We start from the raw sequence: 144,179 nt of genomic DNA, 5'->3' as shown, positions 1-144,179 counted from the left end.
ACTGAATGTTTATTTTTCTTGTACTTGGGAGAAAATACCCTAAATCCCACCTGAACCATGAATGTCCTCAGAGGTATGGAATAACAGATACAGATAAAACCCCGCAAAACTTTTACAATAGCAAACAATGATGAACTGCGATATTATCTCTAACATCAATATAAAACAGGTTTAATACTGCCCTATACTTTTGGTATTACAGTTTTCTATAGTGTATTCCTGGGTAAGGCATAAAGCAGAGCCAACATCTCTATTCCACTATTTGCAACACTGCAACTGTTATTCCATTGTGTAAACTACTTCAGTGACAAAGTGGTCATGCTGCAAAAATCTTATTCCCTTTTGGAATATCTGTTATTCATACTCAAGGGTTGAGTGCAGCCTCTTGTAAAACATGCTGGAACCTTGTCAGCATTTAAAACAACTCCAAGTTAAATAATGCCTGCAGACACAGGGTTTTAGATTAGATCTATTTGTAATCTTTAACAGTATGATAAAGCATATCAGACAAAAATGTTCAAGAACCTGAACGTTCAGGAGCCTTGGATACATTTTTACTTAACCATCAGCATCAAATCTCCAACATCTACATCATTGGAGCAAATGGTTTGCAGGCCCCTAATCTGCTGGAGTGTTCTTAAAAACTTTCTCTAGCCACACAGTAGCAGGCCTCAACAGGGCAAAATGATCATAGCAGTAAAGTTCATTTATGATTTGTCTTTTCCTTTTGTTTTGAATAAAATACTTAATACTAAAGACTGCAGTCCGTAAAACTGCAACCTGCTTGCAAAGCTCTTATTTCCATAAGCCTTTCCAGTGCATTTTAATGTGAAATACCATGTACTCTCTGCAAAAAAAAGAAAATCAATTTTGGAATAGAAAAAATATACCAATGTTCTGCTTGAGATGAAAAAAGAAAAGGATGAGGAGAGAATCAGCCCTATGAGTACTCTCATGGACTGGAAAGAAAATTTGGTGCCCAGAAAATTTCAGTTGCAACCCTCCTGCACACCCCCACATATATATGAACACCATTCCTTAGCCTTAATGAAAATTTCTGTTTGTCAGTATTCTAAATACAGGAGTTGTCCCTTAACAAAATCATGGTTAAATTGTAAATTATCACAGAATCACAGAATTTCTAGGTTGGAAGAGACCTCAAGATCATCGAGTCCAACCTCTGACCTAACGCTAGCAGTCCTCACTAAACCATATCCCTAAGCTCTACATCTAAACGTCTTTTGAAGACTTCCAGGGATGGTGACTCCACCACTTCCCTGGGCAGCCTGTTCCAATGCCTCACAACCCTTTCAGTGAAGAAGTTCTTCCTAACATCTAACCTAAAACTCCCCTGGCTCAACTTAAGCCCATTCCCCCTCGTCCTGTCACCAGGCACGTGGGAGAACAAACCAACCCCCACCTCTCTACAGCCTCCCTTGAGGTACCTATAGAGAGCGATAAGGTCGCCCCTGAGCCTCCTCTTCTCCAGGCTGAACAAGCCCAGCTCCCTCAGCTGCTCCTCATAGGACTTGTTCTCCAGGCCCCTCACCAGCTTCGTCGCCCTTCTCTGCACCCGCTCAAGCACCTCGATGTCCTTCGTGTAGCAAGGGGCCCAAAATTGAACACAGTACTCGAGGTGCGGACTCACCAGAGCTGAGTACAGGGGGACGATCACCTCCCTAGCCCTGCTGGTCACACTGTTCCTGATACAAGCCAGGATGCCGTTGGCCTTCTTGGCCACCTGAGCACACTGCTGGCTCATATTCAGCCGACTATCAACCATCACTCCCAGGTCCTTCTCTGCCTGGCAGCTCTCCAACCATTCCTCTCCCAGCCTATAGCTCTGCTTGGGGTTATTGCGCCCCAGGTGCAGGACCCGGCACTTGGCCTTGTTAAACTTCATGCAGTTGACCTCAGCCCATCGGTGCAGCCTATCCAGATCCTCCTGCAGAGCTTTCCTACCCTCAAGCAGATCGACACATGCGCATAGCTTGGTGTCATCCGCAAACTTACTGAGGGTGCACTCAATGCCCTCGTCCAGATCATCGATGAAGATATTAAAGAGGACCGGCCCTCTTATGTTAGAAATGTGAAAAGAAGCAAACATAAAATGATACATAGATGGCTACCCACACAAAAGTTTGGAAAGACTTTAAGACTGTGTCTGCTGCTATCCTGACAAGCCGGGTAGTACAGAAGGTATCAGACACACTGTTTAGTTATTAACTCCACTGAGGAGCATCACATGAACTGTTGCCCATCCCTCTGTCCTGTCTTGGTGGAAGGCTGATCCTTGCACCTCTAAAATCAGATAATTGCAATCTGCTTCTGTCTTCACATGCAAATCTTGGCTTTCTGCACTCAGGCACTGTTTCCATTATCAAAGTCACTCTTGGATACTACCCACTGGCATGTCATGTGTGCTTTGGCTAACTGTTACATCAGAGGGAATAAAAAAGCTCCCAAACTGCTTAAATGTGTGAATCTGACCAAACACACAAATGTCTGAAAACTGATTTAGTTCAGCCAAAAGTGAAGGTCTTTCAATTTAGGAATATTCATATTTAAATAGGAAATATAATGAACAAATAATAATTTCACTACATCTGTACTTCAGTTGTCTTATGCTTGCACATTCCATGTGATCTTCAGAGTCCTTACCCAGGACTAAACTCAGCTGGGATACACATGATGGACCACTTCTTCTCTTTATGGAGACAGGTGATCAAAGGGAGTACAAAAAGTGACATATTCCATGGAGAAATGTAGAAGTACAAAGAACTCAACTATAATTTTGCTGAAGTATTGTTACATGTTTGATTCATGGTTGGGAGGTTGGGCTTAAACTGTTCACTGTGGGTGAGCGTAAAAGAATCAGGACTATCGTAATGAAGGAAAGCAATAGAAAAAAAATAACAAATATCAAGGTAAAAAGTAATTAAGTTGTACAAAGAAACTTAATTTTGTATTTGTAGCAAGGTAACATGATTCTACTGAAACTTGGTCATTTGAATTCTGCTAGTCTTCTGAAGGATTCTGGGTTTTGTTTCAGTTGGTGCTGAAAATATAAAAAGGTGATTATTCACCAGATAAATGAATATGCAGGAGTTATTCTCTCTCAGAAATCCAAAACATAAATTGACAAAGATCTATGTTTCAATTAATTGTCCACTTAATAGTAATTAACTATTAGTTCAAAAAGAAAGGATTGGCGTTGAGTAATTTCAAGACAGTGATTTAAATTCATAAGAGGGAAGAGCTTTTAAGACAAAAACAACTAACTACCCCAAATTCATTACATTTAAATATGCTTGAAGTACTAGATTTTGATTAATGTGAAGTATGGACCCTAATTTCAGTAGTGTCCTAGGACTGGGTGGCCAATTCTTCTTAAAAATATTTTGATCAAACAGTGTATTGTCATATTATTTATGGTTAGAGACAATGGCATGTTTTGTGATACAGTAGTAACAAATTTGAAATCTTTGCCCTCCACCAAACCTAACGAGATTTAACACAATTTTACTGGACATACATAACAATTTGAGAATGTCTTGTTGAAGATCTCAACTTTTCTATTAGGAGAATATAACAGAATGCCAATCCATTTATTGCAATCAATGGTATGTTCAACAAGAGCATCATCAGATCCAGTACTAACTGGACACAGATGAATATTTCAGGTAAGGATTATTCTGATCAAGTAGCCAACAACTATTTAGCAAAGCCCATGCACATTCAAACAGTGGATGCACTATTATAGTGCCAGAACAAGGACAACGTGTACAGCTCATAAAGTTGACAGCAAAAATATATGCGTTTTGTTGTCCTCCCACCGCTCTTATTGCCTGAAGAACGTGCTTGTACAACAGTGTCCCCACAAAGGACAAATTGGGAACCCCAGCACCCTTGTGAATAGCAATACAAGGGGCACATCACTGAATCCCAAAAAACAACTGCTGAACATACATACATCACCATGCAGTCAGCCACCACCACTCTCATTCAGCTGGGGAAAGGGTGGAACACAGGTGGTGTGTACAGGCTACAGGACACTCAGTCTACTTCTTTGAAACAAATCAGCAGGTTATCTTGCTTATCTTGGTCCAAACCCAGCAGCCTGTTCCCCACAGAACTTCCCTTTTCCCTGGGGCTACCTCTCCAGTCTCATCACTCTTTCACCACCATGCTATGCTTAGGCTTTGAGCTGGAAGTTCCTACCCACGCTGGCCAGGCCACACCAGCCCACACTTACCTTGTCCTCATCCCTGAACTAGGTTATGCTAAAAGTATAAAATACTGGCTCAATGACAGAATGGCAGAGCTATTTTACTGACTGTATGCAGGTGGTAGATACCACCTTTCAGCTTGGATGGCTTATTTCAGACCCAGGTGAAGTAAACAGAGGAGGAAAATAATAGAAAGCAAAAAGAAACAGTGTACATTTCCATAATACTACTTTGAGATGAAATACATAGAGAAAAGAAAATGCAGTCACTGTAATCCCCTCCATTTTATATATGTACACACCTCACAGCACATTTTCACTATTGGTCCTCAGTAGACTAAAAAAACAAGCCCCATCAGTGAAGTCATCAGTAATCTTGCTCTTCCATTTCAAAAGGAAAATTTTGAGCCAGAGACCTCAGAGCCATCCCATTTGAACAGTTTTTATTCCTGTTCCCCCAAGTAAATGGTAATAGGTAAGTACAGTCAGGAACTTGGGTTAGCTCTTAGTCTTTTGATAGAGCTTACTTATTCACCCTAAGAACATGCTACATAAAATATAACATCAGTAAATAATTATATAGCACATAGCATGTACTATCAAACAGTGAGTCTAAGATATTGTTACCATACAGGACAATTACACTAATTAGTCTTGTTAATCTTAGGAAGTCAATCTGAAAACATACTTATTTAAATGTCTCATAAACCTGTCTTTCATGACACACAGCACCGTGCAGAACAGTGGATTTAAAGTAACTCCAGACTCTACTCTGAATACAATAAATATTTTTTTAATTTAGGAAATCCTAGTTTAGACAGACAGCTGTGTCTAAAAAAGTAAAGAAAGCAGCATATAGCAAGATTGTTTGCTTCCAGATAATTATTCCTCTTAGATTTAGCTATACTGTCTGGGTTATAATTTGTTTCTATTATGTGTGTTCTTAGTTCCCAGTGCTTTCAAAATGCATTTATACCTAACAATTCAGTAAACTCTCTTAATTTACAAACTCTTCTACACTTGTAAAGGAAATCTCACCCACTAAGGGGCGGCTGAGACACATTTAAAATAGAGTTTTCAGTTAACTATTTCTTTTTCCTCGGCTGTTTAACAAGCTGAGGAAGTTGAATTAATTTAACTTCCTGGAGTCTGTAATTCAGTTGCCATGGTCATAGCATAGTCATTGCTGACAATGGAAATATCAGGCCACAAGAAGTTAAATATTAGACTATGAATGCACCTGGGTAATATTTTTTCTGTCCTGATTTTTGCCATATGGAAGGTGACCCTCCTCTGGTACATATAGGAGAGCAATCAGTAAAGGAGAAGCCTTGTCAACAGCAGGGAGTTTTGACTCCATCCACTGAGCAATCCCTAGGACCACCAGGTACCTTCTTTATAACACTCTTAAAACAAGTTCCTTCAGTGGGCTCACTGTAATGCAGTCAGCGTTGTTGATTAAAGGCCATCGTTATTTTTGTCACTCTGCCTGAGCTACTGAAAACAGCTATGTAGCTTGTATGACTTCTGTGGACATTTCTGGTACTTCCATTCAAATGCAACTTGTCAGAACCACAATTCATATTTTGCACCCAGGTTAATTCAATTTCTTTCAATTTTACAAAACTATGATTTACAAAATTATAATTTTGTATAATTTCATGGCAAGACCAGTTGTTCTCTAGATACCCAGTATCCTGAGCTGCTGAAAGGGAATGGGGAGCAGAATGTGGCCCTCACAATCCTCGAGGAAATGGTTGGCAACCTGCTACAGCACTTAGATGTATGCAGGTCAATGGGGCTGGATGGGATCCACCCGAGGGTACTGAGAGAACTGGTGGAAGAACTGGCCAAGCCACTTTCCATCATTTATCAGCAGTCCTGGCTAGCAAGGGATGTCCCAGTCAGCTGGAGGATAGCAAATGTGATGCCATCTACAAGAAGGGATGGAAGGTAGATCTGGGAAACTCTAGGCCTGTTAGTTTGACCTCAGTGCCAGCGAAGCTCATGGAACAGATTATCTTGAGTGCCATCATGCAGCACTTGCAGGGCAACCAGGCGATCAGGCCCAGTCAGCATGGGTTTATGAAAGGCAGGTCCTGCTTGACGAACCTGATCTCGCTTAGTGGATGAGGGAAAGGCTGTGGATGTGGTCTACCTTGACTTCAGTAAGGCTTTTGATACCATTTCCCACAGCATTCTCCTCAAGAAACTGGCTCTCTTGGCTTGGACTGGCATACGCTTCGTTGGGTTAGAAACTGGCTGGGTAGCTGGGCCCAAAGAGTTGTGGTGAATGGAGTTAAATCCAGTTGGAGGCTGGTCACTAGTGGCGTCCCCCAGGGCTCAGTACTAGGGCCAGTTCTCTTTAATATCTTTATCGATGATCTGGATGAGGGGATCGAGTGCACCCTCAGTAAGTTTGCAGACAACACCAAGTTAGGTGTGTGTGTTGATCTGCTCGAGGGTAGGAAAGCTCTGCAGGAGGATCTGGATAGGCTGGACCAATGGGCTGAGGCCAACTGCATGAAGTTTAACAAGGCCAAGTGCTGGGTCCTGCACCTGGGGCGCAATAAACCCAAGCAGTGCTACAGGTTGGGAGATGAGTGGTTGGAAAGCTGCCTGGCAGAGAAGGACCTGGGAGTATTGGTTGATAGTCGGCTGAATATGAGCCAGCAGTGTGCTCAGGTGGCCAAGAAGGCCAACAGCATCCTGGCTTGTATAAGAAGCAGTGTGGCCAGCAGGGCTAGGGAAGTGATTGTCCCCCTGTACTCGGCTCTGGTGAGGCTGCACTTTGAGTACTGTGTTCAGTTTTGGGCCCCTTGCTGCAAGAAGGACATTGAGGTGCACGAGAGAGTCCAGAGAGGGGCGACAAAGCTGGTGAGGGGTCTGGAGGACAAGTCTTATGAGGAGCAGATGAGGGAAATGGGGTTGTTCAGCCTGGAGAAGACGAGGCTCAGGGGCGGCCTTATCACTCCTTATAAGTACAGTAAAGAAGGCTGTAGCAAGGTGGGGGTTGGTCTATTCTCCCACGTGCCTGGTGACAGGACGAGGGGGAATGGGCTAGAGTTGCACCAGGGGAGGTTTAGGTTGGATATTAGGAAGAACTTCTTTATCGAGAAGGTTGTTAGGCATTGAAATGGGCTGCCCAGGGAGGTGGTTGAGTCACCATCCCTGGAGGTCTTTAAAAGATGTTTAGATGTAGCACTTTGTGATATGGTTTAGTGGAGGACTTGATAGTGTTAGGTCAGCAGTTGGACTCGATGATCTTGGAGGTATCTTCCAACCTAGATGGTTCTGTGATTCTGTGAATTTAACAGTAGAAGTGAAATAACAAGACTCTAGCTGTCCTATGCACTTATGCCTCAAACAGATAGCCCCTATTTCTTCTGAAGGACAGTGAAAAATAAAACTATTGGCTGTTCAGTCTGTCTGGTGTCAAAATCAGTTTACTACTTCTAAATTCTGATGCTGGTTTTAGCAAAGATGAAAACATGCAGATATTTGGAAGACAAGAATCTAATACATCATACCTGTCATTTATAGAATTCTCTTCAAGGGGATTTAAATTGTTTCACAAATGTTGATTAGTCAGACATTCTCCTTTCACAGGAGAGGAAAACAGTATCTCCCACAGTCATTGTTATTATCACACAGAGAAAAAGATGTTTTCCTCTGGGTCCAGGTGGCAAGATGGAGAGCACATCCAAAAAATACAAAGTATTTTGAAAGGAACAGTTTATTTCTATTCTGTACTAGGCTACTCTTATAATATGTTAATTAACATAACCTTTGAAGTGTGTTTGACTAGTTTCTCCTGCATAAAAAGAAATATTTATTATGAAATAAAATACAATTATTTAAAATGATAAATGATCCCATCAACGTATAGCAGATTCCAATACTTGTGAATACATGTTCTAGTTTAATAGACAAGAGGGCTATCACAGCTGCTTTCTCAGAGTAAATTATAAAGCAGGTACTTCAAGTCTGAATGACAGACAACACAAGGTCTGTTCAAAACCTCTCCACTGAAGGGCAAGGATTCTCCTGAGGTGCATTATACGTATCTAAGGTAACAATAAGTGAAGGAAGCTAAATGAAATTTTGAAGTTTAGACATTAAAATGCAACAAAATCAGGGAGATCAGAGCCCTAAAATTTCAAAAGACCAAAAAAACAAGTTCAAAGAAGTTGAACTTTTAATGAATGTCACAGCAGAACATTTAGGACGGTATTTAAAGGTGTGTCATCCCTCTCTGACTAACAAACCACATTTGCATAATATAACCTCTGTCTTTTCAGGGACTTAAGCATATGCTTAAGTACTTCACAGGAGCAGGAATTAGAAACACACTGCTGTGAATAAATTCACATGCTTTAAGCACAGCTGGCACAGGTTATCACTTTCTTCCTTCTGTGATGATATGCAATGTATTATTTGTTATTTTTTTCACCATTTTTACCTGAATTGTACATGGCAAAATAACAAAGGTATATCTTAGATGATAAAGAAAAGGGAAGATGAGAACTAAACACCAAACTATTCCACAAGATAGGCATTGAACAGACTTCTTGTTCTTCATGAATGAGTCTAATTACTATATTTTCACTTTGTGCTTGTCAATGTTAGCCTTCAACTTCCTACCTTTCAAGCTCTACCATACCTCTCAAAGTATTGCTGCAATCAGAGAATTTGTTAGGAACAAACTCTTTACATATCTTTGTGTTTTTTTGTTTGTTTGTTTGTTTGTTTTTGTTTGTTTGTTTGTTTTTGAGTACTTTTATTTCCTTTTCTAGTCTTCTACTTGCACAAAAGCCTCCATCCTGTCATTGGATTTACAGTATATGGAGAACCAATTTCCACATAAGATCAATTTGATATTTCAGACAGAAAGAAAAAGAAAGAAGGAAAGAAGGAAAGAAGGAAAGAAGGAAAGAAGGAAAGAAAGAAGGAAAGAAAGAAGGAAAGAAAGAAGGAAAGAAGGAAAGAAGGAAAGAAGGAAAGAAGGAAAGAAGGAAAGAAAGAAGGAAAGAAGGAAAGAAGGAAAGAAGGAAAGAAGGAAAGAAGGAAAGAAAGAAAGAAGGAAAGAAAGAAGGAAGGAAGGAAGGAAGGAAGGAAGGAAGGAAGGAAGGAAGGAAGGAAGGAAGGAAGGAAGGAAGGAAGGAAGGAAGGAAGGAAAGAAAGAGAAAGAAAGAAAGAAAGAAAGAAAGAAAGAAAGAAAAAGAAAGAAAGAAAGAAAGAAAGAAAGAAAGAAAGAAAGAAAGAAAGAAAGAAAGAAAGAAAGAAAGAAAGAAAGAAAGAAAGAAAGAAGGAAGGAAGGAAGGAAGGAAGGAAAGAAGGAAGGAAGGAAGGAAGGAAGGAAGGAAGGAAGGAAGGAAGGAAGGAAGGAAGGAAGGAAGGAAAGAAAGAAAGAAGGAAGGAAGGAAGGAAGGAAGGAAGGAAGGAAGGAAGGAAGGAAGGAAGGAAGGAAGGAAGGAAGGAAGGAAGGAAGGAAGGAAAGAAAGAAAGAAAGAAAGAAAGAAAGAAAGAAAGAAAGAAAGAAAGAAAGAAAGAAAGAAGGAAGGAAGGAAAGAAAGAAGGAAAGAACGAACGATCTAGTGAACCACAGGGAAACCAAATTTGGAAATGACAAACAAACCTCTTTTCCAGTTGATGTATGGAAGCTGAGCTTCCATACAAGTGTCTGAATTTCATGGGATACAGGTTGAAATCTCACTTCCTAAACAATACAACTCTACTCCTGGAAATAGGATTTTCCTCTTATTTTCAACAAGTGAGTTAACGTTACTGCACTTAGTTCACGTCAGGAGCACACTTTTGAAAAAGACTCCCTGATCATTCCCACACATTGCTCTTTGGTTTCCATTGCACAGCAGACCGAGTGATTCCTTTCAGATGAAACCAAAGTGAAAGCTGCCACCCAGCAGCATACCTGGTGCATTTCAACTACTAATTAATTTTCAGTCCCTGGAACCTAAGTATGCTAGCCCTAAATAAAACACCTGAAACACGGTTAAGGTGTGTGTTTGGTCATCAGCCCCAGCTCTGCTAATCTGCTTCTACTGGACCCTTCTTAAGTTAGTCTGATATTAGTCTAATGTATTAGTCTGATACATTTCAGACTAATTTATTAATTTGAGGCATGGTTCTGTGAAAGGAAGTCAGCACTCTTCAGGCTGAGGTCCCAGGTTCCTTATAATTCAAGACAACGTTCCTGTTCACTTCGCCAAAACCAAAATTTCTCCCTCAGTTTCTGTGTTGACTCCAAGCAAAGTTTATCTTCTTATCAAGTGGGATGCAAATTCAGAGAAAAGAGAAAGCCTGAGGTCATTTGATAGAGATTAAAATTCAAAGACTAGAAAAAATGAAAGACCAAAAAGGTAATGGCTGAATCAACATATACAAAATAGTAGCAGAAAAACATACTATCTCAAACTATATTCAAGACTCTCTATACATCTACAAGGCATGCAATTGGTCAAAACATTATACTCACTAATTTGTCCATTAGTTCTGGAAAACTATATTGTTCTGTTCCCTGCTATCCTCTACCAATTCTTCCTACTTCTTAGGAATCCTTCAGACTGCCACTCCATTAGTTGCACATCAAAATGAAATGAATTTGCCTCAACATAGTAAAGATTGCCCTTGAGCATCAGGGTCCCAAGGAAAATAAATAATAAAAATAATAATTAAAAAAACACTGCATAGTGATAATCAGGAAAGGATATAATGCTTAGGAACAAAAGAATGTATTTCCTGTTGCCCTCCTGGACACGAGGCCCTCCAGCCCCAAAAGACAGCGACCTGCCTCTATCCTTCCAGGTCTAAATTCCCAATGTACTTATACTTGGCAGCATATACTGCTCCTCATTTAACAGGCAGCCTAAATGTGTTGGAATCCAAAGCCATGGAATGATGCAAAGTGAATAATAGCCACGTTTCATTTTAGGGTAAAAAGAAAAGGCATCAAACATAGGCATCCTAATTTGCTATGCTGTCCACATGACAACTGTGCTGTTGCAAACTACGTGTGATATTGTGAAGAAAAATATACATGTATATCATAGAGACATAAGTCACATGGACATTGACAGAAATGAAGTATTGCACAGCCCGTGCATGCTTACAGCTATAGGAAAGAGCAGAGCGTTTCCAAGCTTCTGCTCGCTCTGACACTCACAGACAAAATCTGCTCCATCTCACAGCAGAGAAAGATTGAGATGCCAGTGCTCACCGTGCCCTGCTGCACTCTACTAATGGCACTGGCCATTTCGGTTGCACAGCAGACATAAACAATGTGTGTATCCCTCCTGTCTCCATCCATCCATGCTGTCTTCTTGCTTCAAGCCCAACTCAGAGCTTTGTGCTGGACCAGAACAAAATATATGGTCAGCTGTATGATCCCTTTTGCCATCTCTGCTACACAGGAGAAAACATTTGGCAGAAAACTAGAGAAAACAGTTGAGGACAGAGATATCTTGATTGTGATGGGGAAAAAAAAAAAAAAGAGAGAAAAGAGAGAGAGAAAATCAAAACTTTTAGCAGATATTTGCCATTAAATAAATAAATAAAGAATAATAATAAATTTAAAAAGCTTATAGCCTTTAAACGGCATTATCCTCCAGCTGCTACCTCAGGGATGCATTTATATTAGCATTTACTGCATTGCAGGGTTCATTTTAGGTTTAAATTTATTTTGCATCCATACTTGGAGTCTTGCTGTATTACTCAAGGTCTGCTGCAGTTGAAGTATTTTCCTTCCTATTGGAACAAAGGTCGAACACAGGAAAAGGTTAGCATTTTTCTTACCCCACCTGTGGTGGTGGCACCAGGCCCTCCTGCAGTTAGCACTCTGCACATACAAGGTACAAGCCCGATAGTTACGTGAACACTTTGGTCCTGAAACCTAACAGGTCACGGTTAATCAAACCCCAATTCTTTCCTCTTTGTGTCACATCAGACTGTAATACACAGCCTAAGTTTCCACAGGAAACTTGCCTCAGAATCCTATCAAATTATTCAAGATGAACAGGCTTTCATTTCTCTTCTCTGCCCAAAACAATACTAAAATGCCAATAATTAACATATATTTACCAAGGACTGGAAGTTGAACACAACTTCAAACTTTCACCAAAGAAAATGCCAGTAAATCAGAAAGTGATCTCCAAGGATTATACATACTAGGAGTGAGGAATTCAGTGAGAAAAAATCAGTGTTCAAAAATCTGCAGCCACAGTTATAGACAGAGCAGTGCTGCTGACTTTAATAACTTGACATCATGCTGTAGCCTCACTTTTTTTTTTTAAATTCACTATGAGGTCTAACTAGGGAAAAGAAAGAGGCATTTGCAGTCAGTGTAATTGATCATGTGGGTAGAATAATGCAGAAAATTTTGTGTTGTGCTGACACTCTTGAGCTCCTGACCCTGTCACTGCAACCACAGTGATTTGACCACTTCAGAGCTACAGTGGAAAAGATAAGATATGGTCTTGTAAAGTATCAAAGATCACAGTGATATATGTACATAACTGTCCAGCAGACCTTTCTGCATTTTCTACTTGATTCTGTATGCGTTCCTCTTCTGTATACACATGGGAACAAATACAGTGAATTGGCTGCCATATGTGCATACATATGCACGCACATATAGACACATTAATTCCATTTGTGCAGTCCTGTAATTGAACTGATATTCAAAATCAGTTCAATGTAAATGAATTCCTATAGTGTGTATTTGTTCAATCAGACAAATATGTCAGCTTAAATGGCTGCTTTTATATTTATCCCTTTGTGCTATGAATTATGCATATGCACATATTAGTAAGCTCTCTGTCTTTCCCTTCTATTAAGCTCTGGACTGCCCCCTTGGGAACTCATTATCTAATGAGTTTCACAAGGGCTTGATGCGACTCTCCCAGAATTGTTATTACATTGTACCTTCCCAGAAAGATTGTGATACTTTTCCCAGGCACCTACAGTTCAATTCACTGATGACTCTTTCATTGTCTAACAGCAGCGAGCATCTTTTCCTCTAAGACAAAGTAGTGAAATTGAGTTATCAGAAACACTACTGTTTTGTGGTTGTTGTTGTTGTTTTTCCCCAGGGAGAGACAGAGACATTAAACTGGCACTCGGATGGGTATTGCTGGAACAGCTTCAGCATTGTTCTTTCCTCCAGCAACGTGCTTCCACTTACTTTCCTGTCCTCAAAGCACGTTGCGGGTTTGCTCTTTCGTAACCAGCTTGGGACAGCAACTTCACCCGGCATCGGTGCTCAGCTATGTGGGAGACGAAAAGCTGCCAGAACACCGTTCTGGGGACATGCGTCTTGCCGACAGGCTGGGGCATGGTGAGAGCGCTTCCACAATCCCAACCCCATCCTCACCACCTCCGACGCCAACGCCATCCACAGCACGCCACAGGAGACCCCCTTTCCAGACCGGTAATCCTGAGGGCTGTGCCACCTTCGTTCAATTTTTTATTATTACTTTTACTGTTATTATTTGTATTTTCTTGCTGCCGTCAAGTGACTAGGGGCCGGGCTGGGTGGCCCCAGGAGGGGCGCCCCTCGCGGGGCCCCGTCGCCCCCTGGCGGCCGCCGCGGGACGACCATCGGCAGCCCCCTCGGGGCCGGGGCAGTGGGGGACAAGGTGGGATTTGGGGAGGGAGAAGAGCTCCCTGCTCGGGGCGGCTGCTGCTTCAGAGGGTGGGGAAGCCCATTCTCGTGGTGTCTGGGCGGGGGGACAGCTCTCGGCGACTCAGTAGCCGGCGTGGGCTAGTAGTCCCGGGGGGGCGAGGGCGGCGGGCAGGGGGCGGGCAGGGAGCCCTGCGTCAGCGCTGTGCAAACACCACCGCCCCTATTTAAGGGGCCGCCGCCGAGTCGTCCTCCAACTACTTCTTGTCCCTGCCTGGGTGGGTACTCGGTGCTCTGCCTCGTTCCGTCCTCGGGACAGGTAAGGGGCGGCACGCACACACGCACGCACGGAAATGGGGGGACAGGGTGGAACATACGCGGGAGTCGGGGTAAAACGAGGTCCCCGCGGAAAAGGGTGCAGAGCAGCAGTGGTGCGTAAGTACCAAACCCTGCCTGCGTACAGGACCTGTAATTGCTGCTCGCTGGAGGGGTGCTTTTTGTTCAGTGCCTGGGGATGCTGATCAGGGGTAGCTCATGGGTTGTGATTGTTTTCATGCCGGTATGTGGTGGGCAATCAAACTTCGTTTTCCCCTCCACTAAAATGAGGAGTATACTCGATATGCTATTCAAAAATGTAAACTATCAAAAAACCCCATATAGATGTTTTCATGGATATTTATAAATAGAAATTACCCTCATAGTGTTAAGTACTAGGTACCTCGTTTCTCCTCTTAGCAGACTAACTTGGGTGTTTCAAAAATACAATTTCAGCTTGTGTGATCAAATGATCTGGTAAAATGGCAGTCTTTTTCTTTAAGGAAGCAACAAAATTGTCTTATACTTGAATTCTCTGTTTTATATGAAAAAATATGGTTATATTGCATGTTATTTCTTACACAGCTTTTCCTACCGCAGCTGTTAGATCAAATGATTGGGGTGGTGTTAGATTTGTGTTTTGTTTTTTTTTCTACTGTAACAAGGTTTTGTTTCTTCTTTCCTTGTACAACGAGACAAAACCTCTTGAACACTAAAGTTCAAACCAATTAAGGGTTAGAGAGTTTAGGCTCTTTGCAGAACTTGTCAAAATTAAGTATTTGTAATAGTGGATTTTAGTACAGTGGGAAAGTACAAGAATGTTTGAATCCTGAGACTTTTTTTTTTTAAAGCTAGGTATAGCTCCCTTGTGTTTTACCGAAATGCAGCTTTGAAAAAAGAAAAGCAAGTAATAACTGAGTGAGTCAGGGAGACAGAATACATACACTGGAAGGGATAAAACCAATTCACTGTGGTACCTTCCTCTTACCAATAGATATTTAACTACTCCTGTGCATTTTGTCCAACTTCAGACAGATCCCACAGTTACCTGCAATTAAAAAAAAGTTTTCTCGGAAACCAGCACCTCCAAAGAAATTTGGGGGTGAGGATAACACATGATGTAATAAGTCTGGTCATTCTAACAGCCTGTCATTCCTTTTTCCTCCAGCAATGTACAGTGGTATATGCATCTGTGTGTTCCTTGCTGTGCTCTCTGTGAGTTCTTTTGGACAGCAAACTGGGGGCTCACACAATGACAACCTTCTGGCTGCTGAGCTTGAGCAGAGCTTGACAGAACATCACCGACATACCCGCGCCCCTTTGTCTACTGGCCCCCTGAAATCTGCGCCACGGCTGGATGGAAGCCTTGACCAAAGGGCTAGCATTGGAGCTTTGTTGGCCAAGTACCTTCAGCAGGCCAGAAAAGGTACTGGTTATGTGCTACTTCTGTATCCGTGAAATTTCCTTCAAAGATACCTAGATGTTAACTCTGTCATCATCTAACATGAATTACTAAATTGCTATAGAAGATAGGAAGTAGATTTTGCCTGGTTATTCCAGAACTAGAGACCATTCTTTTTCTCACCTACTGTAAAATTCCTCAAAAGAAAAAAAAATATACACACACACATACAATGTGTGTATGTATGTATATACATATATAATTAGTACCATTTCCTATTAGATTTTCAGTCCCAGGTAGCCTTTGGACAGAATCTGGCAATTACTTAAAACCTCTATGGCGCTGATTCTGTAACAAGGACATGAGGTCCTTGTACAATGATACAGTATTGGAATTAAAGGATTTGAATTATTTTGAGATTCATTAGTCACTTGAGGAAACAATTGTATTACTAATGTGAGCTAACAAGAGCAGGTGAAGCAGTTTCTGACGTCTTACAGTGCATGTTTTACATAGGCAAAAACACATGCCATGTATATGTATACAGAACATGATAGATCAAAACCATTGCCCACTGGAACTCCTCACAAGAAAGAACTTTTGAACTCTCTCATCTCTGTACTGCTTTGTACCGGAATACAGTAGCACCATGGGCAACCTAACTGCTGTGTCCTCCAAGAATGACTACAAACCCCAGGAAAAGCCACTGTGCAACTTTAAGGGTTAAACATCTTGTTTACTTGCAATAGCTTCACTCCCATCTATCCCCTTGTACTGCAGGGAAGTAAGATACAGAAATAGAGCTTAAACTTGGGAAGCAGTAATTAGGATAACCTGTGCATATAGACACTGAGAATTTAACTCAGTTCCAGTCCCAGGCTGTGTTTAGGATGAAATTCACTTTATTTATACAAGCAACAGTTTTCTTTTCCCTTGTCTCTCTATACAACCCTATGTAGATAATTTAATCCTCTCTTCCTGATAGCCTCGCTGCTGACCTCTGTTATAGGCAGAATCCCATTCTTATTTTTGGTGGTGGTTTACAATTAAGAGATGTCACATGCATTTTATGCATTACATAGGCTGCCATATGCATTCATCCATGTACCTAAGAGGGCCAAATCAGAAACAACAGAAAAATAACCACTTCTAATATATTCTGAGAGACTTCATCTCATGTTACCAATTTTCACAATATCTATTAAAGAAATTAATTTTAGCATTTCACATGATCTAGTGGAAAGACAATTCAGATACAAAACTCTGTGCTACAGTTAAAGCTGTTACTGAATAAGAATCTTGCAGCAGGAGTCAGCACAGCAGAACCCTCCTTACATTTGTCCTGTATATTCCTTGGCACCTTCCTGCAAGGAAACTGAACTTCTCATTCTAGTTTATGTAGCCATTATATTCTCTTAAATATTTGGCTGACATTTCCAAATAGCTCAACCACATGAAGTGTATGGCAAGGGGTGGACGCCTTCCTAGTACAGAAGAGAGAAGATTCACAGGGACAAAGCAGAAGAAAAATACGAAAAAACTTATAACAATGCATACAGTTGCCAATCAACTGCTTTCCCGTCAACACATTATGTTATGTTCTCATTTAACATAAAGGTTCAGGGCAACACTTCAAAAATCTCTGAAGAACACTCGCAGCTCCTGCACTAGTCACTTTTAACCTGTACAAGCCATAACACTCACTAGAAAATTCCATCCTGGGGAAAAGGGAGTCTGCATTTTCTGGGGTTAGCTATTACCAGTGATAGCATCTGTCCTTGTGATTAATAGGCTAATTTGGGTCAATATTTCCAGTTAAAACAGGGAGAGTTAAATTCTCCCAAGAGGCTGCAGCTAGATGGCAGCCCTGTAGTCAAACTGCTACAATTTTGAAGCTGTTTGCTCTATGTTGATTCTACAGTATCCATGGGACATCTCTGGTGATTTAAGGAAAAGTAAGGTACTCTTAAGGAATTCATTTGACTGTTTATGACCCCTAGCTTTCAATTCACTTCATGTGCAGGCTTTCAGCATGAATCCAGCGCTGTGTAGCTGAGACAGGTGCATCGCTGATCTGTCCTCTGCAGAGCCCTTTTCAGGCCAGACCATAATGGCACCAGGGGAGTGCTTACAACCTGCAGGTCACTGCAGGCTCAGACATCTCTTTAATAGCAGTTTCTGAGTGATGGTCCTGCAGTATCCTAGCCCTGTCTGGTGCCAAGAAACCATTCTCATCAACTTTGTGTTCTGAATGATGCTTGTGAATATAATGGGTTTTGAGGCTTTAAGGGTAGACAAACATACTTTCATAGAATTGTTTTGTCATTTTGTTTTAGGTAAATGTCTTTAGCATGTTTGTTTTCTTTTTGTGGTCCATTTACCTCTCCTATCCCTCTACTACTAACAAAAACTTTGCATTTCTTTGATGCCCTGAACAAGGGTGATAGAAAGGCTATGGCAAGATCAAAGATCAGCATCCCACCCTGCTGTGAAAAGAGTTATGAAAACTTTATAAAGGCAGTGAAAATATCACTGAAATAGTAATAAGCCCTGTGTAATTTCAGCATTAAACACCTCTAGCTGTGAATTCCAGGCACAACGTTCTGAATTTCAGGACTATCCCCACTTCTTTATGAAACCTGGAATTCATAAATCTACAACTCTTGTTACTTAATTTGCACTATAGGAGCTCCTATACTTACATATATGGCTCTTCAAGTAGTACAGGACTATAGGGAGGTCCTGGACTTTCCTTCTCTAGTGAAATAGGAAATAAAATTTCCTATTCCTTTGCAGCAGCCAGGAGCAGAAAGAGATGAAAATAATCCGTTTTTTTTTTTTTTTTTTTTTTTTGGAAAAAAAAAGAATGTCAGAACATTACCCATAACATTCTGTGATATTTTCCCCAGTGATATAACAGCAGTGTTACGTGATCTGTATAAAGTCAAGCAGTTTCAGTTATTTCATGCAGACATCTGCTAACAAATACAAAACACTCAGAAATGGATGAAAGTATGTCTACTTACTCTCTCCACTCCCACACTTTTTCATTAGGTCCCACTGGAAGGCTCTCAGTTATGGGAAACAGGGTACAGAGTATCGATCCTACGCACAGGATAAATGACAGAGACTACATGGGCTGGATGGATTTTGGACGCCGCAGTGCTGAAGAATATGAGTACTCCTCCTAAAGAACAGCAGACTATAGCAACAGGAAAAAAAAATCACACTCCTATGTCTGTACAGAAAGAAAAAATAATTTGTTGTCCTCTTTAAATTAGTGTTTTAAATTATATCATGTATTTGTAAATTTGTCTGTAAGATTATACAATGCAATATATACATATGCAGAATTTTCCAGAAAATGTTTTCTTTCTTTTGTGGTTTCTCATACACCAATATTATATTAAAATGATTTCACTTATTCCGTCTTGTTCTGTCACCGCATGTTGCTGGGTGTCTTACTATAGAGGCAGGAAAATGCCTTCATTCATTCATTGTACATATTCCGTGTGTTAAGTAGTCAGACAAATGAACCACTTTATAGAAAAATCTTGTCACAGTAGTGGTGAGCTCTCTGAGGAGAACCTGTCCAAAACCAAACACAACAGCACAATGCTACCAGAAAAGGCCAGCTGTCTTCATGGTAACCCCATCTGTAAAGGACTGAGTTATATACCCAACCTATGTGTTTGTGGCAAACAGTCAACAGTGCTAAAAACTAGAAGAAAAAGAGGAATGACGCCAAAATGCTTCACCTTCTTGGCTTATTTATTTTATGTTGTGAACTAAATGTGAAAGTTCTGCTGATGGCTGCGAATCATGGAATAAACAGACCATTCCCTGCTGTGTGGTGAGCTAAGCCTTCATTTGGGGATGGCAAGGAGAGCTGTGCCAAGGGAGCAGAGGAGGCTTCTGAGGGAAGGGTGAGGTACTGGAGACAGCAAATCACCATGTTAAAGAGAAATGGGGTGATCCCAGTTACTGAACCCAGAGGCAGCCTGCAGGCTGCAAAAGGTGTTTCAGGTGTGTGCACCTCCACCCCAAGTAACACCTCCAGCAGCTACCGGCTCTGCTGCAGCAGCAGGTTCACACAGCCCAGGAATTCCCTTTGCTGCAAAAGGAGGGGGCTTTGAACGGCATAACGCAGAATTTCCACCAAGTGCATGCGTTAACTATAACATGAGTGCATGTTTTACATTTTGAACATCAGGTGTTTGCCAAAGGAAGAAGGCAGGAAAACACCTCAGTAGTGTGTTCTGTAGCAGATAATAGACACTACAGAAAACATTTATACTAAAATAAAACTCTACCAAAATAAAACTCTACAAAGGTTGGGGGAAACAAGCAGTTATGCCAACTACTGAACACAGCAAAAATAAAAACATTTTTGAGGAGCTGTTCCTAACAGAAGCCAAGAGACCAGACACTATTGTAGAAATGTGCAATGCAAAAGAGACTTCAACAAGTGGTAACAGAATTTTCTTTCTCAGTAACCCCAAATCTCCCATTCTGTGGATCTCAACTTGAGAAAATGAAAGTACTTTGCCATACAAACTTTTCTTCCTCTCAGGGCCCCTTTAGACAAACTCCTTCCAGTCTGCCTTTTCTCCTTACTTCCTTTCCAAACGTAATGAGTCTCTAAATACGTGAATTTTCTCCTCAGTGTTGATCATTGCCCATGGGAAAACTGTCCAAAGTACCATTTTTTTCTCAAAATTTTACAAGAGATTAAAAGCAGTTAATCGACTATTGCTTAAAATGAGGAAAATACAAATTAATCTAAAAATGAGTAGATTGAAGCATTTCCCACTGGAGTGCTGTTTCTTTACAAGTAGCATTTACTTTGCTCTCTCCTCTCATCTCCTCGACTCTCCTCGACTCTCCTCGACTCTCCTCGACTCTCAAGTCTACATGACTCTTGGGTGTAACTTCTTACAAATGATAAAAGATTCTCAAGAATGACAAAAAGATTCTCAAGATGAGAATCTTGATGCTGTACCAGTGCTGCTCAGCAGTAGACAAAGCATTGGTGTGATCTCAGTGCTATTCTAGCTACAAGCGCAGAGCACAGTACTCTATGGGCCACTGCAGGGAAAGTTAATTCCATCCCAGCCAGATCTAGTACACTTAACTATCATTGTTAACAGCTAAAATGTGTATATAAAGACAGTTACGGTGTTTGCACAAAGCTTATGAAATTACTACAATATTAAATGATAAAAGATGACAGTGCATCATATTACTCACATTGCTAAGTATATCAGAGCCAAGGAGAGAGATAAAGTCTAGCACGTTTCCTGGTACCATTTTCACCTGTACCAACCTGCACTCTCCTACATAATGCCAGAATACAGTTCAAGAGATAGCATGTACCAACAGCCACTCCAGATAAAATTCCGTTATGTCTGTTCCCCTTCTCCACTACATAGCCATCAACAGGCCTTCGTGACACCATACAGTCATAAAACACATACCTAATTTTTGTTCTAATTTCTGTTCTAATTTTTGTTCTATTTTATTAAATCCCCACTCTAATATAGTCTGAGAGATGTATTGCAGTTCAGTATAGATTTAGGAAAAAAAAAAAAAAAAGTCAAAGAAATTTGAAGTTTTGTCTCAGCTGCCAGGGCATCATATGGTTCCTGGATATGAACAGCTTGCCACTAGGAGCAGAAAGCAACCTCTGGCCCTAAATCATTTGGCAATACAAACACAACCAAAGAAAATTAGCACGTGTCCACAGTTATAAGCACCCATGAAAACAATGCCCTGTTCAGAAAAGTTCACAGAAAATCTACTCCATATACAACAAAACACAGAAAACTACCCAATACCTTATAACAAATGTAAGATAAATACAAAAATAAATTGTAATTGAATTCACAGATAAATATCAAAGTGAGAATTACAATATTCCACAGAACAGGGTTGGCAAGTTTGAGACAATGTACTTCCCCTTTACTTATGATTTATATTACATTACGGTCCTGGATAATCCTAGTACATTAGTACATTCCAAGCTACAGAAAAGCTAAAACGGCTGCTCATCTTGCCAGTATGCCCATTTTATTCATTAGAAGACAGATATACTTATTTTACAGGTAAAAAATGGACCAAGGAGAAATCTGTTTAGATGTTCCAGGCCTTTTTTATCCATTAATTCTGCTGTCTGGGGATTGTTATTGTCATCTTAGACTCTTCTTCATGCTGTTTAATTTCTTATGCATTGGATGCTAATGACTTCTTTGGACATTAGATTTTCTAAGGTATAAACATTACCATTACTGTAATAAGTTGAAATTTATTCTATGAGTCATCCTGCTGAAGTCATTTATTTCATAAGCAAAAAGAAGAAATCATTCTGGACCTACTAGTAAAAAGTGTTAGATTGGTAGATTTGTCAGATTGAAACTGAAAGCAACTGAAAGGCACCAGGGGTGATACACTCCAAATAGCAGTGGACCCTCTGCCCTGTCACTGTAAGGTGGAGCGGGAGGGGGAAGGGGTGGCTAAGAGATGGGGAGGAATGAAACAGGTCCCTGCTTAGCATTGCAGGCAAGCTCTCTCTCTCCCTACCTCGCCTTTGCAGGTGCCCTAAAACAATAGGTTTGCGATTCTGGAACTTGAGGGATGGGTAAATGAGGATGTGGTGGAAGGTCCACCCAGAAGGTTGTCTAGGTCAAAGCAATTGACTCCACGTATCAAGACTGCTTCCACTGTTATAAATGAAGTCTCAACTCAATCTGAATTTAGTAATATTTATAAAAGACAAGTAAACAGCGCTGGGAGCGTGGGGAGTCTATGCTCTACCAACACGCACACATGAACATCGAACCTTCTAAATATACAGTACATTGCTTTTACATACTAAACCCAAGTATGCCTATACATATATACAATCAGAAAAGGCAACAAACAATCCTTTAAGTCTATTACTATCAATGTCCATGACAATGTGTCGTGGTTTAATCCGGCCGGCAGCTAAACACCACGCAGCCGTTCGCTCACCCTCCCCACTCCCTCTCTGGGACGGGGGAGAGAAATGGAAAGTGAAGCCCGTGAGTTGAGATAAAGACAGTTTAATAAGACAGGAAAATAATAATAATAATAATAATAATAATAATAATAATAATAATAATAGTACTACTACTAATAATATGTACAAACAAGTGATGCACAATGCAATTGCTCACCACCCGCTGACCGATGCCCAGCCTAACCCCAAGCAGTCCAGCCCCCTCCCCCGGCTAGCCACCCCTATATATTGTTTAGCATGACGTCAGATGGTATGGAATACCCCTTTGGCTAGTTTGGGTCACCTGTCCTGGGTCTGTCCCCTCCCAGCTCTTACTGCACCCCCAGCCTGCCTGTTGGCAGGACAGAGCAAGAAGCTGAGATGTCCTTGGTTTAGTATAAGCACTGCTCTGCAACAATTAAAACATCGGGGTGTTATTAGCACTCTTCTCATCCTAAGCCAAAACACAGCATTCCACCAGCTACTAGGAAGAAAATTAACTCTGTTCTAACTGAAACCAGGACACCAGGGGAGCATAGTTGGCCTGGTTGGAATGCTCCCATATCTTCTATGACTTATAACAGTCTCCATTTTCCATTCCTTTTCTTGATTACAAACACCAGAGAATTCCAGGGCTAGTCGTGGGAACAATATGTCTTGCTTTAGGTTTTTAAGCAACTCAGTCTTCGGGCCTTATGTATCCTATTCTTCCCGGATCGAAGAAAAGCATACCCATCTCCTTTTCAAGGCCAATAGGACCTGGATCAAGAGGCACGTCCAGGTCAGCAGGGAGCAGAACAGCAAAAGCCTTCGATGGCTGTAGCAGCAAAAGAGCCAATGGTGTAGCAGTCGGATCAGTAAAGGAGCCCGAAGCTCCCTCACTATCTGGCAAACCACACGTTTCTGACTGTGGTCCCACATGGCTCTTTAAGGCCTCAGAGATTGCTCGCCAGGTGCCCAGCAATCCCACTGCAACCTTGTCATTTCTAGTTGCAGAGTCCCACACCTTGACCTCAGTTTGGTTCCATATTTCAGGAATAAGCTGTAAGGCTACCAGGACAGTCTTTGTTTCTAAGGACGTGATTCCTCATAATGCGCAGCTGCTTACCAGTGAGGGGCAGTTGTGTGCGCGGGTCCACTTCTCTCAGCTTGAGCTTCTTTCCTGCTCTGGTGTGCCTATTTCCAGTGACTTTCTGTATGAGCTTCTCTGAGCAGTTTGGTGAGTTTGGCCGAACCTATCTTCACGAGGCGATCAATGTGCCTGTTCCCATCCTGGTCCCTGTTCTGCTAGCCTGTCCCTATTCATTCCTTTTTCCTGCTTATTTATTGATGACATAACTTCATTACATTGCGTTGCCTTTTTTCATCTTGAGGGCAGGCTCCCCTCTTATACCCTTCTCCCCACAGCAGTCCTTTTCAAAAATAATTTCTCATTGTTCAAACGACTTCGCCCAGCAACAGCAAACACCCAGAAACTTCCATGCCTTAACGGCTGGAGAACAAGCAACCCTCCAACCCGAGACTGCATGGAGTCTCCTGAATCACCCTTCTTTGTTCCCTCTAAACATTTTTACATTCCTGATGGCCTCATCGTTATGAGTCTGATGTTTTCATCAACCATGGGGCTTGCCGATCCCCATGGCCACACTCCCACATCTCCCCCTTCTTTCTAATATCACCCATTTTCTCGACACGAATTATTATGCCATATATCACATTAAGGACATGGTTTAATACGTGACAGTGATGGGAGGGTGATGGTTGGACTAGGCAATCTTGGAGGTCTTTTGCAAGCTTTATGGTTCTGTGGGTCTGTGATTTAAAACTGATACCAAAACAGCAATTCCAGCCGCTACGGAGCTTATGGCACCCAACCCACAGGCGTGCTCCGCGCACCCTCCCTGAGGCCCCCGCCCCCCTTGCGGCCGCCAAACCCCCTCAGAGCCCCCGGCCCCTCCCCTCAGCGCCTCGGGGACAGCGGGGCGGGCGGGCTGCGCATGCGCCTCCTCCGGCGGGCCACAACCCACGTGGAGGCGGTGGGCGGGGCGGGAGAGGGCGGGCTCGCTGAGGGGGCGGGGCTATGAGGAGCCCCCGCCCCGTCAGTCCGGCGCCGGCCCGCGGCGGGGCCGCAAGTTGCCCGGGACGGCGGCGGCGGCGGCTCTGCGGGGCTCGGTTCGGCCCGGCCCAGCCCGGCCCGCGGGGAGGGGGGGACGGCCGTTGGCACGGAGCTCCCCCGCGGAGGGGACCGGGGGCTGCCGGGGTCCGAGGGGATGCGAGCTGCGGGCCGGCCCCGCCGCGGCGTGGCGCGGGGGAGGTCGGGCCGGGCCCTGCGGCGCTGAGGAGCTGGAGCCCCGTCCCGTCCCGTCCCGTCCCGTCCCGTCCCGCCCCGTCCCGTCCCGACCCGTCCCGCCGGCCCGGAGCCGCCCGGAATGGATCATTTCTGTCAGCAGGTGCAGCAGAAGGACGTGGGCCGCAGGCTGCAGGTCGGGCAGGAGCTGCTCGAGTACCTGCGCGACCCCGCGGCGTCCCCGGACGTGGAGCAGGACCCGCAGCGTCTCGACAAAGTGATCGACGAGCTGGCGGCGTGGGTCAACTCCAGCAACTTCAAGGTGCGGGGCGGGGAGGGGCCGGGGCGCTCCTTGGCCACACGGACAGGCCGGCGTCTGGCCCGGCCTCCAGCCCTTCCTCCCCCGGAGAGTCGGGAATCTGGCCTGGCTTTGACTAACACTTCTCGCTTTCTGTTCCTTTTATCGTTGCCTGAACATGGCAGCACATTCCCTCTTGGGGGACACCCCCCCAACTGTTCCCTTAGCCTGAAATAGCATAGCTATAACATAGCTAGTAATTCTTTTTTTGCTACCCCTCCCATTCCCTTCCCGTGCTGGGCTCTCTGCTTGGTGTAACGTTTCCTGGGATTCCCAGGATTTCCTGCAGGCCCTAAAGAGTGCTGTTTCACTGTGTTGGTATTTCTCTCTGCTTAATGACTGAATTGCTTCTTCGGGTTCCAGTTGTAAATTTAAAGTTTTTCTATCGCCTTTAGGTGACTTTGTCATAGACGAGAAGTTACACGGTATTTTTATAGCTACCCGATGATGACTCATGTTTGGCTTTTTTTCCTGGTGCGCTTTTGGCTGACATACAGGAAAACAGTATTTACGGTGGACACGTGGGAGAGTAATATTTGTCAATTTTTCTGCTGTTGGTCAGCCGATAACGATAGACAATGTAGCTTTATTACCAGGGACGATCGCATTCGTCTTAGTGCTTTTACTTTTTTTTTTTTAACATTTGCTGCTGTATGTAACTGTCGCTGGTCTGCACTCCCGTCATCTGGTGGCGGTGTTGATCTGTAGTGCCGAGCTCAGGTCTGGCAGCAGGGCAAGAGCCACCCTTCCTGCTGCGCAGAGTCCCAGAGTTGCTGTCTTGTCTCCTAAGACAGTTGTCCTTAAGACCTCTGGACTTAGTGCATGGCGTTTATGGTATTTTTTTTTTCCTATTTCTGTAATCTCTGGAGGAAAGCATAGGAACACCTTGCAAAGGCAGTGTGTTCGTGAAATATTTATTTTTACTCCTTAGATTTGACAATGCTGTGTACTTGGCAGTGTTTGCACATAGCACTTCTAAGTTTGAGGCCTGAAAATGATCAGGCTCAGCTGTATTTGCATGTATCTCACTTTTTTTTTTTTTTTGAGCAAATTTGTTCCTAAAGGTCAGGTTAGTTACAGTAGTTACAGGGAGTAATGTGGGTTGGATAAAGATGATTTACTTGCTTTTGAATTCTTAATCTGAGGATAGTTGTTGGCAGTTGATAAATGTCAAAGCTAGGCAAGTTATTTTAAAACATCCTTAGGTGTAAAGAGGAACTGTTTAGTCACTTTTCTCAGTAGGATAACATAAAAGTTGTTTCCTGCACTTTAAATTAATGAAATTGGGAATTGAAAAGGAAATGTCAAGATGTTGCGGTGGTCGTTTCTTTTTATCTTTGTAAAGCAAGTCATTCTGCTTGCTGTTGATGCAAGGTAATAGTGATGTTGGCTGTTAGGACTGCACAACAAAGAAGGAATGTACAGTAAGCCAGATAACCTCATATTTTGACTGAGGCTTGGGAAGGTTATTATAAAATCTTATAATTTATAATTGTAATTCTTATTATATAACAATTATAATTCTATAAGTAGATTTCTATAAATTATGATGATTATCATAATTCTTATTATATTCTTACAGTCTCCTTTTCTGTGTGTCACCTGTTGGTGGCTATTTATGCATACAAAACTGCATTTTAAAGCGTATTGTACATGCAGTATTAATGGCAACAGCACGAGGTGTTGGATGTTTTGTTTGCAATCAGTTCCAGTGTCCCTGTCTATGATGGTGTTGTTTGGCATCTGATGTTTCCAAATGAAAATAAGGAATATTCTGGGGAACATCTAAAATTCATATTTCATCTTAAACAAGCATGGATGTTGCATGCAGTGGGAGGACTTGATCTTCGTAGCTCCCTTCCAAGTGAAGTATCCTGTCCGATGTTTAACTGCTAGGTCTTAGTTTGTTGGTAAGCTCAGGGCCTGAATGATGACAGAAGATAATGAGTGTCACAGGCTTGTATGTATTCTCGAGACAAGTATTTCAGTAGACTTTGTTTTTAATTATGGTATTTCTGTTGATTTGTTGGATGCCTTTTTGTCTGCTGAGGAATAAGTATTCCTAGAAAATCCTACTTACCATCTTTCTTCCTATGTTGTCTTGGAGGTCTTCAAAGTCCTGAAGTAATTAATCCCTCCCAGTTTGCATGGCAGTTTAATTGGGTGATGGTTATGGCTGGCAATTCGCTTATTTGTCAGAACTGCTGAGCTAGATGAACCGGAGTTACAAGCAGGGGATATTTAGAGAAAGTTACAAGAAGGTGCATTATTTTCTTGGAGGTGACAGGTATGGATAATGAGGCAGTAACTAACATAACTTGCCCTGGACAGGCTATATTTTTTCCCACTCTACCGAGTGGGAAACTTCAATTCTTCTACATGAAGTGCTCCATCTGAACATCCTGAAAAAGAAGAGAGATCTGGCAGCTCTTGGTTCTTCTCTGTGCAATGTCTGAGAAGACACGACATCCTATGAGAGTTTCTGCCTCAAGTAACCACAAGGAGAGGAACAGGAGGAAATAGGAACAGAAGGGCTGATTTGGCAGACTTGGTAACGAATGAAAAGAGATGAGGGGTTCAGTAAGAAAGTGTGGACTTGTTATCAGCAGGGTTGAATTAAGAGGTTGAAATCTTTTTGCTACAAGTTTAATAGTGCTTTTGCTTTTTGGAAGTTTGCAGCTATTTATAGCAGTTTAGTAAGCAAAACTCAACCGGTAGTTCCAAACTATTAAAGCTGATCAGGAAAATGTCTGTGTTCATCTTTCTCATTGGAGAGGAGAGCAGTTACCAGTTGGAGCTGCTGACAAATCAGTAAGGTGGGATTAAGAACATGCATTGATTCAGCTATGAATGGCATGGAGTGAACGTTTGTTGCAGAACACTGCAAGCCTCCTAGAGAGGGAGATGAGCTGTCATCCCAGGCTGTCTGTAAGGGGTGTCCTGGGGACTTGAATTGGGGTGTCCACTGTGCAACCAGCGATGTAGCAGCTTCCAAAGATGCTCGGAAACTTGTCAACGCCAGGGAATACCCAGAAGAGGTGCACAATTAAAGCTTTTCATTTCGGACCTCATTACAATCACAGAGTTGCCCACTGAACTGGAAATCGTTTGCCTAGCATTCTGGTGCTATGATTTGTTTTAATATACAGTGGCTGTGACTTTGATTTGTTGCTGCAACCTAAAAGTTTTTCATGATTTTGTGTTTTTTAAATGGCCGTTTTCCCAACACTGCCAACAATAGTGGGGGAAAAATGAAGGGGAATGAATTAATGAATTCTGATTATTTTATTTTTTTAAAGAGGAGTTGGATGCAGAGTATTGAGAGTTGGCTTATGGCATTACTTCACTGGTATTCATTTTCCTCAGACTTAGAAATACCTGTCAGACTCAGAAAACCGGAGCAGTGATAATATTTGTGATAATACTTCTGGGTATCTTGAAGCAGTGAACTGATGACTTCTTGAGTGTCCCATCCTTTTATTACTGACATATATAATCACTGGCTTTATGGGACTAACCTGGATGTTCTTCTTGATGAATATATGAGAATAAAACATCACTGGTCTTGTGTCAGAGCAGTAGATTATTTTTTCCATGTGTTTTTTTGCAAAGCAGGTTTCAGTAATGAAGGAGAAATTGGAATGGCAATTAAGCAAAAAGGCTATGTAACAGCCAGAACCACCGGTGAGTGAGGTGGGAGCTGAAGTTGAAAGGCATTTGAACAAAAAGGAGTGAGCAGCAGTGATGCAGAGTGGAGACAGACAGAGGACCAGGTCAGAATATGAGAAAAAATGTCTCAGGGTACATAAATGAATGCCACACGGGAGTCGCTGCCATGTGCCTGAACCACACACATTTCAACCATACATGGAAAACGTCTCTTACCACCACATGTGTGGACAAGGCTATTGCTCCTGGATGCCTGAACGTGTTCAGGCCTCGTGCCTGAACACGTGTAGCCACCACACACTTGAACATGCATGTAGCTGCCACATGCCTGAACAGGCGTCAGCATGGGGGTAGCTGCCACACACATGAACATGGGTGTAGCCACCACATGTTTGAACACACGTTACTGCAACAGGCTTCCACAGACATGAATGCTTGTGTTACTGCCACAGGCAGAATCATGTGTTGCTGACGCATCCATGAACAGGCATGTGGCTGTCACACAGCAGAACACATGAGAACATGAGTGTTCCCAATACACAATTCAACACATGTAAACATGTCTTGCCACTGAATGGTTCCACATGTGTGAACACGTGTTGCCACCACATGCCTGGACATGCGTGAGCATGTGTTGCCACTTCAGAAGTGAACAGGCATGTTGCAGCCACACACCTCCATACGCGTGACCACGTGCTGCTTCCATAGGCTGAACGTGTGAACATGAGTGAGCATGTGTGTTGTTGCCAACCCCCTGAAAACATGAAATTGTGTATTGTCACAACACAGGTGTTCAGAGGTGTCCACGCCTGGCGCGTTTTCTCCAAACACCTGAAAACATGTGAAAATGCATCTTGTTGCAACACACGTGAACACGTGCGTTGTCATCAAAGCCCTGAAATCATAAACAGGTGTTGTAACCAAATGCCTGAAAACACGTCTATTCACGTTTTCTCACAACACGCCTGAAAACATGTTTTTTCACAACATGCCTGAACACACATGAACATGTGTTGTCACCATATGCCAGAAAATATGTGATAATGCATTTTGTCACAACACACATGAACATTTTCATGAAATAAATAATAATGAAAAAATATTTCTTTTATGTGTTAGCTTTATCTCCGCTCAGATTAACTTTATTGCTTTCCCAGCAGAAGCTGAAGTGCTGTTCCCACTGCTGCCCTTGTGTGTTGGAGGACAGATGCAACATATGAAATACGTCTGATAAACCTCGGAGAACTCATGAATGTGCATTTATGTTTTCATGCATGAAAGGAGTGCCCTCAAACTATAAAGTAATCTTGCTTTCAGCATTTCTCAGTCCTAGAGTCCTCAGCTTGGTAAACTAAATAATGTCCTGTTAGCATGGATTTGCATTTGAGCATGTAATGAAATGCCACCAAATGCTGATACCACTGGTTATTATATGTTGCTCAGATGAGATTTATCAATTAAACAGATACAGTTTTTCTTCTCCGCATGGAAAGAGACTTAAGATTCAGATGCATTTCATATACTGGAGTTATTAACCCCTTCTATACCTGCTGCATACTCTGCTGCCACTACTGCTCCTTTCCCTGGTAATGGCAGAGATCTCTGTAGACATAGTGTAAAGAGTGTGTAGAAATAATGAATTATAAGCTCATGAGTACTTGTTTCTGCTGTGCAGCTGAGACTGAAAAAAATAGAAGTTATTCATATAATTTCACGTGATTACTCAGGCCATTCAAACTTAACCAGTCTGGCTAGCATTTTGAATACAGACTATTCCTAGTAACATGGCTGCAAAGGATACACAGCTCAGGGATTCCTGTTATAAATTTTTTAGGGAAATCATTCTGAAAGAAGAACTTGCTTAAATAGATCATCTTTCAGCTGTTCACAGACAAAGCTACAAACAGTAGGAGAACATGCTTGTGGTGTGCAGTCCATGGAATTGTAGCAGTTATTAGGTCAAGTCTAAGCAAGTGCATGAGATTTTGATTTCCTCCTCCTGCTGTTGTCCCTTTTGAGTTACTTGCACAAAAGCACCAACCAAATCAGATTTCACACAAAGGGATTCTTATCAGCACCTTCCATGTTACACAGGCAGATGAAAGAGAAGATATTTCTGATAACATATAAAGTTATTCTATTTCTAGGTCGTTCAACAGATTCACCACCACACAGGGAAGGAAATCAGCTCTTTTGACTCTGCCCCTGAGACAAATCCCCAGGAGACGAATCATTCTCTTTGTTTACAGTGAGTCTTTGCTCTCTGCTTTTGACTTCATACACAACTTGACACAAGCTTGCCAGGCAAATGCTATTCTTTTTATCTTGCTTTAATGTGCTCAGGGATTTTTCTTTTTTTCTTTTCTTTTGTTAGCTGGCTTTGTTTTGGATTGGCATTTTGTGGACTCTCACAGTCAAGACCTCTGAGATAGTTCTATAGCCCAGCGTTACTTGCTGCTCTCCGGAGTTCAGTGATACAGGGGCAAATAGGAGTTTGGAGGAGGTGTGAGGCTCAGAAACAAAACAAAACAAACAAACAAAAACAATAACAATCCAATTTTCTTGTCAAAATGACAGAAATACACTAGGTTATGCTCCCAGGAATGTCCTTGGGTGATGCACTGAATGCTGGAATCCAGTGGTTTGCTCCCAGGTTTTTAAGGTGCTGGGAAGGGGGCCCTGGGAGCCCTATATCTTGCTGCCCATACCTCATGTGCTGTGCAGCCACCTCAGCTCTCCTGGGGTAGCCTTCAATGTGAGGCTACCTCATGAACACCTCAAAGCTCTGTCATGCTGCATCTGTGCTTTGTTTATGACAGCTCCCATCTTGCAGAGCAGCAGGAGGAGGCCTGTGAGGAACACATGCATCATTAGCCCCTCCAGCAAGTGCAAGATACTCAGTTTGCTTGGTGTTGAGTTGGGCTGAGCTGTACTTTGAAGCTCTCAAGGACTGGGAAATGCTGCTTCCTTACCTTGGGTTGTTGCAAAACAGCTTTTAATGGTTGACAGGTATTTTTGAGAAAGTAAATAAGGAACTCTGTGTTTTTTCAGGGGAATATGTAGCGTGCCTTTTTGAAACCACCAAGTAAAAATTATGCCTGTGGTTTTGCAAAGAAAACTCTCACTAAGCACTGAAGAGAGGGGCATGGTTTTGTGGGCCAGCAGTAGGGTACAACTTTACTTGCAGCAGCACAGGCAATGAAGCTGTGTTGCCTGTTACCCGCAGATGTCATGAATTGCATGGCCACAGGATGGCCTAAAGGAAAAACTTGTCCCAGTTGCAGCAGAAGTTTTGGAATTTAGTAGGAACCTTTAATAAGGTTCCTTGTTAATCCAGCAGCAAAATCATTTCCCTCGTGCGCTCTGTGACAAAGACAGAGAATAAATATTCTGGGCTGGAAGACCTACAAAAGGAGGCCTGGTTTTACAGGCCCTGGTTTCAGGCCCCTAGCAAGGGATTGCTTCAAGCTGTAAGAAGTCCAACCACTCCTTGTTTAACCTCTTCGTTCTGTCCAGAGCCTCCGGCTGCTGTGTTCATGCCCTTCCCCAGCCAAAATGGAGCCAGGTGGAGAGAAAGCGAGGCTGTAGACCAAGAGAACTCCCTCTTACAGGGCTTGGAGAGCAGAGAAAGTATCAGAGAAAAGCAGGAGTGTCTCTTCCTTGGGCTGTTTCGCACTCTTTTGGTATGTACTTACCCCAATGTTTGATGATTGTTAATGCAAGTGTTCCCATGCTGTGGATTTTACTTTCATAGTAGGAGGTTAAAGTTTCAGCTTCTGATGGATGTAGCTTTTTGTAACTATCAATAAAAGCAGTGGTTGAAGGTGAAGTCCTTGAACTCTAAATTGGCTAAGATCCAACTATTGAATCTGCTTGCATTGGTGTGCTACAGTTTATAATTAGTCTAATCTCTGATAGATTATAATTAATATCTGTAAGGACAGAAATTAGACAAGTGGTGCTGAGACTACTGAATCATGTGATAATGGTCATAGGGAAGAGTATCAGAATTTTGTTGCTAGGATAGCACCCCTCTTCTGGAGGAGGAAGTGTTGTCTCTTTCCTGATGCTAACAACTTTTCGTGGCAGGACAGCCAGTCTTCATCACTGGAGAAATGTGTCTGTCACTGTGTAAAACCAGTGTGTCTCCTACTTCGTGCAACAAACAGAATATAAAAGACCACTCATTTGGATGCCAAACAAACATACTAACCCCTTGCAGCTGGGTTGTGATGAGAAGGATTTTGCTTGTTATTTTTTCTGACAATGCTTAGGTAGTTCTGGGTACACAAAATTTATGGAGTCCATAAGACTTCTGCTCTCCTCCCTTGCTTGTGAGGAGCGTGGACTTTGTGTTGTGAAAGACAGGTTTTTACAATGTAAACTAGCTGTGATGCAGCTACATCACCAAGGCTTAGGAAAACAAGTTTATTTTGCTCCTTTTGATGGTGCTTAATTGAGAGGGGCTCATGGACCTTGTTTTTCATTCCAAGAAAAACTGTTTCTATTCTTATAGTGGAAGGAACTACATAATGTACCTAACGCTGAGCTAGCTGTTGTATTGCCTGATACTGCTTCTCAGGAAAGTCACATTAAAACCATTATAAGACTTGTGGCCAACCCAGGACTTCTGCTAGAGCAGGACAGTGGACCTCTTCCACTTGTATAACCAGTGCTTGACAGGCAACTTGTTTTCTGTGGCATGAGTCTGTGCTGGAACGGATGGAAACAGTAAACTAAAACAGATAACTCTTGGGATAATGTGGTGAAAATTACCTGAAGTAGCACCTGTTACAGTACCAAGTAAATTTGTGGGACCTTCACCTCTCTAGCATTTTGCCTGGTCACACTTTTATCCCTCTTCCTCAGTGACATGCATCTTAGAGGACACTGCCCCAGAGAAGCTGCTGACTGGTCATGATGCACCGCCTGGGATATTTTATTTTCTGCAGCTGAGGTTGTGGTAATTTGTCCTGTCCCTGCTCCTGCCTTCTTCCCCACAGCCCTGTTGCATGCTGTTGTACTCCCATCACCCTGTAAGCTCACAACAACGCCTTTTACTAGGGAATGAAGGGACTCTCCCAGTGTCTCCTCCTGTCTCCCTAAGGTCCTGTGCCAATTCTGTTATGGGGCTCAGCAGTATGACTGTGTAAACTTGCTTGTGGTTGAAATTATGTCCTCATAATCCCAATAACAGGGGTGGTGGGACCATTTAAACATTAACTGTTGTGTGATGGGCATAAGGGGTAATTATGGCAGGGTGTTTTTGTCTAAACAAACATTCTCTTATGAACTTACATAAGCATACTTGATAAGGGGGGAAAAAAATTAGATTTTAAAAGAAATAAATTCATAGCACAGATTTTAATTTGGAATGATGCCCTTCCCTGCCCCAACCAAACAGAGTATCTGCATACTTAAACTGGAAGGTGACTGTCTGGGGCTAATGAGGCCCTTGTTCTGCTCTTGGTTGTGCTTCTGGCTGGCAGGCTGAACTTCTTCAGGCAGCCTCCCTTTTCTCCACTTAAAAAGGGTATAAAATGATATTGACTCAATTGGCAAAGTGTGTTGAGGTGGCATCTCCGCTTCCCTGAGGGACTTGTGGCAGGTCAGAGGCTTGATAACAGCCAAGAACAAAGATGAGGTGTCATCTGGTGTGCATATGGAAGCGCTCCCACTACAGACACTATTTGACATACAAGACCTGAGCTAAGCACTTCACGTGAAAGGTAACTGCAATGGAAGCACACAGATCACTTCGTTCATGGTTACTTCCTTGATAAAACAACCTGTAAACTGTGAAAACTCTTTCCCTTAGCAACTTTTCTTTTCTCCAACAGCTCCTATTGTATGAATATTCTTATCCTATGTCCTGATAAAAATGTGTTATTTTGAAACCTTTTGCTGGTAACAGCAAAACCTTTTGCTGGAAACAAAACCAGTTATGTCCTGCTCATGCTTTCTAATGACATGGTTCGAAACCTTGTATGTGGACACACTCTGACCTTAACTGGTACTCAGACTGTAGTCTTCCATGAAAACACGTAGCTGTCACTTGGAGATTAGTGATTCAATAAGATGACTTCTTGTTGTTGTCACCTTACTAATGAAACAGATTTGCACTATATGCTATCAAAATTTCATTACAAACTATGCAATGTAATGACTAGGTTTTTTATTTATTTATTTATTTATTAAAATACAAATTAGAGCTACACCTCCTGCAATCTGGTTACTTTAAGACTTCAGAATTTTTTCTTGGTCCCCATTCCTAGTTACTGCAACTGTCGATAAAGAAGACAATCCAAATCTCTCAAAGCTCAGGAACATGGCAGAAAATAGTTTCCCAAAGGTCACAAGTCGTTCCTCTCTGTGAGAGAGGAGCAGAGGAAGAGATTAAAAGCTGACATGGGATGTTTGCAGCTAATGCTACTGTCGGTGTAGTGTTCGCAGCCTGTGGCTCTTGGGGTACTCTGGAAAGCTGTACCCTCTGTTTAGCCCCAGAGCATGGATTCCTTCATCCTTGTTTAGTCACTCCGGGCCCTCTTAAAGGTCAGCTGGGAGAAAACAGGAATTGTCTCCTCCAGAGGAAGGTGCAGTGTCTCTCTCCCCATTTGGCAATGCAGAAAAAGTCTAGATGGATGTGTATCAAGCACGGTGGTAGAGAGAAGCTGCATCTTCTTTCTTTTCTGCCTTCCCCTGCAGTAATTTTATTCCCCAGATGAATGAGTCAGGCTTAGTATCAGTTTTATTCCCAACAGTCCTTGATACTCAACTTAAACTCAAAACCAACGCATATCCCTCATAGCCCACAGCTTTTTCTGGAGCTGAGGAAAAACAGAACTGATGTCGTTGGCTATTGTTATACGGTGATGTCTAAAATAATCGATTTTTGTAGCAGTGAATTGATTGCACTACACTTGTAAGTACTTGGATTTTATTATTTCTATTTATATAAATTGAGAAATATGTTATATGAACTCAGATGGAGTGAGCCTTTTTCCCTTTTTCTTTTTTTGGTTATTTTCAAGTTCCTAAGCCTCACTGCCACCCATCACCTCTTCCCCCAAGTCCTCCAGCGGAAAACGCCAAGGCAGTGCCTGCCAGGAATGGACAGTGGCCAGTCTTGGAATAAAAGCCAGGTGAGTAAACACATGCAGACCCCCATGCTCGCCAAACAGCAAGGTCTGCAGTGAGGGTGGCACCTTTGTCCTCACTCCCTGCTCCTCCTGCCATGGTAAGCCACTGAAGCTTAGCATGAAGCAGCAATAACCTGGTGTATAGACAGCAAGAACCTAAATGCTTGGTTTCTGATGAAAGCTGAAATTAGCTATGCTGGAGGTAGGCTGGATGTTTTTCCCGTTTCTGGTTTTCTTCTTTGCTTCTGAAGTGCTTGGGCAGCCAGTCTGTTCTCTGTCAACTCCCACTGTTACTTTTTTCCCCTAAAAACAATATTAAAAGTCCTTGTATCTTGTTCTAGTATCATAGAGTAGCCCAGCATGCAGTGTTTTGCCTGTCTGGGTTTAAAATTCTGCTAGCAAAGACACTGCTCCTGTTGTATGCTTGTATCCTCTAGCTGCTTACAAGCAATCCCAGTGAGCACAGCACAGCCTTTGACTGGGTTTACTCCATCAGAGTAAAGCTTTCTTTTTTTTTTTTCCTTTTTCTTTCAAGCAATTAAATGTCTGAAAAATAGAAGTTCATTGAATGGAGCACAGAGTGCTGCTGAATGTAGAGCTGCTTCTTATTAAAATAAAACAAACTTTTATTAAAGTGGTACAGATGTTCTCCGTCTTTGTTCTGTAAAAATCAAATTAAGGAAATCATAATGTTTCGGATTTCATTCAGACCCTGACTTAGCAAGCATCTGCTACCCTGGGGAAATTGGTATGAATAAGGTGATGGACAGAGGACTCTTCCAAAAAGATTCAGGAACCTAATGCATGCTTCAGATATTTCTGTCTAAATGCAGATCCTTAAAACCTTTCTGCTGTTGTAGGGGACATGAAAATCTAACTCTCAGCCTCAGCAATGTGCTGTTTTCAGGAGTCACAAATTCCTCCACCTCTTTTTGATTTCTCACCTGTGGGTTGTGATACAAGCATCTGTATGATGTCAGAGCTCTTCATAAAACAGTGGTGGCTGCTTCTTATTCGCTCATTTTCCAAAGGGAAGATCACATCTATTTATTGACGTTCACATCTCTTTACTGCCCAAGGACACTTCAATTGCTCTCTCTCCCTTCTGTGGAGAATGCCCTAAGCAGCTAACTGGAATCTGCCCTGAAGTACACACTGTTACAAGTCTTCCTGGCTTAAAGTAATCAATTACATAATTATGAAGGTACACGCACTTGCACACTAGAAAGCCTGACTCTATGGGGTGGTTATATTGTCATTCTAGGCCCCAGTTCTTATGCCAGGATGTTAAGGTTTATTTATACATTTATTTATGTAAAGTTAGTATTTGGTGAATTCGGAAAGGAACAAAGGCAGCATATTGAGCCTTCACAAAAGCTTGTATTAATTCAGCTCCAATGTTTGGGACCATTACGTGTACACAAACACACTCTAAAGGCCAAGCTCCAAATACTTTTAACTGAGAAAAACATGTTGCAGGCAGCACTGTTCCATTGCAAAGCAAGCAGGCTGTTGCTATTGCCAGTGCTTAATGGAAAGGAAACACTCCTTTTTGCCTGTCCATAGCAGGTGTTGCATCAGACTAGGATGTTCTTCATAAATGAAGTATCATGCTAGTGTGTTAAATCTGTGTTTCTTAAAGACAAATAGAAAACATGAAGCAGAGAATGTTATCCTTCTGAATTATTTTCCGTAATTTCAGGGCAGGAAATTCTGATCTGTGTTGAACATATAGCCCAGACCGGAATGGGAACTGTATCCCAAGTATTCAAGATAGAAAACACACTCTCTGAACTTTTTGCCACCTAAAGGGTGATGCTAATTAACTTTACCACTATCTTCAAATATTTCTTAAACTGGTATTGTTTAATATGTTTTTCCCCACTGCTTGTCTATATCACTTTGACCAGTGTTACAAATCATTACTGTGAACTTGTGCCATTCTTGCATGTATGTAGAAATACAGTCACTGAAAGCAGCTGATGAAACTTATGGTCACCAGGACAATAGTGTTAAATCCTAGAAAATTTGCTTAAGGCTACACTTAGCTCCTAGAAGGGTGGCTTTTGCATTTCTCATTGGACCTCCTAAGGAATGTCCTTAGGAATGTTGGACCTCCTAAGGAATGTCCTTCAGACGTTGCTGTATCCTGAAGAGACAGAACAAGCATGTGGTAAATTGTGTAGTTTCAGCCCAGTGTAATTTCAAGCTGGAGACTGTTAATTCCCTGCAAGGAATCTGTTCTTTTGAATGTCCAAACACACACTCAGAATTTCTTTTGGGGGCACCTGAGATCTGCTTCCAGTGTCTGTTATTTTATGAAGCTGGAAATAAGCTTGTGTGATAGGGCTGCCTTTATTTCTGCCTTGGAGTTTTACCCTCTCCCAGAGCTATGCCACCTTCCTCAGAGTGTTTACGTCCCCTCCCCAGGAAACGATTACTAATCATGTTTCATATGCATTTAAAACACACAGCCTCTTACAAGAATGTTTATAAGTAAAACAGCAGGTGAGCTTGTTAACTCCATCTGCTGCTCTTTGCATGGAGTGTATGTTTTGTAAACAAACTTTAATATCCTCTACTGAATTAAAGTGATGTTTTCAACAGGAATACCCTGAGTATAATCATGATATACATACATGGCCTTGTTCAAAAAAAAAAAAAAAACAACAAAACAACAACAACAAAAAAACACACAAAACCCAAAACAACAGTAACTACCATCTGCTGCTTTCCTTAGTAAACATTGTGATATACATGTATCATGAACTCAATTACACAGATCACTGGGGCATGTTGTCCTAGTTGCTGCTTTTTTGAAATAAGTGTTGAAATAAAGCTTTGCTTCAGGTGTAGCAAACCCATTACTGAATGCTTGTCAAAGAGAAAGGACTTGTTTCAGCTGGCTGTGTGTGCTCCCTTATGTCAGTGGGACACTGCCTAGGCACAGCTAATTTGTTTCTTATTGACTTGTGTAATTATAGGCAGGGTTAATAAACAGCACCAGTTACTGCAGAGTCTATCCCCAAATGTTCTATCTTTCTCAGTAAGTACCCTGATTCTGTCATCTGTGTTTTGCCAGGCCTGTTGAGAAATGATATTTAATCAGATCCATTTTTTGCCCTAACATTACCCCTGGGGTTCACAAGCCTCATGCCTGGTTTTAGAAAAATACTCATTTATTTAGAAAAATGCCAGCCAGAAGTGCTGAGACACTGTGAATGCAGGGGAGGTAGAGGCAAAAGAGAATTTTGCTTTCATGAGGAGAAAATCATAGAATTGCCGCATGGCTTGGTTTGGAAGGAACCTTAAAGACCATCCATTTCCAACCCCCCTGCCACAGGCAGGGACACCTCCAACCAGCCCATGCTGCTCAAAGCCCCATCCAGCCTGGCCTTGAACACTTCTAGGGATGAGGCATCCATGGCTTCCCCAGGCAACCTGTTCCAGCGCCTCACCACCCTCTGAGTGAAGAATTGCTCTCTAATATCTAATCTATATCTGCTCTCTTTCAGTCTAGAGCCATACTTCCTTGTCCTATCACTGTGCTCCCTGACAAAGGGTCCCTCCCTAGCTTTCCTGTAGACCCCTTTTAGGTACTGGAAAGCCACTTTAAGGTCTCCCTGGGGCCTTCTCTTCTCCAGGTTGAGCAACCCCAAATCCCTCAGCCTGTCCTTGGTCACCCTGATCATCCTTGTGGCCCTCCTCTCTCTTCATCAGTGAAGTTTCTTTTGGTATGTACAACTGTAATCCCCTTCTTTATAACTGCCTTGTTTGGCTTTCTTGTGTTTATCTGAAGTATGTTGTTTATTGGCAAGAATGGTCTAAAGATACTGCTGACCCCTTGCTCCTGTTACTGCTGCCATATGCTGACGTGTCAGCTCTGTCCATGCAACCATCTGTGGTGAGGCAAGCTGAATGCTTTCCCCTGCCAAAGGACATGGAAGGCCACTGAGCACCTCTGTGTGCGCCAGCCACATGCTATGCTGAAGAGCTTGAGAGGTTTTTCTGGATGCAATCATGCAAAATAGGCAATAACAGTATATTCAAAAAAACTGAAAGCACCTTGAAGGTGGCCTCCAAAATAAGTGTTAAGGAGGGCACCGAGCTCTGATTTCTGCTTATAGCTGGATTATGCATTTCACAATGATCATTTTACTTCCCAAAACACATTCCAAGAGACTATTCTGGTCTTGCCTACCACGTTTTCAGAAGTGCAAAACAGTCATTGGGGTATCCCATTTCTCCTTTTCCTGCCTTCCCAATAAGATTCCCTATGAATTATGCTTGCCCCTTCTCTTCCCCTTTTCAAGAGGTTGAAATTGTGTTGCACTGAGTTCTATAGAGAAGTTCGTACATATAGGCAATATTCAACAAATTTCAGTTGTCCTGCAGGAAGAAAACCTGCCTGACTGTCCTTAATTCCTAGCTTCTACATGAAGAGTAGTCCTTTAAAATTTCAATGAGCTTTTCATACTTACCATGTTGATTAAAAGACAGTTGTTTACTAATATTCTAATTGTTTTGAAGTATAAATCTTTGGGGGAGGGTGATAGTTTCAGATCATACCTTAGGGAACTTTTAAAGGATATGCAGAGTCTTTGATAACTGCTGAAATAGTGAGAGATACACTTACGTTTTAGTTAGAATAACAATCTACTCCTGAGTAAGAGAGAGAGCTATTTGTGCCCTAAGGAAGGGTACATTACAGAAGTCTGTGTTCAGAGAAGGCAACAGTAAACAACGCCAGCAATATCCAGTAGATCAAATGTTTCTAGGATCTAGTGTTACTTGTCTGTGAAATCAGGTTGAATTGCTGGCTCCCAAGGAACTCATTAGTAATGTTCCTAGCTGAAATAATACTTTGCACACACTCTAAATGCATGTTATGTCTCCATCATCATTATTGTTAGGTATTTCAGGATGTGCTTGTTAATTACAGCTGCATGTATTAGTAGACTCTTAGGCAATGAAGCAGTAATTCTCCGGTATCATTTGCTTTGCCAGCCAGAAAGTCAATGCAGAATTTCTATCTACTACATTTCTATCAAAGTTTAGTTTCTTTACTCAGAGATTCTCCTGAACACAATGCCCTTGCTGTCTTTACTAACTTACATCAAAAAGCAAAATAAAACTGTCTTTAAGCCAAAGTCTACACTGACATATGTAGCATTCCTCTTTCTGACTAGTTATATAGGATGCATAAGGCAGACCACACATGTTTCTGGACTGTGTACCTCCAACTCAAGATGCATATAGCATGCCTTGAATTTGACCTTTATTTCCAGTTGTGGCATGTGGTTGAGTCAGCAGAGAAGTCAAAATGAGTTGCAGCTGGATGATATGGAGGCTGGAATAAAGGGAGTGAATAGTTGTGCCCAGTGCTATAGAAATAGAAAAGAATTCAGAGTAAATTCTGAAAATTGGCATTTAAATTTCAAAAGTTACAGGTTATAGGAACTGATTGGAAAGCAGACTTTTGTTAGGCCTGTAGAATTATTGTTAATAATATGAAGTATGTTTCGGACTATGGAAGATCTGAGTGATAATAATTGTGATGTTAATTCTGCAAAGAGCTTGTTACTCATACTTGATGCACATCTGGCATCCTTTCGTAGGTAATTTTGTAACTCACCACAGAGATCTGCATGATCCTAAGCTTATTGAAACCGAGACTGATGTAAAACCCAGTAGTAGGCTCTGCAACAGAAAGACATGGAATTAACATGATAAATGGAGCAATTTCAGAAATGTGCTTTTCCTTGGTTCTGTTTTCATGGAGGGTGACATTTCAGCCTTATATGGAGAATCTGACTAAAACCTGGTCAATGTTTATGTACAATTTAAGCTCTAACTCTTTGACTTATTTGGAACTGCTGTCAGAATAGTATCGTTTTGGACTAGTCATGATGGCACTGAATTTCACCCTTTGGGTTTATATTATCATACTTCATGTTGCAACAACCAGGTGAAAACTGAGTCTGAATATGACTACGCTCTCCAAGTATGCCTCCCTGAAGCAGACCTTTTTGCATTCCATATCTGGTTACATTTAAAGTTGATGATGCTTTTACATAACATTTATTAGTCCCATAAATGAAAGAAAAGACCCAATTTAGGTGTGTTCTGCAGAAAACAAACACTACTACTGTGACTCACCTGCCCAGCATATATTATGTTATTCTTGATTTCTGCATAGCACAGCTGCCTTGGAGGAAAAGTAGGAGTTTTGAGGATGTCTTAGTTTGTGATGCTGATGTGCCTGCTCCTGTCTGCTCAAAAGTGCACTGAGCGAGGAGCAAACAAGGTGAGAGACAGAGTTCAGTGTAAGGGTGCTACAGATCATAAGTGTGTATGTGTGTATACACACAAAAATATTGCATAATTGTGCCGTTTCACGTTCCAGATATTTCAACAAAATGTATGTATTTGAAGCTGAGTTTTCTTGAATTCTGAATCAGAAAATAATTATAAATATGTTTTACAAATCTGTTGCCTCAGTACTTAGGATTGTATAAACAAACTATGCAGAAAATCCTCTACTCTTTCTGGAGAGTAACATACTTACGTGAAGGTTAAATTAAAAACTAGTTTAATGAAGGAACAGATTTTTCTGCCAAACTTCCATCAACTTCAAAACTAAGAATTTAAAAAGACGATATTTCAAAACTAATTGCTTGACAGTGTCCTGCTAGCTAATGACCTAAGCACATAAGAAACTCAATGTGACTACCATTTGTTGACATGAATCTCTTGAGTTTGGTATATTATATTTTTTAAAAAAAGGGGGAGCGGGGAGATGTGGGACAAGAGGGAACTATTCCAGAAGAAACGCATCTTGCAGGATTTAAGGTTTTTGCATTTTAGACACACATTTTTGAACATGGCACAGAAGAGAACAAAGGAGCAAGGGTTGTTCCTCATGTATTTATTCTTAAATCCTGAGGGAATGGTGGAATTAATTTCATTCATGTTTTGAAAGATGGTTGTTTCCTCTAGCCTATTCCAAATGTTTTCTGAAGACAATTTTTATATGTAATTGCCTTTTTTTCAATGATCTTGAAAAAGGGAAATACAAAGGTTAACTTAGTCTTCAGCGTGAACCCTTGTAATGTTCTTAATCACAAGAGTACTTTAGATGTGTAAACACAAAGCATAAGCCTTTTATAAGAAGCAGCGTAGTTGATACTAATAGCAGGCCTGACATAAAACTGTGCTGTTAACGTGTATGAGTGCATACTTGTGTGTGTCCAGTAACAGTAGGAGAAAGCAATATTTTTCTGAGTGGTAATCTTGTTTAAAACAAACACATCACTCACTATTTAAAGCAGTGCAGACATAAATGCTAAAAAAAAAAAACATTTCAGATCCCAAGTGTAGGCAGAGGATTATTTACAACAACACTTCACAAGTCATATTGGAGTAGTCATTAGGATTTTAATATGTATTTTACAATGTGGCCAATCTTTAAGACTTTACGACCTGATACGTATAAGCTATACAGAAGGATATTCTGACGCTACTAAGCAGACTTAGTTTTTCAAAGCTTTAATTGAAAAACGACATTCTGGCTGCCGATATTTTAGCTACCCACAGGTTGTGGTGCAAAATAACACCTGAGCTTCTCTACAAAACCTGAAGAGTGGCATTACAGGGTCACGGCAGCTCCTCGCTATGGCTGAGGCCTCACACCGCGGTGGCCTGCCAGCCATGCCGAGCTCTTCGGGGACACTGGGCTCCATCTACTGGCGTGAGGGAGAATTCTCCTGGGCGCCACCCCCTCCCCTTGCCACCAACACTTTCTGGGGCCCTGCAAGCCAGCACTGAATGAGTTTTGGTGGCTTAGATCAACTTGTGAGGCTGTTTTTTGTGCTGGGAAGAGTTGCAGTGGTTAGTCTGTGATATCACCTTCCTTCCTCTCCTCCATTGCCATTGAGGCACTTTAATCCATCTTTGGGTGTGGGGGCTGAGCTCACCTTTCAGGCTTTGAAGAGCTGGGGTGACAAGGCCAAGTATCTCCGAGTGACCCAGTGCTCAAACCATAACTAACTGTAGCTGCCAGCTCTTCTGGCTGAGCAGTAACTGTTGTGTGTGAAGCTGTGGGCTTAAGGGGGGCAAGCATGCAAAAATCTATTGCTAATGTTGGAGGTTAACGTCATTTGCTACCTGCACTTGGTCATGTCTTGTCAGCAGTTTGAATCATAAGCTAAAAAAAAACCTTTGAAGTGGAAAAAAAAGTCCGGATATCCAAACTGTGCTGAGGTCATCCATCCAGTAAAAGCAGGTTGTCTCAAACAGATCTTTAACTGCAGTGCCTGTGGATCTGCATGGCTAACTAGCTAGAAGATCTCCAGGGGGATTTTTTTCTTCAATGTAACCGAAATACGCCATTTGGATTTTGACTTCTTACTATTACAGAAAGCTGATTTCATGATGCAAAAAGCATTTGTTTCAAAGCATGACAATACAGGATGCTCAGTGTTGTTCATTTCCCTACAGAGACATGACTTATGAAATTGTTTCATTTTGAACAGCATTACCGTTTCAAATGGAAAATGATTCAGCCAAGGGCTTTCCAAATTTATCATTATTTCTTCAGCTTCTGAAAGTAATAACAGAAAAAGTATCTAAACATTGTATGTAGATGTAGTCTAATCTTTTAAAGGGCAGAGAAACTACATTGACCCTACTTTTCCACCTGTAAAACTAACCTTCTTCACCCAAAGCCATGCTTTACAATCAGCTTTTTGCCATGCTTCACATTCATGCAGCTCAAGGAATCGTCTACATCTTCCAGCTGCAGAAGGAGGATGGGGGAACTAAAGTTACACTGGGAGGAAAGTGAGGTCTTCTGGAATAAAGATTAGTCCATGTGTAGGTTTTCAGGAGTTCCTTGCGGAGTTTTTCTTCGGTGTGTTCACACTTGTAAAGGCTTCACACATGTAAAGGCAGACCTGAGCCTCAAAGACCTAATGATCACAAGCCAGCAATGTTAGCGCTGCATGCAAAACATGGCCAACTCTCTTGAGCTCCACCAAGTGCACAGAGTCAGGTATCTCCAGTGTTCATTAATAAATTGCAGGTGTTGCATCTCTTCTCAAGATGCAGGAAAGCAGGCAGCTTTTGAGCTCAACAAACAGGTATTTCAATGTATATCCTGGGAGTTGTTTCCCTCCCTACTCCCTCACTGTTGTTTTCCTAGGGAAAACTGTGGCCAGGACTCTTTCCTCCAGTTATAAACCTTCTCCTAATTCCTAGCCTAATTATATTAATGGGCCATTTATACTTGTTCAGCCCCTGCCCCATCTCCACACTATAAATCATCTCCCTTTGCTGGTGGTTACTCCTACAGGGTGTTGACAGGTTCAAGTTAGACACACAGCTTGGCAGTATTCTTTCTGCCCAGCTAAGCTAAGCCCATCAGCCAGCTCGCTTGGCCCTCTCTCACACAACAACCTCCTCTGATCTTTTTCAGTGTTGTCTTCTGGGCCTGCCCTGACTGACTCCTTTCCTTCAATATGAGGTGCCACAGTACCATGAAGCATGTCAGAGGAGGGCTCACCAGGCCCTTACAGACAGGCTATTTCTCTTTTGTAATCTCTAAGACTTAAAGGAACTACCTTACCTGATTAAACACTAAGATCATGTTCCTATCTTTTTTTTTTTTTCCTTCCTGCTTTATTTACATCTACAGAGTTTACGATAACCCCTACGGCAGCACAGGAAACTAATACTCTCAAGTCCTCCTTGGCAATGTCTCCCAGGTGAAGGTGCCTTATGAGGACAAAATGCTGGCCACAAGTCCCTGCTTGTATCAAGTTATGGCTCCTACAGAGGGAATTTTGATGCTTTCTGCTGCTGTATTCAAGGCACTTGTGTCAGTAGTTCTGACAATCTTTTCCTCAATGATCCAGTTGGCCCAATTTTCAGATGACAAAAAGTGCATTACAGATTTGTATCCAGATCACCTGCTCAGTGGGTAATGAAAGAGCAGGACACAACAGAGAGAATCCAGGGAGAACATTTTGGAAGCTGAACAGAGTTAACATAAATAAAATCAGAAAGAGAGATTTGCTGAGTTACCTGGAGAACAACTGGAGAAAGACCTATGGAAAGCACAGGACAAGGGGTGCTGCATGAGCTGAAAAGCAGCACCTGGCACTACCATTAAGCCCAACAGGTTTCCAATGTTTGTGTCTCCAGAGAAAGAATGATCTGTGCAACATCTCTCTGTACCTCCATCATGAAGTGGAGCACACTTGGTGTTGAGACAGTGGTCTAAAATACAGATTTTGGGTTGGGTTTTCTTAAGCTCGTTGAGAAGTGTTTGCTTTCTCAAAGTTGAGCGTCCAGAAGTTAAAAAGAATAAACCAACATAAGTTTTTTTCTGGACGCTCCTTTGTATGTTTAAGCATAGAAGATACACTATTTTCCCACTGACGCTCCTTTTTATGTTTAAGCATAGAAGATACACTATTTTCCCACTGTGCCCGTGTGCAGTGAAGTAGGCTGGTATCTGTGGGTACCCTGCCTGAATCACACAGGGGTAGGTTGCTGCTGGTGAGATTGCAGGGAGAGGGAGGACATTCCCTCCATCCTGGAACAGATCTGTCCTGGCAGTTGGGTTCTTTCTCAGCTGCAGTTATGCTGTGCTCAATCAGCCAAACCCGGAGCCATCTAAGGAGTCATTCATTGTGTGTTTTCATTGCCTGGCTTGATACCTATTTGCAGAAATGCCAAGCACTGTTGGCTGCAAACAAAAGTCCTCTGAACTAAACACCACACAATAGTATATCTGAAAAAAATCAAGCAGGATATTAACTGATTTATCTGTCATGGCTTTAAAAAATAAATAAAGTGCAAATTGCTTTACCGCCCCAACCCCATACATCAAAGGGTGCTGACAGAAAATGATGCTTACGAAGTACTGTAGCAAGCGCCATTTATTAAAGATGGGAAATGTGCAGTAAATGTAACTTAGGACGTCATATTTAAGAGTGGGGAAAAAAATTGCTATTAAATCAGTAATCACCACACATCCTGCACTTCCAAAGAGGCAGCATTCAACTTAATGGTTGTATTTCTTTTATTATGTAAGGAAAGGAACTAGGGGCTTAAGCGTAGTTACAGGATTAGGACTGACTCAAGGTTTGTCATCTTTTTTAACTTTTGAGGGCTTGCCCTGCCCCGTGCCCGAGCGACATCTCCGCGCGCCGCCGCCGAGCACCCCCACGGCACGCTGCGGGGAGCCAGCGCCCCAGCGGCGCCGGGACAACGGCCCCAACCGCTGCAACGGCTGCTGCCGCACACCCGCCCCTCGCGGCGAGGACCAATCAGGCGTCGCGCAGCCCGACGGTCACGGCCGAGTGGGCGGGGCCGCGCGTGGGCGGGGCCTCGTCGCCTCGCCCCGCCCCCCGCAGGTGATGGTGGTGGCCGGGGCGGCGGCCGGGGCGGCGGCGGCCGTTGGCGCTGGGGAGGTGAGGGGGACCCTGCCCTGCCCTGCCGGTGAGGGGCCGGGGGGACACGTGGACACGCACGGCCGTTGGGCGGCCCCCCCGGGCCGGCAGCATGAAGGTGGAGGCGGGGGACCTGTCCGCGATCAACCTGTCGGTGTAGCAGGTGCTGAGCCTCTGGGCGCATGGCACCGTCCTGCGCAGCCTCACCGGTAACCGGGGGCGCGTTGGGGCGGTCGGCGTTGGGGCGGTTGGGTCCCGGTTAGGACTGGGACTGGGATTGGGGTGCTCCTTGTGGGGATGCTCGGAGCGGGGTGGCCGCGAGGGCTCCTGCGACGCTGTCAGCGGGTTTATTTTTTATGGGTGACATCTGAGGGAAAGCTGTTTAAGCGAAAAATGAGTGCTAGAAGCAGAGACTTTTACTGTTCTGTTATTTTTTTCACCCTACGCAGTGAGGGAGTTAACGGGGTGACAGGTTAACGGGGCTAGCACGTAAACCTAATTGTAAGCTTCAGGGGTTCTGCTCTGGAAAGGTGAAGCCAAGCTGTGGAAGGGGTCTCGAGACAGGTCGTTACAGCCTGCTAGGAGAGGGGAGCTTTGGCAGGAAAAAAAGTTCTAGAGCAGTCCTTCGTACCCTATCTTAGAAGGTATAGAGCAGGGAAGTGTGTTTGTGTGCTACTTGTTCTGTCCAGGCATAAAGGGAATGGTGAGTTTCTACCTCCGGACTAGAAGGGGCTTTGTGTTGATAGTAGGGATGTTACTGAGTAAATTCCCTGGAAGGATCTTGAGTAAAGGGTGTATGTTTCTAATATTTATGAAAAAGTATTATATCATCTTTTCCCTCCCATCTGTGTGAAAGATACATATGTGTAGCACAGAGGTGGAGTCTTAGGCTTTATGATCTTTCTTGTTAACTTCCAGTTAAAAGTAACTTTTAATAGGTTATACTTTATTAAACTTTTTAAAGTGCATACACTTTGTATCACTGTGTCTGGTGATTAAATCTTAGAGGTATTAGTGTGTCCCCACACGAATATAGCTCACTTCCTGAGTAGTTATTCTTGCATTCTTTCTGTGGAAATACTAGTTGTACCGTTAAAGGAAGGAGCTAACAATGGATGTAACTTTTCTTTGTATTAGATGTCCTCCAAAGTTTTTCTTATTAGAACATGATGCAATGCAGGCGTTTCTGTGAAATTCAATGCTGAGTGTTAGGTAAGAAAAAATGTTTCTTGGTGCTTTTGCAATATAACAAGAAGTTGCAAAAGGTATTTTTAATGTCAAATGATTATTTTTAATTTAAAGAACATGAAAAAAATAGTTAATCATCTGTGATAATGCTGTAGAAGAGTGTATTATTGTCAGTTGTAGATGCACTGTAGTTTCTGAATTGGTGTTTTAAATACAAGTTGTCCTAATAGCCATGATTGGGTGTGTGGCATGCTCTCATGGAATGTCAAAAATGAATAGCTTTAAGTGGATTTAGTTGTTTATATAAGTTTGTGTTCCTGATTATATGTAAGGTGATTTTTTTTTAAGTGTAGTAACTGATATTAATCAGTAACTGTCGTTAAACTTGCATAAAATCTTTCTAAAATATTTACTGACTGTAGAAGTAATTATTGTTCAAAAACAGATGTTCTGATTTTCTGTGCTGAAAAGAAAGGAGAAAGTGAAGGAGAAACTTCTTCAGAGTACTGAAAAGATAATAAATATATAGTGTTCCATGAATATTCCTCAAGACTGCTTTGTGTTTATTTTTGGACTTAAAGTTGTGGTTTGGATTTGGGAGTTAAGTTGTTCAAGCAAGAATTTGTCTTTAAATTAACAATGTTGATTATGTTTGAAAAAGTTATACAATTTTATCAGCAAAGTTATGTTCTTTATTTAAAAAAAAATGTATCAACTTTGTTCAATGTTTTGAAATAAAATACAAGCTCCAGCCTAAACCAGGAAGTGTTTGAAACCTCAGTGGTTTAATTGATGTGTGATTGGTTTTGTTGTTGTTTTTTGGTGTTTTAATGAGAAGTTGAACCAATATTTTTTTATACTGTAAGTCTGGTTCAAGTTCAATACAAAGGGAAATCCAGCCTTTTATGTAGGGTAATATAGTACAAAGTACCACAGGAGACTGCAGACAACTGAATTCCTGCCATGTGCCCATCGCGCTCCATGATAGCAAGCGCTGTTTGCTGTAGCTGAACCCAGGCCCACTGACTTTTGCTTCATAGCTTCCTGCCTTCACTTGGGCATGTTACTGTAAATGGTGAGGGTAAGGCTCTGTGACCTATGGGAGAGGAGAGGGGGCTCCTGCCTCACCCTATTTTAGCTCCTCCAACAAATCCAAGTGGCCCCTTGGCATGTACCAGTTATGTGCTAAGTGGTAGATCAGGCTTTAATGGAATGACTTGGCTAATGACTGATTCTGAACTGAAAAATGTCCCTGCATGAGTGTCAGTTGTAGTAAATATTCATGTTATATGCTACCTCAAGTTTAGGGAACTTTGCAATATTTCTGTCCTTCCTGTAAGCAAAGTAGGTGTTTTGTTTGTCTCATTAATTGCGTGTTCCAAAGACTGATGCCTTCTTCTATTTTTTTCCCCCTAAGCTTCATTCTGCAATTATTTGTCCCCTGATTTTCTGGATTATGTTGTTGTCCCCTATTCTGCAACTTCAGGGGGTCTAGTCTCTAATGATTTCAGTGCTCTTCAGCAAGTTCTTCTCTTCCAGTTAATACAGCAAAAATGTTAGCATCTACAAACAACAATTTGACTGTATAGACCTGATAACTTCCAGTGTACCAGTTCATACAGTAACTAAAGAAAGGACCTAGTAATGAAGAAAATACCATAATGTATAAAGAGCCAAGTTAAGTTTGCATGTATAATAAACAAGCATTTCTTAATCTGAGTGTGTTGAGGTCATAAATCTGCAAGGATATAACTATTTAGTTTCTTAATTCAAACTTCAGCATGTGCTATCTTGTTGACTGAAATTTGTATCTTTGTGTTCGGGGTGCAGACACTTGAATTCTGCACAGAGACTTAATTCTGCAGTAAGTGGTAGATAGTTACTGGGTACATAGATCAGAGTCTCAAGACAGATGCTTGGTTTTGCAGCAATCAGTCTTGGTTTATGAAATGTTATAGGCAATCGCTATTCATCTGGCAAGATAAACTAAGGACTAGAGGGAAAGAAAAATCTTCAAGATGAAGGACTAATGATGTATTCACTACCTGTTTACTGAAGCTGAGTGACAGTGGGACAACATGTTCATGTATATAAATCATGTTCAAAAGTGTTAGCATTTACATACTTTGACTTTACATTTTTTATTTGCCCGAGATAAAGCTGTTAATGGAATGCAACTTCAAATTTGATAAGTCAATACAGATGTCATTTTAAACTTTAGCATCCTTTAAGACTTTTTTTCTAATCATAGAAGTCTAATCTTTGAGGTTGTATATGCCTACAGTGATATCTTCAAAGTACATGTATAATAGATAAGCATAATGTGATTTGTGTGTTATATGTATAATTTATATATAATAGCTATAAATACCTAAATTAACAGAGCAGTACCCTAAATCTGGAGAGAAAGAGCATGGATTGCAAGTGCTTGAGCCCTGTAGCTCTTCTGGGGGGTGGGAGGAAAATTCCACCTGCGTAAAGCCAGGATGATCTGTGTGATGGATTGGATGTTGTGGTTTGTAAGCCACTAAGTACTGGATCTTTTCCAGTGCGTGGTTTTTTGTTTTTGTTTTGTAGTTTCATTTTGTCATTTTGTTCAGGGCTCTTTCAGGTAGCTCTATGTGGATGTGACTAAATAACTGAGGCTAGGTTTGTGTTTGGAGCTTTCCACTAGCTAAAACGAAATCATTATTATCATACCAGCAAAGTATTCCAATTGTGTAGCTCATATCATCAGAAGAGCAAGTTAATTAGTGTAGTTACACAAATAATGAACTTCTTTGACAGCATGCTTTGTTTGTCAAGGTAGTAGCAATTGATAAGGTGTGTTTATACCCCTTAGAGTATGAATCTCATATATAGTGCATAAGTGTCTGTTGTATCAGCATGCTCTTAAAACACCGCAGTCTCATTTCTGCCTCATTTATAGATATTAAAAATCTTCCAACTACTGGGTTATTTTTTGGTCAAGCAAAGCCTTGACCCTTTGGGTTCAGAAGGTCGCATTCTCTTTCTCCAGTCCCTCATGGTGTCTCTGTGTTATCCCCAACCCATTCTTTGCTTCCTTCAGTGTAGCTCTAGCGCAGTATTTTTTCAAGGGCCATCTTTCATCATAATTATGGAGTTGGATAATGATGAATTGTAGAGAACCTCAAACTCTTACACAGGAAAAAAAAAAAAAAAACTGTGGATAAAGTTCTGTTTTCAACCTGTTGGGATAAAAGTGACGCGAATTGCTATCTAGCAAGAATGTGTGTAAGGGGGAAAAAACATTTAGTCTCTCTGCTCATAACTCTGTCTAGTAACTTCCTAATCAGCTATTCAACAAATTTGCACACAAGTTGGAGAGTGGATAATCTGCAACGTGTACTTGGAGGTATACAAATACAAACTCCAAATTGGTGTTCTGTCAATTTGCCTACTTGCAGGATGAAAGACAGTTAACCAGTTCACAACTGCTTGCTGTGTCCCCCATCCGGCTGCCTGACTTGCATCTAGGAGCATTGCAGGCATATGTCTTAGCCCTTTTCACATCTAAACAAATGTTTGGTTCCTACCGTCATGAAGATATGAGGGGTTCTTCCCTCTGCCCACCTCCCCTCCAACTGCTCTGAAGTAAATACCTGCAGATTTTAGCATCTACAGTCAGTCTGGCAAAAACAGAGGTATAAATGATATATTATGAGATGGTACTGGGTTATTGCAGTTGCATGTAATGCTACCTTCATTTCTTGCATTGCTGACTGTGATGCTATTGAGCTGAAAACCTAAGGCTTTGTGAAGTCATGGTTTGTAGCTGGGTTCTTTAAACACTGCAGCTGCATTTATGTAGAACAAGAAATATTTTTGGATGTTCTCTAATTGCCTTTTGAATGCACTCAGTACGCATGTCACTTTAAGGAGCAGGAGGGGAAAAGTGTGTGTGAAGAACTCCATTTTATCTCACATTTGAGGATGGTTCTGTTCTACTGTCTTCTGCCCTAAATATAAAGCACGTGGACTTCTATGGACTTGCTTAGAGCTACCCCCAATATGTGTGTGTATCCAAACACTCAGAGAGGTTGTGTCTTGAACTACAGTGGTTAGTATTAACTGTGTGTATATTTACCACCTATCTTCCTTGTTGCCCTCCTAAGTGGGTCTTTTGATTCTCCTGATTTATAGGAGTTCTAAGTCCTATGACATGGATTTACCTTTTATGCCTGTGTGAAAGGGGAAGGGTTGACACTACGCTCCATGTACTGCTAAATGAAAAAGTTTGAACTTTTTTTTTTTTGTGCTGTGTTATGTATGCTCTACAGACTTGGACTCAAAGGACTGCAGTTACTGTGTGGCAACAATTCTTCCTGAGCATCCTTTTACAGTATTTTTTGCTTAATCTGCTGTGTTTGCATATATTTTTAAGTTAGCTAATTGGGTCATATTTCTGCTTGAATGTCAAGCTACAGTAGTACAGGCTTGCCTGATAAACATTGTCCTACTGTTGTATGGAAGCTGTATATTTTTTTTAGGGTGAACTGTGGGAAAAACTAAGTTTGGGATTGTGACAGCTGGGAAAACGTCTACCAGTTTGCGGAATTTTATGATGATAGAGACACACAAGATCGTCACTGTAGTTGACCTTTAAAAAAAAAAAAGTGGATATATTTAGAGTTTTACTTCTTTCCTTTTTTAGTTTTTCTTACGCTTTTGAATTATAGTAAATGCTTTTAGAAGATAGCCATCAAGTAAGGAAGTTTCTTTGATTTTTATGTAGCTTTATTGATGCTCTCTGCTCTTGTATTTGAAAGTAATGATCATGCCTGGCATTCTTAGAAATGATTGTACTCTGCACATTCTCAAAATCTCCAGTCCTTGCTCAGTGACTCAAATAATAGTGACTACCTGTACCTATAAAAGTGTGTGCTAAGCAATTAGAATAAAGCAGCTGGATGTATTACTACAGTTTAATATTTTTTTTATTTCTCTTTTTTCCTTTTGAAGCTAATTCAATAGAACACTTACAGCTCCTGGGTAGATATACTGAAGTCTTTAATCTCGTCTTTTGTGTTTGATGTTAGCTTGATGTGGTCCCTTATTATAAAAGACAGTTCTTGACTTTTTTCTGGTTCACTTGGTTTCAGATAACTTTTTGTTCTGCAGCTGTATTTGCAAAATCCTAGTAAGAAGTTAAAATTATTGTATTTTTAAAGAAACCTTTGAAGAAAATATGGTGGTCTTTTAATCAGGTGTATTATCACAAAAAACTGTACTAGATTTCTTTTTACAATTTTTTGATCATAATAGTTACTTCTTTGATAAACTGCTAAAAGGGGATAGTGTCTTGAGCATATGCCAGTGTTTTCACATTGACTCCTTTTAAGACTGAAATGGGTATTGCTTTTCTTTTACTATTGATTATATGCAATGTTTCTAAATCTCTTAAATTTATTGCCTGAAAAATATTAATCTTTTGACTGCTTTCTTTCAGAGATGTGGTACTGGGTTTTCCTCTGGGCTCTCTTCTCCTCTCTCTTTGTCCATGGTGCTGTGGGAGTGTTAATGTTTGTGATGCTGCAGAGGCATAGGCAGGGGAGACTAATCTCTGTCACTGTGGTCAGCATTGGATTTCTGGGTTCTATAACAGGAGCAATGATAACCAGTAAGTCTGTCTTTTGTGTTTTTATTTACGCTAAATTTAAATCAATATTAAAACAAATAAAGCTTCTCTTAGTGGTTTGGTGATTGTTTATTAAGGATTTTGCTTCAGTCATGTAGCAATTCTAATGAAAATGACAGCTGAGTTTCTCTTCCTGTTGTAGTAAAGATAAAAAATGATTCCAGAATTGTCATCGGACGGTTGTCCTAGTCCTTCATTTTGTAAAGTTTAGGTATCAAGCTGTTCAAATATGTATGCTTGATAGGTAATACCTTTTTGAGAACAGAAAGTGTAGTCCTGTCTTATCATACTTGTGCAGACCTTTTGCCAAAAGTTTTTGATCAAGATCACCTGTCAATACTCTAAAAGACAGCCATTTTGTTTGGAAATGAAGCTTTGATCCCATTAATTACAGGACTGACTTCTTGCTCATTTCCTTAAGCCTGCTGGAGGTTTTTAAATTACATTTGGATAGGATGTTGCTCTCTTAAAGGAAGGAAAGGTGCCGTGTAGGTACTGACTTGCAGCAAACAAACTTTACTTTTTTTTTTTTTTTTTTTAGTGACTGTATAACAATCTGAACTATGCATACCACTCAGAGAACAGACCAAACAGTTTGGCTTACGGATTTGAAAGACCTTCCCAGTCTTGTGTGGTTATAATAATTTCCAATTTATTTGGTGTAGGAAGGAATGATGTTAGTTATAAAGTCTTAGAGGGTATGGAACTGAAAATTTAGAGACTGTCATATAGCCTTAAACTGTAGGTGAGCAGTGTTGTCTTTCATTCTGTCTTTGAATTGTACAGATTATCAGAGTAGCGGTAACACTTAAGCTTCACTCATGAGTGTTTTGTAGGAGATTATTTCTTCAAGTTTCTCATACTGAAAGTCATTCTTGCCTGCTAGCTTTCAAGATTAAATAAAAATACAAGCTTCTGAAGAAATACTTCCTTAAGGTTTTACTCAAAGTAATGTTTTAATTGCTGTGTATTTCCTAGCCTAGAATTTTCAGTGTTTAACAGCAGTTCAGTATAATTCTACTTTATTTTGTCTCCTAAGGTAAGGCATATATGGAACCTGTTGAGAACCTCACATTGTGAGTTATGCTGACATTGAATTGTCCTATGTGTAAAATGGCAGTGGCCCTGTTAGGTCGACTGTGCCTGACTGTTTCTGAAGAATAAAAGACAGGAAATGTGTTGCTGGGTATCCAAGCCGAGATTTTTTTCAGTAGTATTCTGCAGTGGGGAATGATCAGTGTTTGTGAAATGAAATTTCTTCGTCTTTATGCATGAGAAGAGGAGTAACACAGTTGAGTTTTGGGACATCCAGTTTTACATGTCAAAACATTTAACAAATAAACAGCACTGTTTATGTGTAAATAATGCGTTTCACCTGAGAATTTCTCCAAGCTTGCACTGTGGACTTTTATTATGTTGTTCCCAGTGGTTTTGCACAGAATATTGTCACTGGGTTAGCTAAAAACATTTTTGTTTCTGGATGACAATGGGTTGTTTCATCCTGAAAGAAATGCTGCGAGGAGCTCCTGAAGGCCAATTATAGTAATACAATATTAAAGAGTATTTTCAATAGCTATTATGCTGCAAGCTGGAATGGAAGTTAAGGATTTAGTTTCTTGGATAGGCGAAATCCAGTACGTAAGAAATTCAAGTACCAAACCGATTTCAATGAGCGAACCCCTCAATTCCTAGGCTTTGTAAAAACATGGTTAGTTTAAAAAAAAAAAAAAAAAAAAAAAGGCAATAAACTGAGTGAATAGTGGTGAATACTGTCAAAAATAACCCCAGAAAGAGATATGTTAGGCAGTTTGAAGTAAGGATTTCAGCTGCATTTTATCCCAAAGAGTCTGTTCTTCCTCCTCCCTCAATACACACTCTTTTGGTGATGTTGTCATTTCCTCAATGGCAACTTATTGTAGTATACTCTGGCTCTGTACCAATTGTGTTGGGTTATGCATTACAGGTTGTATTGCACACAGTTATTCAACAAATATAAACACATAATTATCAAGCTATAACATTTTAAATGTTTTCATTAGTGATGTTTTCCAAAATATCTCAATGTTTTCTTAAGAAGCAAAACAGTTCTATTATTGGTATACCATAATTTGATGCTACTAATTAATAAACCTTAGCAATTTGAATTCAGTTTGAGAGTTCAATTGCCTGAATATTTTTAATGTCAGTACTGGGCTCAGTCTCAAGGATCTCTTTCAGTTTTTGACAGGTCAATAGTAGAGGAACAAATGGAAAAGCTTATGCAAGGTGGCTGAGTGAAATAATATAAGGCTAGCCTTGTGAGGTTTCTGACAAAATATACTTCACATTTTTTTTGTAAAGAAACAATTATTAGTGAATTCTTTTCCTATAATGTTTGATAAATAAATCTTTTTAAGATATCAGGTGATACTCAGATATGGATTGTACTTCTAGAAAATCTGTTGGTACTGACTAATGGATTTTTGATCACTTCAGCAAACTATTCATATTAATGACTGAGTAAAAATGAGGAAATTCCATTGTGTTTTTTTTTTTTTTTTTTTTTAAAAACTCTTGGTATTTATTTCAAAAACTGTGGTAGCTTTTCAGTTTTCTTAGAGCTTGCAGAAGCATCTTTGTATTCTCTAGAATCATTTAATAGTAGTTAATTGGCTTCTCAGACATTATATACAAAAAGTTCTATAACTATTTCACAATTAAGATTTTTTTTCCTGAAGGCCAAAACCTCAAAGGACAGAAAATTCAGTGTTCCTTTTAGGTAAGGGAAACAAGCACTCTACAACAAATATTAGCTCAGAAAAAAAATATTTTTTTTAAGAAAGCTTTATTCTAAGTGAACTTCTGAGGTATGGATTGAGTAAAATTTTTATCCACAGACAGATGTATACTGTGAGAAACATTCCATAGCCATATCTTAGGCTCAGGCGAGGATCACAGTGAAGTAGTAATTTATTCGCGATTGCAATGGCGGGCGCCCCACAAGCAGGAGAGAGTGCATCTACTAGTTCCAAAACACAGTTTAGATACCTTTTGATGGCAGGACCCTCCTCTGTTTCCCCACTGAGTGGGTAATCCAGGTTCACAATCTATCTGATGCTTCACAAACAATGCATGGCCTTCAGTTGCTGGCCTGTTAAACTTCAAATTTCTTTTGACATTTTTACTGCTTGAAGTGGTAATGTTTCTTCACTTATCTGACTTGACACCATGATTTTCACCTAATTGTCCTAAGGAATCTGATTGCATTTTACAAGGTCACCTGCTAAACTTTCTTATCACTGTAAGCATATCTCAGTACCACATTCCCTCCTTCTAAACAATGTAACTCTGCAAAAACAACATTTCTATTCCCAAATATACAAGATGGTTTTTTTGGATGAACATTTTGGTGTCTATGTTCAGACGTCATTTGAGAAGAAAATGTTCTTCGTCATTAGCCAGGTATTTTGATTGGTAGCAAAGAATATGTTTCTCAGGCACTTGTTTCAAGTCAACACAACTATTCCTTTGCTGTGTGACTTTTGCTCTTTAAATGCATGTGATAAATTCAGCATGTAAAAGACAATGGGAGGGGAGGGAGTTAGGAGCAACTGGCTTTGTTTACAATGCAGTATTTTATTGCTGACTTATCTTGATCATGTAATGTTATACAAATGGGAATTGCACACATCTACAAGCAAAGCGATGTCTTAATTTGATATAACTCAAAATCTAATGATATCTGTAGAGATTTCCTCCCATACACTTTCATGGTTGACAGTGTAAGACTTCTGGATTATTTTTCATGTTTCTGCTTGATTTGCTGGACAATTGTTAAATTAGTAGTTTAAATCAAAGTTAAACTGACACAGTATGACTTGGTTATTTAACTGAAATATTAAATGAAGTTCATAGAAATTTTCAATTGTTTTGTAGACTCCAGAAGTCTTATTGTTGTCTTCTCCCTATTTATGCAAGCACAATTAAACCAAACTTTAATGTTGTTTTTGCTAATTTTTCAAATTAGCAGAAGGCAAATATGAAGGAAAAAAAAAAGATTAAATTTGAATGCACCTAAAGAGAAATGGCAAGATTCACTTTTTTTTTTTTCAAATCAAGCTTGTGTTGTGAAAGTTAATCTGATTCAATTGGGAAAATCATCCCTGAAGGCTCTTCATAAAACTAGAAAAAGTCAAGCAAGGCTAAATTATTGCATAATACCATGAAGTAATACAGTGTTTGGTAATATTCTAGAAATAGGTGATGCATAAGCACAGTAAATTATTTGTTATATATTTCAGCCTTGGGTTTACATCTGTAATTTGATGGCTGTTTGTTTTTCCTGTGATTCTTAGGTGCTGCAGTAGCTGGAATTTACAGAGTAGCAGGAAAGAATATGGCTCCCTTAGAAGCTCTTGTCTTTGGTGTTGGACAGACAGTGCTGACATTAATTATCTCATTTTCAAGGATTCTTGCAACGCTCTGAGGCTTATGTAAAAAAGAATTTCAACTAGCCTAAAGAAATCTCTGATCTGAAGAGAAGCTTCCTGGAAGTGGATTCAACAGCTTATGAACTTGAATGCTAGTGCAAGAGAAAGGAAGCGATGTGGAATGTGCACTACAAATCTGGAGGTTCAGTCGAATGAACAGACTGTCCTCTAGTGTCTGAACTCTTGTACTTCTGCGTTGTGCCTTATGTGCTTCAATCATAGGCAAAGTGCAATCCCTGTGTGCAAAGCTGAGATAAAGCACCTTGAGTAGCTGCCAGTCAGGCTAATGCTTGGTGATAGGATCATTGTTCTTATCAGTGTTTTAATAAAAATAAATGCGCGCTCCTGAAAGTTGCTGTATGTGCCAAACTTGGAGTTTAGTTCTTAACAGTTGGTTGGGTGAGCTTTTTTTGAAATGGTAGATATAGAAGAAAGCTGTGGATATACACTGTTTAACTTCAGGGGGAATAGTACAATGACTTTTTTTTTTTTTTTACTCTTATTCAGCATTAAAAACAACAGTTAGGTCCAATTTCAGTGGTAGACAAATATTGGTGGGATTGAAGAACTACAACTTTACCAATCCTGATGTAATTAGCACAATCTCTGAATGAATTGTGTCAGTTTACTGAAGATCAGCACATCATTTTTTCATGATTTTGGTTCTTTAGGCATCCTTAGTTTAAGGAGACTGTGTGAGAAAGAAGTATAATCTGTTGTGTATGTACATATTAATCTTAAACTAATGCGTTCCTTTAAATTATTTTGTCTGAAATGGTTACCACCCCTTCTAAAAGCCTTAGAAAAGCTACTTGCTGCAAGTAAGCTCCCTCTTTTTAAGTATTGATAGTACTATTAACCCTACACATACTCTTTAAAGAATAGACAAATGTAATACAGACTTTGAGAATATACCAGTGGAAAGTGTTTAAAAACAAAACAAACAAAAAAAAAAACAACACAAGTCTTCAATGCAACAAAAATGTTAAGCTTGCTAAATAAAAGTTACCTTACTTTGGAAGTTTGGAAGTGGGGCGGCACTGGTGTATTTACAACTTCGTTTCTGAACATTTTATATCCTTGGAAAGGTTAAGACACCTGGAACTTTCAAATACATATCTTTCAGTAGAGTTTGTGCTTTTCTAGTTTAAAGGGAACACTACTGTTATGCATGTGAGATGTCTTAAGTGTGAATCATTTGGAGTGAATAGAAATTTTAATGTTATTTATGAAGTGCAAAATTTAAAGGGCACAAAGTTCTGTATGAGGAATAAGACATCTTTTACATACTTACTCAACTGAATGCTTTTTAGCAGTTGACTGTTAGTAATGATAAGAATAATTAATTGCCCAAAGGTTTTGCTGTTAAGATGTCAAAAAGACTTGCAGAGTTGTTGAAATCACTGGCATCTGCTGTACAGCTAAAAGAAAAGAATAGGGTTAAAATACAACGTACAATCCAGGTTTATTGCTTAGTGCTTCAAAACAGTATAATGAATTAACCTGCTTTCTGTTATTTTCTTTCATTATAAACCGTTCTTTTTTTTTTTTTTAAAGCACTAAGGATGCTAATATTTTTTCTTTGTATATTTTCAAAAAAAATAAAATACTTCCAAAGTTGCAGGCTATGAAGGGAACAATGTAAAATGTAGGTTTATAAACCTTCTCAGTGTTATACTTTTAGCTTTGAGTCACTTTAAAATGCTGTGTAATACCTATATTTTCCTTACTTTGATTTCAAAACTTATTTTTCATGGCTTGGTTATTTTTATTATTTTATTTTTTTTTACTTTATGCTGATCCTTTTTGGCATAAGTCATAGCACTTTGTCTATTAAAGTTAGTGCATCTGTCAAAATGCATTTTAAACTTCTCCCCATTGTCTTATGATATGAGAACTGGTTTCAGGTATTTAATTCAAATGGAATAATAAAATCAAAGATATTTCTCCTAATGTGCCTTGTAATGTATATTTTTAGGGGAGAAGATTTTTAAAAGTTGCTCTCTTCATTGTTCTTTTTTAGGTATTATAAATAAGCTTGGTTATTTGATATGTCTCATCCAACAGACTTTAAAGTGTTTGTGTTTGACAACTTAGAAATGCTTGTCTGAATCAAAAACAACCCTCTCACAAAGCATTGCATTCAGCAATTTTAAATGTCTCGTGTCTTTACTTCACCCTGAATCTTGTTTCCTGTCTCCAAATTACCTTGAACATCTCAATTCTTATTATATGGGTTTTTTTATGCTATCACTGTTCAAAGGCTTGCTTTGTTTCACTAACTTAAACTCTTATGAGACCACTGCTAACTTAGGAAATTTATGTAACTAATAAAACTTCATTCGTCATTTTCATTGTAGTGCCAATGAATTTTTTGTCACTCTAACCTTCTTCCTTTGACAAGGAGGTATCTTTGCAGATGTTGAATAACCTTCCTCCAAATAATTTTTATTGTACAGATCACTGTAATTGCATTTAAAGTGGTTAGGTGCTTATTTGTCTCTGCTTTATATGATGTTGTCTAGCAACAATGAACAGGCAGTAAATGTAGTGCCTACCTGGTGTAACAGATGAAGTTTTTAAATGCTTCTTGTGAGGGATAAATGAGGATGTCTAGTTCATCTATGAAATGTTCCTTGATCATGGCATGAACTTAATGAATAGTAATTCCAGTAGAGGAAACATACAAGTGGCCTTACATCTCTGAAACTTGGAGGCTTCATTCCACGTCCTTAGGAACAGCAGTGTTAAACTTGTAAAAGGTGCTCTACTCAAAGCATGGTGTGTGTATACATGTATACGCTATTTATATAAATATGTGTATTAATTATGTTTTGGAGGTGTATTCTGTATTTTACAGAAAGTAGCAGCTGAAATAACTTACCCAAGAAAAAAAAAAATATTAGGATAACCTAGGATTTTTTCATCATTACTAAGCTACAGAAATACCTTGTGCGTGAATGGCACGGATGGTACTCTGCTTTGCTTTGGACAATAAAGCATTGTGCAGATGTCTACCCAAAATCTTTTAGAGCTATCTTTAAATAGCTCTGCATGTTTCTGCATGGTATCACTAAGCACATTCTGTGCATTGTAAATTATTAATTTATAGTAGAGAACAAATACATAGACAACTTCCTCTTTGGAGGAGGCATTCGAATACTGGATATACTGTTCAATGTAAAGATGCTCTGTTGCTTTGTTAGAAGCTGCTATTGTTAAAGACTTATACATTCCACACAATTCTGACTTACTGATATAATAAAAATTCTTATTTTCAGAAAACCTTCCAAATAGTTATTCTTTTATTTATGGGTTGTTATAAGTTTATGAAAATAATCTCTACCGCGACTAATGGTGTAATTTGAGGTTTGCTCTTCAGTTTCTTAAAGAAACCAATAATTTAACCAGTTTTGAATAATCAATATGGACCAAAGACAGTACTCCTGATTATTTTACTTGGAGCTTTCTCTTTTTAAAGTACAATGTTTTTACTATTCTGAAGGAAATAATACTGAAGAAGGAATACCGATATTTATTTTCATTACAGTTTATATGTATTTGAGTTGTGTTGGGGGAGAGAGAGATGTAATGCCATTGGAGAGGAAGGTGGAGTCAAAGCTCTAATACCTATAAGAATGGTTTTCATTGTTTTGTTTTATGTATTTCATTTACTAAGCAGATGCTAATAATGCTTTTCTTTCATTGTCATATTGAGCCACATGGTTTTGTACATGGCCTTTTGAAAAATAAGAACTACTGTAGCTGGTGGACATAAATAGCCAAAACATGCAAAAGGTGCTCACTTTGTCTGTTCCTTCAGTGTTTTAACGTCTCTTAGTTTTAACGTCTCTTAGTATGTTAGTAGTTGAAAAGAAATAGCATGTTCCACCAGCTTTCACAAGAGGTTGGAGTCTGATATATCTAAAAGTAACAGCTGACATGAAACAGTCTCAGTTCTTCCATAAAGCCAGCATGATAGAAATTTTCATATCAGCTTGCCAGCTACTGCTATGAAGTCTTTTATTTGTGTGACTCATAGCTTGGCAGATGAAATTAATGATGAGGCACTTAAGTAGGTGAAGTAAATCTTGGCTCATTCTCATAACTCCTTTCTCATAACTGATTGCGTTACCTAGAAGAAATAAACATTCTTAAGTATAATTGGCTTATGAAGATATTCTTCATTTCAGATTAAGTAAATCAACTCAACAATCCAGATTTATGAAAATCTGTTTTCTTTACTGGTCATGGCTTAGCTGTATGTTTTAAAGTTGGTCTATCAAATTCTGATGTCTGCACGAGAGTCAGCTGAGTCATTTTTAGATCATGCTTTTAAATCTCCTAACTTAAAAGTTCATGTTGCCAAAATAAACAGTTATAGGTAGAGGACAGGGTGGGTGTAAGCTGTTTGTGCCAGCAATATTTATCAAAAATTGCTGACTTTACTAGCATATATACCATATTATGAGGTATGCTGCCAAGATCAGCAATTGGAAAAATTCAAATTTGAAATTCAAATCAACAATTCTTGAAAAATCACACACACAAGACTAGAACATAACTTTATTTGAATTGTCACCAGAACTTAACATATATGCATAAATACATATTGGTGGAATACCTCTTGAATAATTCCTTTTTTTAATGTCTAGACTGGGGAGCAGCCCAGAATGGAAATGGCTGTTTAAATCCTCAGCTGTTGCTTCAGAAAGGTAGTGTTCTTTGTGTACGGATGAATTTAATGAAGCTGAAAAAATGTAGTGGATTAAAAGTAAATTTTTGTAGCCTATAAGTTCAGTGAGAAGTATTGTACTCTGTTATAGCAATGAAGTCTTCGGTTAGGTGACACTGTGTACTTAACTGCATGTACTTTGTTTTTTTTGTTTGTTTGTTTTAAAAAAAAGGTTATCATAGAAGGTAGACTTTAATCTGAGTGCATATTATTTGATACTTGAAAGTAGGAAAGATTGTGTGCTGATAGCAAGCTGTTTCCTCTGATTTGTGCCTGGAGTTATACTTGAAAAGTTTGTTCATTAAGTTTAAATGTAATGACCAAGATGTCTCAAGTCTGCAGTGATGTACAATTTTACTCTGAAGTCCAGTAAATGATGTAGAGAAGTGTTTTCTTCAGGAGCATACTTTTTTACCATGCTTCTTGTTGTTCATCTTGTAGCTAAGGAAGACTTAAAGAAGTTACTTCATGAATACCAGTGGTTAAAAGGAATGTATAATATGTCCGTTTGTGTTTCTTCTCTTGTGAATTGGAAAGAAAGTGTTAAGGCAAAGTGAAGAAGGGAAATGGTTGATCACTTTAAAAATGACATTTCTTTTAATTTGAAATCTAACTTTTTAAATTTAATTAAGTTACTTAATATCACTGTTGTATAATCTGTTTCCAGATTATCCATCATTATAACATATAGTGTTGAAGCTATCAGAGCTAAAAATAACAAGTCTTTTGTGGAGGAATGGTTAAGTGAAATAAGACACGTGGATGTTGGGCAGTTAAGAGGCAATGGGCTAGTGAAGTACCGTACTCAACTCACATGAGTCTGGCACGTACACAGCTGGCTGAGAGCCAATCAGGCTCAAGGACACGATGCCCTTGAGCGATGGGGAAAGTCCCTAAGGCGGGACGGTGGCTAAAAGAAGGAGGAACTACCTGAAAAGAGCGGGAAATGTTAGCCAATCCTGAGCTTAGTTTTTGCAATATGTATGAGTTGATTATATTCGAACTAGATAAAAGGCGACTGAGCTATCCATTAAAGTTGAAGTTCATTGTTCACTCATATTGAGCGTCTGTGTCTTCCTTCCGTCGACAACAGTCTTTTTTAAAATAACTTGGTAACTTGGCTGGAGGTTTCTACTCATTTAAAATGTGCTCGATTCATATACAGATAATGCAGTTTCAAAGGTCCTTAATATTTTTGCTGTTTTCAGAGGATAGCCACGTATTTATGTAACTAAACTTTTGACTGTGGCAATATATAGAAATCAAATAATTTAGAAACATTTACAGAATCCACTTAAGATAGCTATCTACAGTTAGAAAAAGGCTGAAGTATTTGACACCTATACTGAGGACTGCAACAGTTGCACTGTAAGTTTTACAAATACAGCCACTGTTATGACCATCCCAATTTGGCTGAGCAAATGAGGAGGAGTCAGAAATGTGAGTATGAAAATCTTTAAAAATGAAGAAGGCAAAATTAGTATCCATTTAGACAATGGAAAAAAAAAAAGTGCCCCCCTACCCAGTTTTCATAAAGTTTGTCTTAAACAGTAGGTCATGCACGATGCAGCTTATCTCTCCATAAACTGTGGATAGAAAGCATTCTGCCAGTTTGCATTTTGGAACTAAATGTTTGTATTTCTACGTGTTGAAGCTACCTGAGCTAAGGATCGTGACCTAAGCATTGCTGTCTTTGAGTTTCAGAACAAGAACAGTGAAGGAGAGGAGTGACATAAGCAACCAGTTGACTTATCAATTGTACAGGACTACATCTTTGAAAAAGGTGCTCGTTTTGAGTTGTGGACATACTACATGTTTGTATAATAACTCCAATACAAGAAAATAAAATAACACTAATGGGTGACCCTTGAGCTGTAAATACTGTACTTGATCATTAATCTTCCATTTTAAAGCAACTTTATTTCCCTATTTGTGTACAGTTCTCTTTATGTACATAATAAAAACTTTTTGAGAACCTTTGGTAGTTAACTTTCTCATTGTATTGGCAGTAATAATTGAAGTACATCTATTTGACTATTTAGCTTTGTTTTCGTTATATACTTCCAGATTCCTTGAAAAGCAGCAATAACAGCTAGACTGTTATTTAAAGTAAAACACTTTTTCAGCACTGTTTTCACTTCCATACTTTGGTGTAGATGCACAATGAAAAACCTATCCTAAGATTTCAAGAGCCTTTAAGTAGTTTTAATCTTTTGTATGTGATAGGAAATGTTTGGTAGTAGCCTTATATATGAAATTTACAAGTCAAACAATTTCCTCTCATTTATTGGATTAAATTTTCTGTTAAAATATTTTCAGTAACTTTTCATAGTTTATTGCATGTGCTGATAAATAACTCATAATAAAACTATACATCAACCTTCGTATGAAATGCACTGCCGTGAGTGAGGTTTAAGCTGTTTAAAGAATCACCATGAAAAGTGGAAAAGAATCACCACCCTCTGCAAGAAAGGCTTGTCTTGAAAGCAACATTAACTTACTAATAATAACAATAAAAAAGAAACACTACCTTAAACTGTAGCAACCTTTTAACAGTCTCCTTAGCCACTTAATCTCCTCACAAGAAATCAGCTGTTGCAATGGAGTCTGTAAAAGCAGTTATTTCAGTCTGCGTAGAAAAAAAAATTTACCAGCAAACATTCTCTGACTTAAAATAAAGCATTACAAAGTTTACATTGTAATTCGTCAAAATGGCATCTCTAAGAGTAGTAATTAATACGCTCATAGTGAATTAAGCTTCCTTTAAAAACACAATACATGTAACAGAAAGAGGAACAAATGGCATCTTTATGCTTCAGCAGGTTGACAAAATAAACTAAGCAAAAACACTTGCATGATGTTGACTCACTGTATTTTTTTCCCAAATGGTAGTAAACTGCTAGATGACAACCGGATGAACTACAGAAAAATCAGTCTGCTCTTTTTTTCTTTTGTCACCGCTTCTAAATTACGCATATCCACTTGCATAAACAAATCTTGACTACAGTCACAGAAGTGGGTGCTCAGATTCCATTCACAGAATCATCTAGGTTGGAACAGACCACTGTGGGAAGAGAAATGTTGTTTTTGCAGAGTTACATTGTTTAGAAGGAGGGAATGTGGTACTGAGATATGCTTACAGTGATAAGAAAGTTTAGCAGGTGACCCTGTAAAATGCAGACAATCAGACTCCTTAGGACAATTAGGTGTGAAAATCATGGTGTCAAGTCAGATAAGTGAAGAAACATTACCACTTCAAGCAGTAAAAATGTCAAAAGAAATTTGAAATTTAACAGGCCGGCGACTGAAGGCCATGCATTGTTTGTGAAGCATCAGATAGATTGTGAACCTGGATTACCCACTCAGTGGGGAAACAGGGGAGGGTCCTGCCATCAAAAGGTATATAAACTGTGTTTTGGAACTAGTAGATGCACTCTCTCCTGCTTGTGGGGCGCCTGCCATTGCAATCACGAATAAATTACTACTTCACTGAGATCCTCGCCTGAGCCTAAGTTATTGGCTATGGAGTGTTTCTCACAATCTGGGGGCTCGTCCGGGATCCAGTCACCTACTGGGGAGCCCCGCTGCCGCAGCAGCAGGAAGGCATGCCCCGCTGATTTCAGCGGTCCTGTGCATCGACGGTCACGGTTCTGCGGAAAGCTGACAGAGGGCCCGAGACTGGTTAAAGAGGCAGGATCCGTGAAGTAGTGGGGAAAGGAAGAAGGTAGGCACTCCGGGTTTTTAAGAATCGATCCGGTAACTCTGTGCACAGACCAAGGTAAGAAATATTAAGTATTGCCTTGGGGGTCGGGTGATCTGGTGTATGGTAAGCCCTTGCACGGGGAAGTGCTGGCACTACACCAGGGGAATCTGGTGTACGGTAATCCTTGCACGGGGAAGTGCTTGGAAGTACACCAGGGAATCTGGTAAACTCAGGTGTGCGGTAACGCTGCCACGGGGAAGTGCTTGGCGGTACACCCCCATTTTTCAGTACGTTGGTGTGTGGTACACTGCAGAAGGGAAATTTCTGTAGCACATACTGGCGAGAGTTAGGAAAAATGGGAAAATATGAGTTCCAGGGGACAGGGAGATATCTCTGGGGGAGTGCCTACTAATAGTTCTTCCTGAAGAATGATAAGAAATTAGAAACATAATCCCAAAATTAGAGGGATTGTAAAAGAAAAATAATTTAAAAAAAAAAAAAAAAAGGTTCAATATTGTGTATCAGTCTGGACAAAAGAACCAATTAAGGAAAAAGCAGTATTTTGGCCAAAATACGGGTCTGATGAAAATTCAGGCTTTAAATTTATGTGTAAACACTAAGATTCCTTTTTCAGAGAAGGAGCCAAGTTATGCTCCCTATAATCTTAATATTGAACTGGTGGCAGCAGCAGTCACTCCAGGAAGGGAGACAGGGACTGAAATTAACACTGTCCCTAAAGAAGGATCGTTCTCTAGGCTCTGGCAAGAATTAGAACAAGGTAGAAGATATGTTGAGAATTTTGCCTTCCCTGATACTAACAGTACTAACACTAACTGTGTATCCTCTTAGGTGAACTACCCCCTCCTCCTTACCAGCAGAGAGGTTAGGACTTTTAAGAAGGAGAGGAAGTCTTTATTCGAGGACCCCAACAGCCTAGCTGAACAATTAGACGAGTTCCTATGACCTGATTTATACTCTTGGGGGAGGGAATTATGTCTATAAGTATGTTGTTTACAGGGAAAGAAATGTGAATGATCAGGAGGAGAGCTGTTATACAAGAATGGGAAAGAGTTCATCCTCCAAGACCAGGGGTAATACCAGCAGGGCAGAAATACCCACTTGCCAATTCTGGCTGGAATAATAATAGTGTGCAACACAGAAATCATATGAGAGACTTGGGGTCAGAATGAGAAAGTACTTGGGGATGAGACCTGAGGACACAGTATCCCAAGGGCTCTTGAAAGTTCATTGTGTGATTAAAGCCTGGCAAAATATGCAGAAAATGCTTCAGAAGGTGGGGGGAATGTAGTGAACAGTCACTGGGGGACCCTCCTGCGGGAGGCCCTGGAGGTGTGTGTCCGGAGGGGAGATGAGAAGGAAAAGCAGAGAGCAAAACTAATGGTATTGACAGTGCAGCGAGTAGTGAGGCAGAGGGTTGGAGAAAGATGAAGAAAATCTTCAGGGGGAGTCAGGGCCAGGATGGAAAGGAGAGGAAGAGAGATGAAGGAATGGCAGGCAAAGAAGGCTGCCTGTGTTGTGGCCCGAGTCCTAGCAGAGACAGGCTTTGATAAGATGTTTTAAGTGTGGCTAGGCTGGCCACTTCGAATAGGAATATCTGGAGTGGAAGGAGGAAAGAAGGAAAATGGGATGAAATATGCTATATTGATATGTTGTTTCAGTATCTTGGAGGGAAAAGGTATGGAATTAAGTTGGCCCCTGACTGAGCCTTTGGTGCTGGTATTAGAAAAGTATGGGCTGGAGAAAGATGAAGGAAGTGTTAAAAGGGTTGCTGAAGGTGTTAAAGGTGTGGCATGTAATATTTAACAGAGCTGTTTGAAGTTGAATGAGCAGGGAAAGGGGATGTAGGCATTATCTAAGTAACAGTCTAAGAAGTTTTGGTATATTTGCTGTGGTGTTTGTTCAGTTTCCCAAACATCGGGGAGGGGGACGGTGGGGGGGAACAGCCTGCTCCACCAGCGGCCTCTCCAGCAGCCGCAGGGGGGCTTCGGCTCCAGCGCCTGGAGCGCCTCCTCCCCCTCCTTCTGCACTGACTTTGGTGTCTGCGGGGGGGTTTCTCGCTCTCCCAACTGCTGTTGAGCAGCAGGTTTTTGTTTGTTTCTTTGTTTGTTTGTTTTCGTGGATGTGCTCTCACAGAGGCACGGACTGTATTGCTCATGGCTTGGCTCTGGGCAGCAGTGGGCCCCTTTGGGGCCAGATGAAATTGTCCCTTATCTGCCACGGGGAGGCTTCTGGGTTTTTCTCACGGGGGCTGCCACTGCAGTTTCCCACCCCCCCACTCACAGCCCCCGAACCTTGCCATCAAACCCAATACACTGGAGTAGCTAGGTCATTACTGACTTGTAAAGTATCAGGGATTAAATTAACTAATGAAACCCTAAAAAGTGATGGGGGTAGAAGGGGCTGGGATAACAGTGCCAGTTTTGGGGGATACCAAGCTAAGACTAGGGAATAAAATGATCGCTGGGCAATTATTGTATGTATCCAAGGCAGAGACTAACTTGTTGGGAAGGAATTTGATGATTAAATTGGGCATTCAACAAGTAAATTATTAGACTGGAATAACAGTGTTATTAATGTAGTGCTCTCAGGCCCTGAGAGCAAACATACATGTATATTCACCTCTGACTGGAAAGACCCTGAAATGGGGGCGGAAGCAACAATATAGGTGGACAATTTTACCTTGGGGGGTTTACAGGGCCACCTATCTATTTGGGTAAGTTCTAAAAAAGATTTTGGAGCAATTACAACCTCCCAAGGAGGTATTAATGTTAACAAATATGTGGATCGTTTTCTATTGTCAGGACAGGAGAAAAGAGTTGTGAAGAAAGCTACTAACAAGCTATTCAACTTTCTGGGAAAGCAGGGCTTGGGAGTATTGAAAAATAAATTACAATATGGAGAAAGAGAAGTCAGGTATTTAAGGCAACTAATGTCTGAAGGAAAACAAAGAATAAATGCAGAGAGGATTCAGGGAATTGTTGAAAATTAAGAAAGAACTAAAAAGTTTTAAAAGAAAGATTTTTTTAAGGAATCCAGAGCTATGAAGTCTGAAGGAAAATGGATACTCCCTGATGGGAGAAAAATGATGAATAAAGTGATAATGAGGCAAATATTAACTGTTTTACATCAAAAGAGTCACTGGGAGGTGCAAGCAATGTGTGATGTTGTGCTAAGAAAGTATGTCTGTGTAGGAATATACACTTTAGGGAAGCACATATGTAGAGGATGTACCATATGTCAAAAGGTAAATAAAAAGGTCTTCTGTAACCCATCTAGGGGGTTGACCTTTCCAAAGTATACAGGTAAACTTTACTGAGTTACTTGTTTGTTCTAATTGACCACGTGACTAGATGGGTGTAAGCTTTACTGCAAGGGTTAAAGCAGGCCTTAGAGATTGAGTGGGATTTTCACAGCCCCTGGCACCCCTCCTCTTCTGGGAAGGTGGAGCGAATGAATCAGACATTAAAGAAGCAATTAACTAAACTAGTGTTAGAAACCCAACTTCCTTGGGTAAAATGCTTACTCCTACAGGTTTAAACAGCACCAAGAAAGGATATAGGAATTTCACCATATGAGATGCTGTTCAGATTGCCCTATCTGGGCAGAAGGGATGAGATACCACAATTCAAAACAAGAGAGTTTTCTTAAGAACTGTATTCTGGGGTTGTCCTCTTCTTTGTCATCTCTCAGGACCTGTGGGTTGTTGGCTCAAACCCCACCTTTGGAATTCCCCATTCACCACCATCACCCAGGAAACTGGGTCCTGATTCGGACCTGGAAAGAGTCAACTCCGGCCTGAATGGGAAGGACAATTACTAACCACTGAAACAGCCGTAAGAACTGCGGAAAAAGGTTGGACTCACTATACTCGAGTGAAGGCATCCGTCGACACTAGTACCTGGGAAGCTGTTCCTACAAAAGACTTGTTGGAAGTTGAAATTGAGGAGAAAAATCTCATAATGGACTCTGAGCAGGATAAGAGCTTACAATTGTAATCAAACCTTTTATTTTCACGGGTAACTAACGAGTGTAACTTGTGATTGAGAGAAAGGACAGACCTATAGCGAATTGCAGTACTCCCAAGGGGGGGTTGTTATAGTAGTAGTGTACATCTTATTTTTTGTATCGATAATTATTTGGAAACCTAAGGTTTAAAAATAATGACAGGGAAAAATCGATTACTAATTTTGTTTTTAGTGATTCAAGGCCTCAGTCAGTTGGTAACTTGGAAAAGGCATGACCAGATAATAGCAAAAACTGGATACCCCATCAAAATATGGGTGACTGTGACAGAGGGTTATGTACCACAAGCCGTCACGTTTGATGCTTGTGAGGTGTTAGCTTGTGGAGATTTAAATGCCCAATGACAACTGAGCAGAGAGAACAAACAACTGGGAGAGACCCAACAGCCAGATTGAGAATAGCTGTATGGAAACAATCCTCTATTGCCATCAGAGAAAGAGAGAAACTCAAGGAGAAAACAGGAGAGTAAACAGGAGGCCCTCTGAAATGTGGCAGTTCAAACATTTGAGATTCAAACAGGGTATGGGGATGTGAATGCCTGGATAGAATGGGTCAAATATACTGTCCAGAGTCTCAACCGTAGCTACTGCTATGCTTGTGCCTCGGGATGACCGATTGCCCAGATAGTGCCCTTCCCATGGGGGTGGACCAAAGACTCCCAAGGGATGCGATGTATGATTGCATTGTACCAAGAAAAGACTGCCTGGGGAAATGAGGCCTGTAAGTCTCTCTTTGCTGTTCCTTGCATGATAGCAATATCACGGTTCCCCCTGCATTCTCTACAGCTATAGGTAACCATACAGCTTGCCTCTCACGGCAGGGTGTGAGTGCTACCTGGCATCTGGGAGAATTTGCCTTGTGCTACCAAGGACTTGATGGGAAACTGCTCAAGACTAGAGATCCCCAGGGCAGATCTCTGGTGGTACAGTGGAGGGAAGATCTTACGGTCCACCCTACCATCTAATTGGGAAGGCACTTGTGCACTTGTTCAATTAGCTATACCCTTCACCCTGGCATTTGAAAGAGAAACATCACAAATAACCAGAAGAAGAAAAAGAGGCTTAGGAATATCATTTGATGATAGAGTATACATAGATTCTATTGGGGTACCTAGAGGAGTTCCAGATGAACATAAAGCCAGAAATCAAATTGCTGCAGGGTTTGAGTCACTGTTCTGGTGGGTAACAATCAATAAAAATGTGGATTGGATTAATTATTTCTATTATAATCAGCAGAGATTCATCAATTATACCAAGGATGCAATGAGAGGAATCGCTGAACAACTAGATGCCATCAGCAAAATGGCTTGGGAAAACAGGATAGCATTAGATATGATGCTCGTGGAGGAGGGTGGTGTATGCGTGATGCTGGGCAACCGTTGTTGTACTTTTATCCCTAACAATACGGCCCCGGATGGCACAGTAACAAGAGCATTGCAAGGGCTTACCACCCTTGCCAATGAATTGCCAGAAAAATCGGGAACAGACACTTCCATCACAGGATGGTTGAAATCTTGGTTTGGTAAATGGAAAGGGATGGTAATGTCCATATTTACATCCTTGATTGTAGTAGCAGAAGTTTTGACAGCTATTGGCTGTTGCATTATCCCCTGTGTAAGGGGACTTGTCCAGCAGTTAATTGAAACCGCATTATTGAAACAAATGACCATAGATCCACCACCCTACTCAGATAAAATGATTATATTAGAGGAAATGGAGAGCAAAGAAAGTGAAGAAGAGGAAGATATTTACCAAATTACACTTAAAATAAATAAATAAATAAATAAAAATAAAAAGAGTTTTGCAAAAATCAACAGTTTATAAAAAAAGAAAAGGGGGGAATTGTGGGAATAGAAATGTTATTTTTGCAGAGTTACATTGTTTAGAAGGAGGGAATGTGGTACTGAGATATGCTTACAGTGATAAGAAAGTTTAGCAGGTGACCTTGTAAAATGCAATCAGATTCCTTAGGACAATTAGGTGAAAATCATGGTGTCAAGTCAGATAAGTGAAGAAACATTACCACTTCAAGCAGTAAAAATGTCAAAAGAAATTGGAAATTTAACAGGCCGGCGACTGAAGGCCATGCATTGTTTGTGAAGCATCAGATAGATTGTGAACCTGGATTACCCACTCAGTGGGGAAACAGAGGAGGGTCCTGCCATCAAAAGGTATATAAACTGTGTTTTGGAACTAGTAGATGCACTCTCTCCTGCTTGTGGGGCGCCTGCCATTGCAATCGCGAATAAATTACTACTTCACTGAGATCCTCACCTGAGCCTAAGTTATTGGCTACGGAGTGTTTCTCACACCTCCAAGATCACACAGTCCAACCTCTGACCTAACACTAACAAGTCCTCCACTAAATCATATCACTACGCTCTGCATTTAAATGTCTTTTAAAGACCTCCAGGGATGGTGACTCAACCACTTCCCTGGGCAGCCTATTCCAATGCCTAACAATCCTCTTGGTAAAGAAGTTCTTCCTAACATCCAACCTAAACTTCCCCGGGTGCAACTCTAGCCCATTCCCCCTCGTCCTGTCACCAGGCACGTGGGAGAATAGACCAACCCCCACCTTGCTACAGCCTCCTTTAATGTAGTTACAGAGTGCGATAAAGTCACCCCTGAGCCTCCTGTTTTCCAGACTGAACAACCCCAGCTCCCTCAGCCGCTCCTCGTAAGACTTGTTCTCCAGACCCCTCACCAGCTTTGTTGCCCTTCTTTGGACACACTTGAGCACCTCGATGCCCTTCTTGTAGCGATGGGCCCAAGTAAATGGGTGTATTTTTAAAGAGGTGTCTTCTCCTGAAGAACAGACTTTCTTGCTTTATGGGAAGTTTTGTTTTGGGGGAGCAGTGTTAAGCCATTACTCTTTGCTCTGCTTCACAACAAGAAAAAAAAAAAAAGCTTTTGGAATCAAATTCACTTTTTTGACACATGAGAAATAGTTTCACTTTTTCTATACCAAAACTAATTAGCCTTCCAAGGCGGATTTTACCAGAATAGGACTGTGCATTAATGCTTTGTATAAGGTATTACATATGTAGATGCCAATATAATATGGAATTTTGAATGTTTGTGTGTATATATATTTTTGTCCATGTTTACTTGAGCTCTTATAGTGGCTATAAATGCTATGTGTAAATTGTATTTTTTTACCCTTTTCTTCAAGAATAAAACCTGTTACTTCTTTCTGTAAGTATTCCTAGTAAGTTTAGGGAGAAGAAGTATAGTGTGAGTAGAGCCTATGTTAAGCTGTAAAATAGGATATATGTTTAAAATATATAGAGGATTTTTTGAAAATGTGTTCCTTTTGTCCAAATTAATTACGGCATATATCAGCCCAACTGTGTTGACAGGCTGTAGAACAACACTGATTACTAACATTCCACTTGTGATAAACATTGGCAGTAGTATTTTTTTTATAAATTGTTAAATGCTAAATGAAACTATTGTAGAATACAGCTTAAAATCTTATCAGTAGAAGGGGAGACAGAGTAATCATTTCTGTGTGAATACAGCTTTCTATTTAACAAGTAGTGTATTTCAGCACAAGCATTCCAAAAATAAAGCTATCCCTTTGCACAATGCCTAACTATAAGGTGAAAAGTCCCTTGTCCTGTTTAAAAAAAAAAAAAAAAAAAAAAAAAAAGACATGAAGAAATTAATGCTTCTGCCTGTACTATTTGTTCTTTCATCAGTGCTTTTGCAGCTGAAGGTAATGCATGTTTCAAAAGCTTACTGTGTGTAGTCCCTGCTTTTAGTCAATTCCTAGTACCCTTCAACATAATAGGAATGAAATCTTTTTGTCCACATGCTTCTCAGCATAAACCATTGCCTAGTTTTTGAAGAGCCATCAGCTGGGAGAGGTGTGCAGCCCTGTTCCTGGGGCTTTGCTCACAGACTGTTTCCCTGTTGTACACTAAGCTTGCACTCTAAGTGTAGGACAACAGAAAACAGTTACATGGAGGTGAGATGGATGGGAAGTTCAAGGTACAGATACCGTTGGTTGGCATGCCAGAATTTTAGGGTAAATATTTTTCTAAGCCATGATTAATCCTGTTATCACAAAGCTAAGTAACTTGAGTGATTAGGGATAAAGAAGAATGGTGTTTGAGAAGGTCTGCTGGACAGTGACATGACAGACCTGCTGAATGTGGGTGAAAAACCTTTGTAATGTGTAAAAAGGAAGGAGCCAGGACTAGGGGAATAAAAGGTAGTGCAATAAGAAAAGAGCAAAAGCTCAATCTGAAAAGGATGTTTTCTAATTGTTTTTCCTTTCTGCAAGGTAAGTTTATCATTCTACCCATAGAAGTGTAGATATCTTTCAAATTCAAAGAAATTAAAATTCAAGGAAAGATATTTTTACTTTGTTTTTATAACAGAGAGAATAAACAACATATTAAGTACCTCGCTGCACCAGATCATCTGCTCTGAATTTTTTGCTACTCCTAAAGGAAGACATAGTCCTTAAATTAGAGGGTTATTACTCTAAAAGAATTGGATGGCTTGTTTCTCCAAGTCAGAAACTTATTCAAGTATACCTTCTGCAAAGTATAAGTTCTATCACTAGATGGTGATCTTGGTCTGTGCATGCTTTCTTTTCCTTCCTACCTTCTTTCCCATTTTACTCCCGTACTGCACTTCCAGATAATGACCAAAACAATAATCCTCATCATCTGTTGTTTTAATGATGTTTCTGAGTATTATGTTTACAAAGGCAAGAAGTCTTAGCACTTGAAGCCTAATGGTGAAGAGAAACAATGTCTGCATCTTTTTTCTCTCAATATATATCTTTCTTTACAATGTCCAGTATTCAAAGCATTATTTATGGTTGGTACTGTGCTTGAGATTTAGCATTGTACTGTATAACACAAATGCTTTCAAAATAAAAGCTACATGAGCAGGTATGAAGATGCAGACCAAAGCAATTATGTGAATATTAAATCACTTCTTATATGACTAGAAGAAGAAATGGATTTTTTTTTTTATATATATATATATAAAGGAATGTAGTAGTAATGGGTTGGTTTTGGAATCCAGGACAAAAATCATTTTGCCTATAAAAGTGAGAGGTGGCAACAAACAGGAGAAAAAATGAATCACTCCTTGAGACTTTGCTTCTATTCAACTTATTAAAGCATCTGCCTTTTCTGATCCACTTTCTTTCTTTCCATGTGATGCAGCTCTAACTCTGCCTTTATAGACAGTGATAAGCTGGGACTTTTTAAGTAACTTACTAACATGATGGGTTTTGTCATCTGTGTTCACTAATGCAAGTCAGAACTAAGAATCACACAGAATGACAGAATCATCTAGGTTGGAAGAGACCTCCAAGACCACCCAGTCCAACCACTTACCTAACACTAACAAGTCCTCCACTAAACTGTATCACTGAGCTCTGCATCTAAATGTCTTATAAGCCTCCAGGGATGGCGACTAAACTGCTTCCCTGGGCAGCCTATTCCAATGCCCAACAACCCCTTCAGTAAAGTTCTTCCTAATATCCAACCTAAACCTCTCCTGGTGCAATTTTAGCCCCTTCCCCCTCATCCTGTCACCAGGCACGTGGGAGAATAGACCAACACCCACCTCGCTACAGCCTCCTCCAAGGTACCTGTAGAGAGCCTCCTCTTCTCCAGACTGAACAACCCCAGCTCCCTCAGCTGCTTCTCATAAGGCTTGTTCTCCAGACCCCTCACAAGCTTTGTTGGCCTTCTCTGGACTCTCTCGAGCACCTCCATGCCCCTCTTGTAGTGAGGGGCCCAAAACTGAACACAGTACTCAAAGTGCAGCCTCACCAGAGCCGACTACAGGGAGACAATCACTTCCCTAGCCCTGCTGGCCACACTATTTCTTATACAAGCCAGGATGCTCTTGGCCTTCTTGGCCACCTGAGCACACTGCTGGCTCATATTCAGCTGACTATCAACCATCACTCCCAGGTCCTTCTCTGTCTGGCAGCTCTCCAACCACTCATCTCCCAACCTGTAGCTCTGCTTGGGGTTATTGCATCCCAGGTGCAGGACCCGGTACTTGGCCTTGTTGAACTTCATACAGTTAGCCTCAGCCCATGAGTCCAGCCTATCCAGATCCTCCTGCAGAGCCTTCCTACCCTCGAGCAGATCGACACACGCACCTAACTTGGTGTCGTCTGCAAACTTACTGAGGGTGCACTCGATCCCTTCATTCAGATCAACGATAAAGATATTAAAGAGACTAACCTTGTGTTTGTCATGGTAGTTTCTTTGCTGACAGGAGATCCAGATCAACTAATATCCTGACTGACTGACCTACCTTATGAAGATCAGCCTTGTAAGCAACCAGATCAGTCAAAACAACATTGGAATCAAAGGTGAGAGAAACCTATCAATTCCCCCGGAATGTTTGCAGGACCTATTTTGCAGGTTGGCTGTCTTACAGGACGTTATCTCCCACAGGGAAGCTTCCAAACTGTCCTTCAGTGAACTTCAACTACATGAGTAATTACAATGGAAGAAAAATGCCTGAAATTCCTAGTACAAGCTTTATAAAACATACTTTCACCTATGTGCCTAAACAGGCACATAAACAATAATTATGATTATGCACAGGGTTGAGCTGCTTGTTTTCATATTTAAGATTTGACTTTAAACCTGACTCTACCTCCCCTCCTCTTAGAAATACACATTTTGAACCATTAAGTTCATAGCATGCCTTGGATTTGATAAATTTTACTACTTTATATTTTCCAGACTGGGTGATCAATTCGGGAGGTTGGTTTCAGACGAACATGCTGTCTTGAACATGCAGTGTTGCAGAACCTTAGGGAAATCCAACATTATTTTGGAGCAGAAGGATGGACAGTAGGTGACCTAATGATGAAGGGGCTTTTTATCAAACATTGGGACTTGAATCCCAGTTGTCTTTGAAATTTTCTGGCACTATCACAATAAAGATAGCATCTTTTGCAATTTTTTCAATGTCTGACAATTTATATTTTGGTTGAGAACTGTTCTATGATACAGTATTAACAAACGCAGCCAACGAGTTCGCTTATGCCATTTTTATTGATTTTGTGAAAATGTGTTATTCTGTAATGAAATGGAGGAAAGGGATAGCTTCAGTCTTTGGAGGTCACTAGCAATTCAATGTGAACTCCATTTTTTGATCAGTAAGTTTAACTTTGTCAGCACCTGAGTACAGATTTCAAGTAGGTTAATATTAAAAGACTTCCAGATTTCTGATTTTATTTATTTTTTTTCTAACCAGGTTAAACTTAACTTTTCAGTCTTTGGAGTGCCTCTGATAACCGAAGTCATACAACTAATTATTTGAGGAGGGAAAAATCTGTTACATCTCAACTGTAAACATCATCAAGATACCCTGTGGAAAATTCCAGTTGAAAAAATAAATGCTGAGTCCCTGTTGTAATTTTTTATTGCTAATAATAGTAATATTCTGCTCTTTATCATAAGTCTGAGGGGTGACTTTTCTAGTAAGCTTGTAGTGTAATAGTTTAATGTGTTTGTCTTTGAGGGCCCTCTGAGCACATACAATGTAGCGTTTTGATCATGTGTCTGAAAGGTACTTCAAATAAACTGTAAGGGTGAGATTAATTACTCCAATAATTAAACAAAAAGGGTAAAGCAAACATTTATTAAATTGCATGATAGGCTGTTGTTTCTCCTGTCAAAACACTAACTTAGTCAATGAATCTCCCAACACTTCTGTGTTCAAACCAGTTTTGATCTTGAAATTTGTGGAGCTGTGAATTTCAAAGAAATAACTCTCATTCAAAAAAACAACACCAAATATTTAATCTGATTGTAAATCATGTCCTTACCTAGGGTCAGACTGAATTCTGAAAGTGCAAGAGGAATGAGTACTGATAGACACCTTCCTTCTGAGACCAAACAGTCCAGTGTGACCCCTCTGAAAACCCACTACTGATCAGCACTGTGATCTGGATGAAAATACGCAAGTATAGCTGATTAAGAGATTGTTGCCTCCAACTTTGGAAGTCCACATGAGAGAAGGAGTTAGTCTCTGCTAGTGAAGTCTCAGAGTCAGTGAAACAGTGAGCCCCATCCTACTATGAACACCAGTATTTGAGCCTTCAGAGAGTATCTTTGCTGTTTGTTAAAGTGGCTATTAGAAATTTTAACCTGAAAGTCTGCAAGATGCAGCCTAGCATTCGGCTTCTTCAGGCTTCAGTTTGGCAGCTCTTCCTCAAAGTGTTTGACATTGGTCTCCCTTGGCTGATAAAGATACAATCTACTGATTTCACTATACACCTAAATTAAGTATTTAGGACTGAATATGTAATATACCCATGGGAAAAAAAAAATAAAAAATAAAAAATAAAATAAAAGAAAAGAAAAAAAGAGCAGAAGCAAATGGTGCTGCACCTATGTGAAACTGTGAAACTATTAGTGATTGTAACACTATTTGCCCTATTACTTCCTCTGAATAATAGATGGGTAAAAAACAGGTTATATCATCTGATCTTTTCAGCTACTCTTCTGTAATTGTCAGGAAATTTCTCTTCCCAGGGTCAGTTTCACAAACGTGCAATTTAAGAGGGGCATGGACATATTGCTTGGCTTGTACTGTAACATGAAAGTGATGGATGAGAGCTTATGTATGTCTCAAGACCGTAAGAGCATGCATCATTTGGGGGATGGGGTTGGAAGGTCATACCTTTTGCATCTAGAACATCGTGTAAAAGAGCCCTGCTAAAAGTGAATTGGATGTTAGTTTTGTTCCTTTCCCTGGCAGTAAATACTCTAAAATCTCCGCAGTGCTTGCATAGTCTCTGCTCATTTATAAACAGCACAGGGTCCTAAAAGGCTGATCTAAGCTTTAGGTGTGAATAGCTTTATGAGTAGCTTGCTTCTCAGTACTTTCAATCCACTAACAGGTGTCACTCTATTGCCTTGTCATTCACAGGTTGTTGTGGCTATTGCAGCAGCACTCTGGAGAAAGGCTGTAATTTACCTGCGCTGATCTCTATTCCCATCTGGTTCTGCTGTCATTCTGTAACTCACTTGTTACAGTGAGTATGATATCAACTAAAAATATGGAATGTATTTCTTTCATTACTGTAGTCAGTTGAGGTATACACGTACATAATAACTGCTCTAGGCATGCACTGTCTCATATGCATACTTACTAAGGTAATATAAGCTGGAGTGAAGGCATAATTCCTCATCAGTACTGGTCTCGCAACACACAATTCTATTTAATTGCTCTTAACAGGCTTTTATGGGTTTTTAAATCTCTGCTATCTGCCAGGTCATATTCATTTTGTATGTTTGTTGGCACCTCTGTTGAATATTAGTCTCTCTTTCAGTGAAGGTAACTTTCTTCCAAATTGCTTTTAATTCCTGTCGAAGGTTTCTCTCTGGCTTTCCATTTTAAAATTATAGTGATTCTTTTATTTATATGGTGATTCTTTGATTTGTATTCTGACATGAAATTACAGCTGCTTTAAAATTTAAAATTTAATTTAAAAATAAAAATAAAAATCTCTTTGCCTTTCCCAGATTACCAAGAAACAATCTGCTAAGAAACAGCAGGGAGATTCAAGATGAAGAGATGTGGAATTTTTGCAAGGGTGTCTACTTTACAATATTTTGTTGTTCATTTGCTTTCCTGCCATGATAAAACTGTGTTGGAGTGTAGAAAGGAGAAAAGATGTATTGATGTAGTTTCGTTTTTTAATCTGAGAACTGGGGTTATTCTTTAGCTAGATGAGCATTACCACAGCTTTGATTAAAGAATATTCAGTGTCTTAAATACACTTTTGACCAGCTGCATGTTGTAAGATTTCTAGGATGTTTTTCTAAGCCAAAAGACATTAATAACAAAACAAAACAAAACAAAACAAAACAAAAAAAAAAGGAAGAAAAACAAGGAAGACAGTCAACAGAATTTTGAAACTTTGTAATAACTGCAGGATATATCTTGAAATATATTGATGATTTCATTCTTTGCAGATGACTGTTCACATTGCAAATGTCCCTGTAACAAGCTATTGCCATGTTCTAAAAGATGTCAAGGATTGAATGGGTTTGGGAGTAGAACAGTTTTCTTCCTGTAAGTGTTCATCATTTCATTAGGGTAGTGGTATCAGAGAGGGTCTGAAGTGGTAGAAAAGGAAAACACGAAGTCCTACTGCTGTTTTCTGTGATGTGTGATTTATGGGTAGAGTGAATATTCTGTGTCTTGGTACTGTATGAATAATAATGTTAAGTCTTTCAGGAGAATTACTGTTATTTTAAACATCCTTTTATTTTCATCGAAAAATATTGGATAGCTGTTTCATGCCACTTATTTTTGTAAATAACCACTCCATGTTTTGCTGAAGCAGCTGTAAAAGCAAGGCATACTTTAGTAAATTCTTTTCACCCATAATTCTTTGTTGCTGTACATTTTATGGGTGTGTTGATCCAATGGCAAAAGAAAGGGTCAATTTTGTTTTTAAATCTTTCCTCTTGTCATAGCACAATCAAATTGCATATAGATGGGTCCAATCTCAAGTACTTCAAGAAGCAGAGGGGCTTTCATAATAAGATATATAATGCTTGGCTTCCTATAGATGTTTTCCACAATATGGAATAAAGGTGAAAAAGAAATTCTGAAGTAAGAAGGTCCACATACACAGTTCTCTCTACTGTTTATGATCGTACACACTCTCTACTGTTTATGACTGCAATATGGTGGTATATTACACATTCACAGTCCTATACCCCTTTGCATCATGAAATGCAAATGCACTTCTCTTCCTCCAAAAGTGGCTTCAGCCATCAACAGTAATGTGCTATGCTGGTATCTGGAGAACAAACTTTAGTGCAGCCATTAGGATATGTTTTCTTATGGGCAAATGGGCAACTAGTGAGAGGAAATTCTGTGGAAAAAGTTGCTGAGTGATGTAAGACTTTGAAAAGAAGTAAATGAATAGTTGGTTATTTAAGGGGAGAGAAAGATGTTACAGGTTATTTCTGGGAATTAGAAGCAAGGTCTTTTAGCTAATTAGCTGGAAAAAAAGGCAAGTTTTAATTTCCCGGACAATTAGAATGAATGCAAATGTCTTCTGCTTTCTTTGGAAAACATTCCTAAACACATCATATTACAAGAAGTATTAAGGACCAGCAATAACAGAAATGGGAAGTCTAATAATTAGCTAATTAAACCTAGACAATAGATCCAACACTCATAAATAAGTTAACTGTCTCTGGCTGGCACTGAATAAATCAAACCTTTTGCAAAACATGTTTTGAATGAAGGCTAATTCAATTCCATATAATGGCTTCTTATTTTCTTATGTAATACTAAAACAAAGCAGCAAGACATTGATCTTGTAAGTTGAAAAGGAAAGAGTGAAATTGTGACACTGAAATTTTTGCAGAGAGATGATTATTGGGGGGAGCTTGTCTCCAGTTGGTATAAACAATCAGTGCTTTGTTATTCAGCTTTACTTTGCAGGTGGTTTTTACAGGAGCAGTAGGTTACCCCTAGGCAAGCTAGATGCCTAGTCAGATTGTTTCACAAAACAGAAATGGATAAAACCTTTAGCTATGTGTTGGGGCTATATGGGAGGGAAACATTGCTTCTGATTAAATGTCTTACTTCCCTTTCGTTCTCAAGTTCTTCCCTTTTCATTCCATAGCACACCTGTGGCAACATCCTTAGTTACTTGCCTGGAAATTAATCACAGTTCTAAGTGTGTTTAGCTCTCTGTACTGGCAGGACTTAGAGCACTATTGCTGCAAGTGGAATGAATGGAGGTGCACATGGCTTTCTGTGCCGTACTGGGGCTACTGGCCCTACTTGGCCATTTTGCTTCTCTTAAATTAATCGTGTTAGGATAGACTTTACCAGAGTGAGTGCCTAGGCTAGATTTTATTTTTCACCTTTAAGCAGTAACGTAATTGGCATGCATCCAGGAAGGCAGTGGCTGGGGAGGTTAGGAAGGAAAGAATAATCAAGGAAATAATTGTGTAGGAGTTGTTTGAGTGTGAGGAAGTTGAAACCAAGAGTCAAGCCTATAATAGGTTTGTGATGAATACATACATTCAGCTATAAGCGGTGCCTGCAGAGAATACTGATTTTATGTTGTTGTTTGCGGGCTTTGTATCACTGTTCTAAAGTGCTATTCTTGTTTTTCCCAAATGTATTACTCTCTGCTAACGTGCCTGAACTGGAAAATTAAGTCTGAGCAACTCTGAATGCTTGGGAAAACTCAGGATACAAATCCAAACCAAAGAATTCATATTCTTCTCCAGTGTGTGTGGAACAGTTTTCCATGGATTTGATTGGAAAAGCAGCTGACTTCCCAGGTGATTTGGAGTTGGCATGGGACAGAGGGAAAGTGACCAGGGCTTCTAGATAATACCTTATCCTTGCACAGCTCAGGTACTCACAAGGACTGTGTTCTCTAGTAGTAGGGAAAACAAGAAAGGGGATGCAAAATATCTCAAGTTCTCAAAACATCTAGTACTCTTACCTGTCAATGGGATGGACAGCTTTGTCAGTGAGGAAGCCTCTGTGAACAGACATATGAGAGGAAGGGAAGGAATTAGTCCATGGGAGTGAGTGGGAGGCATTACAACTAATGATTATTTCTATGACTCTGCCTTTCTTCAGACTCACAGACTGGGGACAGATGAAATGGAGAAAGCTCTGTTAGTATATGAATTACTGATGAAACAAAGGGCAGATTATTTTGTATGCTCTTCTGAAAACAAAGTAAAAGTAATGGCAACCTTTGGGTGTTTCTTCAGGAGACAGTTATGCAGGCAAATTGTGCATGCTAAATAGCTTTTTATCACTTTATCTGATCATGTTGACACTTAACGTGTTCTTAATTAGAAGCTGCTGGAGTGCTTGAAGATAATTTTCAATCCTTGCAAAATGACAATGACTGTTAATCTTAATTTATTTTTTTTAAATATGATGGTCTAAACAGTGTCCTGTGAGGTCTTTGAGAGATCTGTCATGCAGTTAGAGTTGGAAATAAAGCCCTGCATAAACAGCAGTACAATACCCACAAATGGCATAGCCAGGCAAAAATATGCATTAAGAAACAGTGCCAGAAATGGAAACTGGTGCATAGGAGACTCCCATCTGTATTTAAGCTTTGATTTTGTGGTCCAGTGGTGTTATGCCCTTTCACAGCAGCTTCTTTTACAGAAGATTTTTGTAGCTTTTTTTTTTCTTTTCCATGTAGATGTGTTTTACACTCAATGTATGAATTCTGGATGCCTTTGAGAAGCAAGAAGGCAGTGTTTACCTTAGTTTTGCTTAGTGGCTGTCCTAGTTCTCAGGGTTGCATGTGAGAGAGATAGTCTTGATACAGATGGCTCAGTCTTGGTGGTTTTCCAGGCACTTTCATTTTTGGTACACAGCTTTTCTATCTGGAAAAGAGTAATTCTGATGCTTTTTTTTCCACGTATTTTTTTTTCTGTTCTTGATTTTTATTTTTATTTTTATTTTTATTTTTAATAATAATAATAATAATAATAATAATAATAATAATAATAATAATAATAATACAGTGGTGGTTAACTATTACAATTCACCTAATCATCTTTGGCTTCAGGTATTGGCAGGAAAGCCTTCCACCCCACTGTGGAAGCGGTGTGTTGTGAGTTGTGCTGTGACACTCTGCTATGGAAAAATCTTTAATATCAAAGAATTTTTACAAAGCAACACAACAAAGATCTGTTATTTACATTGCTACTGGCAGGAATATCTGGAACAAAGAAACAAATGAGCTCTTGAGTGCTTCATATCTGAAAAATAAGCTTGAGGTTTGCTGCTTCCAGCACTGATTGAAAACAAGGTGAGGTAATAAGATTGTTCTGATTCACAGAAGTGCAATGTAATTGCTTTATGAATTCTGGAATGCTCTTGATCTTTCCTTCCTCAGTTCCCAGAAGGACACTGTGCACTGTGCTTCTGTTAAATCTCATGCTGCCGCCAGTATTTCATACATGAATGCTAGAATTTTGTCCACCACACTAGCAAGGGTGTTTTGTTTTGGTCTCCCATTCCTTCCCCCTCCTCTCCTGCAGCCTGTGGTACTTATCCAGTGTGCCAGAATAAATAATTAACAACAAATAAATACTTGCTGCAGCCATTTCATGATTTGTTTGTTTGCAGACTAGTCACTGAACAATGGCGAATAATAAAAAAAGAGTAAGTATCTTGGGCTGTTTTGTACTCAATTTATAAGCAACAGTGAAGGGACTACTTATCTACAAAAGGCAGTACAATGCCTAAATGTAAAGGGTAAGAAACCGAATTTGAAGTTATGGGTTTAATCTTCGCAGCTGGTGGTTAACACTACATCCAGAGAAGTAGTTATTTGTAATATACAGCAAAACAACTTATTTGCCACCTCCTTATTTTGACATTTACATTATTTTCAATACACTGTGAAAGCATGAGTGTTTTCTGCATATTTTTTTTTTTAACCAGTTAAAGAATCTTTCTGCTATCATTTGATTTAGGGTTAGGTTAGTCCCTCTCAAAATCCCTAACTTGCCTGTTTTGTTTTTAGAAAATGGAAAGAGGTAACAAAACTTGCAATAATCTTTCATTTTCCTTGAGAGCACAGATGTTTAAGGGAGCACTGCTTTGCAGGGACTCTTGCAGCTTTTGTTTTGAGTCCTCAGGAATGTGACACATTGTTATCGCAGTTGCCTAGGAATGCTTTAGTTGCAGGTTTATCGTATACTTCAGGCTCATGAACTATTTCCCTGGGGACCACACTGCATTCTTGATTTGCATAGTGCCTCATTGCTAGCCAGCACCATTCAATTCCTGTCCTTTTGGCATCCTGTCTTAGAGACTGACCTACTCTCCCTTAGTAGCTGTTAAGTTGCTATTGAAAAAATGTCTGCTTTTCAGGAAGGCGCACAGTGGTGTCTGGCATGGGAAAACAGCACAGGAGTCTAGGAAGTTTCAGTGATGCATACACATACATACTGACAGTCATCTCAGGAAAAGCAGAGATGTTTATGTTCCTGTCTTTGAAGTTATAAAGAATACAGAAAAATTCCAAATGTGTGCAGTATAAGACAGGTGCAGAGGAATGCAGTGGCACACACAAAACCAATACGTAAAACCTCAGCTTCCAAAACACTTGCTAGATTTATACTTTGCAAAGTGCCAAGTCATAATTTGTTTCCAACATACATTTAGGCAGATGCCAGTGTGTAGTGTTTTGTTTTGTTTTGTTTTTAGTTTTATTTTTGTCTCTCTTTTCATTTTAGTTTTTTGAATGATTCGTTTCTGAGATGAAGAAAATTCTCTCTTGGAAATATATTGCCAAACAGTCAAGGTTTCTCACAGTTCTTAAATAGTAGTAGTGTCGACCTTAATTAAGACACTTGTAGGCTTTGTAGGATCACTGCGGAACAACACTTTTAATCCAGTGTGCACTTTATCTTAATTGAGGACATGGGTAAAGCTATGTTATGCATTTGGGAACAGGTGCACACCATCTCTGCATAGAGGAGTGACCCTCTGAAAGTCATGCTGATAGGAAAAACTTTTATATCCTAAGTATCTCAGAAAAAGTGTACAAATTGAAATTTTTCACCCATGAGAGTTTTTATAATGGGCACAGAAAAAATGTTTATTTTCATCTTGCATTCATTAAGCTGTCATTCCAAACTAACCACACAGTCCTGCTTGAGAAAGAAAAACAAAATTTCTGTGACAAGGTGATACTCTTAGTGGATGAGGGAAAGGCTGTAGATGTTGTCTATCCAGATATTTGTAAAGCTTTTTCTCAAAAAAAAAAAAGATACTGTTTCTCACAGTTTTTTGTTTGTTTGTTTGTTTGTTTGTTTTTTTCCTGGAGAAACTGACTGCTCATGGCTTGGTGTATGCTTTGGGTAAAAAACTGTCAGGGTGGCCAGGCCGAAAGAGTTGCAGCAAAGAAAGTTAAATCCAGTTGGAGGCTGGTCACAAGTGGTGTCCCCCAGGGCTCAGTATTGGGGTCAGTTCTCTGTATATCTTTATCAATGATCTGGAAAGGAGGATTGAGTGCACCCTCAGTAAATCTGCAGATGACAGCAAGTTTGTCATGAGTGTTGATCTTCTTGAGGATAGGAAGGCTCTGCAGACAGATCTGGGTAGGCCAGACTGATGGGTCAAGGCCAACTGTATGAAGTTCAACAAGGCCAAGTGCCAGGTCCTGCACTTTGGGCATGACAACCCTGTGCAGTGCTACTTGCTGGGGGAAGAGTGGCTGGAAAGTTGCCCAACAGAAAGGGAGCTGGAGGATATTGATTGATGGACAGCTGAATATGAGCCAGCAGTGTGCTCAGGTGGCCTACAAGACCAACAGCATCCTGGCTTGTATTAGAAATAGTGTGGCCAGCAGGGCTAGGGAAGTGATTGTCCCCCTGTACTCTGCTCTGGTGAGGCAGCACCTTGAGTACTGTGTTCACTTTTGGGCTGCTCTCTGTGAGAAGGACACCAAGGTGTTGGAGCATGCCCAAAGAAGGGCTACAAAGCTGGTGAAGGGTCTAGAAAACAAGTCCTATGAAGAGTGTCTGAGGGAACTGGGACTATTTCTTCTAGAGAAAAGGAGGCTCAAGGACCTTGCTGCTCTCTACCTGAAAGGAAGTTGTAGTGGGGTGGGGGTTCTGTCTCTTCTCCCAGACAACAAGCAATAGGACAAGAGGAAATGGCCTCAAATTGTGCCACGGGAAGTTTAAGTTGGATACTAGAAAAAATTTCTTCACTGAAGGGGTTGTGAGGCATTGGAACAGGCTGCCCAGGGAAGTGGTAGAGTCACCATCCCTGGAGATCTTCAACAGACATGTAGATGTGGTGCTTAGGGACATGCTTTAGTGGTAAACTCAGCAGTGCTAGGTCAAAGGTTGGACCTGCTGATCTTACAGGTCTTGTCCAACCTAAATAATTTTATGAAAAGCAAAATTCTATTCCTTGATTTATTTTGTGCCAGTTCCTTTCAAATCTTACAGTTCCCAATTTATCAAGGGAGTAAAGTGAAAGCATGCATATGCAATGACTTAAAGGTGGGTTTCATACTTAAATTCCTTGCTGATACGTGTCTATCTTGTGCAGTCTAATCAGACGGCTATTGTCAAGAAACACAACCTAGCTAAGTCTTCTAAGAGCATTGCTTGTAAGGAAACACAGTCTGTAGGGATCATATACATGTGAATGGTGATTTTTAGAGTTTGTCTACATGGGTGTATGCATGAAGTCTCTACAGCATGTAGACATGGTGATTCAAAGATCGAAGCCGAAATTCCTTTAAGTGGTATATTCTTTATTGCAGCGCTGGATGCACGGGGGATCTCTCCACCTATCGTGCATACCTAAAGCGGAAAGCAGTCTTGAATTTATACAATCAATCTATCAATATTCTACAAGCACCTATACATATGCATTACCTATCCCCGCCTTCCCTCGCTTCTCATGCTAATTAGCCTTTTGGCACCTTGCGCCTGCGTAGAGCCTTCCAAGAATTGTGGGCAGGGGTCTTTGGGACGTGGGCAGGGGTCTTTGGGAGGAAGACCCCGAGTCTTCCTCACAGTGTACTTTTCACCTTTGGTCAGGAATCTGCTGAATTGGCATGTTTCTTAATTGCGAGAGCTGGTTGTTGCCAATTCTTCCGTTTGTTGTATCTTTATAATGAATTCCAATGTCCAGTTTTGAGATTTATAGTCCTTACGTTTGTTTCTCTGTCCGTCTGCCGCTTCCTTATCATGAGTTTCAGTGTCTTGTTTCGAGATATACAGTCCATGTCTGGGGATTGTCCTTGCCTCCCCAATGCCTCCCCAATACCTCCTTAATCAATGGTCACTTTAATATATATATATATATTTTTTAAAACACGTACAGGCTGAGCAGTGTCCTAGGGAAAAGAGAGCAAAGGAACAATTTATTCCATCTATTGCACTCCTATAGGCAACACCCCTACCTGGGCTGCATAGCTGGTAAAAGAGGTGCTGCAAAGTAGGTTAGTGACCCTAAAAGAGCACAGTTTGGCAGGCCTCTGACTGCAGCCCATTTCCTTTCCTCGCCCTCTTGGTAAGGAGTGTCCTGAGGCACAGAAACAAGGCTCCTCCAGAGGGCTGTGTTTCTTCTGTGGGGTGCCAAGGGCATAGGGTGCCGTTTCTGCTGCTGTAATGGGGAATGCCATGCTTGTGTTTCAGCTGCAAACACATCTCCCCACAGGTTTGGTTCAGCCTTATTGAGAGGCATTGCAGTGCAACTCTCAGTGTTTTGCACCTTTACTGAAATAGTAATATATGTTTTTAAGTGTTTTTTAGAACATATAAGAGCCTGTCTGAGGAGCAGTGGCCTAGGAAACCCTGGCTTGCTACATAAGCATTTCTTGTTCATGTTTCACTTTCAAAAATAGCTCTTGTTAAGGCTAATTTCAAGACGGTAACAAAGTAATAATAATAAATCCCCACCTTTCTCAGAGATTGAGTGAAAGTTCATACCCTGATCTTTCAAATAATACAGTGTTTCCCCATCATATATTTAATGTAATTTGAATGTTAGTAGTGACAAAAAAAATCTCATCACCATACATAACATAGCAGGATGATCTTCCTGTATCATTTTAATGTTAGAAAAATTCCAAACCATAAACCTTTTTTTTTTTTTTTTTTGCAGATATTTATCTTCAAGACTGACACAACCTATACCAAGAGCCAGAGGCTTATATACACAGTTATGTTTTTTTTCAGTCCTCTGTCTCTGCAAGTTTTACGGCTAAATGCCACCTTGATGGTGGTGGCCAGTTTTGGGAGTGGGAAGTCTTTTAAACTGCAAAACCTTTCCCTGTTTTCAGAACTGGAGGGCTTCCAGCCTTTCTTTTAAACTCTGTTCTTCACATTATTACCGGGTCTTTGCTTCAGGTACTAAAAGGCAGCAGTGTAGTTTGCATACAATTGGACATGGTTGTATCCTCACATGCCAATTTTTATGTTAATCCTTTGTTTTTGGTTTAACCACGGAGGTTTATGGTGATTATATAATAAGCTCTTAATATAGGAAGACTGTATCTAATGGTCAACTATCAACACGTTAGTACTTGGTAATGTTTTCTCTGACAGGTACTCAGAACATACTATTCAAACAAAGCAGTTCTACTTTCTTATTATTGAAAATAAAACAGTAAATTGGCAGTAATTCCCTTTCCCCTCTCAGGAAATGCTTAGTGGATGTGGTTTGATGTTTGATTTTTATGTCGTGACATTTTTGTGCTTGTCAACTAGAAAACTGTAGACAAAAAGCTTGAATATAATGTTGCTGAAAACTTCTGGTTACAATTTTGATATTTTAAAAAAAATGTTTATTATTTGAGAATTAAGCAAAAATTGAAATATTTTTCCAAAAACTTTTTTAAACTAAAAGCTTTTCAGAAGAAAGCATATAAATATTCTCATGCTACTTTATATATATTTTTTTAAGTAATATTAACAATAAGAGTTCAGTCTGCCCTAATTATTACTACAGCCATTGATATATATATATTTTTCTGGGGGGGGGGAGGGTGACAAGTATACTCAGTGAAGATAATATCTGAAATGTTAAAATTTCTTTCTAAAATGAACTTTTATCTAGTAATGATATAAAAAAAAAAAAAAAAAAACACAGTTGATCTGAAATTTGTGAGGTTCATTACAGAATCACAGAATTTCTAGGTTGGAAGAGACCGCAAGATCATCGAGTCCAACCTCTGACCTAACATTAACAAGTCCTCCACTAAACCATATCACTAAATTCTACATCTAAACGTCTTTTAAAGACCTCCAGGGAAGGTGACTCAACCACTTCCCTGGGCAGCCCGTTCCACTGCCTCACAACCCTTTCAGAAAAGAAGTTCTTCCTAATATCCAACCTAAAACTCCCCTGACGCAACTTTAGCCCATTCCCCCCTCGTCCTGTCACCAGGCAGGTGGGAGAACAGACCAACCCCCACCTCACTACAGCCTCCTTTAAGGTACCTGTAGAGAGCAATAAGGTCGCCCCTGAGCCTCCTTTTCTCCAGGCTGAACAAGCCCAGCTCCCTCAGCCGCTCCTCGTAGGACTTGTTCTCCAGAACAAGTAATTAGTAATTAGGAAGATAAAACTATCTGTGATATTTGCATATCACAGAATCACAGAATCCATTAGTAATTAGGAAGATAAAACTGATATCAATCACCTGGATTACTGGATTACACTGGGAGACTGCTGATGGTAATTAAAAAATAAAATAAAATAAAATAAAATAAAATAAAATAAAATAAAATAAAATAAAATAAAATAAAATAAAATATAAAATAAAATAAAATAAAATAAAATAAAATAAAATAAAATAAAATAAAATAAAATAAAAACTAAATACCCAACTGGACTAATCCTGGCTCTGTGTACAATAACGTTTCTTTCCTGACAATTAGATGATCTTTGCTGGAGCAATTATGCATTCATCTCCCCAGGGACCTATGTCCTCATATAAGTGTTAACACACATTCCTCTCTAAAAGTTTTTGGGCATGTCCAGGTGAGGTCATGGTAATTAGAAACAGAAAAGACCCTTTGGATCACCATGTCTTTCCCCCTGCCAATAGAATCTTTGTTAAATCAATTTTAAAGTGACTCAAGATGAGCCAATTGTTCTTTGTTAGTGAGACTGTTCCACATCTAAAAGACCCTAAAAATAATCTTTTCAATGATGTTTTCTTACATTTTTCTGTGCTACAATTTATTTTTTTTCATCTGACTGGCATGTTAGGATTCCACATAACTCAGTTTTGAGCTTGTTGTGTCATGATCAACTTCTTGTTTCATCATGTTGTGCATTAGCTCTCTCCCTGAGTAGACATTTGGTTCAGAGCTCAGCATGATGTGGCCTTTCTTACCTTTCTACTTTTTTTTTTTAAAAAAAAAAAAAAAACACAAAACAAAACAAAAACTTTTTATTGTGCTGTTAAGCCACTTTATTTCTTGGGGAACGTTATGCTCTCCTGGGCTTAAAGTCGAGTTTGCTATATGATCAAATGCATGCCAAACAAAGCCAGATATGCAAGTAAAGATTTTGGATTGCAAAAGGCTTGGGGAGGTGGTAGGGAAGAGGAATGTTTTACTTCTATTTCCTGAGTTTCTGCTAATTTCTGTTCATAATAGTGTCTTAACTAAATGTTGTTACTGGTCAAAACTCCCTTTCTTCAAAACCTGTTCTGACTAAGTTTAAAGGATGATTTTAAAATTGGCTGATGTCATTGTCATTCCATCTGATAAAATTATAGCCATACTGAAGGTAGTAGAAGTGTCTTTTTATATTATTAATTTACCAGGAGTTAACTGGTAGTCAGATGTGTTGACAGTTGAAAATTTTAACATGTCATCTACATGATGTGTTGATATATCTCTTTCCTGAGAAAGGTTTCGCTTTCCCTGGCTTCTTTCTTCACTGGGAAAGCTCCATGTTCACAGAATAGCCATAGTTGGACAGGACCATAAGGATCATTGAGTCCAAACTCAATGGCTCCAAACAGGACTACCTAAAAATTAAGTCATATGTCTGAGTACATTGTCCTAATGCTGCCTAAACTGTGGCAGTCTGGGATGTTAACTTCCCCTGCAGAAGCCCACACAGTGCTGTGCTCTGCACTTGTAGCTAGGACAGCAGTGGTATCACACCACTGTTGTGTCTGCTGCTGAGCAGTGCACAGCATCAGGACTCTCTCTAACCCTCCTAAGGGGTGGGCAAAAAAAAAAGTGAGAAAAGAAACATCTCCAGGGCAACTGACCTAAACCAACGAAAGGGATATTCCATACCATATGATCACAGAATCACAGAATCACAGAATTTCTAGGTTGGAAGAGACCGCAAGATCATTGAGTCCAACCTCTGACCTAACACTAGCAGTCCCTACTAAACCATATCCCTAAGCTCTACATCTAAATGTCTTTTAATGACTTCCAGGGATGGTGACTCTACCACTTCCCTGGGCAGCCTGTTCCAATGTCTAACAACGCTTTCGGTAAAGAAGTTCTTCCTAACATCTAACCTAAAACTCCCCTGGCTCAACTTAAGCCCATTCCCCCTCGTCCTGTCACCAGGCATGTGGGAGAACAGACCAACCCCCACCTCTCTACAGCCTCCTTTAAGGTACCTGTAGAGAGCAATAAGGTCGCCCCTGAGCCTCCTTTTCTCTAGGCTGAACAAGCCCAGCTCCCTCAGCCGCTCCTCATAGGACTTGTTCTCCAGGCCCCTCACCAGCTTCATCGCCCTTCTCTGGACCCGCACAAGCACCTCCATGTCCTTCTTGTAGTGAGGGGCCCAAAACTGAACACAGTACTCAAGGTGCGGCCTCACCAGAGCCGAGTACAGGGGGACGATCACCTCCCTAGCCCTGCTGGTCACACTGTTTCTTATGCAAGCCAGGATGCTGTTGGCCTTCTTGGCCACCTGAGCACACTGCTGGCTCATATTCAGCCGACTATCAACCATCACTCCCAGGTCCTTCTCTGCCTGGCAGCTCTCCAACCACTCATCTCCCAGCCTGTAGCTCTGCTTGGGGTTATTGCGCCCCAGGTGCAGGACCCAGCACTTGGCCTTGTTAAACTTCATGCAGTTGACCTCAGCCCATCGGTGCAGCCTATCCAGATCCTCCTGCAGAGCCTTCCTACCCTCGAGCAGATCGACACACGCACCTAGCTTGGTGTCATCTGCAAACTTACTGAGGGTGCACTCAATCCCCTCATCCAGATCATCGATGAAGATATTAAAGAGGATTGGCCCCAGCACCGAGCCCTGGGGAACGCCACTAGTGACTGGCCTCCAACTGGACTTGGCTCCATTCACCACGACTCTTTGGGCCCGGCTATCCAGCCGGTTTCTAACCCAACAAAGCGTGCGCCAGTCCAAGCCAAGAGCAGCCAGTTTCTTGAGGAGAATGCTGTGGGAGACGGTATCAAAAGCCTTGCTGAAGTCAAGGTAGACCACACCCACAGCCTTTCCCTCATCCACCCAGCGCATCACTTTGTCATAGAAGGAGATCAGGTTCGTCAAGCAGGACCTGCCTTTCATAAACCCATGCTGACTGGGCCTGATCGCCTGCTTGCCCTGCAAGTGCTGCATGATGACTCTCAAGAGAATCTGCTCCATGAGCTTCCCTGGCACTGAGGTCAAACTGACAGGCCTGTAGTTTCCCGGGTCTGCCCTCCGGCCCTTCTTGTAGATGGGCGTCACGTTTGCTAGCTGCCAGTCAACTGGGACCTCCCCCGATAGCCAGGACTGCTGATAAATGATGGTAAGCGGCTTGGCCAGCTCCTCTGCCAGTTCTCTCAGTACCCTTGGGTGGATCCCATCCGGCCCCATCAACTTGTGCACATCCAAGTGCCGTAGCAGGTCACCAACCATTTCTTCGTGGATAGTGAGGGCCACATCCTGCTCCCCATCCCCTTCCACCAGCTCAGGGTAATGGGTATCCAGAGAACAACCGGTATTGCTGCTAAAGACTGAGGCGAAGAAGGCATTAAGCACCTCCGCCTTTTCCTCATCTCTTGTAACTAAGTTTCCCCCCGCATCCAGATGGAGATTCTCCTTAGTCCTCCTTTTTATGTTGATGTATTTATAAAAACATTTTTTGTTATCTTTAACGGCAGTAGCCAGATTGAACTCCAGATGAGCTTTGGCCTTTCTAATTTTTTCCCTGCACAGCCTCGCAACATCCTTATAGTCCTCCCTAGTGGCCTGCCCACTTTTCCAAAGATTATAAACCCTCTTTTTTCTCCTAAGCTCAAGCCACAATTCTCTGTTCAGCCAGGCTGGTCTTCTTCCCCGCCAGCTCGTCTTTGGGCACGTGGGGACAGACCGTTCCCGCGCCATTAAGATTTCCCTCTTGAAGAGCACCCAGCCTTCCTGGACTCCTCTGCCCTTCAGAACCGCCTCCCAAGGGACTCTGCCAACCAGTGGCCTGAGCAGCTCAAAGTCAGCCCTCCGGAAGTCTAATACAGCGGTTTTACTGGTCCCCTTCCTGGCCTTGCCAAGAATAGAGAACTCCACCATTTCGTGGTCACTCTGCCCAAGACAGCTCCCGACAATCACATCCTCCACCAGTCCTTCTCTGTTTGTGAAGAGAAGGTCTGCGTGAGAGAGCGGTTGTGTTGTTTAGCTGCCTAGCACGGTAAATCCACCACCACCTCCCTGGTGAGCAGTTCCAGTGCCCAACCACCCTCCCAGTGAAGGGCCTTTTCCTATACCCAGCCTGACCCTCCCCTGTCCCAGCTCCATGCCATTCCCTCGGGTCCTGTCGCCGTCCCCAGGGAGCAGAGATTGCCCCTCCACTCCCCTCGTGAGGGAGCTGCAGGCTGCCATGAGGCCTCCCCTCAGCCTGCTCTGCTCTGGGCTGAGCAAACCAAGAGACCTCAGCCACTCCTCGTGTCTTCTACTCTGGAACCTTCACTGTCTTTGTATCCCTCCTTTGGACTCTCTCTAATAGTTTTATATTCTTCTCATGTTGTGAAGCCCCTGTTTGGCCATTTTAAAATAAATACCCTTAGATTCTGTTCTCTATATTTTAGACATCTGAGACCCACACTGTTCTCAGGATGGTGGGCATGCCTGGGCCCCACACCGTTCTCTGAATGATTGGTGTTCCTGGGCCCCACATTGTTTTCTGAAGGTCATGGTGACATAGCCTCCAGCCATTACCCCATGGGTGAGACATAGCCCGGAGAAGGGCACTGCAATGAGGGATGACCACCACCTCCCAGGTGAATGCAGTCATGCACAAAGCCTTTTTCCTGGTAATGGCTCCCCCATGCCATTTTTCTAACCAGAAAGAAAGGCTTCCCCTCTGGCAGTGGGACTGCCTTCCACCTTCTCTCATATGGCCTGGGCTCCAGCTATCACCTCATCCCATGTCTGGAGTCCCCTTGACTAAATAGTTACAAGAGATCACTTCTTTTTAATTTCCAAACTTAATAAAATCCTAAATTAATTTCTTTTTAGGACAAGTTTACCCATCTGTTTGACCAAGGGAAGACAGCATATACAATGTTTTTTGATTTCAGCAAAGATTTCTGCTCTATCAGAACCTGTCTGGACAAAATCTTCAATGTACAGCTGGACAAATACATAGTATGATGTGTGAACAATTAGATGACTGTTTGAGCTCAAAGAGTTAGAATAAGTGAGGTAACATCAGGTTGGCAGCCAGTCACTAGTGGGGTTCCACAGGGCTCCATTTTAGGATCAGTTCACTTCAATGTTTTTATGCATGACCTGGATGCACAACTTGAATGCATACCAAGTAAGTCTGGAAACAAAACTAAATTAGTAGGAACTGTTGACTCCCTTGAGGGTGGTGAAGCCTTGCAGGATGATCTTGTTATAAATGAAGTCTGAATTCAATCTGAATTTTGTAATATTTATAAAACAAATATTTCTAAAAGGTATAAAAGGCAAGTAAACAGCGCTGGGAGTGCAGGGAGTCTACACTCCACTAACACGCACACACGAACATCAAACATTCTAAGAACATCACTTTTACATGTACATACTAAACCCGAGTATGCCTATACATACATACAATCAGGAAAAATAACAAACAGTCCTTTAAGTTCCATAACATAACAGTCTCCATTTACCATTCCTTTTGAACAATATGTCTCGCTTTAAGTTGTCAAGCAACTTGGTCTTCAGGCCTTATGTATCTCGTTCTTCTCAGATCGAAGAAAAACATATCCATCTCCTTTTCAAGGCCAATGAGGCCTAGGTCAAAAGGCACGTCCAGGTCAACAGGGGGTGTAACAGCAAAAGCCTTCGATGGCTGTAGCAGCAGAGGGGCCAATGGCGTAGCAGTCGGATCAGTAAAGGAGCCCGCAGCTCCCTCACTATCTGGCAAGCCACACATTTGTCATTGTGGCTCCACATGGCTCTTTAAGGCCTCAGAGATTGCTCGCCAGGTGCCAAGCAATCCCACTGCAACCTTGTCGTTTTTAGTTGCAGAGTCCCACACCTTGACATCAATTTGGTCCCATATTTCAGGCTCATAAACTGTCCATTTGTTAATGAGGAGAATATGCTGTAAGGTTATCAGGACAATCTTTGTTCCTAAGGATGTATGATTCCCCATAATGCGCAACTGCTTACCAGCGAGAGGCAGTTGTGTGCACAGGTCCGCTTCTCTCAGCTCGAGCTTCTCTCCAGCTCCAGTGCGCCTGTTCTCAGCGACTTTCTGTATGAGCTTCTCTGAGCGGTTTGCTGAGTCTGGCCAAACCTATCTTCATGAGGCAATCAAAATGCCTGTTCCCGTCCTGGTCTCCATTCTGCCAGCCTGTTCCTCTTCATTCCTTCTTTCTGCTTCTTTATTGATCATAACTCCATCGTGTTGCCTTTTTTTTATCTTGAGGGCAGGCTCCCCTCTTATACCCTTCTCTCCACAGCAGTTCTTTTCAAAACAACTTTTCATTGGTCAAACAACTTGGAATGTAACAACAACAGCAAACACCCAGAAACATCCATGCCTTAATGGCTGGAGAACAAGAGAACCAGCTGGGGAACAAGAAACCCTGAGACTGCATGGAGTCTCCTGAATCACCCTTCTTTGTTCCCTCTAAACTCTTTTATATTCCTGATGGCCTCGTCGTTAAGAATCTGATGTTATCTCAATCATGGGGTTTTCCAACCCCCATGGCCACATTCGTAAATCTCCCCCTTCTTTATTAATATCAACCATTTTCTTGACACAAATTACCACTCCATATATAAAAATCTTAACAAATTAGACAGCTGGGCAATCACCAGCAGCATGAAGTTTAACAACAGTAAGCGCTGGATTCTGTACCTGGGACGAGGTAGGGGATAAGAGGCTGGAGAGCAGCCCTGTGGAAAGGGATCTGTGGTTTCTAGTTGATGGCAAGTTGAATGTGAGCCAGTATGTGCCTTGGCAGCCAGAAGGGCCAGACATGTCCCAGCATACATTAGGCACAGCACTGCTATCTGGCTGAGGGAAGGGATTGTCCCACTCTGCCCTGCCTGGTGCGGCTTCACCTTGAGTACTGTGTGCAGTTTGGGGCACCACAGTATCAGATGGACATAAAACTACTAGAGAGCATCCAAAGCAGGGCTAAAAAGGTGGTGAAGGGTCTAAAGCAGAAGATGTAGGAGCAGTGGCTGAGGTCACTTGGTTTGCTTGGCCTGGATAAAAGGAAACTGAGGGGAGGCCTCATGGCAGCCTGCAGCTCCCTTACAAGAGGAGCGGAGGGGCAGGCACTGAGCTCTGCTCTCTGGTGAACCACAACAGGACCCGAGAGGATGGCACAGACCTGTGACAGGGCAGGGTCAGTCTGGGTGTTAGGAAAAGGTTCTGCACTGAGAGGGTGGTCAGGCACCGGAAAAGGCTCCCCAAGAGCAGTGGCCAAAGCACTGAGCCTGTCAGAGTTCAAGACACTTTCAAATACATGGTCTAATTTTTAGGTAGTCCTGTTTGGAGCCAGGAGTTGGATTTAATGATCTTTGTAGGTTCCTTCCAGATTGGGATATTCTGTGATTCTTTGACTGGCACTTTGAAGATACCCATTGGGCAGCCTTCTCTGACTGAGACAGATGCCATTCTTCCACTCCCGTGTCACCTTTCCCTTTACTGCAGTGCCTTGTGATGATTGGATGTTACATGTGAGGGCTATCTCAATCAGTCTAGATTCATCAAGTGAACATTACTTATGCAATAATGTACTCCTGCCACTGCTCATTGAGAAGCAAAAGAAGCCTGAAGTGGGAATATCTGATATTCTGGCCTTCCTCAGGAACTCTGTGTTATACTAGTTTAATGTTAAGTAAGTTTTTGTGCCCATCATATTTAATTATGAACATTGTCAAAGTACAGAAATGAAATAGCTAGCAACAAGTCTCCAGCACAAAACTAATGTGTGCCACTCATTTTTCATTCTGATGTGAATTTGATACAGTGTCAGACCAATTTTATTGGAAATTGTATTTTTTTAGAAATGGTATAACTAACAAAGAAATGAGTGCTACTCATTAAGCACAAACTGTTCTGTGCTTTGTAGGAAATGAAAAGTTTACTTGGAATACGCAAGCTAGGGGGTGTTTCACTTATATTAAGTTAAATGAAATATGGATGTTACTTACCACTGTGAGGCTGTTTTGAATGTACTTTTTGTCTCTGTTAGCTGCCCAGTTTAGATATCCATCACTTTTATTAGTATTAAAGTGAGGGAGAGATTTAAAAAAATAGGTATAATAAAGAGCATTTTTATTAAGAATAAAGAGTATTTTCTTTTAATTTCTGAACTGGCAAATTCCAAAAAGTCACAATACTGTTTGATACCCACTACTCTAAAAGGATATTGCTGCTTATTTGTGTTTGAGGAAGAAAAATTGACCTCATTATGGGTGAGTAGTTGTAAGCAAAGTTGGATTAAATCAAAACTAATCAATACTGTGATTAAAAAAAAAAAAAAACTGAGAAAACAAAACATATCCTAAAGGAGAGGAATATTAATTACTATTCTTTTTCTGATACAAGCTAGTTATTGCACTTTTTTTGAGGAATCCTAAGCCATTTGTTCCCCTTATTTTTTGACAAAGATAAAAAAAATTGTCTGTCTGCTCTATCACACCTAACTTCGGATCTCTTAACAGAGAATTCCTTGTGTCTTTTTCCTTTGTGTTTCTGGGGATTCCAAGAATAGTACTTGCTAAGGACTTGGCTTCATCTGTTCTGAGATGCTGACTGATCTGTAAAAGTCTGGTTTTGTTACATCATTTGTAACCCCTCAAAACCTTGAGGAAAAGGGTAAGTATTAATTAAGCTGAATGTGGTTTTCTGTGGAGAAAACTTCCTGGTTGCATTCATGATGAAGAAGGTAACCACTCTGTTCCAGTCATGAAGTGTTTTGCTAACAACAGGTCTGTTATCCCCTGTAATGGCACATGAATAAACCTTGACTTAAAAGCGTTTTGAGAAAGGTAACACTGCTGGATTTGAGAGTAGCTAGCATCCTTTCATCTCAAGCTGAAGAGCTCAAGAAGAGCTAATAAACAACTTCTCTATATGAAGAAGCTGAAAATGAACAAGCAAAAATGACAGGTGGAATATAAATGTAAAATGGGCTAATCAATGATGCAGTCCAAGTTATGTGAAATGTAAATAAGAAAACAGCCATATGGAGTGGAGTGTCAGGTAATAATCACTTTCTGTAGATTAATCAGACAATCAGAAGAGGAAAGTTCTCTAAAATGGCAGGGATCAAAATTTTTATATAGGTTTTACATGGCTATTGATAATGCAACTAAGAACAGAATTTGTTCTACCATTTCAATCTTCTCTGTGCACTTTTATTTCAAAATACTTGTTTGTGTACATGTGTGATTAAGCTGTTTGTTTCTTTGGAGGCTGGATGAGAGTACAAAGGGAAGAAACTCCAGCTCCCTTTATCTCTCATTGTTTTGGCACAGGAAGAATTCTCAATCTATTATAGTACTTGAATCCATTGGGTAGGAGCAGCCTGGCTTGAGGTTGAACTCATGCAGTGCAGCTGCAAGCAATATACCTCATCAGTTCAAATGGCTTCTCTTTGCTATAACATTATTTACTGCCACACTGCTACCAAGGCATGCCCCTGTCAAAATGTCAGTTTAGATTGGTACAGAGAGAGAATTTTATTCAGCTGTCTGCATGATGCAGAGTTACTGATCACAGCAAAGCAACAATAAACTGGTGGTAGGGTTTTGGAGGAAGACAGGGCAGGAAAGGAAGGTATATGTGAATAAAACACATATGGTGCTGTAATTGCAACAAAAGTATTGAGCTTGATTACTTGATGACTTTGGTTTTCATCTCTGTATGATCATGTGGACTTTGTGGCCAAAACTTTACTGAAACAATAGATTTAGGTGTATAACCTTTGCTAATTAAAACCATAATAATAGCATAAGATTATGGGAATGAATGGTTGAGTGGACGGTCAAAGTTAAAGCCTGGTACAGAGGAAGCCTTTTTGCCTGCATTGATCCAAAGCCCAGTAAAGACAAAGGGAGTGAAACGGGGGTCTCGTGCTGGGAGACCCAGATCCTTTTCTGTTAAGCCTGCAGTGCTCTGATCAGAACTTCTAGCTTTGTGTGCTTTGAAAGTAGCTCTTGGTTTATGATTTTCTATTTTAGGGTAACACAGTATGGCATGGCCATCAGAAATGCTGCCAGGCAAGCATTTTCCCTGTCTTCTGTTGTGCTGAGTTGCACTGAAAATTCAGTCTAGATGTGTTTTCACATGCCCCCATTCAGAAGCAGTGGATATGATGGAGTATCTGGGGTTTGTCTTTTCAAGTCTGTTTCCCTGGTTGCAATGTGATATTAAAGTCTTAATCTCATTTTCAGGCTTAGTTAATATTTTGGGGATATTTATATTTTCTCAAGTAAAAGAAACTTTATGCTAGGTCAGTGACTCCAGACATAAACTGACTTGATACCACTAACTTCAGATAGAGCTATGCTGACACACAGCTGATGTTCCTACCCAAAGTACTTGCAGATCTATTCAAACAAAACGTTGTTTAATATGCTCTTAGGGGGAAGATCAATCTGCTGAAACAGATTATGATCAGTATCCTCTGACATTGACTCATGCTTAAAGTTACAAGGAAGCCATGGCTCTGGGATGTCAAAAACTCTATCAATACATAGCAAACTATAAACCTTTCCCTGAATAGCTTTTTATTAGCTAGGATTGTTAATGTTTATAACATTGCCGTGCCTGCATTAGAGCTGAAGTTTAGAACTGGAGAGTAAAGAGAAACAATGCTTCTTTGAGGTCCTGAGGGGAAGGAAGAGGGAATATGCTTCTTTGTAGAGAGTGGGTGATTGGCATCTGATAGGGAGTGAAGTATGGGATAGAGAAGGAGGGGAAGAAAAAAAAAAAAAAGTGAGAAGGTTTTCTGTTAACTCAAAATTTTCTGTTTAAGACAGATGTGGAAAGGTTGACTTACAGGAGAGGAGCAAGGTGGTCCAAATGTTTCCAACTCCTACAAGGGATGAGAGGTTGTTCTGGAGGAGGAACTAAGAAGATCTCCAAAGGCATAGCTTGGATTCAAATTTAAGTGGTCTCTTCAATATTTAGCTTTTAGAAATGCGTTCAAGAATGTGCACAAATTGGATGATATGGGTTAAAGTGGTGACAGTGACCTTTGGACATCAGCAGTCTTGTCAAGGAAGAAACTGAAGTTTCTCTTACAGGAAAGCTGGGAGAATAGAATGAAGAACGACTAGATGGGGCAGCTGGAAGCAGATTGTCACGCTAATTGGTGGTTATTATGGGTTATATGTAACATTTCCTTATGTTTTGAAGGCTAGTTAAAAGTATGGCAAAGGGAATTTTAGAAGGGTATACTCTGGTACAAATATGAAGGGGAAAAGAGGGAGATACTTGAGAACAGGACCAAGCTGTTCCTGAATATAAGGCTCAAAAAAGGTAAAAACAGCAGTTATCTTTGGGGTGGCTTTGGCCGTCAATTCATGAGGCAAGGACCATTGGGATGTATTCTTGTGGAACTGGAGCATCATCTGAGATATCAGAGGCTTACTGGTAGTGAACCATTATTAAAGTGATCCCATGGATTAAATAAAATCCTGCAAAGTAAGGGTTGCAAAGAGGGTATCTCACAGGCAAAAAACAAGGCCAGCTCTTGTGCAGGGGAATGCTGTGCAAAACCAATATACAGTGTGTGCAGAAATAAAGTCTGCATGCAAACACGGTGAGGCAAGCTGTGCTGTAAGAAAGCACGGTGCATTTCAGTCTTGAAAACCTGAAATAAGAACAGAATCTTCCTAAAGTGCAGGCCATAAGTGGCGCCTACTGAATTTCTATTACAAGTAAGTGCAACCCAACTGAAGAACTGCATCCTTCCCATTATTTTCTCTTTCCTTCTGCATTTGCTGCAGGAGAAACACACTCTGGGTGCACAGATCAGCATCAGCTGGGTGAGCTGTTGTTCCTCAGAAAGCAGCATGCCAAATGAGGACTCCAGCACATAACAACATGCTCGTGTCACTTTGGCATGAAGGGAGCAGGCTGCTCCCCTTCCAAGCCCCCCACGCCATCCTGTCCTCACACTGGAATACCCTAACCGGGGAAATATGTGCTGGCTGTTTAGCGGAGGGGTCAAATCCATTTGGATGAAATTCCAGGCTGCAGTGATAACAATGGCAGGAAGCAGAGTCCTTGAGCTGGCCATGGTGTCTGCCTGCTCTCAGCGGCAGGGTGCTGCAAGATTTGGCCTCCCATCTGCTGCTCCACACTGCCTGTGCTTGGAAAGCACTGATTGTCCCCTGCACAACCAAGAGATCACCGCCAGTGGGGCTTAAAGGCAGGAACCCCTCAGTTAATTGCAAACATGGCTCTGTGATCAAACCACTTGTCTAAACCTGAACCACCTCTTCAACTTTTTGGGAATGGGGATTTTTATGTTTCATGTGATTGTGTGTTATCAAGCAGGGAATTCCCCTTTGCTCAGTGGAAAATCCTCCTGCATGAATATCCCTGTAAGAGTGCATTGCAAGCACTGTAAACCTGGATCTTGGAGATTTTCGGTCTGTGCTGCTAGTAATTCACCAGTCTGAGGGAAATTACATTCTACTAATTGCCCCTCAAAGCATATGAGGCAATACACAAACAAGAAGCATTGCAAGCTTGTTACTTAGGTTTAATACAACATTTTACTCTTTATTCCATCAGCTACTTTTTTTTTTTTTTTTTTTCCCTGCTTGACTGAAACTTCCCATCAGTTAAGATAGGCATGCCAAAGGATCAAACCCAGTGCAAGAGACCGCATCTGGCGTTTCCTGGAGCAAGTGCTGTAGTCTGGGAGATGTTTGCCGATCTTGCTCTGACCCTGAGATGACAAGGAGGAGCTGGAGGGTTTGTCCAAGTTGAAAAGAACGGATGCATATTTTTCATTTCTAACATGCCATGCAGCATTCCCATTGCTCGACAGCAACTGCATGGGAAAGTTCCACCTTATCAATTTGTTAAGAATTTAACAAATTAAGTCTTTCTCATCTGGGAATAGGAGACAGCACTCATATGCACAGACCAAGAATGTAGGAGTACTTTGTGAATGCTCTGGTAACTGGAAAGCTCCAAACCCCACTAACTAACAAAACAAACCCAAAACTCCTAAAAGGTATCACCACAGCCATTAGATGGAAATGCATTTCTTTCTGTCAGCGTAATGACCAGTTCAATCTCATTTCCATTGCGACTGTTTTTTGTATGTTTGTTTGTTTTGCCCAGCTTATGACAGCAGTGAATTTGTGAAACGATGTTCTGCACATTTCCTCCAGGTCATTTCCTTTTCTTCTGCTCTGGAAGGATCTTACACTTTGTCACCTTGGCTGGTCAGACCTGAACCCACGTGCGTGTTTCTGTGGACGTATGAATGTTGGTCCCCCAAGGAGGAACTTGCTGCACCCGTGGGTTCAGTGGAACATACTTTTGTGCTGAGTATACACACGTCCCCCTAGGGACCAGGCTTTGGGGGAGACAACTAAATGGCACAGACTTTGCCTACAGACTGTGTAGACTGTGCTTTAAATGTTGTGATATTTTTCTCCCTTATAAGGTATTTTCACATTTAAAGGGAGAGCATAGCTGAGTCTCTCTCACAGTCTAGTCATTCTGGCCACTGGGTGCCTGACATTTTTCCCCTTAATTTTTGTTTTTTAGTGTTTCTCTGCTATTCTTCTGTGACCTTCTACCACGGTAGATCATTTATCAAATACCCAGTAATGGCTAAACAGGGGCCCATTATAGCAAGCATGTGCAGCATTTTGTCAGCAATAAACATACTGTGGTTAGTAAATATGGTATACTTGGAGAGCATTACATGGAAATCAGCGTCAGGGTTTGCCAGAAACTCAAACTATAATTTAAAAATAGAAATAGCTCTCATCTGAGAGAGTTGAAGTGATTTCTTCTAGCCCATTTTGGTTTTCCTATACTTACGATTCTGAACTTAGGTCAAAGTTCATGTCTCTGTTTATGTCGGAGTCTAGAACTGAGACTTTGGGTGACTGAGTCTGATGACAAGAAGTAGAAATACAGATAAAGACTTTGAAAATCAAATTTTTGCACCATGAACTGTAGATTTGTCTTTTCTTTCATGGCGTTCTTCATCAACGAGATAAATGTATTCCTGATGGAAGGTAGATTGATAGTCTAGACACTGTCATCTTTATTTTATTTCCAGAAATGTACAGAAAATGTGCAGAAGTTCCCATGGTTGACCAAGATGCCTCAGCCATTGTCTGGACTATTGACAGCAAAAAAACGAACCCAATCTTTCATGGGTATTTTTTGCGGTACAGGTAGCAAACAAGTTCAGTTACCAGTTACTGAGGAAGAGATTTAGAACAACACCCCTTCCACCCACATCCCTCACTTTTTTTTCTTTTCCTGTATGCTTTTCTGTGAAGTTCTGAATTCAATATGGACCTCCTACAAGCCAGAGGCTATGTGTATATAGCTACATGTCTGTGATGCCAGTGATGTCCAGATATTTTGCCTTCAAGTAACTTTTTTCCCCTAGGCCAGGCCAGGTAGCCTTTTTATGGTTCCTCACAGTCATTCAAATTTGTGTCTTGAGAACCAACACTGGCAAAGTCATAGTAAAAGTTGAAAAATGGGAGAGAAAAGCTAAAGGAGAAAAGTACCTCAGCTTTTTGTATATTTTCTCCTCTTTGCATTTCATTTTCTCTCTAAAATCAGAGCCAAAAAGCAACATTTAAGGTGCAAGTGTGCAACTACCATGCTCAAGATTAATAGACAATTCTCACAAATCTGCACACAAGCAGAGCACCTAAATACTTGTGTTCTGCTTTCACCTATGTAACAACATAAAAGCAGCTGCTTAACTTAAAACTCTTCACTAACTTTTGGTATAAATGTTTTTATCCTCTTTCATCCCCTTCATCCCGTACTAACTATGTTATTCCTACTCCACCTGTTTCTACATGCTTTTCAAGTTGTTCTGGTCGTCCTTGGTTTATTTGTGTTGTTCACCATCCCCAGCCAACTCTGGAAATAAGTACTCTTGCAAGAACAACAGTGGGAATGCAGTTGCACATCATATTATTTTTGGCTAGCTACTTCAGGAACAACAGCTATTGTTTGGCAACAAGACAACTGCTTTAGTGATGTTGCAGTTAGAGCCTAGGTGCTGTTCCTCCCAAGGCTGAGATCCATTTTATATGTACAATTTGAGGTCAAAATTATTTGGAAATATCTGTTTAAACATATATATTTAAGACTGTGCATAAAAATAATGCTCTCTATTAATGTTGTTTCTTTCCTGTTGTGTGCTGTTACATCATAGAATCATCAAGGTTGGAAAAGACCTTAATGATCATCTGGTCTGACCATCACCCTACTACTACCAGTGTTACCCACTAAATCATGTCCCTAAGCACCATGTCCCACCTTTCCATGAACACCCCCAGGGACAGTGAAGCACTGCTTCCCTGGGCAACCTGTTCCAATACCAGACTACTCTTTCTGTGGAGAAATGTCTACTAATTTCCAAACTAAACCTCCCCTGGTGCAACTTGAGGCCATTCCCCCTTGTCCTATCACTAGTTATCTGCAAGAAGAGGTGGACCCCCAGCTCCCCAGAACTTTCTTTCAGGTAGTTGTAGAGAACAGTATGGTCTTTTTCCCTGAGCCGCCTCTTCTCCAGACTGAACACCCCCAGTTCCCTCAGCCGCTCCTCACGGGACTTGTGTTCCAGGCCCTTCACCTGCTTCATAGCCCTTCTCTGGACACACTCCAGAGCCTCCATGTCCTTCCCATACTGAGGGATCCAAAACTGAACACAGTGCTCAAGATGTAGCCTCACCAGAGCAGAGCACAGAAGGACGATCACCTCCCTGGTTGCCTGTGTTCACCGAAAAGACCCACTTTCTATTTATTATCCCTGTGATTTTGACTTAATAACACGCTGCTGCGTGCGAGATGATGCACAGTGGGGCAAAACGTGTTTTTTTTTTTTTTTTTTTTTTTTTTGTGCGGGGCTGGGGACAGTTTGTCTGGTGCATCCAGGCGACACCTCCGGCTGGGAAGTGTAACGCTGCCGCCGGGGCTGCACCGCAGGGCGGCCACAAGATGGAGCCGCGGCGCCTCAGAGCCAAAATGTCTGACCCCTAAAATGTCCCGGTGTCGGCAGCCGACACGAAGTGAGGGTGCCGGGTCAGGGTCCCCTTTGCTGGGAAGGGAGCAGGTGAAGAAAGGTGACTCCCGGTGCTCGGCAAGGCGCAGCTGTAGGCTGGACAACGGTGAGGGCGGGCAGACGATCAGCGGGGATGGATGCTGACAAAAAGGGTTGCGATCCCATCCACAGATGAACGTGACTGCTTTATTCCAATGGCTATCGAATACCTTGCCTGGGAAATGGGTCTTTGTTTGGCTCTAAGGGTTGACTGAAAGCCTTCTCTTTCCAATACCCCTGAGAGCTGCTGGTTAATTCTGTGGCACAAATTATTTAATTATGTGCTCTGCCAAGTGAATGCAAGGTCTCCAATTGAATTTTATCCTCACTGGGCAACTATTTTAGATGCTTTGGTACAACATAAATGCATATTTCCTGCATGCCAGATCCTGGCCCCATATCCATCAAAGTAAATCTTCAGCAACTTCCACTGGAGGCTTGGAACAGCCCTAAGTTATGTTTTTGAGGTCAGATTGTGACCCTGAAACCCTGGCAGAGACCCAGACCAAGAAAGCTGTGTTGGACATTGGGGAGGGAATAAATTAGCATTTGTCTATGCTTTTTGCAGGAGTAAACTGTTACAAAGGTGTGCACTGGAGTGAAAGCTCCTCAACATGGTAGATATTGGTTTCTAGATATTTCTGCTGGAAATAACTCTGGGTGAGTATATGGGGTTAGTCCATATTTGCTGGAGCTGCTCTGTCACATACAACAATCAGTTTTCCTCTATCTATCCCATACTATCAAACAAAACAAACAAAGAAACAATTTTATAAAAAGAAAGTCCAGCTGTAGGTTATATGTTTTGTGTATGTTTTTGTTGTTTGATTTTTTTTCTCTCTAGTGAATTTAAATCTTCATTTTCTCTCTCTGACAAACAAAAGTGGCAGGTCTAAGGAGTATTAGGTAATTGTGGTTGTCATACTCCACATTGTACTGAGGAAAAAATTAATTGCTGTGTTTTCGCCCAAGGGTTTGAGCAGCAGTCCTTTTGTTTGGCTGGGGGCAGGTAATTTTCTTCCCGTTCTAGACTGTGTACAGTGGAGCAGCATGAAAGGATTCCTATACAGCTGCACTGTGTGAGTAGGCAGGCATCTCATTCAGTAATAACTTCTAATTTATACAGCCATGAAAATCTGCTTCTATAAATAAACAGTTCTGACTGACTTTGCATGCTTACTCAAAACAAAATGAGAAGGAGAAATCTAGTGTAAATGTCATAAAGGCCAGATCCTTACTTGGCGTATATCAGTAAAGCCTTTTTGAAATCGGGGGGAAAATATTTGTTTGTGATCAACAATATATCCTTTCTCCTTTGCATAGTTTCATGTGTGTTAGAGAGAAAGGAGCAAAGCAACCTGAGATACCAGCACTTGTGTTTTGGAGACAAGCATTCCTGAATTCCTGCTCGAAGCACATAACTCAGACCCAGCTTCCCCCTTCTCCAGCAGCATGCAGAATGTAACAGAGAACAAAGCCTTCCCTGAGTCCTCTCCAAAGCAAGAAGCAATCCTCCTCACACTTCTGCAGTCCATCAAGAAAGTCTTCAGCCTCAGATGCCACAGTTAATCACAGCACAAACAAGAGCTCAGGTTTGCCCTTCAGCTTCTCTGGCTGAAGCTATGGGGAAAGAACCAGCCCCTTTATCAAGCTTTGTTTTGAGCTTCTGACATTTAAAAAGCTTGCACTAGACTATCAGTGCAAAAATAATAACCATAATAAAATGCGACCATATAAGGAATCTCCTGAACTTTCTCCTCTTCCCTAATTCATTTCATGGTTTTCATCTGTCTGCCTCTCTGAAATATTTCCTCTGACCAGCATCTTTCAGCTGGATCCTTTCCATGCTCGCGTTCAACTTCAACAGAAAAGTTGGGTGCACTTATCTGTATTCCCTTTGCAAAGGTAGCTGGAGTGAGTTACCTAGATAAAATGAGAACTGCTGAATGTGTACATCTCACTGAGTTAACTTACTTTGCAGGTTAGTCCTAGTGTGTCAAGTACACAGACTAAAACTTTATCAGGTGCTTAACAGGTGAGGAGAACAATCTTATGTACACACAATTTCTTCCATTGCTCACAGGCAGCTTAAAATGTGTTTCATTTTTGCTAAGCTACAGCAGCATTAAAAAGATGAAAATAACACTCCAGTGAACTGAATACATAGAAGCTCTAAGCTATGGGTTTTGGCAATGAAGATAGAGTTTAGACACCAAAGTACTGCAACTAGTTTCAAATCCTCATTTAAATGCAATGCTAATCTTAAATATAAAAAGAGATCATTCTTTTTTCACATTGAACATTAAAGAACACTTCCACTACTGTCAGTTTTGCTTGTTTATTGCAGTTTACAAAGCACATCTCTAGTGTTTTAGATGTTAACAAGATGTTGGGGCTAATAACAGAAATCAACTATATTGAACAAGATTAGTAAACATGTGAATGGAGTGTAATTATATGGCAGGCAGCTTTATGTTAAACACTGCTTTAAATTAACATGCTTTCTGTCAAAGCAATCATACAGTCAGTATAATTAGGTTACTTTTGCTGCAAAATTATCTGAAAAAAGTGTTGCCTTCAGATTTCATTCTGAAATGGAGGGGAGATATTATGCACATTAGTATTCCAGAATGTTTCTCATTAGAAGAATCTGGCTTCATGGTGAACTTTCTGAGCAGACATTCCAAATTGCAGTCCTTATTAGTCCAATTTGTTATCTATCTAGCCTAGAATTCACAGCAGTGTTAAAATTATCCCTCCTCATATTTTTTTTTCAGACCTGATTAAGGGCAATCCAAACAAGATCTGGCTAGCATTTACAGGTCCCTCACCAAGCATTGCCAAGCTTGTGAGGGAGTTTGTTTACCAGTGACAAGTTTTAACCATGGACACATCCTCATGTATGTTGTGCAAGAGACGTAAAATATGTGTAAACAGATTAACACCATTTTCTGATTCATAGCAGTTGTGGAGTTATCATGTAAGAGGCAAACATTTCGTATTTTCCACCAGTTTTCCATACATCTGATGACATAATGGCTTCACCAGAAGCTGCAGTGCATTGGAGAAAGGATTTATCACAGCTGCGTTTATTTTCCTCTACTTCATGGCTTCAGCATTCATGGAGAGATTGGCTTGAAAAGAAGCATTCACTTGCCTTTCTGCTTGTAGTCCAGTATTACTATTGAATCTCCTGTTCCGAGGCAGAGGAGAACAGATTGTTCAAAAAAAAAAAAAAAAGGAAAAAAAAAAAAAAAGGAAAAAAAAAAAAGGCAGAATATGAAGTCCTTTTATAGATCAAACATGCTGTTGGGCAGAGGATGTGAACCTGTCCCCAGCCTGTCAGCAGCACTGGGGAACTGAACCTGCCTGAGATTAGGAGAAAGGCAGTTTGGACCAGCTGCTATTGTCTAAAGTGCTGCAAAAGTCAAGTGAGCCTGGGACGTCCATGACAAGTGAAGGATTGCTCAGTTTCTGGAGGAATGACTTCCAATCTACCACGGACCACATCCATTGAGAATAATGGTGCTTTGCTACTGGAAAAAGTATCTGCCACCAAGCAAACCTAGTTTGGTGCAAGAATACATGAAAAGAATCAAAGCTTGTCTGAAAAGGCAGCAGATACTAAACCGTGTAGCTAGTATGTCTGGAGCTTACATGGCTGGCCAGGATGGCACAGGACTTACTGCCAGACACAGCTTTCTGAGTCAGAGACCAAATGTGCTGCCAATAACCCAGTATGTTTGGGAACCCTTATCATCTGAAACTCTCAGCCTTTCTTCTTCCCTGTTGATGACAATTTACTCACAAGGAACCCTCTTTTAAAGGTGCTTTCCTTGTCTGTAGAGCTCAGAGACTCTGAAGCACAGTAAATGCTGTATTTTATTTATCTCCAGCCTGCATTGCATGTGGCAATTGAGCTGATATGCAACAAAGTCCCAGCATTTCTTCCCTCCTAAATGATCGTGTATTTTATGCTGACCAGAACAAAGATGGGGGGGGGGCGGGGGGAGGGAGGAGGGAACGACACACAGGACTAAGCACCTGTTAATGTCGGGCCCCTAGTGATGAAAATGTAAGCCCTGGGTAGCCACAGCTTCTGCCCATGTGTCCCCCTCCCCCCAGTGGGTCATCAGATAAACTTGTCAGCACTGCTAAGGCATGTGACAGCTGGTGCAGGTTTCCTTTAAATAGCTGGACTCCTGTGCCAGAGGGGTAATCTGCAGCCTAGGGGAGTGACGAATATGAAAGATATAAATATGCTATCACGAGATTGTGGCACAACAAGGATGAATGGATGAGGCAAAAGTAAGTATTTGTATGTGGTTTGCAAACTCTGGGCTGTTTAATCCTCTTAAACTTGAATTCCACTCGTCACTGGCAATATAGTGATACTATAAACAAAAACATTATTAGTTCAATGAAAGAAACGGATACACCCTGGACTGTTATACTCTGTTTTTAAAGGCAAGATATAACAAATGTATTCCATTAAGGAGGCTCCGTTTAAAAATCCATGCTGGACTGTAAAGAAGTAAGAGGACTGTAATAATGAAGGGTGGATTCTGTGTCTAGATTGATAATTACCTGTGGAACACGAGCTTTTTAATGTTCATACAAAACATGCTGTTCTTAAGTCTGTGCCAACACACTAGTAGAATAACTTCTCACCCCACACAGCTACACTTTGCATCCCCTCTTTGCCACTTGGGTTTCTGCAAGCTCAACTCAGTAACTGCTGGGAAAATGAGAGCATCAAGAATTTGATTGCATTATGATTTTACTTTATTTTGCACAGACCCATCTGCCATTATACAGGTTGGGTTTCCCAATAGCTGGCCACTTGGTGTTAAGGGAGCTTGGTTTCACAAGTACAAAAATAAAACCCAGGGAAAACAACCAGCTGGTAAAACACGTTATGTGGTTCTGTAAAATGCATTTCACACAAAAGTACTTCAAAAACAAGAGGGAAAATATGTTCAAGAAAAGATTGTCCTCTAACTTCAGTTCAGCCTTGAGTGAATACATTTCAGCTTAGTCTTTCCAAGATATTCAAGAACTCCTAGAAGATCTGAAAGAGCACATCCATGCATGCCCTGAGCATGAGAAATGTATTCCACTTTAGGTTTCCTCTTTTTCCTGAGAGCAACTGTTCTTGCTGCTCATGCAAACCTCATTGCACTGCCTTATCCACTGCAATACACCAGATTGCCTCCCCTACTTTAGAAATATTTTTAGTACTGGCTTTGCCCTGTCCTTGGTGTTTCTCAGCCAGCTGCTGCCCAAAGCTTTCCCTTGCAGAGAAAAGTGATCCCCAAGAGTTGGGGTTGACTGCTGGGACTGCTGGAGCTGCTGCCCCTGCTCTGACAGTCAGCCTTCCCTTCTGCCCTGGGGTTCTCACCCAGAGGACAATTTGGGAAGAGGTCCTTGGGGATGAACATTTTCTCTGGATCTGGCAGAGACCTTGTGGGTGTAAAACCTTGCAAGTGATTTGCAAGGTGTCCCTCAGCAGGCATTTAAATCACTTGCAGAGCGGGAAGCTGTTGCTAGTTGTTCACCCATTGCTCATATTACCCTGCATTTCAAAATATTGAAATGAAGCAGCTGCTGAATGTTTTATCAGGTCTGCTAGACAAAAGGCAAATTAATCCCCTGCAGCTTCAAACACTGGTGCCAAAGAAGAAACCTCATATGAAATTTTGCTCTGTCTGATTTGGAGAACTTTGATCTGAATGTCTCCTGCGGATCTGTTTGTGTCACCAGGAGCCAAACCTGAGGTAAAGCTGCTTTGCTTTGCTTTGCTTTGCTTTAGAGGGTTACAGTTTTGCTGGTCAAAGTAATGTGAGATCAGTTGCCTGAGTGAAGTTTTCTACCCGTAGAGAACAAGAGAAGCTATCACACGGTACATCTTTGGTACTCAGGCCCTGCAGCCAAATTCTTGGCTGAGGTAAATTTATGGCAGTGAAAGAATCAGCCCATTGTTTCCAATTATCCTCTTTGGAGTTTCTGTATTGCTCAACATTGTCTAGTACTCTAGAAACTCTGGGATTTAAAACAACGACAAAAAAAAAGTCATTACATGGTACTATTTTCTGTGCCTCTCAGCCTGTGCAGCTGGGTTGCCTTAGTTACCATGAATCCAACTGTGCAAGTGGAGGGAAAGGCAAATGAAAAATAATACATTTTTAAAACCTCTAATACTATATGAAACAGTTTGTCTATAAATAATAAAACAAATTTAGGGTCTGGCATCTTTTGCCTGTTCTGAAAAGGAAAAACAAGGTTATATTATTAAACTGTATTTTCTGCTTTCAGAAATGATACTGCATCTTTTTGGTGGTGCACAGGACATAGCTTTAAAAATTCCTTGCTCAAAGCTGGAAGCTGCCATCCATGGACTCTGCAATAATTTGGAGCTAAGTATACCTTTGTGGGTGGAAAAAAAATAAACATTTGTAGCTGGTGCTCTTTGTTTTAGCAGAAGTGGTAGTGGCCTGAGGCTACAAAAGAATATGGAGGAGAGTCCTTACAGAGCACAGCACTGTGGGACAAGCTCCATTTACAGCCTACTATCCTCCACAGAATACAAGTCCACCAGGAAATCAGGTTTGATGCTCTTGCAGCGCATCCTCGAATAAACACAGTTTATCACAGTTACTGTGGGCACAATCTCAGCCAGTTTTATTCCCTGAAGTGGGAAGGAAAGAAAAAGAAGTAGCTGCCCCTGAGCCTTTCCCTTTGGGGCAAAGGGTGGTCACAACAGCTCAGATGGGCTTTGTCCTTTCCCACCACCACCACATATTGTTTTTTTTTGTTTGTTTGTTTTTGTTTGTTTTTAAATTTTTATTTTATTATATTTATTTTATTATTATTATTATTATTTATTCTCATGTGTGTGTTTTTTCCACAGGGTTATTTTAGCTGTATTATCTTTCCCACTGGGATGGGAAGTTGAGGTGGGAATGAGTAGAATGAAAAAAAGTGCATGGAGGCATTTTTGCTGCAAGAAAGGTATGTTGGAATTGCATCTTAATTCCATCTGCAGCTGTTTTTACTCTGGCAATGCTGAGCAGAAGATTTGTCTCAGTCAGGAATATATTAAGACTCTGGCACACTGTAATTTGGAATGGCTTCCCTCTGGCTGTGTTTCAACACTATTGGGATCTTGTTATCAATACCAGCTTAAGGAAGTGCTGCTTTTCTCCTGGGTGGACGCAGCTGGGAAATGGATCAGGAAAATTATCTGAGTTAAAAACAACCACTGCCTGCAAGAAACAGGCATTTATGGTGGAGTAGGAACGAGTGGGGAGTGGTGGGCAGGAACTTATTGAGATGTTATTGCTCCCAAAGCTCCCAAGTTATCAAACTGCAGGCTCAGATACCATGGAGTGGCCAGATATTGGGGTGCAGCTTGCTGCTTTCTGTATTGGTGTACAGCAAACCTAGAGAATGCCATCAGTCCTGGAGGTAAGGAGCTGAGGATACATTTAAAGCAATGAGAAAAATACAAGTATGCATGGACAGATGGACCCACCACACACAGAGGGCCTCCCTGGACTGTGAGAGCACGTCAGACATTGATGGAGGATATATGTATGCTGTGCTCATATATATTCTCTGAGGTTACATTAATACCATCACAACTGGGAGTGCTTTTCAGCCTTTCTGTGTGCACAGAAAAGAAAGTTGTGTGTTTGCTCCAGTTTCCTAGAAATCTCTTGAATTAATATCTTTCTTACATGAATATATTTACCTACTCAATTGCTCAAAATGCATCTATTTTTTTACAATTGATTTGATCTCTGCTTGGCATAACTTTTAGCCGAGTCAATTTACACCTTAGGAATCAAATTATTTTTATTTTTATTATCTTCAACGGTTGCACCAAGCACGCTTGAGACCTGAAATTACTAATACTTACTCACTGATGAAAAAAATCTGACACTTAAATGACATAAGTCCCGATATCTCATGTAAGACTGACACTGTGGTGGTGGCTTAGTTTTTGATTAAATAGAAAGGGCAAAAAGTACTGGTAGTAGTAGTTGTTATTTATGTAATGCCTCTTAAATCAGAGCTAGTGCAGAATGCTTGCAGATCTGTTTTCAGTTATCAGCAATCTTCATAATATATCATATTTACGCAAGAATAGAATTTGGCCAAAATTTCCAAACATGGGCATGCAGACCTAGCATCTTATTTGCAAAGGTATGAACCACTGAAGTTATTCAGCACATTTGAAAGTCAATCTGCTGCTTTTAGGTAGCTGAGTATGGATGGTGAGAGACTAGCAACAGACACTCTACTTTGGCTTGACAGGCATGTGAGACTTCACAAAATGTATCAGGCATCAAATGTTCCCTGAGAACAGAGGGAGGTTGTCTTGTTTACTTTCAGAGGTGTTTCTGCAAGGCTTTTTCTTTCATCAGAAATCTAGTTTAAGAAATTGCAAATGTTCACACATTTGTCCTAAATAAAATACACACATTTTCCTGACAGAAACACTTTCATCCTCAAAAACTTAATCTTGAATGAAAAAGAAGAGAGGCAACCAGAAGGAAATATAATAATAACAATAAAGTCTCATGCTTCATCAGTTCTCTTTCCTCTTCCAACTGTCATCCTTCTAAACTACCTATTTTTTTTCTGACTGCCCACTTGTCCAAATAGCCTGACTCATTTTCTTTAAATCATTACTGATTGTACCACTGAAGCCAAAGGGAGATGTTCTCAACAGCCTGTTAAAACTTTCTGAAGTGCTGCTTTACCCACAGAGACACTGCAGTGCTTTCTCTTGGATAGGCTAATGCCTTCCTATAAATTGTTAGTAAACCATTCCTAACTAACATCACATGTTAGTTTTCTGAAAAACACCATGTGATGCAGGCGTAAGAGTTTTAGCCAGTGGTGTTTTGCTTCTCAGGACCATTGTTTGAGAATGAATTCAAAATCCAGTTATTATGCTGCTGTGAGGTGCTTCTCAAGCCATATTAGAGAAAAGTGGCCCACCTGTTTGTTTAGTAGGGCTGGGAATCTTTCTCTGATTTGTTTTGTTTGTTAGTGACTACTCAGGACCAGGCAATCTCAATCACCCAAATACCACCTCCACCCCCAGTGTACATGGGTCCTCCTCCTCCTCTCCCCACCTGCCCCAGTAATCGCAGGAATTCATTGTAGATTATTTTTTTTTTTCCCCTTTTCATACAGATAGATGTGAAAAACAAAATTTGGACTGACCCCATATCATACGGTTGAGAAACTCTCCAAAGTTGTAGAAACAGACGATGATGGCAAAGTTACCGATGAAAAAGGCTCCTAGCCCAGCTGGGCTGAAGGAAGCAAAGAGAGGGTATACCCACTCTCCTGTTACAAAATGGATCCACAGGACCCTAGACAATGAGAGAAATGACCTTTGGTTAGGACCATTCAGTTAGAAGAACCACTTGTTGATTTCTAACTACTAAAGGGCTAAGTTATCCAAACAATCTTAATGCAGAGAAAATTAGTTCAGCTGTTGATACATCTCCTCTGCATTTGGGCTATTTGCTGTGAAGCACATTGAATTGCTGCTAAATTAGATTGGTTTCAGTGCAGCTTGAAATGCACACAATGTTCTGCCATAACCCTGGTGGCATTGGCTGTCACAGCAGTAAAATAACAGTAAAATAGTCAAATACTTGGAAATACAGGTGTGCATTTCACTATGCTAAGCGAGGCTTATTCAAATAAGCTCTCACGTGCTTCTTCTTCGGTTACTGCAGCTTGTCAGTCCCAATCGAGATCTTGAGGGTATATGGTGACAAAAGTGTGTTTTCTCACTGTCTCTATCCTGCTGCTGTTGAACACTCTTTGGAGAAGTGGGAAGAAATGGGGAAGGAGTCAACAGGTCAAGCATAATTCTCTTTTCTCTTGATCCAAAATTAGGAGAGGACAAACAAGTGGGTGGGAAAGAGATGTACCTGCTTTGCTCTTTTGTTCCAGAGTCATTTACAAGGTATCATTTGGGAGATGGAAGGAAAGAAGAGGATGAGGACGAATATGTTTGCTGTATAGGGCTTCTTTCCTTCTACTTAGGCACGTTCTTTCTGCCTATTTCTTCTCTCCAAAGGAGTCTTGTAGTAGCTGCCAGTTCACTGACATTAATTTCATTATTTACACCTTTTAAGAGTGGCTGGTGGAAAGTGTCTGAATTTAAGAATATTAAAATGGTGTCTAGATATAAACCATAGAAAATTCTATTTCTGTAGATTAAATTATATATATTTGAGTTGAGAATGTAAAGAATATTAAAAATATGGCAGGTCTTCAGTGATCGCTACAAGGCTGTGTTTCTAGTATAGGGCAACAGTTTCTTAAAAAGATCCTTTGGGTCAAGAAAGTCCTAAAGGGTTTAATTCTTGATTGGAAAACACACCAGTGGAGTTTGCCTTACCCACCACCATTGTGTGCCTGGGATGGGAATACAATGCCACTCTCCCTGAAGACACCCTGCCTGCCACCTTGCCAGGAGTGTTATGTCTCAAAGTGAAGCATCCAACTGGCTGACCCACCAGAGTGAAAACGTTTCACCAAAGTGAGACACTGGGGAGTGCTAAGGTAAAAAATAAATAAATAAATAAAAATAAAAAACACACAGCTGAATAGATGGCTTCTCATTTCTTCCAGTAAAGAAGGAAGGAGTAGGGCATAAAAGTGGCTGGGTTTTACCTTGGCTGTGAAGAGAGATATGTTAATCCCCAGCTAAGGGGTAGACTGGAGAGTTGGAGGGGATTAGTGGCAGAGCTGTCTGGGCTGAGCATGAAAATGTGAGATGTAGAGACTAATTTTCCTGATTCAAGAGATGTTCTCTCACCAAAAAAATAGTGTTGCAAAACAGTAATAAAAAGAAAAAAGCCTGTGCAAAGGCCAGGAGGAAGCTGAGCAGAAACACGAAAGACCAGGTGCAGATGTCAGCAAGTGTTCTTCACCTTGTGGGGTTGCTATTTTCTTAATGTGTCTCTCACAGTAAACCAGAGAGTGACAAATGTCTTTGTATAATGAGGAACTAGATTATCTTGAACTAGTTTGGACAGCTTGGAGTGCCTGATAGGAAGAACCTCAACTTGTATATTTGAACTTAAAAAATTGCTTGACTGTTCAGAAGCACTAAAGCACCTTCAGCTTTCTGATCTGGTGGAAGCTGCATGTAGCTAGGGTTTTATATTGGGACGTATCTTCAGATTCTTGAGTTTACTTATTTTGGCCACAGAATGATTGACAGTTTTTGTTTGTTTGTTTGTTTATTTTGCTAAGGATTTCATAAAATGCACCCCATAACTTGCAAATGCATATTGCTTTTCCTTGTGGGTAATCACCTATTAAACATACAAGTAGGATTCAGAGGCTTATTATTCTGAACATATTTTTTCTCCACATTTCTATTTTTTACCAAGATTTTACAGCAATAAGTTATTATACAATGCCCAGAATTATGGAGAAAATAGATTGAAATAACAGCCTGGGTATAACCAAAGCTATCAAAGCGTTGTAGGACTGAGGGACAGCATATAGATACCAAAGGAAGATGACATGCTAATGGGAGCTCCCCCTTTGCTGGAGGGAAGAAAAACAAAACAAAACAAAACAAAACAAAAAAAACAACAAAAACAAACAAACAAACAACTACGGAATTATTAAATGGGAGATCTAAAAAGGAGAAGAAAACATATTGGCCACATATGAGTTCTTTGAAACTGTGGTTAATTCAAAATTCAAAGGTTATAAACTGAAAATGAATATGCAGTGAAGGAAAAATATTTTGATTCCTAACAGAGGTGAAATATGGGCATATTATAAGAAAGCTATCAGTCTCTAGATTCAATGGGATAATTTTTTTTTTTTTTTTTGGATTTCAGGTTTTTGCTGATGATGTGCAATCTATAGTGATTTAAGTTTCCTATAGATGGTGTGCAATGTATAATGATTTATATTCCCTCACAATGGTAGCTTGATCTTTTCTCCAAAAACACAGGTACAATTGTGAAGAATAACATTTATTTTATCCTGATCTTCATTACTAAATTGATATTGCCACTGAAATGGGAAAGGACATGCTATTATTACTTCTTTTCTAAGATTTAAAATGCCAGTTCTAAAATTTGTATATTCTTCATTGCTTTCAGTGTGATGACTTCAGGAGTAATGCATTCATTAATACAAGCAGGTAATGCAAGGTCCATCCACGCAAGAATTAATTAACTTGCACAACAATTCTCTTAGCCCAGATATTCCATGACTGGAAACCACCTTTTTTTTTTTTTTTTTGAACTATACAGATATTCAAAGTTACAGCGAAGCCTTGCTCAGAGGTAGGCACCTGGTGCAAGGAGTCACCTACTGCTTCATTTCTCACTGCCTGGCAGGGAACTGGCAGTTCTCAGCCCACCGATAGCAGGGAGGAGACTGTGTGATGACAACAGTGACTGCTCAAGCAGAGACTTTTAGAGAGAACTCTGCATTGCTTGTGAAACATAAGGCACCCACATGGGGCTATTTATTCAGCAGGTTGCAGGACCAAGAATAAAATTTCTACATGTGTTAAGACTTTGGTGCACAGACTGAAAAGCTTTTCTATTAGTGGAAATCTTTTGTCTCTGGTTGCAGAGAAAAGGAAGGGAGATGGGAGATTCTTCAATACCTCAGGAGGAGAGAAAACAAGAGCACTGAAATCCTAAAGAGCTTTTATCCAGGTGCTGGGGTCCTGGGACACAGGACAAGCACTGTAAGGAACCCAGGATGCATGCAGCACCATGAAACATCAATTCAAAGAAGATACTGCAATGACTCAAATGTGGAGGATGATCAACATCTGATCGTACGGGTTCCACCTGTGCTTGCCTGCACCACTAACTTTTCCTGGCTGGAAATCTGGGGCAGGAGGGGATTGTCTTGTGAGCATGGCATGCTAGCAGTTTGCTTTTGCATCCATATGTGACCCACAAGGCCAAGGCAGTTCTTTCGCTGGGGAGCCAGGAAGGTTGGTGGTCCTGTGGATAATTCAAGCTTACTCCGAGATGTCTGGCAGGATTGACTGAAAAGAACCCAGGGGGACAACACGTGTCTCTCACAGTTGTAACCACATTGGGCTGTGGCCTTGGTTAGGGTAAATGGCTCCAAACTTTGTTACATAACATAGTGCTGAAGTCCATTGCTTCCAAAGCTACTCTCATAGGTTTTAAATCACAAGAGTGTTTCATCTGTGATGCTTATCATCTATTCCAGTTTGTCATTCAGTGCAATGAAGATGCTTTCTAGCTAAATGATGGGCAGAAATGGGAAGTTTGGATCCCCGCATAGTTCCAGCTGCTTCTCAGAAAGATCTGTGTGAGGACAAATCCCTTCTCTACTGACCAGTTATTCTGTGTCCTTCACCCTAGGCCCCAAGTGCTTCCTAAGCTCTAGAAACTGTCTGATAGCACAGCATACCCTGAAACTACACAGATCCATTCCAGAGCTGAGTCTCCAAGTTGTTGGAAACGTTGGCGGCTGCCTGTAGTTAGATGGGATGGGCCATTCTTCTGGACCCTGGCACTAGAGCGTGAATGCTATGAGCAGGAATGAATGCAAGGCTAGCTCCAGGGCTGTATGACACATAAAGGAGGTGGATGGAGGGCTATGGACAGAGCAGAGGCCCTGTTAGATGTGGTTTAACAGGTTGGAGATAAATTGGGTCATGTCACTGGGAAGATTTTTCCACTGATGGAGTAGGAGGTGGTAGTGGGACAGATGCCTCCTTGGCATCTGTCAGTTTGCAGCTGGTTCTGAGTATCGCTTTCTAACTCAAGTTTCTAAATCTAGTCATGACCCTGCCAAATACCAAACTGAGTGACTGATATTCTTCCTCTGCTCCCATGACTCCTGGACCTTTGAGATTTGGTGGTTTTGCAGTAGGCAAGACAACAAGCAGGGGTAAATTTGGTGGTACTAGTAGAGATGAAAGGAGAACTCCAGCCCAGCAGGAATAACTCAAAGTGCCCTGCAGTTTATGGCAGTTTAGCTGCCTTTCTAAAGAGACCCCAGAAGAGCAGGAGATACGAAGTGTGGTCTCAGAACCTGTACTGAGTTTGAAGAAACCTGCTCTGCCTGTGTCTGGAAATAGTTTTCATGGATCTCACCTATTTATAAATGACTTACCCACAGACCAGACTATTGTCTACCAAGTGTGAGAGGGAACTTAGTATAAGTATAGAGTTTGGCCTTGTTTTCAAAGCAGATTATTCAAAGAAAATGTTTCAACATATGTAATTCTTACCAACTGATATAAAGAAAAGCAGCACATCCTAATAGGATCAGTCCCTTCTTCTTTGCTGGGTAGCGATGTGGTGTGGCAAGGATTTCCAGGAGAGCAACTGGCAATATTGCCGTGTGCTGAGGAGAAAAGAGAGTCTGTCACAGACTGGTCACAATGCCTCATGCTCATTCATTGCTGCTCACAAAGCTCACAAGCCAGCATGTGGGCAAAGGGGTGTTTAATAATACTGAGTGTTAATTGCATACATATACACTTCATTTTTCATAGCAAAGAAGTACCCCTACAGTAACGAGCACTGAAATTTTCTTGTTAGTATGCTGTAAAAGGTATTGTAATGATGTCCACCCATAGAAAGATCTGTACTATTTTGTAATAAGTGATCTTTCCTTTATATTTAATAATGCAATAGAGCTTTCGGTAACTCCCATTAGAATACAAAGAATGTTGAAGTCCATTGTTATGTGCATTTGAGGATGACAGTCTTGTTCTTGAACTCATTAAGCAATTGCTGAATTGCCTTCATGTTTTCTTCAGGTCATTACTGTATTTTATATGTTATCAGTTGCTCTATTGCAAATATAGTGTTCTGCTCTTTGTAAAATGAAAAATGTGGTGATAAAGGATAGAGAATTTAAGTTAGCTGTAATTCAAGATGGTTAAGGATCCTCGAGAAGCTTAACCAAGAGTCAGTAAAGAGTCAGCTTGCTGGAGGACCTTTTTTGTTTTGTTTGGTTTTCTTTTGTAAGAGTTTGAATTGTATTAAATAGCATCAGCGTCAAGGCCCTTTATGAAGGTAACTGTTGGAACAAGGAGGATTTTTGACAGAAACACTGACTGTTTTGTTGTTGGGGAGCTTCCTTCAGGAGGATGCTCCTTACCTGTACACCCATGGAGAGGATGGAGCACAGCACAACTCCTTATGGGCTTGGATGTCAAATGGGCAAAGTGGGGCTCTTGATATGCTAATGCCTCACCTTGTTGGCTGATTTGTGGCAACTTCAGAAAATAATTTGTCAGGATGAAATTTCCCTGCTAAAACTTTGTAATTTTCACTGTGCAAACAAACAATAGTTATAAATCTCAATACCTAGGACAGATGGAGTAAACAATGTTGGGAAACAACACAGAAAAAAAACAGTCAATGAGGTACAATGAGAGGAAACTATTGCAGAGATTGTTGATTGTCAATTAGAATGCTAATAACTAAGCAAATGTTTTCATGGGTAGATGACAGGGGGAAGGGAGCAGGACAGCAGAAAAAGATACATAGGCTTTAAAAAAAAAAAAAAAAACAACACACAAACAAACAAGAAACTAATGATTTTTTGTTTCTCCCTTAAAAACCCAACCTCTTGGGTGTATGTTATGAAGTTTCCTCTTGTCTAAAGGGAATGCTTCTTCTACCTTCAAGGTATATATTTGTCAGAAACCGTGCTGAGTATATGGTATTGTAGCATGGTGTCAAAGTTTTATTGCTGCATATTTATAGTATGAGATGCCAAAAATACACATGAAATTCTTTACATGTACATCAATCTTTAAATGCATACATGAAAACATTTATATTTCTAAACATTCTTATTTCTATTTCTTTAAGAGGTGGGCATCAGTCTTTTCTGTCACTGCCAAGCAACAGCTTACTGGACGCTGTACGTCCTCCCCCAACACACTCCCAAGAGTTGTTTTTCATGTGTGGTTGTCCCATTGCCAAAACCTTTCCATCTCAGTTATCATTTCTCAGAGAAAAGAGAGAGAAAATATTTATTTCACCTTCCCATTTCTCTCACTTACTGGCACTGAATTATTTTTTCTGTTCTGTTTCACAAAGATATTCTTCAGCTCTACAACCCTGTTGGCTGATAGGATATGTCTAGTTGTATCAGTACAAGAGATTCCTTCATTAATTTAACCAGAAAAATGCCTCAGAGTCTGTTTTCATATATAATCCTTGTAACTGTCTTTTACTCCAAAATCTATGTATTAGACTGCTTTTAGAATATTAGTAATAATTATTTGATTGTTTTGTTTTGCTTTCCTATAGGTGAGCAATAGCTTGTCTTCAAACAAAACTACCCATGAAAGACAGCAATGATAGAAAACCTCTGCTCTGTCCTCACAATTAGGCTTTAGTTGTTTACAGTGGATTTGTCCATTATACAAAGTGGATATATGTCCTGGTTTTCATCTGACATGAAATGCCTACAAAATTCCTTTGGGAAACATAAAATGTCCTTGCTAGTCATTTAATTAATTTAAATACTTTTAACAACTATAAGCTGGTTGCTCCAGCTATATTACTGGTGTACTAAGAAGAATTTAGCAAAAGTGACCTGGTGAAATAATCTTTCATTGAAGTAAACAGTTTTCAGGTGGGGGTTGTTTTATATACTTAATTCCTTGGTTTGAGTCTTTTTGTCCTCAGAGTGAATGCTAAATAAGTACGAGTCACCAGTATGATGCTTTAATAATGACTGCTTTAATAGAAGTACGTGGCACACTGGGACGTTATTAACAGGAATATTATGTGTAAGATCTGGGACGTAATTATTCTACTCTCCTTGACATTGATGAGGTTTTGGCTGGCACTCTGCCTATGATTTGGGACACACCATTTTGACAGGTGCAGATAACTTGGAGCACACCGAGAGAAAGACCAGCACAAACAGCAGGAAAACATGTACAAGAAAGCCGTCTAAAGACAGCAGTAACAATCATGACTGAATGCATTGTTGCATCTAGAGAGAAAAGTAAAATGAGAGAGGAGTCAGATGAGGGCTCGAGGCACCCTGCAGCAGCTCATTAACAACATGTAGGCAGCAGTGCAGTGCTCTCTGATATGGTCACAGTGAGCAATTAGCTGGGGGTGGTGAGGGGAAGCCTACGCTAACTTATGCATTGGCACCACAGATGGTGAGGAAACCAGTACTGGGTGTGAAAGATGGTTGGGAGCTCTGCTGAGGGGCCTGTAAATCAAAAGAAGTTTGAAAGTCTTTGGTAAAGCTGAAAGTGCATGTGCTTTTGGAAATGGCCAGGAGTTTAGTGGTGAGGTGCTGGTTCAAATTTCTGCTCTTCATGATTCACAAAGGCTGAAGCCGAGCTTCCCACTCACTGGAAGAGTACTGCCACCTCTGAAAGCAACAGCACTGTTCAGGCATGGGGCTGCCTGCCTCTTGTTTTGTGATCAGTTTCTTACAGGTCTTGGATCTATCCTGATATGGAAAAAGAAAAAGGAGAAGAAGGAAAAAAAGGAGAAAAAGAAAAGGAAATGAATTTGTTGTGGTGTAGGAAAGCTGTTTTCCTCCCAAGTCTAACTATGACACTGGCATACAATTTATTAACGTAAGTGCTGTATCTTCTGTACAAATAATTGTATTTATCATTTTTATTTATCAATATATTTTTTAGCTTTTTACTGGTTAGAGAATGAACTGTATGTATGAACTAGGTAAACTCTTTCTAGGGCCATTTGAAATTGCCGTACAAATAACTTCTCAAGACAGATTGTTCTCAGTTACTTCATGCACACCCAGAATGAAAATGTTTTGGTTTAACATTTTGCTTTTTGGATATCAAGTTTCTTTTTCTTTACACATACAATCCAGAAACCAATTATATATCCAGAAAAGGTCCTGGAAAAATCTTCCCTTGTGTTTTTGTTATCCCAGTGTCTGATGGTGATGTCATATATTTCTGCCAGGGCAAGTTTTACCATTTGTGGCAAAATCACAGTGGAATTTCTACTGATTAAACAAGTATGTTTACAACAACAGATGAGTCCTTGTGATACATATTTATACAGCAGATATCAGAGGAATGCATAGTTTGCTACCGAGTGCGGAGCTTGCCCTTTGCCTACAACATGTGGTTAGCTTTCCAAATGACTTCCCTCTCATAGCCGACAGACGTTGATTTTGGCAACATCATTAGTGATAGATGATGCATCATAGCTAATCATGTCTGCTGAAAGGCTTTAAAGACTTCTCACATCCTCATCAAAAAGATGTATTTTTTTCTCTCTCATTATTTTTGCCATAGATCTCTAGTTCATGGTTCATTAAACATGCTTTCAACCCTTTTTTGAGTATGCTTTGTATTGTTAAACTGATATTTGACTAAAGAGTGCATTATTTGTATGGGGACAAATTCAAACACAGAGTCTTGCCTCTTGCTTTAAAAAAAAAAAAAAAAAAATCAAAAAAAACCTTAATCATTAAGCTCAGATTGACAGAGATAAAAATATTGGCAAAAATTGCTGGAAACAGTGACTCACTTTTTATTTCAATTAACAGTTTCTCAGTTTCACATATAAACAGTGAAACTGTCAAAAATAATTATCACAGAGGGAGAAAAAAATATTTCACTACAAGGTAAGGAAAACTGGGTAAAACAATAGTTGTGTGCACTGTTCTGGCTATCAATGAACTGAACTGAATTATAGAGCCTCTTTTCTTTGTCTTGGTAGGAAACCTGTTAGTACTTATTTTTCTGTTCTTTTAAATATTAATATTTACTTACCTAATAACCTCTGCTTGTTGAGGAAAGCTTTTAGCTTACAAATTTTGTGGGAATAGAAACATTTTGAATGGCATATTTTTATTCGTATGGTGGAAAGATGAAGGTTACGGAACTTTCAAAATTATCATTTTGTTAATTAATCCGATTTATCATCTGAATCCTTTTTACAATCTTTTGACTGAAAAATCCTCTGTGGTTCTCATGAACTTTGGCATATGACTACAGGGAAAAAAGTTTCTTGAATGTGTGCTGAACTCCATCTGAAATACTGGCGTGTTAATTCGTCTCCTGCAGAGAATGATGAAATTATAACATTTTCCTGTTTCTCTCTTTTTTTTCCCTACCCTATGTTGTAAGTTGTTTCCTAGGATACATTTCAGGTTCATGCATTTAAACTGAGATAAACAGACCTCTCTGGATATTATTTCTGCTGTTGGGTGAGACCACATGGAATTTTTACTTCCCATACTTATTATTTTGAGTAATTTGCCTGTTTATTCAACGTTATATACTTGTTTTGTTGTTAAGAATATAAGTAAAAGCAGGTTTCCTAGGGCCAAGAAGACAGGGTTGGGTAGAGCTTTGTTCAACTGCAGACTCCAGCCTATGCTGAGTTTTAATCACATGAATAATCTCCCCAGAGCTGCTGAGATCACTTGTATGCCTAACGCATGCATTTCAGTTTGACTCAGTTCAACCCTGTTTGACTCCAAAGTTGAGGAAATGATGCCATGATTGACCATAGTTTTTTGTTTCTCATTTGTCTGCATTTACATACCCTCCGTGTCTGCTTTCCATTAACGTGAGATTTTAGCAGGGGATTTTTCACAGTTACCACTGGCCAAACTAAACTTCACTGGGCACAGTCAGACACAATCAAGTGCTTTTGAAAAACTGCCCATCTTTTTCAGACAAATTCTCCACAGAGCCTGTGTGCTGAAAAACTCTTGTGGTAGATACCCATGTTTGTATCTTCTCCACCAGTATGTCACTGCCAGTAAAAAGCAGAAATCTGCTTCAATGTGGTCTTCTGAGATGCAAAAATCCAATCTTCACTGGCTGACTTTTGAAGTGTTTACTCAGTTGTTCAGCTCATTTTTGGGAAAATTTCTATTGTCTCTTCAAATTTCCTTGGGTTATTATTATATTTTAAATAAATATTTACAGAATATTATCTCAAAATCATAAAACTAAATGGCTTACTGACACCATAGCTTCTATCAAGTTTAATACTCCTCATAATTTTCTGGATCCCTGTGTGCTGTCAACTTTCTTGGCTTCATCTTGGGGTAAATTCCCTCTTTTGATTTATTTTGCTATTAAACTGTCTTCATTCAAATTCCTCCTTTAAAATTTTATTTTGTGTTTTGTCATTACGCATTTTTTTCTTCCTCTCTAAACCTCCCCTTCTTTTTTTTAGAGTGGGAGGGGTTTAAGCAGCACTGTTCACTTATTTATTTAAAAGGTACATTGTTTTGATTAAAATACTTAGCTATATAACTACTCTTCTCTCAGAGAAAAGCTGTGTCTATCAAATTTCTCTTATATTCTCAGCCATCAGTGCATGTTCAGGAAATCACAAAATTTTATAGATGGAGCACCATTACTGAGCAGGTGTGGTACCATTGCTCAATTTAAGTCCTGTACCACTCCACCAAACTTTCAGCTACTACTTGTGTCTGCCCTTTCCAATTCCATTTATGCTTATATGTCTTAAAGGCATTATTTTTTCTGTGTTTTCATAGACATGTAGGTAGTTTGGGGATGTGATTGGGAAAACAAATGAAACATCAGAGCAACTGTACGATCAAAAGTATAGTGGCATCAGAGGTAACATTTCCTGCATGCATGTATGCATTTCTGTAAAGAAGGCCCTGGCTGAATATCTGAATGCTTACTAACAAATGTTTTGTATCGGTGCAAAAGACAGAATTTTAATTGCATTTTTCCCTGGCATTAGATGCATATTCTAGGAAGCTGAGGTTGCACTGCAGCTGGAAGCTGACATGGGACTGGAATGACACATCCTTCGCTGCAGAATACTTTTCTCCAGCTGTTCCTTCACAGGGTAGGTTATGGGTACAGCACCTGTGCGTGCTGAGGTAGCAGCAGCCAGGGAGGATTCCCTGCCATAATATTTGTCTGTGAAACATATTTTCTCCCTGAGGAAATGGGCTTATGTCAATAAAAATGGAAACTTCAAAAAACATATGTAATGCTGGGAAAAGCTAAGTATCTTTGCATTTAAAGTATATGGGGTGATTAATTTAATGTGCCTTATCCCTCACACACACATTCTTTTTCTTTGCCAAAAGCTGAATATAATTGGAAGCTTATGAATGTCCATAGTTGCCAGACAGCTTAAGTTTGAGATACTGTGAAATGAAAACAAATGGAAATGTTTCTCTCTTGTGTAAATATATAAGAATTATTAAGAGTTAAATACAATTGTATAAAGAATCATGTGAGGTGGTCATAGATGAAACTGTTCTTGTGTACATGCTTCAAGCAGGAGTCTGGTTGGAGTGGCCTGGACAAGCAGGTTTTGCTCTATGCATTGATTTTGCACCTCTTCGGTTGGTTAGTGTTGCAGCAGCTTTCCAGTGCAGTTATAGAAAGATATAATCCTTCATATAGATGCCCTCATATATGAATAAGAGTGATTTGTATTCATACAACTTGTTTGCTTTTCTAGGTGGAGGTAAACCATACTGATACAACACCACATTTCTGTTGATGCAGTTGTATCTACACTAGAAAGGCAATGGAAAAGGAAAAGCTAGATGGCTATCAGAAAAGCAGCTTGTAGATTCCAAAAAGCTCCAAGATGAGCAAACGCATAGCACATCTTGCTGGTGTTACTGTCAGGGCATCAGTGCCTTGCTTCAGTGAAGGTCAATTATACTTATCCACCCAGGTTTTTCTTTGACTGTCCTGTTTTTTGTTTGTTTGTTTGTTTGTTTGTTTGTTTTGTTTTGTTTTTACTTTCAGGTGCTGCTTAGCTACTCTTCATCAGAGCAAAATGCCCAGATGCTTAAGAGGCTCAGACAATATGGCTTCAGCAAAGAAGACAACAGAAAGATAAGTCATTTTTCTTCTTTGCCTCTATTTGCCACTACTTCTTTTTTATTCTTAGCTATTTAGTTTACTAGATCTTCAAGACAGGAAATGTTTATAATTATGTGTCAGTAAAGTGCCTAGGACACTAAAATGATGATTTTTTTTTTTTTTCAAGGAGAGGGGGTAGTATGGCTACAGAATAACTTGGGGGGAAAAAAAAAAAAAAAAAAGCTGGCTAAACCAAACTTAGCTATGGCCTAAAAATAAAGGAAAATGTATTTGTTACAAGAAAATATGCGTTTTACAGGAATTGTGCCTTGCAGACAGAAAATACAAACCTCCTTTATGAAAAGACAATTGTACCATTACCACTCTTATGAATGCAACTGGGCGTTAATGTTGACATGTATCTTTTCTTTTGCTATAGATTAAAATGCTTTGAGCGATCTCTTCTGATCTGCCATTGCTCGTTTTTGTTCAGCATTCAATCTTGTCAGACCCTTCAAAAAGTAGTATTCCCCTCTATTGCCATTAAGTTGAATAATACATGAATATGATTTTATCCAAGCTGCCTCCAGCAGTTAGTGGCCTTCTGGAGAGTATCCAGATGTTGCTTGAAAAGAGATGACTCAGAAAGAAACAATTTTGCTTGACAAATGTACCAGTGCACCTTTGTCTCAGCCATCTCAGCCATTCAAAAAAATATATTATTGTGTTGGAGACATAAGTAGTTTTTTGTTTTTTTTTTGTTTGTTTGTTTTCCTTTCATCTGTGAATCTTAAAGTTTTGTATAAGGACAGCAAAACACAATTATCCCAGACAAGCAGAAAAGGAAACTGAGACACAATCTTTGTGGTAAACTCAGTAGAAAGGCAATGAGAGAAACCTAGGTATCCGCTCCTTTCAGCATTAGCAATCTTCTCTGCAGAACAGGGAATGTTTCAATTGAGGCTGCAAAAACATGCCTAAAATGTAATGCACTGAATGACTCTGGACTACCTGGTGGGCAATAACAGCTTCCCACTTTGAGAGCAGTGAATGTGAGAAAAATAAGTGGCTAGTTCATTTTTGGAAGGAAAGTGCTGAAGCATCACTGTGTACTTAAGAGCTTCATATTCCTGAAGTGTTTTCATATGCTTATTTTTTAGTTTTACTCTTTGGTTGCATAATAACATATGCTTTCCCTATTTAGAATGTTAAAATAGACCAAGATAAAAAAAAAAATAATAATCCCACTGCAAATGATATGGCACTGACGTGTATTGCTGATACACTGGTGTCTTTTTCTACCAAAGCCAGATAGCTGCTGCCTCAGTCTGCTATGAAATGTCTGTAATCTCAGAGCCATAAAACATAGCAACCTGCAAGAAAATGAACCCCCCCAAAAATAGGCATCTGCTTGGTAATCAATACCTAGACATTATCCCTTAGAGTGTCAGTAGCTCACCATATCTTCACAGTGAATATTTTGGATTGGAAGAAAGAAATGCCTCAGCTAAGACTGAAGACTTGAATGCTGTTGGGCTGGAAAGAAAGCTTTCTGCAATGCTAGAAGGAAGCTTCATTCTAAAGTGCACTAAAGATTTATTTTCAAATCTTTATCATTATTAGATGATTCACCTTCAACAAAAACAGCTTTGCTACCCAGTGGTGAGGAGGAGGTGGTAGGACTACCAAATATTTTCATGGGACTGAGCAGATCATTTCTGAGTGGCTGGTTGGTGCTGTGGCTGCACCCTGGCCCTTGCTTCAGAGCCGTGCAGCGTAGCACATTATAGCCTGGTAAGCTAGTGTACTGCTGATTTCTAAGGTGCTCTGCTGTGGAAAAGTGTCCCAAAACATACGGATAGTCCATGCAGGTAACAGTCGGAACTCATGGCAGGTATCTTGCACTCAATAGCTACTGGAAGGAAAATTTCCCACCCAGGGAAATTATATCTTGTCAAGCACAAGATATATGCAGTATACTAAGTACTTTAGAAATAAAGTACTAGGTTGTGGTAGAAGTTTGCTTTATGTGAAATTTCTCTCACCAAAATAATTTGGAGGAAGAATTGTTTTCCTTTTTTAACACTTGTTTTTGACATCTCTAAAATGGAAAAACTTTTTGTTGTTGTCAAAATGACTCTGTTATAAAATGTAGATGTAGGTAGGGTAAGAAGGAAGTTATAATGAATACGTTTTAGGAGTTTATCTGAATACTTCTTTCTCATGAAATTAAAATGTAAGTTCTAGCACCTCCTAACCTTCCCATGTCATAAACAAATGTGGAAATGGAAAGGGCAAATTCTCAGCTGTGCACCAGGGTTAAACAAAAAGCAAAGTCTCTCCTCTCATCACTATCCTGTGTCCTCCCCTTCCCCAGTTCATCTTCTACTGTGAAGATTTTGACCTTTGACCAGTCACCAATATCAAACTCTGGACCTGAAAACTGTGATATTGAGGACAAAAAGAATCTTTTCTGGTGGATGATGGTTTTAAGAAGGAGCAGTGTCTTTTTGCATCTGTTTGGAGGTTTGGATTGCTTAAGAGCCCCAGTGGAGATGGGTTGGTGTGCAGAGAGCAGGTGATAAGGTTAAAAGTGCACAACAACTGCAGTTTATCACTTGGATATCAGCAATGCAGACATGCCTATGTGTTTTTGGATTCCAAAATAAGCTTATCTCAATCAAAGGGCTGTTCAAGACCTTTGACAAGTTTACCTTTTGAATGCCTTGGGAACTGCTGCAGTGGGTTGCAAAGTGTTGTACTTAAGAACTGAAATCTGGAGAGAAATAAGACTGGGACTTCTGCGCTCTTATTTCATACTTTCTGGCTCCTCTGATTCAGTCTAACACTGAACCTCTCCCTTCTCTCCCCCTTCCCATTAGACTTATGAAGCCTCCCTGACCTTGCAATCCACCCACAGTTTCCATGTTACTGTCATCCTTCTTACACTTGACTGATGAGAAATATGTGATTATTCAACACATCATAAAAACAGCCAGAGCAAATGAAGGAGAAATCTGGAAAGTATTTATAGAAATCTGTAAACAATCATTTCAATTCAGCTATTCAAAGCTGTGCACACATTAGCTTATTAGCTGTTGAGCCATCAGATTCTTTGGTTCTTTAACCTTTTTTAAAAACTAAGAAGCACTTTGTTATACTCACAGACACTTTGTATTTCATATATTTCTGTTTGCAGAGATGATTTTTTTGAACTACAATAACCAAGAAGTTTTTTTTTGTGTGTGTGTGTTTTTTTGTTTTGTTTTGTTTTGTTTTGTTTTGTTTTCCCTGTGACTGCACAGCATTTCAGTGGCTTCAGAGGTTTGACTAGCAATGATTCACTGACATTCCTGGTGTGCTAAAAGGCTTCTTGAGGCAACTTCAAGCACGCATCTTTTTGTTGTGTACAGCTCAACATCAAAGTCAGATAAGTAGGAAGGAGGAGGTGAGAAAGAAGAAGCTGTGAAACTTTTCTGGAAAACCTAACCCAATGGTGGGACACACATTGCAAAATCTCTCTTCTGAGCAAGATGCAGGGATGTTTCTTACTCACCATAGCATGATTTAACCAGAGCGGAATGACTCCGTCAAGGCTTTTGGGGTAAACTAGCTCTCGGTTGTAGGTATACAGTGTCCAAAAGGATATAGACACAAACTGGAAACAAAATACAAAAAGAACGATATTTCAAAATGAGAGAAATGTAATTGATGAGATTTGGATAATGCTTTCATTTCTGAGAAGAAAAATATCTCCTACATGGAAAACATTGATATTGCCAGATAGTTTCCTGTATCTCACCTTACTACATAAAAAAAAAAAAGGAATTTACGCTGAGGTTCCATGTTCTGAATTGATATTGTGAGAAAATGCTCCTTTATAAATTGCCAACACTGACATTTTCTGTGGACCATGTGATTAGTTTTAAACTTTTTTTTTTTTTTTTTTTCTGATAGAATTTTTGGAGTTCACCTTTGATGGATTGGCGGTCAAGCCACAGCACTTGTTCAGCTCAGTAACAAAGTAAGCCCTTGATAAGGCAGATCACCTAAAACTTATTTTATCTTCACAATTCATCTGCCTAATTCCCAATTTGCAAATGCAAGTTTCATGGTGGGCACCCATCTTTTCCAATAGAGATTCTATAGTGGGAGAAGCTAATGGGAGGAAACACACTCTGGTATCAGCTACTAACACCTGGAAGCTGATCTGCATTTTCATGGCCCAGCTTTGTGCTCGAGCACACTTTGTGCCTCCTGGAAATCAGGGGTTTGAGATGCTGGAGAAAAGAGACCACTCTGTGCCTCTGTCCTGGTGAAGATGCCTGGGGGTTAGGATAGCAGCATGGTGAATACTGCTGTGCAGTAAAGATAAATTACCAATCGCACTGTTTCCATCTCTGGCAGGATTTCTTTAGTGAGCCAGCTGTCTGAGCTGCTTGTGGACCAGATTTAAGAAGTGCTTCTCAGCTCTTTGAGATTCAGAGGTGATTGCAGGCTTCACTCACAACCAGAAGCATCTACATGTTAAAGTAACCCATTGGTTCCAATGCCCAGCATGAGATGAACAGCACTATCTGTGAGGGAGTGGGTGGTCCATGATCTGATGAAGGCTATGACTATAATTAGTGTCCTCTGAATCTATTTCTCTCTAATGTGTATTTAAAGTCATACTGGAATCAGAGAAGGAGGTGTCAGCTTTTGCTGCATCCTAGGCACCCTCTCATATCCTCCTGGCCCCCGTTGCCCTTCAGAGAAATGCCCTAAGTGGATAACTCCAAAGCTATTTGGAAAATAAGATTAACAGAGAGGTTATACTTCACTCTTTGGGGTCAATCTCTGTTCGTTCAGGGACAAACACCCTAAAGTTTTTACAAGAGGCTTTGCTTTCAACCATGAATGCAAAAGGTTTACACAAAGATCTGAACACCATCTCTTCTTCTAGATGGTCCAAATCCATTTTGAAAGAGTAAAAGAGTCTACAATTCTTATCTGTTTTACATATTTGCATGTTTTGCTATACACATTTGTGCAAACATTATTTTTATATACAGAGGTTACTTACTGTGGACACTGGGAAAGCCAGGACACTGAAAAGAAGGTCTCTGCTGGAAATTATGCACTTAGCACATCGCAGTTTCTTAATTAGTCTCAACACATCAGCCAGGAAGGACACCCCATAGAAGACAGCCTGCAAAACCTAAAGTAATTACATCTAATGAGGGACACTCATCCAGCTTTAATTAGCATGTTCCTCAATGAACTCAGTTCTTGCTGTTTTGTTTGTGAGCTGCAAGCCCATGTGAGGGAAATAGCTTTTGGCTAAATCCTTTTTTTACAAACTGAAAGTGATTAAATAAAGTATTCTGGGAGATAACTTTAACAATATCTTGTTTAATAGACTGAACAGAGATGTGTGATGTGATTTAGATGGGAGGGGTGTAAGGATATGTTGAAAGCCAGCTCCTTCATGCTTTATATGTTAATTGCTGTGTTCAGTGTATCTAAGGAGGACCAGGACAGAACAAAATTTGGAATATGATAGGAAATGCTTCCTGGAAGAGAACTGCTAGATAGCTTCTCCCATGGCTTAGTCGACATAGGGCCTTCTTTCTGGGGACTCACGGTGCAGCTGATCTCAGAGCCATACAAGCCAAGTAGTTCAAAATGCTCTAACATAAAAATTAATTGCAGAAGTTACCAAAACCAAAACCTCTTTTGCTGAACTCAGGAGGATTCAGAAAAGTCATTTAAGTGTTTAGAAGGAGAGATACAGACTTTACTAAATAAAACTGAATAAGTGAAACTATTTATAACTAATTAATTTTGGAGTGGGGAGTGGTCATTATATCATTTGCAAGTTGTGAGTGTGGGGATGTTTGAGGAGGGTGCTAGGAGGATTTTGTAAATAATCAAGTGCACCGTGACAAAACAGAATTCTGTGAATTTTGTATGAAATTATGCATGAAATTGTCAGAGTATTGTGGTTTAAACCAATGTTGCTTTTCTGATTACTTTGTTTTCTCTCATAATGCTACACAGTGAATCATGCAGAACCAGATGCATCAGACACACAGAGCCTACCAGAAATGCACTTCTTCTGCTATCTTGCATTCAGATAGCTGAGTCTAGTTTGGTTCTTGTAACTCATGGGGTAGCCTCTTCTTTTTAAGGCTCGGTTGGTTCCAAGTGATGCAGTATGTGAAATTCAACCTACTGCAAATGCTGGATCAGATGTTGATGCTTAACTGGAAAGAGATTGTTACAGCTTTCAGGATGAGATCTCTTTTGCCATGATCTTACTCTGAATCAGATGTTTATTTTGAGAAAAGTATCTGAAGTTGTGGTTTATTACTTCACTAATTTCTGAAGGAGAGAGAAGGGTGGTGCTTGGGAGGGGACAGAATTAGTGCAATGCTTTTACATCAGAAATCCCTGTTATTGAAATGTCTGAGGGAAGGCAGGGACTGATTTCTCCATGCTCATCTTTGTACAAGGGCTTCTGCAAGCCTTTACAGAAAGTTTTAGAGACTGAGTCTTCTTAGGGAGCAAAACAACTGTAGATTGCATGACCAAAGCATCCCTGCATTTAAATGCAAGTTGCTCCACCTATTTCCCAGCTTCCTGGCAAAGAGGAAGAATGTATCCTTCCTTCTCTATCCTTTCCGCAGTTGAGATGGTCATTGTGGTAGACTGCAGCTGGGTGCCAGCAGGGTGGGCTGGTAGAGCATCCCCCCTGCCTTCATGCACCCATAGCAGTGCAGCTACAGATGAGACAATGCTGGCCGTGTGCTTTCTACAGGGTCACTCAGGACAAGGTAGCAGAGGTCATGCACCACCCGGTTCAGCTGTAAAACCTCAATGTTTCCTCTCAGGAGCATGGGGTGATGTAGTGGGTTTACGTGGCAAGGTTTTGGTAGCAGGGGGCCATAGGGGTGGTTTCTGTGAGAAAGATCTAGAAGCTGCCCCATGTTTGGGAAGGGCCCCATTGTTTTCCAGAGCTGAGCCAATAAGCAATGTTGTTTTGCGCCTCTGTGAGAGCATATTTAAGACAGGGAAAAAAACGCTGCACCACACAGCAGCTGGGAGAGTGAGAGGAGTGAGGAACAGCCTTGCAGGTGCCAAGGTCAGTGAAGAAGGAGGGGGAGAGGTGCTCCAGGCGCTGGAGCAGAAGTCCCCTGTGGCCTGTGGTAAGGACCATGGTGAAGCAGGATGTCCCCATGCAGCCCATGGAGTACCACGGTGGAGCAGAGTTCCATGCTGTAGCCCGTGGAGGAGACCACGGTGGAGCAGGTGGCCCTGCACTGACGGAGGCTGCCACCTGTGGAAGACCCCTGCTGGAGCAGATTCTGGGCTGGACCTGTAGCCCGTGGAGAGGAGACCACGCAGGAGCAGGTGACCTGGCAGGAGCTGCTGCCCGTAGGGGAGCCAGGTTGGAGCAGTTTTCTCCTGAGGGATGGACCCCGTGGTATGGACCCATATCTGGAGCAGCTCTGGAAGAGCTGCTGCCTGTGGGAAGCCCATGCCGGATCAGTTCATCAAGGACTGCATCCCATGGGTGGGACCCCACAGCACAGGGGACAAGAGTGACCGAGAAGGAGCAGCAGAGAAGAAGTGCTGTAGACTGACCATAACCCCCATTCCCCTGTTCCCCTGCGCCGCTTGGGGGGAGGAGGTGGAAGAGGGTGGATGGGGGGGGAAGGTGCTTTTGGTTTCTTTCCTTTGTTTCTCACTTCTCTAGCTTGTTAGTAATGAGCAATAAATCTTACTATCTTCTTATGCTGAGTCTGTTTTGCCCGTTACAATAATTATTGCGTGATTTTCTCGTCCTTATCTCAACCCTTGAGCCCTTTTCACATATTTTCTCCCCATTCCTCTTTGAGGAGGGGGAGTGAGAGAGCGGCTGTGGTGGAGCTCGGCTGCCCACTCGAGCAGAACCACGACAGGTGAACAGCCATGTTTTTACATAAAAATACACATATGGTTTTGTTCAATTCCAAGGCACTCAAACCATCTCTTTTGTGGTTTTCTCTTCATTGTCACAATTAGCCTCTGTGACTCCAGGCACAATCAGCCTCTGTGACTCCAGGTACAATCTCAGTCCCTGGGGATTCAACCCTCCAAGTCATGGGTCTGGTTCAGAGAAGTACATACTGGGGAGCAGTGTGCTTAGAGCAAGCATGTGTTCAGCACAAACACGCGCCCAAGTGCTTGGCCTCACCAGGACACTAAAACAAAGTCCTTGAAGAGCTAAGAAAAGAAAAAAAAAAAAAAAAAAAAAAAAAAAAAAAAAAAAAAAAAAGGAAAAAAAGGCTCTTTTTACACCCTGTAAGCCAGCAGTAACTTTCTGTAAACACAGCAGTAACTTTCTGTAAAAAGCATGAAAAATGTACATGAGGGTGGTGACAGTGTGGTGACACACAGTGACTAAATACCAATAAAGCAGTGAGGGAGAGGCATGGTTCCCAGAGGATGAGGCTATTATTATCTTGTTCATGGTCAGCCTTACATTAATCATGGAACAGGGGTAGGCTTCTCCTTCCATCCCAGCCCTTCAAAATTAACTAAAACAAACATATCTGAAAAAAAAAAACAACAAACATATAGTCCCAAAACAGCCCCATTCTCAGTCACATGCAGGGGAGGACAATATTATCTTCTGAATGGAAAATATTTATCTAAATATGTAACCTGACCCACTTCTCTGGCTGAGCATTAAAAAGAGCATCTCCTGAACAAGTCGGAATTCAGTCTCAGCAGTTCATTTTTGTGCTGTTCATAGCTCTACTCATGCCCATGTCTACCCATGTGTGGATTCAAAGGGTTTCAGTCACTGGGTGATTACCATGTATTTTCAGGAGAAGAATAAGTTTCATACCAAAAAAAACACCTATCTAGAATCATTCCTCTGGCAGGATGAACCACTGGTAGGCTTGAATCAGAACTCCCAGCCTGCATTTTTCCAAACTCAGGCTTGTTCCTGTAAGAAAAGTATATCCAAATCTTGCAGCCCTTCACTAGTGGGAAAATGTTGACATTAAAAACAAACAAACAAACAAAATGAAAACATTAAATTATTCCAGATGTCCTGTGAATTTCCCAAACAGCAGTGCTGGCACTCACCAAGACACTGCAGACGATTGTAGACTATAAATACACTGGCTGGAAATAGAGGATCCCCTAAAGTATTCCCACATGAACAGAAGGAAGACTGGAAGCATTCAGAAAGCTAACAATTAACCCAAAGAGGAGAATATGGTTATGATTATCCCTATTGGAGAGATGTTGTTTTCCTCTACAGATCCTGTACAACTTCATGGCACTAGGTGCTGTAGAAATGCTTCATTTGGCCAGTTTGATTTTTTTGCAAACTAAGAATCATGGTGACAAAGGAAAACCTTAATTTTCATCTGTTGCACTGATCAAAGGGGTGTTTTTGTTTAACTAACCTGTCATGATTTGCTTTGAGATCTAGCCATGTGTGTATATTGAATTCTCAAACTAGTACAAATAAATTAGGCTCCAAGCTCTTTATACTTTAAAGGGATATAAATCTAATATTCTGAGGGGGCTATTAGATATAAACAGTCAACATTTAGTGTAGACAGCCATGTATTCACAGGACAACAACCTGGAAAATGTGTGTACTAAATGCTGGGTCTATTTGGAAATAAGTAAAAACAGCTTTCAGGAGAAATGAAAATATTTAAATTATATGAATTATATGAGACAAAAGCATAAGGAATAAGACGGGACAGGAATGCAATTAATAGTTTTTAAGGGTGCAGTGTGCTCATTATGCAATGATTTACTAATGGATTTACAGCAGCAAGCAGATTTTTATGAGCTCAGCTATTTAAGGCAATGAATGATTCAGCTTATGCTGTTTTGTATAACAGACAAATGAATACAAAACTCTTTTTATCTGTTATTTCTGCTGGTTTAATAGTCAGTCAATGAACTTCTTTGGTAGAAAATCCACTTATCTTTTTTTTTTTTTTTTTCCTACAAAAATATTTCCTTTCTGAATCTTGATTGCTATGATCATTAAATAGATAAATGAATCTGGAGTAACATGAAAGCTGTCACCCTCTTGGGAAAATCACATGGTTAGCAAGGCATTGGATGAAGTGCTAGAAGAGGATCATATCTAGAAGAAATTCATCCAGCATCCCTCCAGCAGTGCTAGGAGTCAAAGTGCATTTTCATCCCCTGGAAAAATTGCATTTCCCAGTATTTCCATTTCAGATCAGAGTGAGCTTGCTACATCAGCTTTTTGCTGAATGGAATTTCTTGCCTTTTTAAAATGCAATTCCAAATTTTAGGAGGAAATTTTGGGGAAAATTTCCAAGCAATTCAGCTGGCCAATGTGTGAAGCCAGGCAATGACGGTATGGCAGGAAACAGATAGAGCTGGACCAGAGCTCTAAGCGTCTGGCTCTCGGAAAGCTTCAAGGGCATGGCCCAGCCTGGTGGCTTTACTGAATAAGCACAGTCCATCAGGAACCTCTGAAACACAGCCCAGCTGTGGGCTCCAACCCATGCAGCAGAGGGACTACCAGATATGAAAGAGTAATCTTGCACCTTTTCTGTGTCAGAGCACAACAGTGTCTTCAGCTCAAATCATCTCCCTGTTGGCTGACACCTCCATTTTGGAGTTAAAACCAGATCAATAAGTGGTTAAAGAAGGGAGACAAAGGACTGGAGAAGTGCAACACGGCATTTAACAAGCCCTGAGCTGTTCAGCAGACTTGGAAATGAGCTGGGCAACAGCAAACAACAGGCAAAAATAAGTGTTGGTAAATGCAATGCAGTGCATTTCAGGAGAAAAAATAATAATAAAAAAGGAAAAAAAAATTCAATTATGTATTTTGGAACAGTGGTTTCTAAATTAGCTGTGATGATTCAGGAAATAAATTTGGAGCTCACTCTGGATAGGTCTCACACTGATGGCTCCTTGCTCATTGTTTATCAAAAAAAGAAAGTAGAGAGGTAAGATTTTTTAAGAAGAAACAAACAGACTAGGAAACACCTTAGGCCACTGTATAAATACATGTTGTGCTCATAGCTTAATCACTGCAGGCTGCCCTACTTACCCCTTCCTAAAACTAAAAAAATGATGGAGAAGGGCAACAATGGTGCTTTAATGAAAGAAGCATCCATTTGTGAAGAGAGATAAAAAGGACAGACTTTCAGCTTGGAGAAAAGAATAACTGGGGGAAGGAAACCTTGCAGATACATCTAATGAGCAGCAAAGAGAAAGTGAACAGGGACGGACAATTAAATTGTAACACAGAAGTGAAAGGGCACCCTATTCAGCTGTCAGGAAGCAGGTTTATGCCAACAAAATGAATTGTTCTTTCACGGAAGGCATAATTGTGTTGTGGAACTCATTGCCATGGAATAGGAAAGGTACCAGAAGTATAAACAAGTAAGTTTATTCCTTTTGATAGATGACAGGTAGTCTTTGAATAAGTACTAGTTCTCTCAGCCTGCATTTACCTTCTGTCTGGGTCTGTCTGGATGCCATTGGAAGGCAAGCTCAGAGGGTAGAACTGTGGAAAGATTATTTTACACCTACACATACTCTTGTCTTGTGCAGCCTTTACCTGATCACTGTTCGTCACTAAGGGAAGCTGGATACTAGTTTCAATGGATATTTCTGCTTCCCAAAATGCCAAGACAAAGGCCACTTGCTTTCTCCTCTTGATCTGCTGCTTTAGGGCTCTGTCACATACTGGGTGGTAGATCTCATTATAACTGTGCCTGGGGATGTGGGATGGAAGTGCTCTTTTGCCTGAGGGTATGGCTGGTGCTTTAGTGGAGACAGCTTTAACCAAAAACACAAAGAAGAGGAGCTAGACCTACAGGGAGCAGCCTGTCTTCCATTGGACTTGGCTGTTAGTGTTTTAGTCTACTGACATATGTTCCAGCAGGAGGAACTGTATATTCTTAAGATTGTTGCACCCTTTCCATTCAACTGCTGGCATTTCAGAAAATAATACATGTAATAATAATTTCTGAAAACTTCACAAATGTCCAAGTGTTGTGTTATGAAGCTAATTTAGCAACAAACCACACATAAGCCATCCTGACAGCAGTGACATATATGCCCTCATCCTTCCACAAGGTGTCCACTGAGAAAAATCCCATGGGTCCCTGAAAACTGGGATGGTGTTGGCCACCTCTTGTGCTTTCATTGCAAATATTTCCCAGAATCACAGAATGGTTGTGGTTGGAAGGGACCCAAATTTCCCAGATCCCTGAGGATGTCTGAAAGCCAGGGACCCTTTAGACTTCCATTGAACATCACCGTGGTGTGTCTCTGTCCGAAGAGTAAAAGATAAATACAGCTGTACCCAGGCCTCCCATTGGTCTTTAGCTCTGGCACAATGGATGAAAGACCAAAGGGACCTTCATCCTTTCAGGTTAGATAGTGTCCCAGAAATCTGTCCCCTGAAGAAACCCGCTCCCCATACCCAGTTTTTCCCGCCCCACTGCCACCACCCCAAGTCACTTGATGTACCATTTGGACTGTAAACACGCTCTCCCCCTCAGACTATCTCACATCCTTTCATTTTGATTTCTTCCTCATGAAATGCTAGTGTAACAGAACACATTATGGTCCACATTTTTCCCTGTAATTTTAGGAAATGTAGCAAAGAGTTGATAACACTATTAAAACACACATAATTATATCACAAGCATACCTCTCTAGGCTGGAATTTCTTTTCCTCATGCTCTAAACTGATTTTCAAACTAAGCATGTACTCTGACTGGCTAAATTAGCACTGTGCTTTGCTTTGTTTTACCTTTTCTTGAATATACAGGTCACACACAACCTTATAGAAATGGAAGACAAACTGCAAGCAGCATTATAATGTGTATTGCTATTGCTTAACTATTAATTAACAAACAGTTAGACAGCATGCATCAAAGTCACATATCCTGGCTGAACACATTCTACCTTTGTGCCTCTATTCTTACTGGTACCTCATCTCTTTTACAAAGAAGCAGCTAGCTCTGGAGTACATACTCTTTAAAAACCAGCAGCTTGCCAACCCGTATTCTTTCTGCATAAAACCTGTGAATACATTTCATTGCACAAGCATAGATACCTATTTAGTTTCCTTTGGGGTATAAACCATTAAAGGAAGCAGTTTAACATCAGCAAATCTACCAGCTGCATGTATCTCGAGGCACAGATGGCAGACAAACAAATAGACATATTGTACAACAAGATTTGCTTACCAGATTGAGGACTGTCAAATATTTCCACTGGCCACCATAAAGGAACACTTCAGATGGCCGTTCTTCTGTTCTGAGACATGTGATTGAATAGATGACAAAAAAATACCAGACAAAAGCAAGGCAATGGTACACTGTGAGAGTAGAGATTTCCATGCTTTAGCTAAAAGCAAGTGATAATCAGTCTGAAAGAAGCTTTTCTCTTAAAGTCCTCAGTGGCTGTGCATGGGAAATGGCAGGACAGGAGGGTTTGCTTTGGAGCAGACTAGGGCCCCTTTGACACTTGCTCTCGATAGGAATATTCACAGCACTGTGAACTTTGCTTCTGTTTTTTTTTCCCTTTTTACTGCAAAGATAGGGGGAGGGAGAAGAATAGGTTTATTCCCTGGATTTAAATGCCTTGCTCAAGATTAGTGAAGATTAGTTGCACAATTACATAAGTTTTTTAGATTTTTTTTTTTTTTAAGAAGACGAGGGAGCTTTGCTACTTATTTTGTGTAACTGGTTGTTGTTCTCTAGGCAGTGAGTGAAAATAAGCAGCACTTTACTTGCTTGTAGCTAGCAGTGTAGGCATGTCTCTGCCTTACTTTAAGAAGCCTTTGTGACTCTTTTCCCTTGTGCCAAAGGAAGAAGTGGGAAACACAGCGGTCTGTGAAAGAGAAACTGAGTTGTTAATAGGCTGTGGAGGTGGAAAGGAAGCTGAGAGGATTAGTAGGCAAAGGTTCTCCAGGTTGAAAAACACTGAGTGTTGACATTTTTTATGGGAAAAGGTTCGGCCTCCTTCATGTTGCTGTGTGCAGCTGGAGTCCCTCACACATGTGCGCAGCAGGGCAGCCAGAGCCTGAGTCACTCTGAACCTCCAGCAGGAATGGAAACATGGGGTGAGGGCTTTGGGTGACAAAATCTGAGCCCTTGCCTATCGCCTTCTTTTCTTGCTGTCTTCCATCTTCAGACAACCCCTCTTCCCAGATGTGACTGGATGGGGCAAGAGTGAAGCAGAGCAAAAATGGTACTCATACCATATTCATAAAATTAAATTCCCATGGAAAACCTCATTTTTCCCTCCCCTTCCACCTTGCCATGCTGCCCTAATTAGCACTGGAAAATGCACACAGCTTTTTCTGGGCCAGAGTCCCTGTAATTGCAGTGCTGTTGGCAATATTTTCCACCCAGGTGTTTTGCTGTGCCCAAGCCTTGCCCAAACCTTCTTGTGACAGGACATGGCAATTGAGTGTTCCTCATACACTCAATTGAGTGTTCCTCCTACAATTGAGTGTTCCTCCTACAGAGGCTGTCCCCCTGGACAGGGCTTAGCTTCGGCCAAGCAGACTGCATTGAAGTGATCTCTCTCTCTCTTTTTTTTTTTTTTAAAAATTCTCTTTCCTCTTTTAACTGGCCTGGAGGGAACATTGAGCAATCTGCTGTGTTTTGGGTTGTTTTGGTTTTTCTCTTGGATCTTTTTTCCCCCCCTGATACTGGACATAAGGCTCCACGTGGGATGATTTCC

At 40.6% G+C, this 144,179-nt stretch overlaps 4 protein-coding genes and 1 long non-coding RNA gene across 18 annotated transcripts; 4 read left to right on the top strand and 1 right to left on the bottom strand.

Moving 5' to 3' along the window:
* Positions 1-14,048: 14,048 nt before the first annotated feature.
* Positions 14,049-19,429, top strand: CCK (cholecystokinin). Its single transcript, XM_084511618.1, has 3 exons — positions 14,049-14,184; positions 15,349-15,606; positions 18,637-19,429. The coding sequence occupies exons 2-3, from the start codon at positions 15,351-15,353 to the stop codon at positions 18,771-18,773; spliced, it is 393 nt and encodes a 130-aa protein (XP_084367744.1). The 5' UTR covers positions 14,049-14,184; positions 15,349-15,350; the 3' UTR covers positions 18,774-19,429.
* Positions 19,430-24,758: 5,329 nt separating this feature from the next.
* On the top strand, positions 24,759-109,313 carry LOC311432957 (uncharacterized protein). Of its 12 annotated transcripts, XM_084511607.1 has the most exons (11): positions 24,759-25,209; positions 31,062-31,162; positions 32,431-32,597; positions 33,784-33,871; positions 35,723-35,836; positions 35,946-36,056; positions 77,553-77,664; positions 78,044-79,272; positions 80,241-80,350; positions 84,895-85,137; positions 108,896-109,313. In XM_084511607.1, exons 1-6 carry the CDS (start codon positions 25,030-25,032, stop codon positions 35,950-35,952), a joined length of 657 nt encoding a protein of 218 aa, XP_084367733.1. In that variant the 5' UTR covers positions 24,759-25,029; the 3' UTR covers positions 35,953-36,056; positions 77,553-77,664; positions 78,044-79,272; positions 80,241-80,350; positions 84,895-85,137; positions 108,896-109,313. The 12 variants fall into 12 exon arrangements, with proteins under 12 accessions (XP_084367733.1, XP_084367734.1, XP_084367729.1 ...); XM_084511608.1 differs by lacking the exons at positions 77,553-77,664; positions 78,044-79,272; positions 84,895-85,137; positions 108,896-109,313 and adding an exon at positions 80,837-81,206 and having other exon boundaries at positions 80,241-80,346; XM_084511603.1 differs by lacking the exons at positions 77,553-77,664; positions 78,044-79,272; positions 80,241-80,350; positions 84,895-85,137; positions 108,896-109,313 and adding an exon at positions 36,589-36,693.
* On the top strand, positions 47,540-64,619 carry LOC311432959 (transmembrane protein 170B-like). Its single transcript, XM_084511617.1, is given in 4 exon segments — positions 47,540-47,666; positions 47,670-47,718; positions 54,168-54,338; positions 58,691-64,619. Coding segments are annotated over 4 exon segments (396 nt in total). The 5' UTR covers positions 47,540-47,621; the 3' UTR covers positions 58,822-64,619.
* Positions 109,314-110,617: 1,304 nt separating the features above from the next.
* On the bottom strand, positions 110,618-142,887 carry ADTRP (androgen dependent TFPI regulating protein). The gene is made up of 6 exons (XM_084511602.1): positions 142,676-142,887; positions 134,491-134,625; positions 132,982-133,083; positions 121,863-121,978; positions 116,810-116,961; positions 110,618-110,765 (listed from the first exon to the last, which is right to left on the bottom strand). Exons 1-6 carry the CDS (start codon positions 142,826-142,828, stop codon positions 110,722-110,724), a joined length of 702 nt encoding a protein of 233 aa, XP_084367728.1. The 5' UTR covers positions 142,829-142,887; the 3' UTR covers positions 110,618-110,721.
* Positions 112,306-126,811, top strand: LOC311432964. Of its 3 annotated transcripts, XR_014690448.1 has the most exons (5): positions 112,306-113,349; positions 113,888-114,178; positions 114,483-114,583; positions 119,734-119,774; positions 119,887-126,811. It is a non-coding gene; the product is annotated as an uncharacterized lncRNA (long non-coding RNA). The 3 variants fall into 3 exon arrangements; XR_014690450.1 differs by having other exon boundaries at positions 113,888-114,583; XR_014690449.1 differs by lacking the exon at positions 119,734-119,774 and having other exon boundaries at positions 113,888-114,583.
* Positions 142,888-144,179: the final 1,292 nt, after the last annotated feature.

Source organism: Aythya ferina, assembly GCF_964211825.1.
Source record: "Aythya ferina genome assembly, chromosome: 2".
Taxonomy (NCBI): Eukaryota; Metazoa; Chordata; class Aves; order Anseriformes; family Anatidae; genus Aythya; species Aythya ferina.
Note: the sequence above shows the minus strand (reverse complement) of the source record. Positions and strands in the feature narration are given on the sequence as shown.

Bases quoted from the DNA above. Each gene is read 5' to 3' on its own strand.
- CCK (XM_084511618.1), top strand. From the start codon at position 15,351: ATGTACAGTGGTATATGCATCTGTGTGTTCCTTGCTGTGCTCTCTGTG. The intron at 15,607-18,636 runs GTACTGGTTATG...CTTTTTCATTAG, and splicing joins CCTTCAGCAGGCCAGAAAAG to GTCCCACTGGAAGGCTCTCA.
- LOC311432957 (XM_084511607.1), top strand. From the start codon at position 25,030: ATGGATCATTTCTGTCAGCAGGTGCAGCAGAAGGACGTGGGCCGCAGG. The intron at 25,210-31,061 runs GTGCGGGGCGGG...TTCTATTTCTAG, and splicing joins TCAACTCCAGCAACTTCAAG to GTCGTTCAACAGATTCACCA. The intron at 32,598-33,783 runs GTATGTACTTAC...CCTCTTCCTCAG, and splicing joins GGCTGTTTCGCACTCTTTTG to TGACATGCATCTTAGAGGAC.
- ADTRP (XM_084511602.1), bottom strand. From the start codon at position 142,828: ATGGAAATCTCTACTCTCACAGTGTACCATTGCCTTGCTTTTGTCTGG. The intron at 133,084-134,490 runs GTAAGTAACCTC...TTTTGTTTCCAG, and splicing joins TGGCTTTCCCAGTGTCCACA to TTTGTGTCTATATCCTTTTG. The intron at 110,766-116,809 runs GTCAGTCCAAAT...GCCTCGGAACAG, and splicing joins TCTCAACCGTATGATATGGG to GAGATTCAATAGTAATACTG.